This window comes from Natator depressus, chromosome 6 (genome assembly GCF_965152275.1).
Source record: "Natator depressus isolate rNatDep1 chromosome 6, rNatDep2.hap1, whole genome shotgun sequence".
Classification (NCBI taxonomy): domain Eukaryota; kingdom Metazoa; phylum Chordata; order Testudines; family Cheloniidae; genus Natator; species Natator depressus.
In genome coordinates this window covers 15332548-15473190 of record NC_134239.1, presented here as the reverse complement: position 1 = coordinate 15473190, position 140643 = coordinate 15332548, and the positions used below count along the sequence as shown (strand labels likewise).

The 140643-nt window shown below is 50.7% G+C and overlaps 5 protein-coding genes and 1 long non-coding RNA gene across 14 annotated transcripts; 4 read left to right on the top strand and 2 right to left on the bottom strand.

The window, feature by feature from the left end:
* Nucleotides 1–30794: 30794 nt before the first annotated feature.
* On the bottom strand, nt 30795–39314 carry LOC141988699 (zona pellucida sperm-binding protein 3-like). The gene is made up of 9 exons (XM_074954601.1): nt 39245–39314; nt 36792–36970; nt 35465–35577; nt 34470–34573; nt 33818–33989; nt 32844–32955; nt 32352–32538; nt 31699–31941; nt 30795–31202 (listed from the first exon to the last, which is right to left on the bottom strand). Exons 1-9 carry the CDS (start codon nt 39312–39314, stop codon nt 30946–30948), a joined length of 1437 nt encoding a protein of 478 aa, XP_074810702.1. The 3' UTR covers nt 30795–30945.
* Nucleotides 39315–40766: 1452 nt separating this feature from the next.
* LOC141988700 (transcobalamin-1-like) lies at nt 40767–46761 on the top strand. The gene is made up of 9 exons (XM_074954602.1): nt 40767–40866; nt 41720–41902; nt 42682–42831; nt 43074–43226; nt 43411–43589; nt 43975–44161; nt 45503–45692; nt 46149–46267; nt 46476–46761. The coding sequence occupies exons 1-9, from the start codon at nt 40788–40790 to the stop codon at nt 46535–46537; spliced, it is 1302 nt and encodes a 433-aa protein (XP_074810703.1). The 5' UTR covers nt 40767–40787; the 3' UTR covers nt 46538–46761.
* Nucleotides 46762–58221: 11460 nt separating this feature from the next.
* On the top strand, nt 58222–63945 carry CBLIF (cobalamin binding intrinsic factor). The gene is made up of 9 exons (XM_074954604.1): nt 58222–58351; nt 58634–58825; nt 61192–61326; nt 61965–62099; nt 62406–62581; nt 62738–62924; nt 63232–63367; nt 63574–63692; nt 63884–63945. The coding sequence occupies exons 1-9, from the start codon at nt 58222–58224 to the stop codon at nt 63943–63945; spliced, it is 1272 nt and encodes a 423-aa protein (XP_074810705.1).
* Nucleotides 63946–67816: 3871 nt separating this feature from the next.
* MRPL16 (mitochondrial ribosomal protein L16) lies at nt 67817–71482 on the top strand. 2 transcript variants are annotated; one of them, XM_074954614.1, is made up of 4 exons: nt 67817–67993; nt 68662–68727; nt 70316–70464; nt 70740–71482. In XM_074954614.1, exons 1-4 carry the CDS (start codon nt 67942–67944, stop codon nt 71223–71225), a joined length of 753 nt encoding a protein of 250 aa, XP_074810715.1. In that variant the 5' UTR covers nt 67817–67941; the 3' UTR covers nt 71226–71482. The 2 variants fall into 2 exon arrangements, with proteins under 2 accessions (XP_074810715.1, XP_074810716.1); XM_074954615.1 differs by lacking the exon at nt 67817–67993 and having other exon boundaries at nt 68724–68849.
* A 298-nt stretch (nt 71483–71780) lies between these two features.
* Nucleotides 71781–103719, bottom strand: STX3 (syntaxin 3). Of its 8 annotated transcripts, none has more exons than XR_012639811.1 (11): nt 103216–103534; nt 86736–86816; nt 86240–86339; nt 85972–86046; nt 85222–85289; nt 84265–84373; nt 83231–83304; nt 82752–82886; nt 80820–80930; nt 73532–74721; nt 71781–73047 (listed from the first exon to the last, which is right to left on the bottom strand). XR_012639811.1 is itself a non-coding variant. In XM_074954611.1 (11 exons), the coding sequence occupies exons 1-10, from the start codon at nt 103243–103245 to the stop codon at nt 73563–73565; spliced, it is 861 nt and encodes a 286-aa protein (XP_074810712.1). In that variant the 5' UTR covers nt 103246–103534; the 3' UTR covers nt 71783–73047; nt 73532–73562. The 8 variants fall into 8 exon arrangements, 7 of the variants coding, with proteins under 7 accessions (XP_074810712.1, XP_074810708.1, XP_074810709.1 ...); XM_074954611.1 differs by having other exon boundaries at nt 71783–73047; nt 73532–73640; XM_074954607.1 differs by lacking the exons at nt 71781–73047; nt 73532–74721 and adding exons at nt 75170–77610; nt 103594–103719 and having other exon boundaries at nt 103216–103362.
* On the top strand, nt 103402–115550 carry LOC141988708 (uncharacterized). The gene is made up of 4 exons (XR_012639813.1): nt 103402–103541; nt 104365–104441; nt 105742–106437; nt 115018–115550. It is a non-coding gene; the product is annotated as an uncharacterized LOC141988708 (long non-coding RNA).
* Nucleotides 115551–140643: the final 25093 nt, after the last annotated feature.

Sequence of the window (140643 nt, the reverse complement as noted above, 5' to 3'; positions counted from 1 at the left end):
CTCCCCCCACCCACTGCTTGACTGATACCCCTCAATTGCAACCCACAGTCCCCTGCTAGCCCAGCCCTGAGCTCCCCACCACAGCTCTGCTAATGCCCCTCAATCCCACCTACAGCCAGGACCAACTGCACACAATGACCTGGGAAACCAGGCAGGGATAAAACCAAGCAGCCCAAATTCCCTCTCACTTACACTGGTGCACAACTTCACTGGGGTGGCCCATGGTGTCCATGTGTCTGGGCGGAGGCGTTAGCCAGCTGTGGTCTTACAGTCCTATGGCCCCCAGTGAGATGTGACCGGGGCCCTGTGACACCAAGTCACCTGGGGAAGTGGGAGTATGGATTGTGACAGGGAGAATTCCATCTAGGTCTCTGGTGCAGTTGGCTCCTTGCAGCACCTAGAGGCCATGGGGAGGGAGTAATGGTCTGACAGCCCCGGACATCTTTGTCTGTGCTGGTCTCTGGGTGCCCATGCTGCCCATGCTGCTGGGCATTGCTTAATGTCTCCCATCTGCTCTGGGAAAACAGCAGGGTGAGGCAATCCAGGGGAGGAGGGCAGGGCACCCTAGTGTCCCCGCCTCCTTCCAGCTGATAAATACCAGGTCCCAGTCCAGGTCCCAGTACAGCCAGGGAGTGACTGGAGACGGAGAGATGATGAAGACTTTGGTGATCATGTTAGCAGGGCTCCTGCTCCTGTACCTCGCCCCTGGGGGGCTGTGCCAGGGCTGTGGTGAGTCAAATGGCCTTGTGCCATGTACCCCTCCCCTCTGTGGTGTGTCTGCTGGGGTGGCAGGGGGAAGTGAAAGAACCCAGAGAGTGACAGGCCCTCTGAAGGATGTCAATAATCCTTCCTCTGCAGAGCTCCTCATATGCATGGGGAAAACTGGGTGATCCAGCTGGGGTGTGAACCCTGGATTCTGGACTCCTCCTTCCAGAACACACTGCCCCCTGCATGCTCCATGGGATAGAGTGCCCCTCTCCCCATGCCCCAGCTCAGTAGCATGGGAGAGACCCAGCGATGCCAGCATCACTTTAGGGGCGGGCGGGGGGATGGTGTTCAGAGTCAGACCAGCTTCGCTCATAGTGATAGTGATACAAAGAGACACCCCCTCCCCCCAGGAAACAGGTTGAGTCTATAGGTGCATCTACACTCCTGCTTTTGGGGGCATGTAGAGTGCATACAGGAGTAGCCCCCACTAGCACAGGTATAAGTCGTAGTGTAGCTGATGAGGAATGGCTTAGCAGGGAGGCCACTTGTCTGATATTAAACCGGACAGTCCTCTTTTTCAGAGGTTTTTCCTGATCTGTACAGGGACCAAACCGAACGTTGCTCTGTCCAGTATCCGATGGGAAACACCACTCTACCCCTCCAGTTCTTAAAAATGGTGCCCTCCCCCCCAGAGAGCAGGACCTTGCATGCACGGTTATGCTGACAGCGCAGGCCCCTGCCATTCCCCAAAGTACCGGAATGTCCGGTATTCCAGGAACGGGAGAGTGGCCAGCTTGTGGCTTAGGCACGTACAGTAAAGACACACCCGAAGGGGCCTGGGTACGTACCCACATACACACCCTACCTGGCTCTTTACTTGTCCTAGCCATGCCTCCCCGTTTGCACTGTTATTTTTAGCAGTGCAGTGTCCCACTGCACTGCTGCATCAGCACTGCTAGAGCCTTTTCCCACCACAAGGAAAGACCCCTGCAGCAGTGAAAGGCTCCACCAGTGGGGAGCTGCTGGACGCTTCCCCTCACACGTGTAGCTGCACACCACTGCGTGGGCACGGCCTGCTTTTCACTGTGGCACCAGCTACACCTGCCCTCCCTGCTGCTGACACCGGCGTGCAGTGTGGATGTTGCCCAAACAAAATGACTCCCTAGAAGCTGGGCCATCCAGTTCTCCTGGTGACTCAGGAGGAGTTTCCCTTCCTAACCTACCGTCCGAACCATAGTAGCCTCATTGTCCCTACCATGCAGGCCATGGCAGCCTCTCGCCTGCCCTGTCTCTTGCCTCTTGCACCCGGCCTGGGAAATTTCACACATGGCACTGGGGGGCAGGGATCAAGGATGCAGCTGCCTCTGGGCTAATACACAGGTGACCTGCAGCATGGGACTGTGCCAGCATTGGGCACTGGAGATGCTGTCTGACTCAGGTGCCAGAGTCATACCCCATCAACCTGGGGGGCTGCAGAGACCGTGCCCTCCCTTCACCACGTGGGAACAGCCTGTACAGAGCATCTCTGCATAGCTGGAATGCCAGTGAGGGATGTGGAGGTGGGGTGTGTGTGTCAGGCAAGTGGGTTGTGTCTCAGAGCCCGGGCTCCAGCCCAAGCATGAAATGTCTACACTGCTATTTTTAACTCCACAGTGCAAGTCCAGATCAGTTGACCCAGGCTCTGAGACTTGCTGTCACAAGGCTTTTGGTTTGCTTGTTTTTTTCTTGTGTTGATGTACCCTGTGTCTTTCTGTGTCTCAGTCCCATCTGTACAATGTGGTTAATAGCACTGCCCTGCCTCATTGGAGGTTGTTAAGGATGGTGATGGGGCCAGCTAAAGTATCGAAGGTAGACAGAAGCACATGCAGCAAAGCTGGCGGAGGGTGGGGCGGGATTGTTTTCCTGTTCCATGAGACTGGTTTATATTTCAAAAACATTTTCCTGTCCCGCATGAGGCCAAAAAGTAAAAAAAAAATCTCAAAAATGTTCACGAACTGAAAATCCAAAAAAACAAACCAAAACAAACCAACGCAAAACCCACAATTTGGGTCAATCAAAATGTGTCCTTTTGATAATTTTGAAATGTTTCAACTTCACACTTTTCTCCCTTTTTTCTGTGTAAATTTACTAAAATTTCTGAATGAAAAGTTCCTTCAATTGAAAAACCAAAGCTTTCCAATATGGACATTTTTTTAACCAAACATTTTTCAAGGTGAGAGTATCTTCCAACCCAGCACTGCTTCCTGAACAGTTCTGACACTGAATTGGCCTTTTTCAGTGAAAAATTTGTTCATTGAAAAATTCCAGGTCAGCTCTATAGGTAGTCCTGTGTCTCCTTCTAGTGGCTGGATGACCTAGAGATGGATGGATCTCCTCTAGCGCTCAAGTTAATGCTCCTTGGCTTTTAGCTCAAGCAGTAGAGAGTCATAGATCCAGAAGCCCTGTCTTCAATCCCAGCTAACCTCTTGGCCACAGGGCCATCACCCAGATCCTCTCTGTCTTTGTTTCTCCCTTTGCAATCCTGTATCTCCACCCCATTCCTGGTAGGATCTGTGGATCTCCCCTTGACTCCAATGGTACAGGAGTCCCTGCAGTGGGAGACTCACTCCCCTCCAAGGTATAAGTGGCTGGTCTTCACCCTCTCTCCTACCCACACAGACAACCTCCCTCTCTCCACCCCCACAGCTGCTCCACGCACCCATTTTCAACCCCAAATTGATGTCACCTACACTGTTGTGGATGGTGTGAACCAATCCTTTAATGACTCCATCCTTCTCACCGTGCCCCAGGGCTCCTTCTTCTTTGATGTGATGAAGGTCGCCCAGGAGACAGACTGCGGAAGATTCAGGTACCTGCTCGGTCTGGCAACCCACGGCAGAGAGCAGGCTAGACAGCAGCATGGCACTACTAGGGCAACTGAGATGGAAAAATTGGAGTGGGTCCCTAGGATCACGGGGGGGAAATGCCCCTGCTACCCCACCCTGCATGACTCCCAGAACCAGCAGTTTGCTGTGGGCGAGTTAAAGTATCGGGGGATCAAGGCTGGTTCCTCCACATCACTCAGTTGGATACGGTCTCCTTGGGGTGGAGAGATCAGAACTCATGCAGAGGCCAACTCGGCTGCTTCTCAATCCCCCACCCGTATGGCATGGGGGTTCAGTCTCACAGTGGCCTGGGTTGCATGTCCCTATGGAGTGGGGGTTGGGGAGGCGATGAGGCAATGGTAACCAGGGCTCCTGCAGGACTCACTCTGTCTCTCTGTAGATTCACGTACAAACTGGATGTGTGGGGCGCATACATCACCTCCGTGCAGGGGCTGCAGGAAGATAGCAAGCAGCACACCTACTGGCAGCTCCTGAGCAACAACATCCCGCTGAAACTAGGTGGGACGGCAGGGGAGAGTGGGGGCAGGGGGAAGTGTGAGGGGGGAGGGTTGTGGGGGAGGGGGAGGGGGAGGAACGGGGGGTGAGAGGCACAAGAGAAAGCGGATGAGAACCAGGAGAAGACAGACCGACCCAGGGAGGTGCAGGCATGCAGGTGGGTGGCCGGCACTGAGGGGCCACTGACCCCATTTGCATCCCTTACCCTCCCTTTCCTCTCCTCATGTTCCAGGTGCTGGGTGCTATGCCGTCTCCCATAGGGAGAGGCTGGAGGTCAGGTTCTCCAAATACTGGCCAGCCTGAGGACAAGGAGTGCTCATGAAGGCGAAACTTGTCCTGGCCTTTCTACTGTGAGGGATGCCAGGGTTCAGCAGCCCCACCCATTCCCCCAGAGCAGGTATCTCCCTCTTGGTGGGACGGACCCTTGGGGATGACTGTGTGTTGTATTCATGTCTGTGACTGTTTCCCAAACTCTGCCTGTCTCTGTCCCTCACTCCTGAAATAAACCCTCTGCAACAGCCGTCTGCGCCGTGAGAGTTATTCCAGGCAAAGAGAAACTGGGAATGTGGGCAACAGGGCCTCTGGAGGGCAACCTCCATCTGGAAACACAGCACAGCCGCAGGGCTGCATCACAGCGGAGTCACATACCTCCACCATAGTTAAGGGCTTACCCTCGAGACCCCGTTTAACGTATGGCCCTGGCCAATGGAGCACTGGGCTCACCATGGAGTCACCATGCCCTCTGGGGCCCTGGCCAATGGGGCACTGAGTAGTCAGTCCCCAGGCCTGGACTCCCCCTTGCTGTGGCACTAGGTGTAGCATCGTTAGTGGCTGGTCATTAAGGCTTTTGGTGTAGCAGGGCAGGCTGGAGGGCACTGCTGGTGGAGAATGGGAGGCTAATGGTGTTAACAGCCCAGCTAAACCCTCCTTCTGCCTGGATCCCCAGCAGCAGCGCTGCCTGGGCTCCTTGTCTCACCCACTCTGGGTCATGCTGAGTCCAAGTCCCCTACCAGTGGCTGGTCTCAATGGGAGGGTGATGACTTTCCTTCAGGTGCCAGCCTGCAGACATAGTCCTTTAGCCCTAGCAGTGGTGGTCCCAGCTTTTAGTGCTGAGGTTTCCCAATTCAAAACCAGTCTGGTCAGCAACAAGTGCCGCTGGGGGGTTCTCCTCTTGGGTCTGTGTGGAAACTGCCCTGGGACTGCAGGGAAAAGGACTAGAGCTGTGGGCCCACCCAGAAAGCCGCCACAGAAAGAACCGAGAGGAATCAGAGTCCTGGATCAGGGACTTGGGTTAGAGGAGGCTCCCATGCTGTGGGCTGTGTCTTTGGAGATGGCTCTTTCTGTGAGCACCTCTCCTCCCAGCACCCCACTCCTGCCACCATGACCCACTCTGAGATTACTGTCTAGGGAGATGGGGGGGAAATTATGGGGAGGGGGCTAGAGAGAGCGATGGGACTTGGAGCCAGTCAAGGCTTTCTAGTGGAAAAGGTTTTTTTCCAATGCACTCAGACTGACACCTGCCTCCCCTTGCCCCTTTGACCCTGGCCTGTTTTGACTGGATGCACCAGGGCTAGAGATTAAAGTTCTGTGCACCCCGCACAGGGCCTTGCAGTCCCATAGAGCACCACAGCCCTGATGGCCTGCAAAGTCTTGGTGCTTTAATGCTTAACTTGGTGGCAGCTGCCTCTCTGCCTTCTGCAGCTGCAAGAGCTCCCCTGCTGCCAATGGAGGGGCAAGGCATTTTTTTCCTAGCAAAGGACAAAACAAGCCTGTGAACAGAATTGCCTTTTAAAATGAAACCTATGGAGGCTGGCCCAGGCCTCCCCCTCAGCCAACCTTTGATGCAGAGCAATGGTAAGCAAAGCAAGGACACCACCTGCACTATTAACACAACACAGGGAGGATCGGAGCTGACGGAGGAATCCGCACAGCTGTGGGTGAGGTCCTCCTACCTTTGGGAAATGTGATGCAGCAGTAGCCCCTTGGGATCCAGACCCTGCAGTGATCAGCATGCAACAAATGAAGAGTTATGCAGAGCAGGGGAGGGAGTGTTGAAAGGCACCCATAAGGGGGTTTTACAGGATGCCAGACGCCTATGGGCAGCTAATTATCAACAGGGACCATTACCCGGTGTCCCTCTGCTTTGGCTGCAGTGGGTTTCAGCAGCCTGGGTTCTTAGCTACTAAGTGGTGATGCCTCCTCTTGACTGTTTAAGGGAGTCAGGAACTCTGCCATACCCCTTCTCCCCTCCCCCCCCCCCACACCACCACCACCATGTGGTTTCAACGTCCCTGACCTGGCACTTACCCCCAGGATACCTTGTACGTACACTCTGACACCTCTGTAATGCATGAACCGGCAACCAACACTTTATTTACCAGGGGAAATACAGAGGAAGCATATCAAGGGAAGGGAAATATGGATGTGGAGTGGGTACATCAGTAACACCACACAACCCGCAGGGTGGATTTCCCTGGATTTGCAAGTCCGGTTTACTCCGCACTAGTGGGCTCTGTAACACGGAGGAACCTATGTACCTTGATGAGGCATTGCAGGCCTGTTGGTGCTTGGGTGGGGTGAGGTGCTGAGGGCACCGATTTATTCAGGGGCCCAAACTCTCAGCAGCAACAACAGGCATTACTCAGTGGATGAAGTCTCCATGGCACAGGGGTCTTCCTCAGAGTTTCCGAGTCCAGTTGCGCTTTCTCAGAGTAGTTCAGAAAACACCTTTCAGGGCAAAACAGGCAACACCCCAGCCAGAGGGCCGCAGCAGTGGGAGGGCCAGCATTCCCCTCAGGCAGGCCCAGGGAGAGCCCAAGGTCCCCGGAGGCACAGCAGTTCTCCTCTCATCCCCTTTGAGTGGCTTAGTCAGTCTTCCAGCCCCCAAGGCTAGCCCAATCAATCACAAGGCTCAACCCCCTTGGTGAGGTGAGCACTCTTCCCCATCAACAAACTTGGCTCCCTTTTTCATCAGATCCGTTAACCTCGGTTACACATTCTACCAAGTCACCCCTGTGGAGAAGTGGGGGATTTCCTTGGTTTTTTCTTGTTTTTTTCCAATGGTTTGCATGCAGAGGGGGTGGGACTCAGTTTCCCTGGGTGTTACTGGTTTAACGAGGTGATGGGAGAGGGAGTTTGTTGTTACAGAGGACCCGCGACGGAACTTGAGACTCCGGCCAATGGCCGGGAGAATGGATACCCCAGGGACAGATGACCTGGTGACCAGGAGGCCCAGCTCGGACGTCACAGCCAGTTCTGGCCAGTGGGAGCACAATGGGCTGCGGAGAGAGGACCTGGTGACCTGACCAGCTGGTTCCAGACAGTGGGGAACAAAGGATGGCTGAGAGGAGAGGAGGCCCAGGTGACCCTGTTTACCGGGACAGAAGACAAAGGACAGAGGTGGGGCTTGGGGGCAGGGGATATCAGATGCCCAGCTGGAAAGCGCAGGGTCTCTGGACTGGAGAGACAGAGCAGGCAGAGCCCACCTGGATGCAGGGGAGACTTAGATGTACTGTGCTGAGGGAGGCTAGGCCTGAGGGCCCTGAGCGTTTCCTATGCTGTGTTGAGATTCTCAATAAACCCTCCTGTTTTACGCTGGCTGAGAATCGCTCCAGTCTGGAGCACAGGGTTGCATTATTCCCTCTGGGAGCGGAGGCCCCAGGGGTCCAGAGCGAGTGGACTCCCTGAAGGGGCCCATCAGACGGTTGTCAATCTTTATGCGGAGGTCAGTCGAGGCATCCAGAATGGGTGGGTAGTCCACTTGTGCCAGCCCATCTTTGATGTTGTCATTAAGGCCGAAGCAGAAATGATAATGCCCCATGGCCTCATGCCATTCAGTATCCGCTACCAAGCGATGGAACTCCATGGCATGCTTAGCAGCCAGCTGGTGTCCCTGCCTCAGCCCCTGAAGGGTGGCTGTGGTTGTACGCTGACAACTAGGGTAATGGAAGATCACGGCCATGGCTCGAATGAAGTTTTTGAGCTGGTGCAGGTGTGGGCTTGCTTTCTCTAGGAGCAGGGATGCCCAGGCCAGAGCCTTCCCAGTCCGCAGGCTGATAATCAGCCTCACCCTGCATTGCTCAGTGGGGAACTACGGGCACAGCAGAAATAGGAGCTGGCATTGACTGAGAAACCCCAGAAGTGTGCCCCACTCACCGTTAAACTTATCAGAGCAGTCTTTGGCTCACGTGGAGCCGGGGAGGGTGGTGCTGCCTGCTTATGCAGTGTTGCATTATGGGCCTGCAGGGCACTGACCTGAGCCTGCAGGGTCTGTAAGGCAACCTGTATGTCTGGCAGGAAAACATTGGTCAGGGAGGGATCCATACTAGCCACCGATCTGGACTTGTCAGCCTCATCCCCTCTGTTTTATTTTGGGGCTGCTCAAACTGTCAGTGGACAGGGTCATAGGCAGTCAGGGCTAGTGGTTGGAGCCTGAATGCCAGAGCCCAGGGTCGAGAGAGTTGGAGTGGGGAATCAGAGCCAAAGGTCGGAACCGGATTACCAGGAGTCAGAGAAGGCAGGAGCAGGGCTGGTTGTGAGGCAGGAGCAGGGCAGGGACAAGACTTGGATGCGGGGCAGGATCTGAACTGGAGCAGTGGAAAAGCAAAGCAGGAACAGTGCTTGGAGAGAGATGAGCACAGGGAGGCAGAGAATCCATAGGTGTCTGCACTGAGCAGCCAGAGAGCTACTGCTGCTGCTGGGCTTAAGAACCAGCCTGCTGGCTTCCTCAGAAAATCAGGCAAGACAATCCACCAGGCACCTAGCTGACTCCTTAGGGTGTCCGTGTTGGATTCCCTTCGAGGCCTTTTCTACTCAGCTTATCCAGAATTGTTCTGTTCTGGGAGAACACTTCATCCAGTTCTCTGGGGTCCCAAAACCCTGTCTGACTGCAGATTTTGTCACTCAGGTTCCTTTAGTTGGCATACAGCAAAGCTACACTGAGTTGATCAGATTCAAGCATAGTGGGTGAGTGTAGAGTGTACCATGCATCCAAAGGCACCCAGCAAACCTCCTCTTTTATATACATTCACACATTACATTGCATTTAGTGTCCATTGCATCACACATTTTGGGATCGGCTTTGGTTAACCCTGTGCCACGTGCTCTGTCCATGTGCTGCTCAGGTATAACCTCATGTTTACATTCCAGGTTTATCTTGTCCATTGACCCTGGCATCAGGGTGCTCCTGTTTTTCTTAGCTCGCACCGATATCCTGACTCCAGCACACTGCTTGTTAAGCCCCTATTTACAGCTTCACTTTCCACTCACCTTCCCAATCACGCCCACGGCCATGTCTACGCTACGAAATTAGGTCGAATTTATAGAAGTCGGTTTTGTAGAAAGTGTTTTTATACAGTCGATTGTGTGTGTCCCCACACAAATGCTCTAAGTACATGTAGTCGGCGGAGTGCGTCCGCAGTACCGAGACAACCATCGACTTCCCGAGCGTTGCACTGTGGGTAGCTATCCCACAGCTCCCGCAGTCTCCGCCGCCCATTTGAATTCTGGGTAGAAATTCCAATGCCTGATGGGGCTAAAACATTGTCGTGGTGGTTCTGGGTACATGTCGTCAGGCCCCCCCTTCCCTCCCTCCTTCCGTGAAAGCAACGGCAGACAATCATTTCGCACCTTTTTTCCTGGGTTACCCTTGCAGGCACCATACCACGGCAAGCATGGAGCCCACTCAGCTAACCGTCACCATATGTCTCCTGGGTGCTGGCAGATGTGGTTCGGCATTGCTACATAGCAGCAGCTCATTGCCTTTTGGCAGCAGACAATGCAGTATGACTGGTAGCCGTCGTTGACGTACTCCAGGGTGCTCTTTTAATAGCCAACATTGGTGAGGTCTGTCAGGGGCTCCTGGGCAAACACGGGAGTGACTCAGCCAGGTCATTACCCTTTTAAGTTTCATCTCATGGCGATTCAGTCCTACCACACCGTCTTCTAATGAGCAGTCAGGAGACGATGATGGCCAGCAGTCATACTGCACTGTCTTCTGCTGACCACCCAGAAGATGATGATGGCCAGCAGTCGTACTGCACCGTCTGCTGCCAGCAAGATGTATAAAGATAGATGAAGTGTATCAAAACAAGAAATAGACCCGATTTGTTTTGTATTCATTTTCTCCTCCCTCCCTCTGTGAAATCAACGGCCTTCTAAACCCAGTTTTGAGTTCTACCCTTGTGTAAGCAGAGTCAGGATGAGCTCCACCCTGACATCTGGTGGTGAGGTGTGGCAAGTTGTGGAAAAGAACATCAGGGGCTGATCTCATTTGCATAGGTACACCCACCCCGCCTAGAAAGAGGCCATAGCTGCCCAAATGGTCACTTTGGCTGCTGTGGGATCCCCAGTGTCTCTGTTTTTGGGGCAGGAAGAATAAACTGTTATTACCCTGATTATGGGAATCAAGGACAGTGGAACTGTACTTGGCCTTTTGTTATGATAGAGGGACTCGCCATCAACTGTGTAGCACTCGCTAGGCAAGGGACATGGGTTCCAAAACTCTGTGAATGGAGAGAGTTTGGAGACAGGTATTAGTACTGGGGGTGGCCCCTGAAACATCAATTGCACCTCTGTCTCTCTCCACTGTGGAATATCAGAGCTAATTTTGGGTCTATTAGGAGTCTAGCTACAGGTGCTGAGCTGAATTCACTTTGGCCTTATAGTGCACTAAGGCTCCCACTACTACAAGCTGAAATCACTAAAGAGCTAAAATTACTAAGAGCTGAAATCACTGAGCACTGTGTTAAGTAGTTTGGGAGCTGTTCGTGGACTGCCTGGTGGAGCAGTTCCTGGGAAGGCGGGAGCTGCTTGTGGGACGCTGAGCGGAGCAGTTTGTGGGACGGCTTGTGGAGCGGATTGGAGTGAAGCCCTATGGAGCTGTGGGGCAGTCAGCTTCAGATCACATAAGGTGCCCCCTTACCTCTTCCCCCCCACACATGCACATTTTTCACCCAGACTGGGAAGTAACACTCTGCAGATGAACTTTTGAACTCTGGGGCTGGACTTTTGGGTTGTTGGACTTTTGGGACTTTGGGTGATTTTTGGATTGCTGGACTCAAAAGACGTTTGGGTTGTGGGACTCAAGAATCCGAGGGAAAGGACATGGCCCAATTTGCTGGGGTAGGTCTTTGCTCATGGTTTGGTTGATGAACCCTAGTTGTAGTGTTTCCCCAATTTAATGCTGATGTCGTTTACCTCGTGTTATTAAAGATTCTTTGCTACACCGAGACTCTGTGCTTGCGAGAGGGGAAGTATTGCCTCTTTGAGGTGCCCAGGGGTGTGTGTAAGATTTTCCCAGGTCACTGGGTGGGGGCTCGAGCCAGTTTTGCATTTGCTTTGATGAGTGGGAACCCCTGTGTACTGAACCCGGCCCTTGCTGCTATCAACTCAGCCTGGCACTTACACTTGAGGGGGCCATTCTGTTTCTCCTTGATGCAAAGCCACCCCTTTTGTTAATTTTAATTCCCTGTAAGCCAATCCTGTAAGCCATGTTGTCAGTCGCCGCTCCCTCCATCAGAGCAACGGCAGACAATCATTTCATGCCCTTTTCCCTGGATTGCCCGAGCAGACACCATAGCACAGCAAGCATGGAGCCCGTTTGGCTCACTGCAGCAGTTATGACCATTGTAAACGCCTTGTGCATTATTGTGCAGTTTATGCAGAACCAGCACCTGAAAAACAAGGCAAGGAGGCGACGGCAGCGCGGTGATGAGGACATGAACACAGTTTTCTCTAAAACTGTGGTCCCCAGCAATTTGGAGATCATGGTGTTACCGGGGCAGGCTCATGCTGTGGAACGCTAATTCTGGGCCCAGGAAACAAGCACAGAGTGGTGGGACTGCATAGTGTTGCGGGTCTGGGATGATTCCCAGTGGCTCCGAAACTTTCGCATGCATAAGGGCACTTTCATGGAACTTTGTGACTTGCTTTCCCCTGCCCTGAAGCACCAGAATACCAAGATGAGAGCAGCCCTCACAGTTCACAAGCGAGTCGCAACACCAGACAGCTACCGGTCAGTCAGTAATCAATTCGGAGGGAGCAAATCTACTGTGGGGGTTGCTGTGATGCAAGTTGCCAACACAATCATTGAGCTGCTGCTATCAAGGGTAGTGACTCTGGCAAATGTGCAGGTCATAGTGGATGGCTTTGTACAATGGGTTTCCCTAACTGTGGTGGGGCAATAGACGGAACGCATGTCCCTATCTTGGGACTGGACCACCAGGGCAGCCAGTACATAAACTGCAAGGGGTACTTTTCAATGGTGCTGCAAGCACTGGTGGATCGCAAGGGATGTTTCACCGACATCAACGTGGGACGGCCGGGAAAGGTTCATGATGCTCACGTCTTGAGGAACTGTATAAATGGCTGCAGGAAGGGATTTACTTCCCAGACCAGAAAATAACCGTTGGGGATGTTGAAATGCCTATAGTTCGCCTTGGGGATCCAGCCTACCCCTTAATGCCCTGGCTCATGAAGCCGTACACAGGCAGCCTGGACAGTAGTCAGGAGCTGTTCAACTATAGGCTGAGCAAGTGCAGAATGGTGGTAGAGTGTGCATTTGGACATTTAAAGGGTCGCTGGCGCAGTTTACTGACTCACTCAGCGAAACCAATATTCCCATTGTTATTGCTGCTTGCTGTGTGCTCCACAATCTCTGTGACAGTAAGGGGGAGACATTTCTGGTGGGGTGGGAGGTTGATGCAAATCGCCTGGCTGCTGAATACGCGCAGCCAGATACCAGGGCGGTTAGAAGAGCAGAGTAGGAAGTGCTGCGCATTAGAGAAGCTTTGAAAACCAGTTTCATGACTGGCCAGGGTACTGTGTGACACTTCTGTTTGTTTCTCCTTGATGAAAACCCGCCCCCTTGGTTGCCTCTAAATTCCCTGTAAGCCACCCGCCCTCCCACCTTCGATCACAGCTTGCTTGCAAAGGAAATAAAGCCTCTACCATTTAAAAAAACATGGGTTCTTTATTAATTGATTATTAAAATAGGGAGATAACTCACAAGGTAGCCCAGGTGGGGTGTGGGAGGAGGGTAGGAGGGAAGGAAAAGGCCACTTTAAAACTTCTTGAATGACATCTTTCTGTTGCTTGGGCTGTCCACTGGGGTGGAGTGGTTGGGTGCCCGGAGCCTCCCCCACCCCACGTTCTTGGGCATCTGGGTGAGGAGGTTATGGAACTTGGGGAGAAGGGAGGGCGGTTAAACAGGGGCTGCAGCGGCAGTCTGTGATCCAGCTGCCATTCATGAACCTCCACCAGACACCGGAGCATGTCCGTTTGATCCCGCAGTAGCCATAGCGTTGCCTCATGCCTCCTCTGATCTTCCTGCCACCACCTCTCCTCACGTTCATTGGCCGCTTTCCTGTACTTTGCTATTGTGTCCCTCCACACATTCTGCTGAGCTCTGTCAGTGCCGGACGACTGCATGAGCTCAGAGAACATTTCATGGCGCATGCGATTTTTTCACCGCCTTATCTGAGATAGCCTTTGGGATGGAGGAGGGAGGCTTGAAACATTTGCAGCTGCTGGAGGAAAAAAAAGAGAGTGAAGTATTTAAAAAGATACATTTTACATAACAATGGCTATACTCTTTCATGGTGAACAACACTATTCACCTTACATAGCACATGTGATTTTGGTACAAGGTCGCATTTTGCATCTTATATTGAGTGCCTGCGGCTTTGGTGTTAGAGATCACACACGCAGGGCTGGGCAACAGAATTCAGCTTGCAGGCGGCCATGGTAAGCCATAGTCTTTAGGCTTCTGCAACCTTCATAACTGCAGCGCCCTCCTTTCCCCTACCAAGCAAAGCCCATTGAGTTGGCCATTTAGTGCTGTGGTTTTCCTGTTAACGTGCAGCAGCAGAAACCAAACTAACCCTCCCCCTCATCCAATTCTCTGGGATGATCGCTTTACCCCTCCCCCCACCGCGTGGCTGGTATCAGAGAAGATCCCTTCTAGCCAAACGCGAACAGCTCAGCACCAATGGCCCCCCCACACACACCGTGTGGCTAACTGCAAGGAACATTTCTGTTCAGCCACAGGCAAACAGCCCATTAGGAATGGGCACCTCTGAATGTTCCCTTAATTAAATTCCCCTATTTCTACCAGGTTACCAAGAACAATATCACTCTCCTGAGGATAACACAGAGAGATAAAGAACGGCTGTTGCTTGAATGTCAGCAAACACCGGGCCCATACGCTGCCAGGCTTTGTCATGCAATGATACGAGATTACTTGCTACTAACATGGCGTGGTAAAGTGTCCTACCATGGAGGACAGAATAAGGCTGCTCTCCCCAGAAACCTTCTGCAAAGGCTTTTAGAGTACCTCCAGGAGAGCTTCATGGAGATGTCCCTGGAGGATTTCTGCTCCATCCCCAGACACGTTAACAGACTTTTCCAGTAGCTGTACTGGCCACGAATGCATTCCAAGTCCTCAGGGCTTCTTAATCGTTAAAAAAACACTTGCTTTTATAACATGTATTATATTTTAAAAGGTACACTCACCAGAGGTCCCTTCTCCGGCTTCGTAGGGTTGGGAGGGTATTTCAGTCAGAGTGATAAAAAGATCCTGGCTGTCGGGGAGAACAGTGTGCAGTGTGCTCTCCCCAAGCTCGTCCTCCTCCTCATCTTCCCCATCCGCAAAATCCTCAGGCATGGCGGAGAGTACCCCATCATCGGAGTCCATGGACAGGGATGGGGTAGTGGTAACGGCCCCCACTAGAATTGCATGCAGCTCAGCGTAGAAGCAGTATGTCTGGGGCTCTGTCCCGGAGTGTCTGTTTGATTCTTTGGTTTTCTGGTATGCTTGTCTGAGCTCCTTAAGTTTCACGCAGCACTGTGTTGCGTCCCTGCTGTAGCCTCTGTCCCTCATGGCCTCGGAGATTTTTTGAAATGTTTTGGCATTTCGTCTTTTGGAACGTAGTTCTGATAGCACGGATTCCTCTCCCCACACAGCGATCAGATCCCGTACCTCCCGTTCGGTCCATGCTGGAGCTCTTTTTCGATTCTGGGACTGCATGGTCACCTGTGCTGATGAGCTCGCCTGGACAAACAGGAAATGAGATTCAAAAGTTCCTGCGGCTTTTCCTGTACACCTGGCCAGTGCATCTGAGTTCAGAGTGCTGTCCAGAGCAGTCACAATGGTGCACTGTGGGATAGCTCCCGGAGGTCAATACCTTTGAATTGCATCCAAACTAACCCTAATTCGAAACGGCGATGTCGATTTCAGTGCTGATCCCCTCGTTGGGGAGGAGTACAGAAATCAAAAAAATGGCTTTGTTGTGTGGACGGTTGCAGGGTTAATTCGATTTAACGCTGCTAAATCCAACCTAAACTCGTAGTGTAGACCAAGCTAAGAAATCACACCCCATTAAGAAATGTGGCAAGTTACTTATTTCAAGCTAGGCCTACAGACAGGCATACTGAGTTGGCTCGGCTGCAGGGTGTTTACTAAACTCTGCCAGTTTACTCACAGATTGGAACAGGTGCTATAGTCTGCCAGTCTACTTACAGATCTGGACAGATCCTAAATTACTGTGCCCTATTGGTGACTAAAATAAAATCAGCTCCCCCACCACCTCAAAGCGTGGGTCCCCACCCCTGATCCTGCTGCTTTTTCAACTTTAGGTACCTTGAATTTAGTTTCACAAAACAACTTACAAACATGTGTATAACTTACACATGTGTATAACTTACCCCCTTAACATGTGTATAAACTTCAAACAGCATGACATCCCCCTCCACTTCTTGCAAGATTCAAAACAACAAATTGACTAGTTAACAGGAACACTGTGGAACACCATTACTCCACTCACTGTGAAATTGGCCAAGCAAGATAGCAAAAGGAATACCACCGTCACCAACTACACCAGAACCAAAAGGGAAAAGCAGAACAGAGAAAGGAAGTATCATGACTGAGGCAGATTCAGTGCCTGGGAAAAAGTGGTTGGCAGAGAACAATTCTAACTCCAGTTTACCTAAAGGTGAGTCTAACCTGCCCTAGGGTCTAAGCCACAGGTGAGGGGAGGACATTCCTGAGTGCTCCTCAGGATTCATGCTCAGATGCCACTCTGTAGCCAGATTTGTTGAGTGGTTACTGATTATATATTGAATTTTAAGAATTCCCAATTAGTCACTGATTAAAATTCTGAGGTTTAAAAGGTCCTCGTCACAGAATCAGGCACAACAGAATGAAGTTCAGTGTCTGGCCGTGCACACCGGCATGAACAGCATTTACGCTGCTGGCAAAGCAAAGCTTTACATTCTGTTGTTAGCATAATTAGTAAAAACACAAATGTTCCAAGCCAAAAGAGAATGTAGCTATAATGTGAAATTAAGACCGTGTCCGGCACCATCCCTTACATATACTCACTCCTTTCTCATGGAGACCTAGTGGTGGGAAACAGGTGGTGTTCCACAAGGGTCCTACAACCCTGTCTCTGGCACATCAAACAAGTTCGATGGGCAAGATCTCAAAGCTTACATGGCAGTTTGGCCTATTATGCGGCCTGGTGACTGCCATGAATAGTTATATAAACACCTGGCCTCCTTTGTCCATAACTGACTTCCTCACCCTTACAATGTTGGGGTGTCCTGATCCTGCAGGGGAGTATATTAATGATCTCAACTTATTATCATATATGTCAATGCATTGCAAAGGCAAATTTATGGTTGTACTTTTGTAGATGTTCCGATCCTAAAATAGCCGAAAGCTGGTATTCGTTCGTATTCCTGAAGTTATCTGGTGCAATGAAGCAGAAAAACTGCCAGCCAGCACAGCAGGAGTTAAAGAAAGCCTTTGGACCCAGCTAGCCCTGCTTACTATACCTGCAGCCAATGCCAGGCCTGGAGGGGGGAGAAAAGTAAGGAGCCTCGCTCAGTTCAGGGCTGACTACTGGCAAAGAGGCAGGAACTAGCTGTCTCTTGACCTGAATGGATGGAGCACCAGCCAGGGCAGCCATCTGGAAGTAAGGACTGGTTCCCCAGCAAAGCAGGCAGAGATGAAGTATGATTCTGGATAGTGTGGGGGAAAGAGACTGCCCCATGCATCGTCTTTGGGCTGAGGAGCTGCAGCAGAGCCAGGAGCACCAGGACAGCTGTGAGCAAGCACCATGAGGAGCCTCTCATGGCAGCCAGGCTCCGTGGGCAGGGACCGGCACCACGGGGCCAGCCACCACTCCGGCTCCCACAGCACAGAGCCAGGAGCCCAAGTGGGCTGGGCAGCTCTCACCAGCTTTCAATCCACCGGCTCCTAAATGGAAGGCAGAAATCTGTGGGGACACGTGACCCCATGTCCCCCTTCCCCCGCATCGCCTCAGCACGGGGGACTGTGAAGGAACCTTCAGCACTGGAGGTAACTGACTGAGCAGACCCCAGAGACATTTGAGGCACACCCTCACCATCTTGGGACTGCCCCACCCAAAGGAGTCTGGGACCACAGCAAGGCACCACCTGGACCCCAGAGGGAATCCTGCAGGAAACAAGCTGCTTGGTCGATTGGACCCACACCCCAAACTGAACGGACTGTAGGAAGTAGCCCAGAGCAGTGGATTCTGACTCCCCACTGGGAGGACACCAACCCCCTGTTCAGGAGTTGACATGTACAGGACCCTGGGCTGGGACCCGCTAGAGAGGGAGGCCCAGGTCCCCCTAACCCTCCCTGGCCTTAAAGACTGAGACTACTCAGCCCAGCACGGGGCGTAGAGCCAGGCAATCTAACCACTAAACTGTCCGGCCACCCAAGTCCCTGTTACAGCTGGTATCATATTATACAAAAATCCCCTAAACTTAATATTCCCAGTTCCCCAGTAACTCAGGGCCACTGTCAGGTAACTCACTTATACTAAGACTTGTAGACCTCAAAGCCTCCTGCTAACTACTTAAACTAAATATTTCACAGGGTGTAGGCCTGTAGCCTTCTTACAGTAATGCTACATAAAATATCTTGAAGCTAGCTCTGTGAGCTACACAAGGATCTCAGAGTGCTATGCACAGATGGATGAATTAACTCTCCCCACCACACTTTGTGAGTGAGGAAGGGATGATCACCTCCATTTTACTGATGGGAAACTGAGGCACAGAACAGTTGAAGGCTAATTTTTCAAGCACCCACTAGTTTTGGGTGCCTGATTTGAGACTCCTGGGCCCTGCTATTCAGAGGTGCTGGGCAGGCCCAGCTTTAGCTGAATTCAATGAAGTCCTGGACCACAGAACCACCCACTCTATTGATATCCTGAGCCCCCACCCAGCTCTGCTGATGCCCGTCAAACCTGACCCTAGACCCCCGCTATCCCATCCCTGGGACCCCTGCCACACACAGCTCTGGTGATGAGCCTCAATACCAACCCACAGTCCCCTGTCCCCGCAGCCCTGGCCTCCCCCACAGCTCTGCCAAGGCCCCTCAATCCCAACCTGCAGCCCTCTGCTATCCTAGCCCTATGCTCCCCCCAGAGACCTGTGCCAATGCCAGTCAATCCTAACCCACCTCCCCACTGCTATCCCAGCCCTGGGCTCCCCCCTCTCTCCCACCCACCCACAGCTTTGCTGATGCCCCTCAATCCCAACCTATTGCCAGGACCACCTACACCCAATGACCTGGGAAACCAGGAAGGAATAAAATCAACAAGCTCAAATTCCCTCTCCATTACACTGGTACGCCACTTCAGTAGGGTGTAGTTGTTAGCCAGCCTTGCAGTCCAACCGCCATCCAGCAAGACATGACCCAGGGCCAGCCACACCAATTCAGCAGGGGGAAGGGTGGGAATTATGACAGATGGAATTTTCCCCAATCTGTGGTGCCAGTTGGCTCCTCGCAGCACCCAGAGGCCATGGGGAGGGAGGACAGCCCCAGCCATCTCTGTCTGTGCCGGTCTCTGGGGCACAGACCTGCCCATACTGCTGGGCATTGCTCAATGTCTCCTATGGGAAAGCAGCAGGGTGAGGCAATCCAGGGGAGGTGGGCAGAACTGCTAAATACCAGGTCTTATAGTCCAGATCCCAGCACAGCCAGGGGCTGACTGGAGACAGAGGGAGCGCCAGCAAGAGTCTATGATGCTTTATCGGGGTGAGCATTACCTCACTGTAGTCCCAAACTGACCAAGGGAGGTGGGGTGACTCACTCGAGAGTCCAACAGATCCTTTGTTGTTGCCTAGGCCAGCATCCTTTGTTCCTGTGAGGCTGGGCTGGGTTTGTCCCATACATATCCTGATGAGCTTGTTTTAAGCCATGAGGACATATTTTCAGCTTCATAACTATATACCCATGAAATTACAACCTATAACATCACTGTAACAACAATGCTCAGTGCATCATGAGCCTTCTGAAGACACCTGACATGACAAACTTTGCATTGGGTATCACACAATCATATTATAAGGATGAACATGGGGGTGCAGGGTGTTCCCCTGAGGTACAGAGCATCACACCGTCCTCCAGAATAATCTGAATTTTTTGCTTTAGGTTTTTGGAAAGCAAAAAAAAAAAAAATCCATTTCACCACAAGCTTGTTTGGAAGTTGTCAAAAGTGACAATTTCCCCCACAAAAATTGTTTACAAAACCCCATTTTCCAGGAGAGTTTTGACCAATTCCGAGGAGGCTATGCAAGGGCTGTGGTGAGTCAAATGACCCTGTGCCACGTACCCCTCTCCTCTGTGGTGTGACTTCAGGGGTGACAGGGGGAGGAAGATAAACCAGAGAATGATGGGACCCCTGCTGGGCATCAATAATCCTTCCTCTTCAGAATGTCTTATTGCATGGGGAAACTGAGGCACAGAGCAGTGAATGACCCAGACAGGGGGCAAACCCAATTCTAGTTTAGTCACACATGAAAGACAGCCTCCCCACTCCCACCCATACCATGTTACAAAGTAATGAAATTCCAGACCAGAACAGTTGTTTCTCATAGGTCTCCAGCAGGGCTGAAGTGGTGGTAGCATGAAGTGAAGCTTGGAATTCTTTTGGGACTGCACAGTTCAGACAACCCTGTTTCCTCTACTGCTCACAGGCTTTGCCTTCGGAGAGCTTTAATGCTCTCAGTGCCATCATGAGGGACCTGATGTTAGGCCAGGCTAACATGGAGAGGGTAGAAAGAAGGAATGTTGAGCCAGGCTTATACCTGCATTTAATTGCTCCCCACTCCACTCACTAGGAGGTGGGGTTAGACATCCCCAATTCCTGCAGGCATGAGAATGTTTATATCACAATTTCCCCACTCTGTGGCTCAGGGTATTTACTGCCAAACCAGAGAAGAATGGAGGAGTTTACACTCTCAGTGCCATGTGGAACCTTTCTGCCAGGTGATGCCAGCAGCCACGAGGACCAGGGTTCCTCTTAACATTACTGTAACCCTTCTGCCTGTCAGAGTTGGCAGCAACAAGGGCGGGGGTTCAGTATCTAGGGGTTCCATTCCAATAACACAATGCAAAACCTGCTCAAGCCCCCACCCAGTACCCTGGGACAAATATATACCACCCCCTATGAGCGCCTCTAAGAGGCAATACTTCCCCTCTCGCAAGCACAGGGTCTGAGTGTAGCAAAAGTCTTTTAATAACAGAGAGAAACAATGTGGCATTATGTTGGGGAAACACCACCAACAGGATTCATAACACAACCCATGAGCAAAAACCCACCCCAAGCAAATTGGGCCGTGTCCTTTCCCTTTGGTTCTTGAGTCCAGCAACCCCAAAGTCACCCAAAGTCCCAAAAGTCCAACAACCCAGAAGTCTCTGTCCCTGGTCAGTGCAGCCCCAGAGTTTCAGAATTTATCTGCAGAGTTTTACCTCCCAGCCTGGGTGGAAATGGGGAGGTGTCAAGGTTCCTTCCCCACTCTGAACGCTAGGGTACAGATGTGGGGACCTGCATGAAAACCTCCTAAGCTTACTTTTACCAGCTTAGGTTAAAACTTCCCCAAGGTACAAACTATTTTACCTTTTGCCCTTGGACTTTCACTGCCACGACCAAACACCTAACCGGTATATTATTAGGAAAGAGTCAGTTTGGAAACATCTTTCCCCCAAAAAATCCTCCCAAAAGTTACCCCCCACCTTCCTGGGGAAGGTTTGATAAAAATCCTCACCAATTTGCATAGGTGACCACAGACCCAAACCTTTTAATTTTAGCTCTTTAGTGATTTCAGCTTCTAGTAGGGGAGCCTCAGTGCTGGTGAACCATTAGCCTAAAGTGAATTCAGCTCAGCAGCCTGTAACTAGACTCCTAATAGAATCAAAACTAGCTCTGATATTCCACAGTGGGGGGAGAGGGGGGGGGGGGGGAAGAGAGAGAGAGAGAGAGAGAGAAGAAAGTGCAATTGGCATGTAGGTCCCTCAGCAGGGACCCCATACCACCAGGTATTAATACCTAACCCCCAAACTCTCTCAATTCACTGGGTTTTGGAACCCATGATCCTTGCCTAGCGAGTGGTGCTTAGTTGATGGCGAGTCCCTCCATCATAACAAAAGGCCAAGTACAGTTCCACTGTCCTTGATTCACATAATCAGGATAATAACAGTTTATTCTTCCTGCCCCAATAACAGAGAAACTGGGGCTCCTGCAGCAGCCAAAGTGACCATCTAGGTGGGGTGGGTGTGCCTATGCAAATGAGATCAGCCCCTGAAGTTCTTTTCCACAACCCATCACAACTCACCACCAGATGTCAGGGTAGAGCTCATCCTGACTCTGCTTACATTACAAAACAGAAGCAGCATGAGCTGACAACCAGAAATATGGGAAACCTATTCACCACCCTTCTCCATGAGGCAATACTTCCCCAGGTTCAAGCCCTGAGTTTGTGTATGAGAAAGCTTCCGTGGAGAGGGATTAGGGGGAACTACCAAAATGGTGACTCGAAAGTAAAGTAAAACACTTTCCCCACAGAATCTTGGTCCTCTGCCTGTTCCCGCCTTGCAATGGGAAGGCCCAGTGGACATCAGCTTAGCACACCAGTCCCTTTGCCCCTTGCTGCACCCCCACCCAGTTTGGTGTCCAAGATCAGGAAAATCCTAGCCTCCAGGGGTGCATTCAATCAGATGTACATCCTGCCTGAGGGTGGGGGGAAATGGTTGAGTGATGCTGTTCGGAGGTTCCACCAGCTAATCCAGTTCTTAGTGATTGGAGTGGGTGGTCACTACTGCCCCTTCTGCATTTTCTTTCATCAGAAGACCCTCCCCAAACATCTCAGGTTCAGCCCCTTACATCATCAGCTTAGTAATGATTTCAGCGCTAGTGATCACTGGAAAGGTTGAAATAAGTTGAAAGGGTTTTCAGCTCTCTTTAAACACTGGAGAAGATGGCCAAACAACACCTAAGATGCTTTAAGAAGAATCTGCTCCACATAGGAAAAGTCTATTGCCACGCCATCTTTCACTTGGATTTGACATCACTACCCAAGACTTAGCAAGTGAGCTTACAGTTAGAGGAACTGTATTGTTCTCTACCCTTTAGTTATAGAATAAGGTTTTGTTAGTCCTGCGCCCAAGTTTTAAACCAAACCAGCCAAAATTGATCACTTTGGCAAAGCTGCTCTTGTTGGATCATATTAAAGAAGTTCTGTATTAAAATCACAAATGAGTTTGATTCCCCATAGTTTAAATTCCAGGGTATTACTAATTAAGAGGTCTCTTGGTTTTTGGTACTGTTTCTCTCCCTCTGTATGTGAAACTTGCAAGCTGCTAATTGCGTTAGTACATTCTAAGACAGAGTCTGTTCTCAACGCAATTCACAGAGAGAGAGACTCAAAGCAATACTCTAACAACAGAAACAGCACCCAGAGACTCCCCACCCTTTTGTTGTATTAACAATTGTGATTAAAATAGAGATAGAGGATGTATGTGGATGGATGCTTGGTGTGGATAATAACTGAATGACCAGGGAGGTGCCAGCCTAAGAATCCAGTGTCCATCAGCTGAAGAAGGCGTCAAGTGGAAATAACCAGAGGACCCCCAGAGGGCAGACTGGAATGCACTCAACAGCCTCAAGAATGGGAGAACCAAAGAACAAGATAACATCTAGCAGCAGGGAGCCGTCAGGAATGTGCTATCTGCTGATTGATTCAGCAACAGCATGATGAAGCAATTCCCATAGACTGGCATAGGAAGAAATTCCTATAAAAATAGACTCTAAAAAGTGAGAACTTTGGGGTCTGATTCTGCAAACCAACTTCCAGGAGCATCAGATGAGCATCTGACAAGGCCCTGCTCCCTCCTCATGTCCAGGCCACCTGGCCAGTGGCTTGGCATGAGCAACTCTAAGGCTGGTAACTATGATAACAACCTTGCAGAACCTGTGTGTGTGTGTGTGTGTGTGTATGAATGAATGTGTGAAGAAATATGAGATTGAATGGAATGTTATAGCTATAACTAACTGCTTACTATGATAACAACCTTGCAGAACCTGTGTGTGTGTGTATGAATGAATGAGTGAATAAAGATGAGATTGAATGGAATGTTACAGCTGTAGACTATGATTCTTTCTGTATTCACAATAAATGTGGTATTATGCCTTTTTCCCTTTAATAAGATCCTGCTGGTTTTTAATTTATTGGTACAACATTTTGGTGGAGAATTGCGAAAGGGGGAATATTGGTAAAAAACCTCAGTTATTGTAAATATTGGTGTGCACACCGCCAGCTCTAGTGAGCTAGGCATTTCTATTAGGTTAACCAGACCTGCTGGCCTCCGAGAAGGTAGCAGGGGACCTGCTGGCCTCTGAGAAGGTAGCAGGAAAAACAGATTAAACCAGACCTGCTGGCCTCCGAGAAGGTAGCAGGGGACCTGCTGGCCTCCGAGAAGGTAGCAGGGAAAACAGATTAAACCAGACCTGCTGGCCTCCGAGAAGGTAGCAGGGGACCTGCTGGCCTCCGAGAAGGTAGCAGGGAAGAACAGATTAAACTAGACCTGCTGGCCTCCGAGAAGGTAGCAGGGAAAACAGATTAAACCAGACCTGCTGGCCTCCGAGAAGGTAGCAGGGGACCTGCTGGCCTCCGAGAAGGTAGCAGGGAAGAACAGGTTAACCGGACCGGCTGGCCTCCGAGAAGGTAGCAGGGAGAAATAGGTTAACCAGACCTGCTGGCCTCCGGGAAGGTAGCAGGGGACCTGCTGGCCTCCGGGAAGGTAGCAGGGGAAAAACGCATAGATTAAGCTATGATTTCAGAATCTAGGCTGTGTCACTTGCTAAGTAATACCAGCAGTGACAAAGAGATTGAAATATCCATGTTAAGATGTTTAAAAGAAAACAGGGTAAGCCAGTACCAGAGGGAGGAATGGAGTCAGAAGGAACTCCAACCTCACCTTTTGTTAAAGAAATTACACCTTTTAAACAAAACCTTCAAAAATTTGGGCACAGTCCTTGGACTAAACAAGCCCTAGCTGATCTCTGCACTATTTCGGACCTAGAGGATAGATTGGCTCAGTATATCCTCATATACAAACCTTCTAGTGCTGCCAAAAGAGATGCAGCAGCAATTTGGTTGTTGTGGGAGGCATGTAAGGATTCTTCCCTCCGCTTGTCTTCATGTAAAGAGGAAAAGGCACAAACGGAAAAGGGAGCAGACAATTGGAAGGTGCTGGCTACAAATACCCAAAGCCAGCTGAAAATAGTGAAAGAGGCACTCCAGGAATACAAAAAGAGTGAAAAAGTTAACTCTGCAGAGGCTGGAGGGAGGCAGGTAAAGGGGGAGAAGGTCCTATGTATGGCACCCCCAGGCATAATTACAAAGAGAAAGAGTAAAAAAAAAAAAGTTAACTCTGCAGAGGCTGGAGGGAATTAAGCAGCTAAACTTTGTGAAAATGTTAAAAAGGAAAAAAAAGTGTTAGAGAAAGAGCATTCTTGGTTTCTTTGCAGCCATTCTGAGGGAAAAATGGGCCCTTTTCCAAAGGAATGTCTGTAAATTAGCCAGGCAAAAGAAACTGATTAAAATCATTTGACTGGACAATTTAGTCAAATTTGCTAAAAGAACATAAGGGGGTTCTATTGGAACTTAACTGCCTCAAATGTATAAAGGGAATGTAAGATGTAAAAAAACAGAGCAACGTGGAAGGGATGTTAAAGAAAAGAAAATGTGTATGTATCTATCTGTGTGTGTGTAAATATGTAAAGTTCTAAGGACCAGTTGGTTTTGTTTTTGTTTTAAATAATGCCACTAAAAATCCATTTGACTCTTTAATTCAAAGTTGCAAAACTGACAGACCTTTTTGCTAGACACAGGTAATTAGTGCTGTTTGGCTTTGGGATTTGGCATTCAACCCTTAAAAGGTAACTCAATGCTTTACAAAATTTAAAATGTTTTTAAGTTGTGGCTGCAGCTGGGCAGTCAAAATCAGGAGAATATAAAAAAAAAAAAATTTTCTCGATTCTTTTTGTTTGTTTGTTTGTTTTTGTAACAAAATAACAGATGAGAGTTGTAGAAAAAAAAATTAAAAAAACAGTGCCTCTCTGAAGCAACAGCAGGGGTGAGGTGCACAAAACAAAAAGAAGCAATGTGAGAAACACTGAGTCTTAAAATGGCTCTGAGTAATCAGACTGTCACTTTGATAAAGGTACATGAAACCTCTGCAAGCAAAAAAAAAGGAATAGTGACACCTTATGTAAAAATAGATCTGGATAATGTTATAGAAGTTAAACTATGGAAGGAATGTGCATTTGCCCCAGAACATGCGCAGGGTATATTGTAGAAGGGGCAAAAGAAATGCAAACGTACCATGCTACTTAATTAAAATGCTATTAGGGCTCCAAAGGGAGCCACAATAGGTTGGGTTTTCTTTTTCAGATTGCTGTGTGTTTTGGAAGCAGAAGTTAAAAGTAATCAAAACTCTGGTGAAAGTTGATTGTGTCCCTTTTAAGATAGAGTCTCTGAGCTGCTGATGGCTTTAAATCCAAAAGCAGGAAGTGTCTGTGAAAATGCAAATTACCTAAATGATAAAGGAAGGAAAGAACTAGCAGCACAAAGGAGCTGCAGATAAAGGACACACCTGGTCAGCAAACAAATTGTCTAAATAAAAGACATGGGATAACAAGATAATTTTAATAAATTTAATGATAATAAGTATCCCTGTAACAACATATAGTGTGTATGATTTTTGGAAAAACCCTTTAAGGTCGTATGGTAATGATGCTTCTCAGTTATTACCTGTAAATAAAACTTAAAGCTTAACACAGCAGGAAAAACATTATAAACTTGGTCTTCTGTATAAGAAGGAAAACTCAGGGATTTAATGACTAAACAGTGGGATAATTTCCCCATAACCCTTAAAAGATAAAAGCCATTGAAACCTGGCCTGCCTATAGAACAAAAACAGGAAAATACGGGGGCAATTCCTCTGTTTTGCCTGCAATCAGCAAGGGTATTTGTAAAAGAAATATTTTAAGCAATAATCTGCCACCCCAAAAAGGGGTAGAAACATGTTCTTTTTGTCTTTCAGAAAAATCAGGAAAAGCTGATGCCAGCTGAAAAGTAACCCAATACCATGAATCTACTGTCACAATAGAAATTGTGTTTTGTGTTCTATGTTTTGTCTTGTGTTTTGTCTTGTTGCTAGCACTGTTGTGTGTTTAAAAAAAAAAAAAAAAAAAAAAAAAAAGATACTGAAGACCTGCAGGAACTTAAAAATAAATTAAGCTTTCTGTCCCAGCTACAGGACAGCCTGATACAAAAACAAGTACATGCCAACGTAGACTTGGTCCAAATTGGTCTGGGTAACCTAAAAGCCCGATGGAATCTTCGGCAATGGCTTAATACTACCACATGGCTTATGCATAAGAAAAAAAAAATTAGAAATAGGAAACTACACAGCCATAGCTATGGGATGCACTGAAATGCAGAAACTTGCACTAGCTACTTTGGAACACAAAATGTTCTGGGTCATATTGGGAAATATTAAGGTTTGATGCATTTGTTAAAACAAAGAAAGAGATCATTGTTTGACACTTATCAATATGAATGGATGCAATATGTTTCCAGTATTGTAAAACCAGACTTGTTAATGGGAGAAATTGTTGTCAAAATTGCACACCAACAGTCCCTGGAGGCAAAGGTATTGAAGGTTAGCCCACTCCCCATATTACACGTGGGATCCTTCTGGCTACCCTGGACCTCGAGCCAGTGGGCTGGGGAGGGAGGGAAGCTATTGGACACTAGAGGTTGTACCGAATGGACTCCTCAAAAGTGGGTGTGCCTCACCTTGCCTGTTGCCCCAGAACCTTGTAGTAAAGATACATCACTAGGATCATGTATGTGGCATGAATTGGAATCACAAACTCAAATTGCCTCACAGTACCTTCTCTTGAATTGGCTACATAGAAAGTGACACTGACGATTATAAATCTTAGTGTCAAAAGGGGGATTATGTTGGATCATATTAAAGAAGTTCTGTATTAAAATCACAAATGAGTTTGATTCCCCATAGTTTAAATTCCAGGGTATTACTAATTAAGAGGTCTCTTGGTTTTTGGTACTGTTTCTCTCCCTCTGTATGTGAAACTTGCAAGCTGCTAATTGCGTTAGTACATTCTAAGACAGAGTCTGTTCTCAACGCAATTCACAGAGAGAGAGACTCAAAGCAATACTCTAAGAAACAGCACCCAGAGACTCCCCACCCTTTTGTTGTATTAACAATTGTGATTAAAATAGAGATAGAGGATGTATGTGGATGGATGCTTGGTGTGGATAATAACTGAATGACCAGGGAGGTGCCAGCCTAAGAATCCAGTGTCCATCAGCTGAAGAAGGCGTCAAGTGGAAATAACCAGAGGACCCCCAGAGGGCAGACTGGAATGCACTCAACAGCCTCAAGAATGGGAGAACCAAAGAACAAGATAACATCTAGCAGCAGGGAGCCGTCAGGAATGTGCTATCTGCTGATTGATTCAGCAACAGCATGATGAAGCAATTCCCATAGACTGGCATAGGAAGAAATTCCTATAAAAATAGACTCTAAAAAGTGAGAACTTTGGGGTCTGATTCTGCAAACCAACTTCCAGGAGCATCAGATGAGCATCTGACAAGGCCCTGCTCCCTCCTCATGTCCAGGCCACCTGGCCAGTGGCTTGGCATGAGCAACTCTAAGGCTGGTAACTATGATAACAACCTTGCAGAACCTGTGTGTGTGTGTGTGTGTGTGTATGAATGAATGTGTGAAGAAATATGAGATTGAATGGAATGTTATAGCTATAACTAACTGCTTACTATGATAACAACCTTGCAGAACCTGTGTGTGTGTGTATGAATGAATGAGTGAATAAAGATGAGATTGAATGGAATGTTACAGCTGTAGACTATGATTCTTTCTGTATTCACAATAAATGTGGTATTATGCCTTTTTCCCTTTAATAAGATCCTGCTGGTTTTTAATTTATTGGTACAACACTGTCTACTGATCACCCAGGCAACCTAGGTGTGTCTGTGCAAATACAGGTTTCAGAGCAGTAGCTGTGTTAGTCTGTATCAGCAAAAATGTGTTAGTCTATAAGGTGCCACAAGGACTCCTCATTGAGCAAATACAGTTGGTTCCTCACATCTTTGCCCCCCGTTCCTCAGTTGATGGCAGAAGAGAGCTCAGTTTGAGCATAGGTTTATACTCTCCAGTTACTAGCCATAGGAGCACAAGACCCTCAACTGTCTGAGGAGAGTACTCTCCTCTACCATATGATACACCAGCACTAACTCTAAGGTCCCAGCACTCAGATATCTAGGCCAAAAGTCTCAGTGAATTTGCAGAGAGCAGGCCTAGAATCCACCCCAGTAGCTACTAAGCTGGACTGTTAAGTAAGACACCAGTGCCTTTCTGAGCATGGCAGAAAGATCTTTAAGACTGTCACTGCAGGAAGGGACAGAGAGTCATGCCCTTCACTGCCTTTCTTACCTTCTCACCAGGGCTGGTAGGAGGCATGGCTTAGGACCAACTGTGCTGCCTCCCCCAGATCTGCCCTGCAGCGGTACACAGGAGATCAGCACACATTCAGCCCCTCATTGATAGTGAGTTTGTGTGTGTGGTTTTTGGAGGGGTGTGTGTGTGGGGGGGGGGGTGAGAAAACCTGGATTAGTGCTGGAAATGACCCACCTTGATTATCATGCGCATTATAAAGAGGGGTTTCAAAGAGGGATGGGCTATTACCAGCAGGAGAGTGAGTTTGTATGTGTGGGGGGGGGGGGAGGGTGAGAAAACCTGGATTTGTGCTGGAAATGGCCCTCCTTGATGATCACTTTAGATAAGCTGTTACCAGCAGGAGAGTGGGGTGGGAGGAAGTTTTGTTTCATGGTCTCTGTGCGTATATAATGTCTTCTGCAGTTTCCACGATATGCTATGCATCCGATGAAGTGAGCTGTAGCTCACGAAAGCTCATGCTCAAATAAACTGGTTAGTCTCTAAGGTGCCACAAGTACTCCTTTTCTTTTTACGAATACAGACTAACACGGCTGTTACTCTGAAACTTACCCAGTTAGACACCCACTCAGAATGTTCTCAGTACCAGGACAGCCTCAGTTAACTGCCTTTTGGGTACCTAGGCTCTAGTTGTTTGGGGGATTGTTTAGGTCCAGCTCAGGTGTGGGGCTGTGGTGGGGGTCTGGTCACCATGAGTGAGAGGGGAACAGTGAGTGGAGAGATGGGACCAGACAAGTCACATCAGTTGGACTGATGTATCCATTAGTGCATAGAGTCAGTTGGCTCAAAGCCCTTGAGTTCCAAGATTTGAATGGAGTGATTTGTTTGTCCTACCCCCTGCCCCCAAGAGCAGGGCCTAGGCAAAGCAGATGGAGGCAGCGGAGCATGAAGACTCAGCATCCTCCCCACACCCCATTTACAATGGGGGAATACCTGAGTCATCATGGTTACCTAGGTTTCTTACCACAGAAAAGGAAACTGAATGTTCCCTCAGCAACAAGGCCCCCCATCATTGAGGTCATTGTAGCAGAGGACATGACATGTGTATGTGCTCCCCCTACCCACTGCCCTGGCAGTGACCAGCAGTGCCATGCCCCAAAGTGTTAAGGAAAAGTTGCACATGTGACTCCATTTTGGTTTGGGGCCCACCATTGTCTAAAAGCAAGCACATCATGCACCAGGAGGCGTGTTCCTTAGATACTGCATTCCTGTGAAAATCCTCCTCCTTGTCTCCAGCCTGCCTTGACTCCCAGTATCTGTTTCTTTGTCAGTCCCTAAACTCCCTATTTTCTGGCCTTTGATGTGAGGCCTCCCATCCTGATAATAAAAGTTACTGATGCATGGCTTTAGGACCATGCTGTGTAATTAACATACTAGTTTAGCATGAGGAATGCACCAAGCAGGGATAGGTGGTAGATAAGAAAAGGGTTTATTTTTTGGCTAAGGTTTCTGATGCACAAGGGCAACATGCTTTGCTAAAAAGTATAACCTTTGTATAATCTGTATTCAGGGTCCCCTCCTGGCTAGCAGGTGGGCACCATGCTCGAGTGTAATAAACTTGGTGTTTTTTGGGAACTCGGCAGTTGTGGACTTTGTGCCTCAGCCTAGATTTGAGCTGTGTGTGACCTACCAGGTGTAATTCGTAACAAAAGGAAGGTACATAGTGGGTGTTTTATGGTAGAGCCATTGCTAAAGAGGAAGAAGCGCCCTCACCCTGCAGGTCAGATTATAGCTCCATACTGAAGATGGAATGCTCTTTTGGAAATCTGACCCTCAGTGGTCATCTTATCTTCTGGTTCTGAAGGAGAAGGTACTGGTATGACTGGCCATAGTTAAACTGGGGACAGAAGAGGCTCACAGCCAGCCAGGTGGTGCTGAAGTGCCCCCCACCCCAGCTACCCCCACTCTGAGGAATGAGACATTTCCATTGACTGACTGGTTTATTTTATTTTATTTTTTTAAGAGGCAACTGGAGTATCATACAGAGCCAGACTCCCCACAGGCTGCAGCCACCACAGCACCAGGTTTCTTAGAGGCTACATTGGAGTCCCCAGAGGCTGTGGGTGCCATAGCAACAGCACCAGATTCCCCCAAGGCAGCATCAATGGCACCCATCCGGTATCCTCTGTGGTAGCGCTTGGTGGAGCAGTAGCAACCCAGGATTCCCAGGAAGACAAAGAGTGAGCACAGCACTGCTATGGCCAGGGTGGTGACAGAGAAGGAGAGCCGCAGCCCTGTGGGAAAGGAATACAGAGCAGCACTCAGGAGAGAGGCTGTGAGGACATGTGGTCAAAGCAGCCTGGCTCCAAGAGCCTCCTAAAGCCATCATCAACCCTTGTGTGTTGGGGGGGGGAGGGGAGAAGGGAAGAGACAGGGATCAACCCAGCAAGGCTAATTTTTCCACCCCCTCCTGGTCACTGCTCCATGCTTGTGGGACATGGGGCTTGGCCCCCATTTCTGTTTGGAACAGCCTGACTCCAGATCTCCCCTCATCCCAGATTTCCAGGATTTGGGGCCCTGCAGCCAATGACAGCAACCCCATTAGTCAGTTCTGCCAGTTGGCTAGGTGATGAGACAATAAGAAGTAGACCAGACTGCTCATGGCCTTGCTCGTGGCTACACTGAGCAACAACTCACCCACTGACAGATGGGTCATGGGAGTCAGTCTCACTCCAGTCAGCTCCCCCCACCCCACCTCTGCCCTGACAGAGGGCAGATCAGAGCACTCACCTGAGGACTCCTTCATGTCCCCTCTCACGATGGGGTTCATGGCCCGATTGGGAGAGAACAGGACAGGGTGGATGGCTTTAGGGGTGCCAGAGATGGGCACAGTGTAAGAGAGCTCAACAGCCCCTGCCATGGCAGAGGTGGGCTCTGTAGAAGCCAATGTTAGGGGTCTGGAGCCCAGTGTAGTGGAAGAATTGGAGGCCAGCTTGATAGGGCCGAGCTGGAGGTCTGCTTCTCCAAGGAGCCCTGCAGGGAAAGAGCAGCCACAGTCTGGGAGCCTCACCACCCTCCTCCTGCCATGCCAATGCCCACCAGCAATCAGCACAGGGTCTGGTGGGGTGGAAGCCACATGTGCAGCAAGCCAGATGATCTATCCAGCCCCTGTATCAGAAGCAGCTGGGCTCAGCTTTGACATCAGCCAGATGGGAGCTTAGTCTCATGGGCAAGAGGGGCAGCTCTACTCCCCCAAATGCTAGAAGGGGCCAAATGCCCCTAGGGCAGTCCCTGCTCTGGTGCCAAGGAAGAGTGGTCTGGGGGCAGGGCACAGAGATTGGAGGATCCCAGGGACACATTAGCCCAGGCCAGCCTCCCCCAGCCCACCAAGGAATGGCAGAAGCCAGGCAAGCTCCTCCAGAAGGGGGGGCATGCAAGGTTACCTTCCCTTTCCTGAGGCAGATGCCGGCGCCGCCTCCTGCTCCCACAGCCAGCAGGGGAAGCACAGCAGGAGCAGTCTCCTCCATCATGGGAGTGCCAGGCTGCAGTGGCTGGATCATAGGAGCAGGCCTTGTTGTGCTGGTCGGCAGGGCCGGCAGCCACTGCCTTCAGGTGGCACAGGAGGTAGATCTGAAAGCATGAAAGATGTCACAGCCAGATGTGGTTCTGTATGGGATGCAGGGAGAGCCCAGAACTCCACTTACTGTGAGGTCAGGCTGAGGGAACCCTCTTCCCATACAGCACCCATTCTGCCCCACACCCCTGGCCATCCATCTCTAGGAGAGAGGACGGGAGAGCTCATCTTATCTCCTCGCAGGGTCCTGTGGGAGAGTCCCTCATGGAGATGGCAGCCATCTTGCATTGCTGATACCCACCCCATACAGGGAAGTCAGTGCCCTTCCAGGTGGCTCAGGCCCCCCCTCCTCTGTACTGACCTGGTTGTTGGAAGCACCAGTGAAGACAAATGTGTCCAGCTGGAAACGGAGGAACTGGTCTCCTCGTGGGGCAAGGAAGTGGGAGCGGCTGTGCTGCCCATCCACAAGGCACCTGTAGGGAGGAGGGGGGTTACTCACCCAGCCTCCTCAGTGCCATGGAGTCAGCCTTCATCCTGGCTCCCAGATGGTCCACATGGGACCAGAGAAACAGCTCGGGAGGGGGGGCACCTGACCCAGATCCCAGGGGTGGGGAGACAAGGAATTGTGGGGATTTGGGGCAATGGTGGAGCAGCCGGCAGCCTGGAGATACAGGTTGTACAGGAGCAGTTCAAACCATTACTAAATAAACTAAGGCCCTAGTAAATCCATGGCCATGAAAAACAAGTCATGGACTGTGAAATTTGGCCTGCCTCCCCCCCCCCCCACCGAAATCTGGTCACATGTGCCACATTTTACCCTATACTATACAGGGGAGACCAGTGTTTCTCAAATTGGGGATCCTTACCCAAAAGGGAGTTGTGGGGGGTCAAGGTTATTTTAGGGGGCTCATGGTATTGCCACCCTTACTTCTGTGCTGCCTTCAGAGCTGGGCGGCCAGAGAGCAGTGGCTGCTGGCCAGGCATCCAGCTCTGAAGGCAGTACCCTGCCAGCAGCAGTGCTGCAACCCTGCCTACAATAACCTTGTGACCGCCTGCCCCCCAAACTCCTTTTTGGGTCAGGATCCCTACAGTTACAACACTGAGAAATTTCAGTTTTAAATGCTGAAATAATGAAATTTGTAGAATTTTTTTTACATCCTACAACTGTGAAATTGACCAAAATTGACTCTGCATTTGGTAGGGCCCTACTAATAACTTAAAAGCCCACTGTCCACTTCCCTCCATGGGCCAGAACTGCCTAGTCCTGCTAGATAAAATGGTGCTTTGATACTAGACACTGGAGCCTGTTCAGAGTCTTCTGCCCAAGATGCTCACCCGTGGTCTGTGATGACCTCATATTTCATGGAAGACTCTGCACTTGGCCGGGCCACACATTCATCCACGTAGATCCTCAGAGGTGCATGGCTGCCAGTTCTCACTGATGCCTGGATGTTTATCAGGTCACCAAGGTAGTAAGTGGGGTCAGACAGGGGGGATGACCAGGTACCTGAGGACAAAAGATGGGGGATGACACTCACCTGAACCCTCCTTGTTCCTGCCTAGCCAGCACTGCCCACCCCCCAGTACAGACTAGCAAGGAGTCTGCCAGAGAAAGGGGTATAAGGCAGGAGAGATCAGCAAGAAAGCAGGAGGATTGGGGTGGCATCAACAGATCTGTGGGAAGGAAAACCCAAGGCTAGAATAATAGGGGCAGCAGGGTGAGACTGGGGGGTACTAACAGCTGGAATGGCAGGGGGCTATGGTCAAGGTAAGGGGAGCTCAGGGATGAGGGGGAAGGATGTTATCAGGGCTGGGGGACTAACTTGGGGTGTCCACACTTCCCCCTTTATCTGCATGAGCAATGAAGTGCCTTCCTAACTCATCCCCTGGAGACAAGCCTGGCTAGTGGGCTCCCTGTCATTTAGCCATAGACTGGGTGGGATCCCCAGGAGACTCCCAAGGTCCCCTTGAATACACCACCACTCACTGTCATATACATCCAGGGCAAAGTCCAGACGCCGTCTGTGCATTAGAGTGGAGCTGAAGGGGATCCAGGTGGGTTGGAGGCCCAAGGAAGAGACATTCCCAGTCCTGAACAGAGAAGAGACAGTCACTACCTCTTCTTCATACCCAGGATCTCCCATTGTGTGGTGGCACATGGCACTCTCCTTTGGAGATATCCTGGCAGCCATTGTGTAGCCCCTCCTGCTTTCCTATCACCCTGCCCCCCCCTCCAATAGCGGGGAGGTTATTCCCAGCAGGACACTCCAGTTACACCTCATAGCATCTAGATCAGTGGTTCTCAAACTTGTACTGGGAACCCCTTTCACATATGGGGGGGTCATACTCAGGCTTGTAATTAAAAACATACTTACCACCATTATAAATGCTGGAGGCAAAGGGAGGTTTGGGGTGGAGGCTGACAGCTCACCTAGAGGGGTCCTGTGCCCCAGTTTGAGAACCCCTGATCTAGAGCCACCCCTCCATCCCCTGGCTCAGCCCAAGACTATGGTGTAGCCAGAGCAGAGCTGTGGTGAAGAAGCTGGCTGAGACATTCATGAGCCCTAGTACATTATCACTTCAGTCTCTATTGCCTTGTCTCACCATGTGCACTAGCATGGTGTGTGCACGGCACTAGTAGATCAGCATTGTGTGGGTGACAGGTAGGTCTTGTGGACCATCAGGCCCCACCAAGGCTCTGCTCAGTTGTGCTTCTCTGCAGCTGAGTCATGAGTATTAAAGACCCGGGCAGCTCTAGTTGACTGAATACCCAGCCTTGGTGTGACAGACCCCGCAATCACATCCCAGCCTCAGCAGGGCAATCCAGGACTCCTGACTCCCTGGCCATTAGCCAAGCTCAGTGGGACAGCCCTGCAATGCTGAGGATGAATAAGTCCAAGTAATGGGGAGAGACTTTGCTCCTTGAAGCAAGTTGGGACCTGTTCTCAGCCCCCCAACACTGCATGGAAGATGCTCACTCACCTGGGGTAGAAGCAGTCTATGGGGAGGGAGAAGGCACTGGCTCGGATCACACCCCCCATGGCAGAAGGTCTGTAGTAAAGGAAGTTTCTGTAGTGGATGGTGTCAGGGAGGAGCTATGTGGAGCAAATACAGCCAAGAGTCAGTATCCCCCAAGGCTACTCAGCTGCACCCTGCTCCATCCATCCATCTAGCAGCAGGGCATCCTGTTCAGGCACAGGCCAGGAGGATAGCTACTGTGACCAGCCAGAAAGGGGAGGTGCATACACCATTGAAGAGATACCCCAGAGCACCAGCCAGTAGGGCACCAGGTTTGACCCTCACAACCCTCCAGCAGCTGCCATTCAAGGGGGCAGGTAGTAAAGAGACTAGTTAGAGGGAGATGAGAATTACTGCTATATCAGTCAGCCCCCTCCTGGGCCAACATCAGGGCTTGGACCTAGTGCCTGGACTCCTAGGAGCAGAAGCTGCTACCACAAGATCCAGAGGAATCCATCTGCTAGCCAGGAGCTGGAGCAGAGTCAAGCCTCCATGGATCAGCCACTAGAGGGGGCATGCAGTGCCCTGAAGAGGGGGTTACAATGGTAACCTCCACCTGAGCATCTCATCACATGTGAACACTAATTAAGGCTCAGGACCCCTCCCCACCATGGCTAGTCTGTCATTTTCCAGACAGAGAAATGGAGAGTCCCTTCCTATAGGGGCACACTGAGTACTTGGGGAACCCTGGGTACTGCTTCCAGCTCAATAGTTCTAATGCTGTAACTTCCCATTTTAGATCAGTCTGTGTTCTCCCAGCTCCTGCAAATGCAGGAACCTGTGGGAAGAGGAAGGCAGGAGTTAGCCAAGCAATTCCACAAGCCAGCGTTCACAGATCTGCTTCAGCCCTTGCATTGTGCCTGTTCATTGGCAATGTTAGGCCCTCCATGGCCCCTGCTGTGCACTTAAGACACTGTACAATTCCCCCTAGTTCAGCTGCAGCCATGAAGTGAAATGCTGTGGGTTAGTATCTGATGGCTAGAAGGCCCTCTCCCCTTGGCTCCCCTCCACCCAACGGCTTCCTCTGAGCCAGATCCCCTATTCGTCTTCTCCTGCATGGGACAGGGTATATCCAGATTCAAGAAGAGCCTCATTGCAGTGAGTCTGCTCCATGTCCAGCACTGGAGTGAATGAATGTGAGGCCTGATTTCCATTACTCAGGAAATATGTGGGCGGGGGGGGGGGGGGGAGAGGGAACAGCATGCTGAGGATTGAAACTGGGCTGCACTCAGCAGGAGAGAGAGATTGACACCCACCCACATACCCAGCCCCTACTTGTCTCTGCTCTCACCTCCATGGTGGCCCCACATGCCGATAGCAGGTGTTCTAGCTGGAATCTATCTGGCCCAACAGCAGTCACGGCACAGCCAGCCCCCAGTGTCAGCTCCCTGGCAGAGACAGTCACGCCGTTCCCAAAGAGATCCACCAGCACCGTGATCTGAAGCCGCGAGCTGCCACACACCACTGACACTGCAGATGGGGCACACAGGGGTTAACAGACTCACAGCCACAGCATCCTCCAGACACAACAGCCCCCCCCCCCCCCCCGCAAGATCCTATCCTGGGATTTACACCACTCCTAGGACTCAGGGCCATAATGCCAGTTGCTGCAACCCAACATGCTCTTTCCACTCCATTCCAAACACCTGCCCTGTGCCCGAGAGGCCATCCTCTAGCCCTGGCACCTCCCAGGGTCCAGCTACCAGATCTGTGCTAGCAGGAGAGGGGATCTCCCCACCACCTCAACAGTTCATCCCCTGGTTCCTGCTGACCAGGGGTGTGTACTGATACCACCCCTGGGAAAAGCAGCCAGTGGCACTGTGGCCAGATGGACGAGCCCAGTGTCAGCAGAAGAAAGGGTGAGCATCCAGTGATGTGGTTAGAGGATCCACCAACCTCCATCACTGAGGGTGACGGGTCCCTTCTTCCACATTACACTGAGTGAGACAGTCATTAGACCTATGGCAGCTGAGTCCCTGGAGCTAGATGGCTATGAGTTGCAAGAGCACACTGGCCATATGCAGGGTCTGTGGAGAATCAGACCTTGTCCACACAGTACTTCACAGTCAGAGCTATATTGCAGAGCCCTCTAAGTGCAGGCTGAGCTTATGCCAACAGCAGATGTTTTCCGTCAGCAGAGTAATACCACCTCCTGGAACAACATTTGTTAAGCCCAGAAAGGCTCCCTTCTGTTGTCAAAGCTGTGTGTACATGGCAATTTTTGGCAGCTTACCATGTTCTCACACACACACCCCTGACTGACCAAAAAAACTGAGTAGAGACCTGGCCCTAGTCTGCCCAGACTAGGTCTCCAACAGCCCCTAGCCTCCCACATCTTCCCTACTCAGACACAGGCCACCAGGAATCCTCTCCATTTCAGGAGAGTGGAAACTGGAGCCACAGCAGTGCCAGGTTCTACCAACCCCAGAGCTGAAATACCAGGTAGCTGCCTTCAGTCATCTACCTGACTGTGGAGGAGGAACAAGGAAGCTCTGCATCAGCCAGCAGGTTACTCCCAGCCGCTGATAAAGCCAGGTTAGAGGCAGGAGAGTGTGAGAGCATTAACCCTTGAAGGACCCAAAAGGCATCCAGGAGCACCAATGCAGCTTGCTGCCAAGCATCGGGGCACGGGAGCAGGAAACCGAGTCAGATGTGAATCTGTGGGTACCTGAAGCCAAACACCCCAAAAATGAGGTACCCAGAAATCCAGCAGCCACTATGGAAAGCTCTGGTTTCAACAAGATCACCCCTGCAGAGCTAGGACTAGAACCCAGGGCCCCAGACTCAGAGCTCCCACCTGCTCTAGCCACTAGGGAATACCACCTCAGAAGTCTCACAAGTGGGCACAGGACTGTCCTGCTGGTATCTCCTTGTGTTACAGATCTCATGCCACCAGAGGCGCCTAGATAGCGACCACAAGAGGAACCTTCACTGTTGTCTCATTGTTGCTACTAAGCCCCAGGATGCCTGCCACCAAAATGCAGTGTTGGATCCTTTGAGGGGGCAGGTCTGTGAACCCAAGAACCGCTAATGCCCATCTTGTCTGGGACAAAGTCAAGGGAGGGGGAAGAGGAACATGGTGGATTCCTCACTGCAGATCCCAGCTATATCTCATCACCTTTCTGTAGCACCTATGTCAATAACTGCTTCCCCAATCCATCACCAGTGGGCGAGAGACCCTTCTGGTGAGTAGTGGCAGCAGCTGCCACTGTTTTACAAGACAACAGAAGCAAGGTGGGTGAGGTAGTATCTTTTACTGGTCATATTGGTCCACTAAGAGGTATTACCTCACTTACCTTGTCACCGTAATATCCTGGGACTGACATGGCTACACTGCCTAAAGAACAAGATGTTATTTAAGCCCAAGGGAAGTTGCATACTTAGGGAGATTTACAGCCACAGACTGTAAAATGGAGCAACTTCCATGCCTGGCAACTGCAAGGAGTCCAGGGTTTCCCCACATGGGCCAGGAGGAAGTGAAGCTCTGTAGGCACCCTGCCAGCAGATAAGTCACTGAGCAGGTGGCCAGAATACATGCCATATGGGAGAGCCCTAGGTTTTACCTAGCCAGAACATACAAGTCTAAGGAAACACACGATCAACAGGACCTGGATCCGGCTCTGCCCACTCAGCAGCTCTTCCAGGAGGCTGGAGCCCAGAGCAGGAAGGCCCCACTCAGCTGGATGATAAACCACAGCAAGAGGCTCACTTTGCACCTGGCACCCCTCATTCCCCCCACTTTACCTGAAGCATTTTGAGCCCAAGCACCAGTGACTAAGATGAGCAAAGCCCAGCACCCCACAGGAGCTCCCATCTTCCACTCTGTACTCAGGAAACAGCCACATAAAGAGAAGCAGCCCCCAGTGGCTCATTTTATACCTGGGCCAGCAGCACTCAGGTGCCCGCAATTCCTCCATTACCAGCATGGGCCACAGCTCCAGTCCCATCCTCTGCAGCTTTGACAGGGGCAGGTGAGCGTAGCCAGCCAAAGCCAGGAGAGCTGCATCTGGTAGATGTGTGCAACCCTGAGCTCTTGTGGTTATAGGTTCAGCTCCTAGGGGTGGTAACTCTGCCCCTTTCCTAATGAGCCACCTACCCACTTCTGTAAGAGACTTTATGTCTGTTCACAACCCTTTTGTGATAAGAGCAGGTTTGTTTGTACAGTTTCTGTCCATTGTTTCCCTGTTTCCTCCAGCACTTGGGAATGAAACCCTCATACACAGCAAGACCATGACACCCCACCTCCCAGGCAAGGATCTCCTAGTTCTATGCACAGATGGATGAACTAACCCTCCCCCCATCTCAGTGAGGAAGGGATGACCACCCCCATTATACTGATGGGAAACTGACGCACAGAACATTCAAAGGCTAATTTTTCAAGCACCCACTAGTTTTGGGTGCCTAATTTGAGACTCCTGGGGCCTGCTATTCAGAGGTGCTGGGCAGCCCTGGCTTCAGCTGAAATCAGTTGACTCCTGGACCCCAGAACCACCCACCTCAGTGCCATCCTGAGCCCCCACCCAGCTCTCCCGATGTCCGCCAAACCTGACCCTAGACCCTGGCTATCCCATCCCTGGGACCCCTGTCACACACAGCTCTGGTGTTGAGCCTCAATTCCAACCCACAGTCCCCTGTTACCCTAGCCCTGGCCTCCCCCACAGCTCTGCCGAGGCTCCTCAATCCCAACCTGTAACCCTCTGCTATCCTGGCCCAGGGCTCCCTACCCCAGCTCTCCTGATGCCCCTCAATCCCAGCCTATGGCCAGGGTCATCTACACACAATGACCTAGGAAACCAGGTAGTGATAAAACCAAGAAGCCCAAATTCCCTCTCTGGTATCGTGGAGTACTACTTCACTGAGGTGACCCATGGTGTCCATGTGTCTGGGCAGAGGTGTTAGCCAGCTGTGGTCTTACAGTCCTATGGCCCCCCTAGTGAGATGTGACCCAGGGCCCTGTGACACCAAGTTCAACAGGGTGGTGGAGGGAGTGAGTGTGAACTGTGACTGGAAAAATTCCATCTAGGTCTCTGGTGCAGCCCAGAGGCCATGGGGAGGGAGTAATGGTCTGACAGCCCTGGCCATCTCTGTCTGTGCCGGTCTCTGGGGCACAGACCTGCCCATACTGCTGGGCATTGCTCAATGTTTCCAGTCTGCTATGGGGAAGCAGCAGGGTGAGGCAAGCCAGGGGAGGAGGGCAGGACACCCTGGTGTCCCCGCCTCCTTCCAGCTGATAAATACCAGGTCCTAGTCCAGGTCCCAGCACAGCCAGGGACCTGGAAACAGAGGGATGATGAGGACTTTGGTGACCATGCTAGCTGGGCTCCTGCTCCTATACCTCGCCCCAGGGGGGCTGTGCCAGGGCTGTGGTGAGTCAAATGGCCCTGTGCCATGTACCCCTCCCCTCTGTGTTGTGTCTGTTGGGGTGGCAGGGGGAAGGGAGCCTTTCCCCACTGCCTTCCCCACCAGAGCCTTCCCTTCCTCGTGTAGCTACACCCCGCAGCCTGGGCACAGCCTGCTTTTCACTGTGGTACAAGCTACTCCTGTCGTCTCTGCTGCTGACACCAGTGTACAGTGTAGACATCACCCAGACCTGGAAGCTGGTTTATCCAGTTTGCCTGGAGACTCAGGAGGAGTTTCCCTTCCTGACGCCCATTGGAGGCTGAGCAATAATAGCCTCATTGTCCCTGCCATCCAGGCCATGGCAGCTGCTCTCCTCCCATCGTTCCTGCCTCTTGCACCTGGCCTGGGAAATTTCACACATAGCCAGTGAGGGATAGAGAAGGTCAGGCAGGGATCAAGGATGCAGTTTTCTCTGGGCCAGGACACAGGTGACCTGCAGCATGGGACTGCGCCAGCACTGGGCACTGGAGAAGCTGGCTGGCTCAGGTGCCGAAGTCACACCCCACCTACCTGGGGGACTGCAGGGACTGGGTCCTTGCTTCACCATGTGCAAACTGCCTGTGCAGAGCATCTCTGCACAGCTACAATGCCAGAGAGAGACTGGGGGGTGGGCAGGGAGGTTTTTTTGGGGGGCTGGTGAAGGTGGGTTTAGAAATGGGGTGTAATGGGGGCTAGGGCTGGGGTGTGTTAACTTCCTCCTGGCTGATGCCTGGGGCCCCGCATCCCCCCCTCAGCTGGTTCTGAGGGCTGGGGGTGGGGGTGAAGTTGTATAGACCCCCAGCTGTGACTGCCCATGTGTGATCCTGGCTCCTCCACCAGCCGTGAACAAGGATGAACGCCCCCTGGTGAGGGATCTGCAGAAGAAGATGATCTATTCAGTGAATGCTAGTGCCCCCCCGAACCCCAGCATCCTGCTTGCCCTGCGGCTGGCCCAGGACCACAACAGGCCCATCGAGCAGGACATGCTGAACAAACTGAGCCAGGACGCAGTACAGCGAGCTGGTAAGCGCTCCGTCCCCCTCCCCACACATAGACACCCACCGGGCATGTGGGACTCTGACACTCCCCCGAATAGAACCACCCTTCCCAACCCAGCCACCCCGCATTGGGAAGTGGGGTCCCCAAAATCCCCACATATAAAGTCAGACCCCTGAAAGGATAATGGTGCCTCCACAACAAAGCTATTCCCCAAATATGCACCTCTCTGTGAGATAGAGGTGACCCCATAGCAGCCCCCAAAACACAGCCATCTCCCCATGCCCACTGTGCCACACAGCACCCCCCAAAACCAGCCATCTGCCCACCCCCTTGGCATCCTATAGCACCCCCCAAAACAACCATTTCCCCACCCCCTTTGCATCCCATAGCACCCCCCAAAACCGCAGCAATGTCCCCATGCCCACTGTGTCCCACAGCACCCCCCAAAACACAGCCATCTCCCCACCCCCTTTGCATCCCATAGCACCCCCATTGGGTACAACAAGGCTGGTGCTGAAACTGCTGCTCCCTTCAGAAAAGCATGAAACCAAAGGGAGAAGAGAAAGGCAGGAAAATAAAGGGAGACAGATAGGAACAGACAGACAGACTGATGGGGTGGGGGGAGAAAGAGACACACCCAAGGGGGGTGAGGTGCAGGGAGGCTGGGGCTGGGGCAGAGAGGCAGAGGATGAGCCTGGGGCAGGGAACCAGAGGCAGAAATAGAGGCTGGGGCAGGGAGCATAGGGCAGGCTTGCAGCATGGCCAGCCCCTCTGACCCCCACCCCCGGCATGCTGTTTTTCAGTTGCGTCCTTCTCCTCGGGCCAGGTGGCCCTCCATATCCTGGCTCAACAGGCCTCCTGCTCCAACCCCCGGCGGGTCTCTGCAAACGGCTCCACCATCAACCTGGTACGTCTCCTGGAGCAGAAGTTCCAGGCGGAATTGCAGAACATAGGTGAGGAGCCTGAGACTTGCAGGGCTGGGGGGAAGATCCTGCCTGGCTCAACCCCTCTGTCCCCACACCGTCAAGCTCTCCCATCCACTCACCCCCTTTCCCTTCTCTCTGCTCCCATCTCTCTGTGTCTCCCTCTCTCGGGCCCTTTCCCCCATCCCACACCCTCCCCCTGTTTTGCCCCCTCTGTCCTGGCCCCAGTCTGTGAGTATGTCTGTGGCTAACAACAGGTCTCACCCCCACAGCGAGCCATGGCAACCCCTTGACCAACTTCTACCAGCTCAGCTTGGATGTGCTGGCCCTATGCCAGCTGAACGGCCGCCTCTCACCAGCCAGAGCCAGTGCCCTCCTCCGCCCGGATCACAAGAACTATTACCTCAGCGGCCAGTTCTCCGTGGGTAGGTAAAGGCACCCAGCCTCCTATACCTGGGGGGCCATGGCTTCCCCTATGGGGAGGTGGCATGAGTGACATGAGCTGGGATCCCCGTGACTGTCCCCATGGGGTCGGTGTTGGGATGACCCTCTCCCTCACCCCTCTCTGGAGTGACAGTCCCATCTGAGCCGCTTTTCTGGTCCCCACAGACACTGCAGCGGTGGCAGTCCTGGCTCAGATCTGCCTGCAGACCAGGGGGCAGCCCCTCCCTCTGAAGGTGGATAAGAAGATCAGACAGAACATGCAGTGGCTAGTGAACAAAATCCTGAAAGAGAAGAGAAGCGATGGAGTGATCGGGAACATCTACAGCACAGGGTTGGCCATGCAGGTGAGGGACCAGAGTCCCAGTGGGAATCAGAGGGGGTGGGACTGAATTCTAGCTTCACCCACAGCCCAAAGGCCCTCCTCACAACCCCAGAGCAGCTGGATAATTCACCTGTGGAATAGTTAATGTCAACAATTACTGTGTCATTGGTAGGTTCCAGAGTTAACACCATATTGCCATAAATGGAGATAGAAGGCCTTAAATATCCCTCCCTTCTGTCTACATCCTACTCACCCATCTGCTCTCTCCCTGGTGGGCCATCCAGACGTGTTCTTGTAGCCCCTTCCCAGCTGCCTTTGCTCACAGTCTTGTCCTCTATAACAGTCATGTTGGGCGTGGGCAACCAGGCCCCAGCGAGTAACCCTGCCTTCCTCTCTGTCTTCCACAGGCCTTATCCGTCTCATCCAGCTATCTCAAACCCGGGGACTGGAGTTGCCTCCACACTCTGCACACTGTCCTGGACAAGATTCCCCAGGGCACGTTCAAAAACCCCATGGCTGCTTCCCAGATCCTCCCTTCCCTGGAGAACAGGACCTACCTGGACGTGAGTAAGCTCAACTGCTCCATGGATCCAGGTAAGGAGAGTAGACCAAAGGCAGCATCCCTAGGGTGGCTAAGTCCAGATGCCTTATTCTCCCAGCACAGGACATAAGAACTGGTAGCACCCAGGCAGACAGAGCCCATTAATTCAACCGTGCAGAGTAAGGGTGCCCTAGTGGTTGGGCTCTTACCTGGCATTTAGAAAACCCATGTTCAGCTCCCTGCTCAGCCAATGACTCCTTGGACAAGCCTACACAAGGGGGAAAAAAACAACCTCTGGCAGCAAGGTTCAGAGCTTGGGTGAACTGACGTGGGGCTCACACTGTGAGGCTAGAAATAGCAGTGTAGATATTTGGGCTAGGGCTGGAGCCTGGGTTCTGAAATCTGGCGAGGGATTGGGTCTCAGAGCCTTCATGTCTGCACTGCTATTTTTAGCCCCAGAGCTCGAGCCCAAATCAGTGGACTCATGCTCTGAGACTTGCTGCCATGGGGTTTTTTGGATTTTTTGGCTGTGTAGCTGTACCCTGTGTCTCTGTGCCTCAGTTTTCCATCTGTACAATGTGGTTCATAGCACTGTCCTGCCTCATCGGGGGGTTGTTAAGGATGGTGATGGGGCCAGCTAAAGTACCTGAGGCTGACAGAAGCACATGTAGCAAGGGTTGGGGGGGAAATGGTTTTTGACATTTCAAAAATTTGTTCCCATCCTGAATGAGGCTGAAAAGGCAAAAAAATCTCAAAAATGTTCACAAACTGAAAATCCAGTAAACAAACAGACAAAAAAATTAATTGTTTTGATTTGTATAAATCAAAATGTTTCCTTTTGATAACGTCAAAGTGTTTCTAATACAAACTTCCTCGCTTTTTTTCCTCTGTAAATTTACTAAAATTTCTCAGCGAAAAGTTGTTTCAGGTTGAAAAACCAAAACGTTCCAGTTCAGCAATCTTTTGACCACACATTTTGAGGCGGGAGTTTCTACCAACCCAACACTGCTTCATGAACAGTTCGGACACTGAATTGGCATTTTTCTGGGAAAAAAAAGGTTCATTGAAAAATTCCTGCTCCGTTCTATGTGTAGCCCGTGCGGCTCTATGTCTCCATCTAGTGACTAGATGGCCTAGAGATTTATGAGTCTCAATCTACCGATCCTTCTCCTTAGCTCAATCACTAGATCATCATCATAGATCCAGAGGCCCTGGGTTCAGTCCCAGCTAATCTCCTGCCCAGAGGGCCATTGCCTAGATCCTCTCTGTCTTTGCTTCTGCCTCTTTCTCTCCCCTTGACTCCAGTGGGACTGGAGTCTCTGCAGAGAGAGAGTCGCTCTCTCCAAGGTATACGTGGCAGTTCTTTGCCCTCTCTCCTCTTTCTCCCCACACAGATAACCTCCCCCTGTCCACCACCAGGCCCGCCCCACCCACTAGCCGCCCACCTAGCATCAGAGTCACCTACACTGTTGCCGATGGTGTGAACAACACATTCAACGACTCTATCAGTGTCACCGTGCCCCAGGGCTCCGTCCTTTTCAAGGTGATGGAGGTCGCCCAGGATAAAGACCCCAGCAAATTCAGGTACTTGTTCAGCCTGGCAACGTGGCACCCATCACTGGTGTCAGTGGCAGCGGCGCAGAGCAGGCTAGATGGTAGCATGGGGCTCCTAGGGCAACAGAGATTTAAAAAACAGAGGGGTCCCTAGGATCATGGGGGAGTCGACATGCCCCTGCTACCCCACCCTGCATGGCTCTCACAGCTAGCAGTGTGCTGAGGGCAGGTTAAACCCTCAGGGGCTGGGAAGGGGGATCAAGGCTGGCTCCGTCACATCACTCAGCTGGACAATGTCTTCCTGGGATGCGGAGATCGGAGCTCAGGCAGGGGCCAGCTCGGCTGCTTCTCAATCCCTTTCCCCGCTGAATGGCATGGGGTTCAGTCCCACTGTGTCCTCAGTTGCATGTCCCTGTGAATTGGGGGTGGGGAGGCTATGAGGCAATGGTAACCAGTCCTCCTGCACAACTCTCTGTCTCTCTGTAGCTTCGAGTACACGCAGAGCTCCTGGGGCCCGTACATCATTTCTGTGCGGGGGCTGCAGGCTGATAACAACCAGCGCACCTACTGGCAGCTCCTGAGCAACGGCATCCCACTGAGCCAAGGTGGGACAGTGGGAAGAGCAGGGGTGGGGAGCAGTGTGAGGGGAGAGGGGGAGGAACAGGGCAGTGAGAGGCACAAGAGAAAGCGGGGATGAGAACCAGGAGAAGACAGGATCCCAGGGAGGGGCTGGCATGCAGGTGGGTGGCTGGGGCTGAGGGGCCACTGACCCCGTTTATCCCTTACCCTCCCTTTCCTCTCCTCATGTTCCAGGTGCTGGGGACTACGTCGTCTATAATGGCGAGAGGCTGGAGGTCAGATTCTCCACTTACTGAGCTCCAGGGCACTGGCCAGCCTGGGGACAAGGGGTGTTCCAGAAGGTGAAACTTGTTCTGGCCTTTCTACTGTCCAGAGATTTCAGGGTTCAGCATCCCCCACCCATTCCCCCCAGAGCAGGGGGTAGGATGGGCCCCTGGGGACAACTGTGTCTTATATTCATGTCTGTGTGACTGTTTCCCAAGCTCTGCCTGTGTCTAGCCCTCAGTCCTGAAATAAACACTCTGCAAGAGCTCGCCGTACCGTGAGGGTTATTCCAGGCAAGGAGAGGGGCTGAGAAACTGGGAATGTGGCTAATGGGGCCTCTGATGGGCACCCTCCATCTGGAAACACAGCACAGCCGCAGGGCTGCCACTTCCCTCACCATACATAAGGGCTCACCCTGGAGCCCATCCACTGCACTGGCCAATGGGGTGCTGGGCTTACCATGGAGTCACCATGCCCTCTGGGGCCCTGGCCAATGGGGCACTGAGTAGTCAGTCCCCAGGCCTGGACTCCCCCTTGCTGTGGCACTAGGTGTAGCATCGTTAGTGGCCGGTCATTAAGGCTTTTGGTGTAGCAGGGCAGGCTGGAGGGCACTGCTGGTGGAGAATGGGAGGCTAATGGTGTCAACAGCCCGGCTAAACCCTTCTTCCGCCTGGATCCCCAGCAGCTGCACTTCCTGGGCTCCTTGTCTCACCCACTCTGGGTCCGAGCCCCCCAGCAGTGGCTGATCCACATGGGAGGGTGATGATTCTCCTAAAGCTGCCAGCCAGGGGACATAGCCCTTTTGCCCTAGCAGTGGTGGCCTCAGCCTTTAGTGCTGAAGGTTCCAGATTCAAACCCAATCCAGACAGTAACAAGTGCCAAGGGGTGTTCTCCTCCTGGGTGAGGGTGTTAGAGAGGCCACCTCACCTGGCCCTTGGAAACTGCCCTGGGCCTGCAGGGAAAGGGGCTAGAGCTGTGGACTCAGGCTACAGGGGGCAGAAGCAGTAAACGCCACTGACTGTGATATTTACTGAGCCCCCACAGCAGAACCCAGAGGTGTCAGAGGCCTGGATCATGGACTGCGGTTAGAGGAGGCTCCACTCTGTGGGCCGTGTCTTTGGAGATGGCTCTTCCCACAGGCATGTGCCCTCCCACCTCCCCACTTCTGCCATCACAACCCACTCTGAGATTACTGCCTAGGGAGTTAGAAAAAAATACAGGGAGAGGGCTAGGGAGAGTGATGGGACTCAGATCCAGTGAAAACTTTCTAGTTGAAAAGTTTTTTTTCAATGAAAAACGGCTTTTCATCCCCAACAAAAATGTTTGTGTAGATCAAAAAAAAATCCATTTTTAATCTCATTTTGTAAGGAAAAAACCCCTTCTTTCCTTCCCTTTTTAGTTCCACCCACCCCCAGCCTAACAAACCAAAATTGTTTTGAAACATAAAAAAAACCCAGTTATTCAAATGGTGGGGAAGTGGGGTGGGGTTTGTTTTTTTTCTGGTTTTTTGTGCGTGCGCGCAAAACATACTTGCTTTTCTCCTACCAGCTCTAAAGGGAATGAACCAGCGTTTAGTTATTATGTATTTATCCAGATCCCCATGGTGCTGGCGCTGTACATACACAGGACAAAAAGACTGTCCATGCCCCAAACTGACTCCAGTCTAACTTTAACCCAATGGGAGCAGTCACTTGGCTGTGTCGCCCCCCGGGTGAATCTGTGCTACATAGTCCCTGAAGCCCCTGTGCTCTGATCTCTCCAGGTCCCAGTCCCCGACCCCCCAAGTGTGCATTTGTTGCCCTCTCCAATTTGGTGCCAGTTACACGGTGAGTGCCCGAGGGTTAGCGGACTGTCCCATGTCGATGCCCCCAAATCCCTGTCCTGGCTGAAGAAGTGTATTTCCCACATCCACCCAGCATGGTGGGTGGGAAGGGGAAGGCTGTACTGAGTTCCCCATTTCACAGGGCCCCCAAACCAAGCAGCGTTGCAACCTGCTGTGCGGGGTTGAAGCGTCACTCAGGTTTGGCCCAGCACCCCTCTGTCTGCATCTTCCCCTCCCCAACTCAGCCGCCCTTTGATGCAGAGCGACAAGAAGTAAAACTAGGACATCGCCTACACTGTAAGCACAACATGGGGAGGATGGGAGTGGATGGAGGGGCGGGGAATCGTCGCTGGCTTAGGGAATGTGATGCAACAGCAGCCCCTTGGGATCCAGACGCTGCAGTGATCAGCACCCAAGAAATGCACGGTTAAGCAGGTCCAGGGTGTTCAGGGGCACTGAAGGGATTTAGCTCCCTGCAGCTTTTTTGCTTAAAAAGCTCCTCCACGTGGCTGCATAAGAACTGTTCTCCAGCCAGGCCAGCTTCCAGCCTGTAGCAATAGCTTTGGGAGACATGATAGTCATTCCCGTTTAGAGAAAAAGGGTGTTAATTCTGAAGCCTCTCGATGGCTGCTGAAACTGCAGCCAGGTTAACTATTTCAGTGCTGAGTGTATTAGCGGAAATGTCCTGCTACAGCAAGCCATTATTTCAGCCTGCCTTTCCCCTGGTAACCAGACACATTATTCTCCTCTGCACTCATGCAACTGAGCTGGGCCTAGCCCTGACAGGGTGCTTGAGTGGAGCAGCTGCTGGTGGTTTCTCCATCATGTTGTCTCCCTGTGCTGGGAGCAGGGGGGAGATGCCACAGCAGTGCTGGCACTTGGGCTGCACTAGCTGTTTCTAATGAGTGCTACCAGTTGGGACTAAAGAGTAGGAACATTCTAATGTAGACGCAATCAGGAATTCAGTCCCCAGCCAACTCTCTTTCCCCCTGCCCAGACCGAGGAGGGGAACACGTAGCCACATCTGGGCTTGGCCACATCTTGACTTTATTGACCACAATTTCAGCCACCTCCTGTGTGCCAAAACCCCAGCCTGTCTTCCAGCAACCCCATTTTCCCTAATGCACCCTCCCCAGCTGCCAACCCTTCCAGCTTCTCCACCTGACAACTCCTGAGAGGCTGGCATAGTTGTCAATGCAAAAAGCCTGGGGGCAGCGTAAAATCAGCTGAGCTTTGTCTTGGCATGAGTTTGCTGAGCAGCAGCTTCCCGGCTCCCCCAGGAACGACTCAGAGAGGTACAGGTCAGCAGGCTGGGAGCTCATGCAGGGGCATCTGGCAGTGGCCTGGGAGAGAAGCAGAGAACTCAGCTGGGAAGCATATTGGCTGGAGAGGGGCCAGGTGCAGCAGGAGACCTTGGAAGCAGCCTGCAGGCAGATCGGAGACAATGGCTAGGACTCAGTGATGCCACTCATGCCAGGACTGAACTTTGGCTGGTGGGAGCTACAGATCTCTGCTTAATTGCGGAAATGGTTACACTTGCACCCCTCTATTGGGCTGCTCCCAGGGGCCCGTTAGGAACTGTTGCATTGATCGCCTTGTGAAACTCCCTGAACCATTCCTGGGGATGATTTGCCTCCTTCCCATCAGCTCTCAGTCTTTTCCCTCCAGCTGTGTGCAAGTGGGAATTGAGGGGGACAGTCTGCAGAGCCTAGCAGCTGACCTGCCCACTGCACTTACTGCTGAATCTGGAGTACACTTGGGACACCTCTGAGCATCTGGAGGGGGTTGGTGGATCACAGTTCCCCTCCCAAGTAACAGGGTTGGCTGCTAGCCAAGCTCCTCCTCATAGACAGAGGTCACCTTGCAGCACTCCATCCCTGCTGTCTCCTTTGCAGGGTTCCTTAACCAAACTCAAGAGAGTCCAAAGGAAATTAAAACATTCCCCACCTGAGGTCCAATTTATTCACTCTTCACATATACATTAGCCATCCAGGCCCCAAACTCAGTTCAACATCTGTCTCTCCTTCATTGGGGTGTTCCCAGCCCTCTTTCCCAGATCTGCACTTTCAAAGTCTCTGCAAGAACTCATCTTGCTCCCTGCAGCAGTTTCCTTCACCTTCTTGCCAACTACAACTTCTCAGGCCTCTATTTCCTGAGTGGTGCTCCCAGCTTGGATCAGCCACCTGTGGCCTTTTATAGGGAATTCCTGATCCCACTCAGGCGGGGCTCATCATGTTATTAGGGTTGGCTTAGTCCCAGGATCTGCATTCCATGGGGCAAGACACTCTGTTACAGCCCCCCAGCAAAATAAGGAACAGCTGCGCAGATTTGACCATTCATTCCCATACTCAGCTCAGCAAAAGACACCATTTATTGGCTTTACCCGATGTTGCCACACAATTGCTCATCTGCTGCTCCAGAGGCTACAGAAATCAGAAGGGAAACGGGATAGGCACAGAGTTTAGACTTAGCTTGCCCCAGAGCCTTTGCTGCTTCTTCTTCCATATGGCTTAAAACCAGCAGTGTTAGATGTCCAAGCCTAGGTTCGCAATCCACTCGATTGCTTCAGGTGAGGCACAGTGATTTGCAGAGAGCCCACCAGGATAGCATCAATGTCCCAAATGATTCATGAGATATTCCATAGTCTGAAGTCCCTTTCCCCAGGCACAAATAGAACTATGCCTCAGTTCCCCTTTATGGAGAAGGTAGGTGCATCTGCCATGTGATGTGTGGCTGCAATTGAAAATGGACTCTATTTTCCATGTGAGTGAAAAGCCACTGGGTTCTTCACTTGAGGCACTGGTATGGTGTTGCTTTGGGACACCGGTGTCCTTCACCTTGCTCACCATTGACTTCTGTGAGGGAAGACCCCGAATCCTCAAGCTCTTGCCCTGCAAGCCAAAAAAGTTTCCTGGATTTGAGTGATGACAATCATCTCAGGGTCTGTCCTGTTACATGCTAAGGCACAACCAATGTCAAATCAGTATCTGAACATCACTCAGCAAAGCCGCAGCCTGAACAGCAAACAAAACAGCCCGTGCTTATCACCTCTCTAATAAAAAGAACAGGAGTACTTGTGGCACCTTAGGGTATGTCTACACTATGAAATTAGGTTGGATTTATAGAAGTCATTTTTTAGAAATCGTTTTATATAGTTGATTGTGTGTGTCCCCACACAAAATGCTCTAAATGCATTAAGTGCATTAACTTGGCGGAGTGCTTCCACAGTACCGAGGCTAGCGTCGACTTCCGGAGCGTTGCACTGTGGGTAGCTATCCCACAGTTCCTGCAGTCTCCACTGGCCATTGGAATTCTGGGTTGAGATCCCAGTGCCTGATGGGGCAAAAACATTGTCGTGGGTGGTTCTGGGTACATGTCTTCAGGCCCTCCCTCCGTGAAAGCAACAGCAGACAATCGTTTCGTGCCTTTTTTCCTGAGTTACCTGTGCAGACGCCATACCACGGCAAGCATGGAGCCCGCTCAGCTCACTGTCACCGTATGTCTCCTGGGTGCTGGCAGACATGGTACTGCATTGCTACACAGCAGCAGTTCATTGCCTTGTGGCAGCAGACAGTGCAATAGGCCTGATAACCATCGTCTTCATGTCTGAGGTGCTCTTGGCCGCCTCGGTAAGGTCAGTCAGGAGCACCTGGGCAGACATGGGCGCAGGGACTGAAATAGGAGTGACTCGACTAGGTCATTCTCTTTAGTCCTGCCGGCAGTCATATTGCACCTTCTGGCGAGCAGGCAGGAGATGAGGATGGCTAGCAGTCCTACTGCACCATCTGCTGCCAGCCAAAGATGTAAAAGATAGACGGAGTGGATCAAAACAAGAAATACACCAGATTTGTTTTGTATTCATTTGCTCCCCGCTCCCTCCCGCCCTCCGTGAAATCAACAGCCGACAATCATTTCAGTGAGGTCTGTCAGGATACCTTGAAAAGTTTAATAGAGATTCAGTCCTGTTTGGCATACTAGGGGGAAGAGATAACTCAGTGAGGTGAGCATTGGCCTGCTAAACCCAGGGTTTTGAGTTCAATCCTTGAGCAGGCCATTCTGTGTGATAGTTGTTTTTGTTTCTCCTTGATGTAAAGCCACCCCCTTTGTTGATTTTCATTCCCTGTAAGCCATGTCGTCAGTCGCCCCTCCCTATGTCAGAGCAACGGCAGACAATCGTTCCGCGCCTTTTTTCCGTGCAGACACCACACCACGGCAAGCATGGAGCCTGCTCAGATCACTTTGGCAATTAGGAGCATATTAAACATCACGCGCATTATCCAGTAGTATATGCAGCACCAGAACCTGCCGAAGCGAAACCGGGCGAGTAGACAATGTCAGCACGGTGACGAGAGTGATGAGGACATGGACACAGACTTCTCTCAAAGCACGGGCCCTGGCAATGTGGGCATCATGGTGCTAATGGGGCAGGTTCATGCCACGGAATGCCAATTCTGGGCCCGGGAAACAAGCACAGACTGGTGGGACCACATAGTGTTGCAGGTCTGGGACGATTCCCAGTGGCTGCGAAACTTTTGCATGCATAAGGGCACTTTCATGGAACTTTGTGACTTGCTTTCCCCTGCCCTGAAGCACCAGAATACCAAGATGAGAGCAGCCCTCACAGTTGACAAGCGAGTGGCAATAGCCCTGTGGAAGCTTGCAAAGCCAGACAGCTACTGGTCAATCGGGAATCAATTTGCAGTGGGCAAATCTAATGTGGGGGCTGCTGTGATGCAAGTAGCCAATGCAATCAAAGATTTGCTGCTATCAAGGGTACTGACCCTGGGAAATGTGCAGGTCATAGTGGATGGCGCTGCTGCAATGGGATTCCCTAACTGTGGTGGGGCCATAGACGGAACCCATATCCCTATCTTGGCACCGGAGGACCAAGCCGGCGAGTACATAAACCGCAAGGGGTACTTTTCAATGGTGCTGCAAGCACTGGTGGATCACAAGGGACGTTTCACCAACATCAACATGGGATGGCCGGGAAAGGTACATGACGCTCGCATCTTCAGGAACTCTGGTCTGTTTCAAAAGCTGCAGGATGGGACTTTCTTCCCAGACCAGAAAATAACCGTTGGGGATGTTGAAATGCCTATAGTTCTCCTTGGGGACCCAGCCTACCCCTTAATGCCATGGCTCATGAAGCCATACACAGGCAGCCTGGACAGTAGTCAGGAGCTGTTCAACTACAGGCTGAGCAAGTGCAGAATGGTGGTAGAGTGTGCATTTGGACATTTAAAAGTGCGCTGGTGCAGTTTACTGACTCGGTTAGACCTCAGCGAAACCAATATTCCCATTGTTATTACTGCTTGCTGTGCGCTCCACAATATCTGTGAGAGTAAGGGGGAGACGTTTATGGCTGGGTGGGAGGTTGAGGCAAATTGCCTGGCCTCTGGTTACGCACAGCCAGACACCAGGGCAGTTAGAAGAGCACAGGAGGGTGTGGTGCGCATCAGAGAAGCTTTGAAAACCAGTTTCATGACTGGCCAGGCTACAGTGTGAAAGTTCTGTTTGTTTCTCCTTGATGAAACCCGCCCCGCCCCCCTCCGTTGGTTCACTCTACTTCCCTGTAAGCTAACCACCCTCCCCTCCCCTCCTCCCTTCGATCACTGCTTGCAGAGGCAATAAAGTCATTGTTGCTTCACATTCATGCATTCTTTATTAATTCAATCACACAAATAGGGGGATAACTGCCGAGGTAGCCCAGGAGGGGTGGTGAAGGAGGGAAGTACCCAGATAGGGTGGTAGAGGAGGGAAGGACAAGGCCACACTGCACTTTAAAACTTATTGAATGCCAGCCTTCTGTTGCTTGGGCAATCCTCTGGGTGGAGTGGCTGGGTGTCCGGAGGGCCCCCCCCTGTATTCTTGGGCATCTGGGTGAGGAGGCTATGGAACTTGGGGAGGAGGGCGGTTGGTTACACAGGGGCTGTAGCGGTGGTCTGTGCTCCAGCTGCCTTTCCTGCAGCTCAACCATATGCTGGAGCATATATTAGTTTAACCCTCCAGCAGCGTCAGCATTGAATGCTGCCTCCTCTCATCACGCTGCCGCCACCTATCAGCTTCAGCCCTCTCTTCAGCCCACCACTTACCCTCTTCAGCGCATCACCTCTCCTCCCGGTCATTTTGTGCTTTCCTGCACTCTGATATTGTCTGCCTCCATGCATTCGTCTGTGCTCCGTCAGTGTGGGAGGACAGCATAAGGTCAGAGAACATTTCATTGCAAGTGCATTTTTTTCGCCTACTAATCTTTGCTAGCCTCTGGGAAGGAGAAGATCCTGTGATCCTTGAAACACATGCAGCTGGTGGAGAAAAAAAAGGGACAGTGGTATTTAAAAAGACACATTTTATAGAACAATGGGTACTCTTTCACGGTAAACTTTGCTGTTAACATTACATACATAGCACATGTGCTTTTGTTACAAGGTCGCATTTTGCCTCCCCCCACCGTGTGGCTAACCCCCCTCTCCTCCCTCCCCCCCATCACCTGGCTAACAGCGGGGAACATTTCTGTTCAGCCACAGGCAAACAGCCCAGCAGGAACGGGCACCTCTGAATGTCCCCTTAAGAAAAGCACCCTATTTCAACCAGGTGACCATGAATGATATCATTCCCCTGAGGATAACAGAGAGATAAAGAACAGATGTTTGAATGCCAGCAAACATACACTGCAATGCTTTGTTCCGCAATGATTCCCAACTACGTGCTACTGGCCAGGCGTGGTAAAGTGTCCTACCATGGTGGATGGAATAAGGCTGCCCTCCCCAGAAACCTTTTGCAAAGGCTTTGGGAGTACATCCAGGAGAGCTTTATGGAGATGTCCCTGGAGGATTTCCGCTCCATCCCCAGACATGTTAACAGACTTTTCCAGTAGCTGTACTGGCCACACATGCCAGGGCAAAATTAATCATTAAACATGCTTGCTTTTAAACCATGTATACTATTTTAAAAGGTACACTCACCAGATGTCCCTTCTCCACCTGGTGGGTCCGGGAGGTACTGAACCCTGCGTGAGTTCGGGGGGTACTGGCTCCAGGTTGAGGGTGAGAAACAGTTCCTGGCTGTCGGGAAAACTGGTTTCTCCGCTTGCTTGCTGTGAGCTATCTTCGGGTCCCTGTTATGGCCTCTGTCCTTCATGCCCTGGGAGATTTTGACAAAATGTTTTGGCATTTTGAAAACTGGAATGGAGTTCTGATAGCACAGATTCCTCTCCCCATACAGCGATCCAATCCCATACCTCCCCTTCAGTCCATGCTGGAGCTCTTTTGCGATTCTGGGACTCCATCATGGTCACCTCTTGCCACGCTGGCCAAACAGGAAATGAGATTCAAAAGTTCGCGGGCCTTTTCCTGTCTACCTGGCCAGTGCATCTGAGTTGAGACTGCTGTCCAGAGCGGTCACAATAGAGCACTCTGGCATAGCTCCCGGAGGCCAATACCGGCGAATTGCATCCACACTACCCCAAATTTGACCCGGCAAGGCTGATTTCAGTGGTAATCCCCTTGTCAGGGGTGGAGTAAGGAAATCGATTTTAAGAGCCCTTTATGTCGAAAAAAAGCGCTTCGTCATGTGGACGGGTACAGGGTTAAATCGATTTAACGCTGCTAGATTTGACCTCAACTCCTAGTGTAGACCAGGGCTAAGCGTTAGAGACTAACAAATTTATTTGAGCGTAAGCTTTTGTGGGCTACAGCTCACTTCATCAGATGCATAGAATGGAACATATAGTAAGAAGATATTTATACATACAGAGAACATGAAAAGGTGGAAGTACCCATACCAACTGTAAAAGGCTAATTAATTAAGAGGAGCTATTATCAGCAGGGGAAAAAAAAACTTTTGAAGTGATAATCAAGATGGCCCATTTCGGACAGTTGACACGAAGGTGTGAGGATACTTAACATGGGGAAATAGATTAAATTAGTGTAATGACTGAGCCATTCCCAGTCTCTGTTCAAACCTAAGTTAATGGTATCTAGTTTGCATATTAATTCAAGTTCAGCAGCTCCTCGTTGGAGTCTGTTTTTGAAGCTTTTCTGTTGCAAAATTGCCACCTTTAAATCTGTCACTGAGTGATTAGAGAGGTTGAAGTGTTCTCCTACCAGTTTTTGACTGTTATGATTCCTGATGTCAGATGTGTGTCCATTTATTCTTTTGCATAGAGAAAAACACCTCTCTAATGTAATCTTGCTCTCTCTAGTGTACCTATCAAGGGATATTTTGAGTTTTAATTGCTGGAGGCCTATTTTTGGGGGGAAGGGGAAGAGGAAGAATCTGAATATAGTAGAATACAACAGATTATAAGGTGCAAAGGAACCTTAGATCATCCTTGTCTGACCTCCAGTATAACATAGGCCAGAGAATCTCCTGTAGTGATAGGATACAGAGGGACCTAGACAAATTAGAGGATTGGGCCAAAAGAAATCTGATGAGGTTCAACAAGGACAAGTGCAGAGTCCTGCACTTAGGATGGAAGAATCCCATGCACCGCTACAGACTAGGAACCAAATGGCTCGGCAGCAGTTCTGCAGAAAAGGACCTAGGGGTTACAGTGGACGAGAAGCTGGATATGAGTCAACAGTTGCCAAGAAGGCCAATGGCATTTTGGGATGTATACATAGGGGCATTGCCAGCAGATCAAGAGACGTGATCATTCCCCTCTATTCGACATTGGTGAGGCCTCATCTGGAGTACTGTGTCCAGTTTTGGGCCCCACACTACAAGAAGGATGTGGAAAAATTGGAAAGAGTCCAGCAGAGGGCAACAAAAATGATTAGGGGACTGGAACACATGACTTATGAGGAGAAGCTGAGGGAACTGGGATTGTTTAGTCTGCGGGAGAGAAGAATGAGGGGGGATGTGATAGCTGCTTTCAACTACCTGAAAGGGGGTTCCAAAGAGGATGGATCTAGACTGTTCTCAGTGGTAGCTGATGACAGAACAAGGAATAATGGTCTCAAGTTGCAGTGGGGGAGGTTTAGGTTGGATATTAGGAAAAACTTTTTCACTCGGAGGGTGGAGAAACACTGGAATGCGTTACCTAGGGAGGTGGTGGAATCTCCTTCCTTAGATATTTTTAAGGTCAGGCTTGACAAAGCCCTGGCTGGGATGATTTAGTTGGTGTTGGTCCTGCTTTGAGCAGGGGGTTGGACTAGATGACCTCCTGAGGTCCCTTCCAACCTTGATATTCTATGATTCTATGATCCCTGCCTCCAGCCCAGGATAGAACTGGGGATCTGTCTTCAGACAGAAAAGGATTGGCGAAGATGCCCCCAGTAGAGGAGATCTGTCTCCCCACATATCTCAGCTTCTCTCTATGGGGCAGCAAGGGGATTGCCCTTTGCCTGCTATACAAGTAGTGATACTGATAGCTTTTGTAAAGTGCTTTGAGATCTATGGTTGAAAAGCTCTAGGTAAGAGCTGGGTGTTGAGCTCTGGCTCTCAGCGAGATTCAGAGGGGAATTCACCCTGGCCAAACACCAGTACACACAAGTAGGATTTGAGGGGAGAGGCTACAGCTTGGCTGACTCCTCTTGATCTCAGACACGTTCTCTGCTAGCCACTTCCCACCCTGTCCTACTCACGCCACATGTTGGTTAGCCAACCAGAAGGCACCTCTGGTTGTTGGGTTGGCTGCTCTCCAAAGGATAGGGTATAACAATGGTGCTCACGTGACTCTTGGTATGTCCTTCCACTAGCTGTGTAGCTGATCCCACCATTGCCAGCCAGCTCCAGTATTTGTTCTCCGGAGTCACCTTGCCAAACCCTTGAGAGTCTGTGTTGTTGAAACTGAGATAAGCGAATACGATGAATGGTATCAGAGATGGGGCGGGGGAGAGATAGGGAGAGGGCTGGGACTGTGCATATAAAGGATGACACAGAAGGTTGCCAATGCTCTCTGAGACCCCTGAGTTCTGCCCCCAGCAGGAATCGTTGCCCAGAAGAAAACGCAGAATGTTCCCCTGGGCCCTAGCTGTTGTGTGTATGCTCTGCACAGCGACCAGCGCCACGGAGCAGTGCAGTGAGTATGACGGAGAGGGCCAGCAGGGTGCAATAGCTGGGCTCGGCTACTTCCATGTCTCCCTGGTGGTCCCTGAGCACAGCTAAGGAAATAAGCAGAGGTGGCACAACGGGTGCTGGTTCCCAGCATCAGTGAGAGCCAAGAGTCTCCAAAGAAAGTGAATCTGCATGGGGGGGAGGGGGCAGGGGGGGCATGTTCCTTAATTCATATCCTGGGGCTGCCGAGGTGGCTCCCCAGGGCACATGCCCTCCTGAATGAATGTCTGCTTCTCTCCATCTCCAGCTGTCCCTGCTAAGCAGCAGTACATGGTCACTGAACTCCAACGTAGAATGGAGAGCTCTGTCGTCCTGCAAAGCTCACCGAACCCCAGCATCCTGATTGCTTTGAACCTGGCTGGCGGCACACAGGATGGCACGAAGGAAAAGCTCCTGGTGCAGCAGATAAAAGACAGGGTCATCAAGGAAGGCACAGTGGGTAGGACACCAGAAATTAGATATTCTTCCCTGTGTGCCGGATCAAAAGCCCACTGAAGTCAACAGGAGATTTCCATTGACTTTGAAGGGCATTAGATTCGGGACTTCTGTGCATGCCCCGAGTCCCTTCTCCATATATCCTGCCCTTAGAAGAGGAACTGGTATATCCTTTAGTCACAGAATCACAGAGATGTAGGGCTGGAAGGAACCTTGGGATGTCCTCTAGTCCAGCCCCTTTTGCTGTGGCAGGACCACGTAAATCTAGACCATCCCTGACCGGTTTGTCCAACTTGTTCTTAAAACCCTCCAGTGACAGGGATTCCACAGCCTCTCTGAGTAACCTGTTCCAGTGCTTAACTAGCCTCGGAGTTAGAAAGTTTTTTCCTAATAAATAACCTAAATCTCCCCTGCTGCAAACTAAGTCGATTCCTTCTCGTCCTGCCCTCGATGGACATGGGGAACAATTGATCCCTGTCCTCTTTAAAACAACCTTTTACATATTTGAAGACTGTTATGAGGTTCCCCCTCAGCTTTCTCTTCTCTAGACTAAATATGCCGAGATATTCAACCTTTCCTCATAGGTCAGGTGTTCTAAACCTCTTATTTGTGTTGCTGTCCTCTGGACTCTCTCCTATATGTCCCCAATTTTCTTAAAGTGTGGTACCCAGAACTGGACACAAGACTCCAGCTGAGGCCTCACCAGTGCTGAGTAGAGCAGAAAAACTACCATTCCTGTCTTATATACAACACTGCTGTTAATACACCCCAGAAACCACCCAGAATGACAGTTGCCTTTTTCGCAATAGCATTGCACTGCTGGTTCATATTCAATTTGTGATCCATGATAGCCCCCCCATCCTTTGCTGCTGCCATGCTGCCTAGCCAGTCCTTTCTGCTGCTGCTCAACCAGTCTGACCCTTCTGCCATCCTGATTTTGTATGATCACTGATCCGGAAGGATCTAGTGACCAGGTTTCCCCAGCAGCTATTGTAAGGAAGGATGTAAATGCTGACCCCTAGTGGCAATAGCAAAGAATATTCCTTCCAGGCACATTTTGCTGAGTTTGGAGGGGATTGTATTAATATTCCATGTTAACACCCTGGCCCTCTCCCACACCACACACATGCAACCGGTGAAGAGGACATTACATTTCCAGGTTACACACTGACAAGTAAGATTTCATATCTAGCCTTAATTGTGCCCCCTTGAGTGGCTGTATCACTAGGATAAAGGCTCTAATTACAGGATCTTGGACAATTTCTCAAATAAAACAAACAGGAGAAAGTCTCTGTAACTTATGAACCACTGAAAACCAGAGGAAAGGGAGGGTGGCTAGAATAGGAAGATTGACTACAGCAGTAGCTGCTCCTCCCCCTATGTATTTCTATAGCTGTTTTCATCCCAGTCTGAGATCCTTTCATCCAGCTACCTCTGGGGAACAGCATTTTATAATCCCTCACAGCAACACCATACAATGGTTTAGCACAGGAAATAGAGACAAATCCTGTGTTCAATGGAAACGGGAGGGCAGATGGCCTGGGACATGAAGAAAACTGGGTTCTATTCCTAACTCTGCCACTTACTCCCTTGGGAGTCTCTCTGGGCCTCAGTTCCCCATCAGTAAAATGGGGACAATTATTATTTATTAGGTGTATTATGATAGCACCTAGGAGTCCCAGTCATGGACCAGGATCTGATTATGCAAGGTGCTATACAGACATAGAACAAAAATCTTTGTTGATTTCGACTGGAGGTTCTTTGGGGCAGGAACTCTCTCGTACTGCAGGGATGTACAGTGCCTAGCACAACAGGGCCCAGATATCAACCAGGCCTCTTAGATGCTATCCTAGTAGAAATAATAATAAATCTAAGGTGGAATTTCAGGAGGAAGGATGTTGTTAGAGCTGGAATTCAGACAAGACTGCAGGCTTAACAGCCTTGCTGTCATGAAGAGCAATACGGGATCTAAATTACACACGAGTGCTCAGGACCTCAGTTTTATAGCCCATCTGATAGACAGCACCTCCTAGCACTCTAGCAAGGTCCTGGAGGCCATACCGACTCCAGAGGAAGAGCAGTAAGTCACCATCACCCCTGTGTAGCATGCAAGTGTCCCTCAAATATTGCCCATCCTAACAAAGCCCTATCACAAGCCCACTTAGCTTTGATAACAACACATGCTGTGCTGGCTGCCCCCAGCCCGTGCACTGACACTCTCACTCCTCCTGGTGTTTCAGACATGCAATCTGTTATAGCTTTAACACAAGGAAACATAGGAAAGACATGATCTGTGCTGTGCCGAGGACCCCCTGATGAGTTGATTACACTTTCTCTCTCTCTCCTCCACTTCCACTCCTTGTCCTGAAGAAATGACCTCTGGCCAGGTGGCCCTCTACATCCTCGCCCTCATCTCATCCTGCGAGGATCCCAAGTGCATCACAGCCAACATCAACTTGGTTGAAGTCTTGAAGTTGAAAACCAAGGAGGAGTTGACCTACTTGAGTAAGAGGGGGAGCAGGGCTTCAAAGGCATAAGAATTGGACCAGGACTCAGCAGGACTGGGTTCTGCTCCCAGGTCTGCCACTGGCCTGCTGGGAGACCTTGAGCAAGTCACCACACCATTCTGTACCTCGGTTTTGCCATCTGTGCAAATAATGATCCTGACCTTCTTTGTTAAGCGCTTCGAGATCTATGGACAAAAAGCACTATACAAGAGCTAGCTATTAGTATTCTAATCAGGGAAGAGCCTTAGGGACTGGACTCCAGGTCTCCTTGCACCTTTGGGGTCCTGCCCAAGTGCGCCTGGGATCTTTCTGTCCAGGAGGAGTGTCCTCTGCAAATCTCCCTGGAGGCAGCAGTTGCTCAGGTCAGCACTGCGCCACCATTTGGACTGAGGGAATCACTGGGATCTTTGCTCTTTTTCTTTACCCAAGTGAGTGGGCACTGTTGGAAAGTGTTGTCCTGAGAGCTTAGCACCTCGAAGGTCACCTTCTGTGTCCACAGTGGGTACAGCACAGATGAGGACCAGGACAAGGGGTGCACTTCCCCGCCTGATATACAGACACAACCTTTAAGGGAGGGGAGGCCCGTTGTGTCTCGGTGGCCCAATGTTCAGTCACTCCTGCTCTGGTGCTTTTCAGGTGACCACAGCACACCCAAGACAACGTTCTACCAGCTCAGCCTGGACACCCTGGCTCTGTGCCTGGAGGGGGCCAATGTCAGTGAGGCAGCAGTAAGCCTGGCCAAGGAGGCACTGGCCAAGGACTTCTTTGTGGGTAAGAGCCGCAGCCAAGAATGCCAGCCCCTCCCACTACTGATCCCCAGTGCCACTGGGGCTTGCTTCCAATTAGGCACCCTGCTCTGCTCACTGACCTCACCCCTAACATACCTGCTGCTGAACCTCCCCATCATTGCCCCCTGCTTGCCCATCTGTGCCCCCATTACCCTGTCCTCCTCCTCACTGCCCCTCCCTGCCAGCTGCATGGAGCCATGCTCCGGAGAATGTGCTGCTCTAACCACCCTTGCTGTCTCCTTCCACCCCCAATGGTCGTGGTGACGATGGGGCGGGGGCTGATTTGCAGACACTGGAGCCATGGCGACTCTTGCACTGACCTGCGTGCACAATGGGCTGGTGAAGGCTGAGCAGAGCAGGATCCTAGCGCCCATCCACGAAGCACTGTACAAGCTCCGACAGCAGATCCTCAGGGCCGTGGAGACCAACACCACCAATATATACAGCATCGGCTTGGCTCTTCAGGTACCAAATCCCCACCCCCTCCCTGCTGGAAGCACTGGCCTGGTGCAGAGCCCTCAACACACCTTGAGCCATGGGTCTGGCTGTGGCATGACTGAGTTGAGGTCCCAGCCCACCATGCCCTGCTCTGTTAGAGGCTTCTCCCTCCTCTTTTGACAGGCGCTCAATGTCACTTCGGTGTCCTATCCCACCGGGGACTGGAGCTGCTCACAGACGCTAGCCAAGGTGCTCACCGAGATCTCCCAGGGAGCCTTCAACAACCCCATGGCCGCTGCCCAGATCCTCCCTTCTCTCGTGGGCAAAACCTACCTGAATGTGATCAGACTCAGCTGCTCATCAGATAAGGGTAAGGATCGCTCTGTAGCCCCTTCCCCCACCAGCCACTTCCCCAGCCCCTTGGAGCAATGCAACAATGACCCCAGGGTCCCAAAATCTCTCACCTGCTGCTTTACCTTGGTAGAGGTCTGAGCTCACCGGCCCTGATCCTGGCCTCTGCTCCACTGGCCCCAAATAATCCCAGTGTTGGGGGTTTCCCTGGTTGGTAGAAGGCTACTGGAATGGGTCTCCTTCACACCCTGCGGCTGGCCCAGGATCACAATAAGCGCTCTAACCACTAGGGTGACCAGATGCTCCTATATCCTCTCTCTGCTCAGTCATGGTGAAATACACCATCATCAACCACCTCAGGGGGCAACACTTCACCCACACCATCTCCGTGAGCGTAACCAAAGGCTCTGTGCTGCTCTCCGTCCTGCAAGCAGCTCAGCAGGACAATCCACAGGACTTCAGGTGAGCAAGGCAGGCCTCATGTGGCTACAGGTTCATCCTCCTTTTTGATCATTCTCTCCCTACTGGTGCGTCAGTTTCCCTGTTTGCCTCTGTCTCTCTCCTGATCCATCCCCTCTACATCCCTCTCCTTCCCTGCAGCCGACAACTGTACCCTCCACCCTGTCACCCCGGCTCCCTCCTGACTTTTGCCTTCGTTCCCCTTGCAGCTATGAAACAGAGCAGACATCCTGGGGCCTCATGGTGGTCTCCATCAACAACCGGGCTGCCAACTCCAATGACAAGACCTACTGGCAGTTCCTCAACGGCACAGAGCCCCTGGAGCAAGGTGCGGGGTCTGAGGGGAAGGGAGTGGGCGGGACGGCTGTTGACAACCACCTGGCAGGGGAACGTGCTTGTCCTCAGAGTTGCATCAGTTCCGTCCAAGCGGGGCGTTTCATAGGAGGGAGGCAACAGCGAGAGTGAATTCCATCTGAGCAGCACCACTCCTGCTTTATCATCCTGTCCCATTTCTTCCAGGTGTCGACAGCTACATACCAAGTAACAACGAGCATATTGAGGCCATCTTCAGCACATACTGAGCACACAGGTGGCCTGGGGGAGGAAGGGGATGCAATCAAGAGCAGGAGAGGCCTCTTCTGTCGCCCTTCAAGACCCCTCTAGGCTGAGGAGATACATGCCCAGCCCATCACAGGGCTGTCAAGGGCAAATAAAAGGAGTTCTCTGGTTCTCATGGATCGCTGAGTGTTTATTTCAATCTGAGGTGTGACACTGGGCTCTCAACAAAGCTCTCGGCTTCTGAAGGGCTCCCCAATTTGGGATAGTCTCTACCAGCAAGCTCTAGGGACAGATGTGATTTCCTGCTTCTAAAGAGGACTCAGATCAGCTCACACCCAGATTAAAGCTGGCCACATTAAGTCTTAAGTCTGCGTGAGTTAAGATTGAGACCAGCTTTCTGTTTAAAGCTTGACTTTTCTAAGTACTTCTAAAATCCACACGGTTATTTGGATTTCCTTGAAACTTGCTGTGCCTCATAACGTGCTTGCAAGAGTTAGTGTTCCAAATGTAGGGGCATTTGGCCAAGGGATCCCCAAGATACAGCTCCTGAAAAAATGTTTTCCCCCGTACAGTTTGCAAATTTGATCAGTGTATATTGATAAAGTTCTTTCTGTCTAAAGAGGCTCCAGAATAGGCCCTTCTTTCACAGGGATACCATTAAATTTTCTCCCCATTTAAAGAGGTCCCTAGAACAGGACATTGCTTCCTAACCAACACTAGGGGATTGATAAAGCTCTTCCCTTTTAACAAGCCCTCAGATTGGGCCATACACTTCAGGATAACAAGACGGTATCAATAAAGTGTCTGGCATTCCAGGGGAATGGTAACATTCTAAAGTGGCCCCAGGATGGGACGATCTCTTTTGAAAAACAACGGGATGCCATCAAGCAGTGGGTCTCAACCTTTTCCGTACTGTCATGGGGTTGATATACCCCGCCACAGGTGCTGGGCCAAGAAAGACAAAAAACGGAGATGACAGGTCAAGTGGCAAGAGTTTCCCAGGCTGTCTCTTGTCCCTAGGGTAACAGGGCCCTGCCTCTGGGGTCAATACAACTGTCCCTGTCAGGGTTCCCTCCCCACTCTGAACTCTAGGGTACAGATGTGGGGACCCAGATGAAAGACCCCCTAAGCTTATTTCTACCAGCTTAGGTTAAAACTTCCCCAAGGCACAAATTCTTTGCCCTTGGAGGGTACGCTGCCACCACCAAGTGATTTAACAAAGAATCAGGGAAAGGACCACTTGGAGTTCCTATTCCCCCAAAATATCCCCCCAAGCCCTTACATCCTCTTTCCTGGGGAGGCTTGAAAATAATATCCCAATCAATTGGTTACAAAGTGATCACAGACCCAAACTCCTGGCTCTTAGGACAATAGAGAAATTAGTCAGGTTCTTAAAAGAAGGATTTTATTAAAAAAAAAAAAGATAAAAATCACATCTGTAAAATCACTTTACAGGGTAACAAAAGATTCAGAAACACAGCAGGCCTTCCTCTAGGCTTAGTTTCAAAGTTACAAAAAACAGGAATAAACCTCCCTCCAGCAAAAGAAAAATTCACAAACAGAACAGAAGATAATCTAATACACCTTGCCTGGCTTTTACTTACAATTTTTATAATATGAGAGACTTTTAAGATGGTTTATAGGAGAAGGAGTTTTCTGACCTAATGCTTCTCTGCTTCCCAAGAGAACACATAAAACAAAGCCTCCCCCACCCCGCCCCCTTTGAAAGTATCTTCTTTCCCCATTGGTCCTTTTGGTCAGGTGCCAACCAGGTTATTTGAGCTTCTTAACCCCTTACAGGTAAGGAGGAATTCTAGGCTACCCTTAGCTATATGGTTATGACAGTCCCTGTCTTCAGGGCAGCGCAGCCCAGCGGCCAGAGTTTACATGGTTGCCCTTGAGCAGTAGAGTGTGTTCCTTGGGGTGGTGACTGCCCCAGTGGTGGGTGCGGTGTGGGAGACCCAGATCCACCTTACTCCACTGAGTCCCGACCCAGGGCCCTGAGAAACCAATTCCTCCTGTGTTCAGGCTCAGTCGCTCTCTGCATCCAGTCCATTCTCCTGGGTCACTTCCCACCTTCACTTTCAGTGTAGTTAGTCTCCTGGTGTCAACTAACTCTTCTCCATCATCCTCAGTGGTTGACTGGGTGTGTGTAGGGGCCTCAGCATGGTTGGCCTCTGCAGCCTAGGGCTCCTGCAGCCTGAAGTCTGCAACACACATTCACTCTCCTCCTCAGTCATCCTAAACTGAGCTGAGCTGCTGCCTTTTATCCCTTGTCAGCAAGGGCAAGGGGGCCTGGCTTCTTCATCCCACAGAGTGTGGTTAACCCTAGATGGGCCATTGCAGGGTTGATACACCCATATACCATGCAGGACATCGCCAATTCTTGGAATTAAATTGCAAGTCTTGCAATAATTGGTGTTTCTAACCCATTAGACTGCACTCCCCTCCCAGAGTTGGGGAGAGAATCGTGACTCCCATCACCCCCATTTCCAGCTCCCTGCATTGGAACAGCACCATCCAATGGAACAAATGTTGGTGCGACTCATGCCAAGGTTGGCAGCTGGATGTTGGGTGGCTGAGGACACTCGGCTGGAGGTGATCTCCCATTAGGCAGGCAGCAGACAGTTTTTTCAATGAAAAGCTGAGAAACATGACCTGAGAGCTCCCTAGAGGCTCAGAACCCAGAAGGCAAAGAAAATGAACTCTCTATATATCTGTCTATCTATCGCTATATAAATCTCATTATTTCATGGAGATTTGGGGAGAGCCGACTCAAGGTATCAGAATGCTTGGGGTTGGTGATGTTGCATGTGACCCCACATTACAGCAGAAAGGAGTTCCAGGGCTCCCCTCCCACCTTGCCATAATGAAAGGGAAGGGGGCTGAGGACCCACATGCTAAAAGATTTCCTGCCCCCGATCAGGCCATTCCTGCATGGTTCACACTGCGTACTAGTCCCCACTGTGGATTATAGGCTAGGGGGATAATATGGGAGAGCCTCAGTGTCCAGCAGGGCGGGGGTATAATGTGGTTGAAAGGCTCCCGCAGCATGAGGGGAAGGGCGCATAGAACCCAGGACTCCTGGCTCCCAGCCCCCCTGCTCTAACCACTAGGGTGACCATATTTTCTCAAAGGGAAAACAGGACACCCCACAGGGCCAGCCGTGTGTGAAGCCAGTCTGAGCCCTCCCTGTCTCCTGCCCCACGGGTCCACCCGAGACACCCCCCCACACACCCCTACAGTGCATGAGGCCAGCCTGAGGATGCCCTCCCGTACACGGGGCCGGCCCAAGCTGCTCTCTGGAGCAGGTCTGGCGTGGCCGCTATCCCGCTTCCCGCACATTCCTCCACAGCCCGCACAGCATTGCATCCCACGTTTCTGGCAAAACTGTGTTTGTCCAGTTTGCTCTTGCCAGCTGATGATCATTTGGGAAGAGCAAATGGGACAAATGCACCGTTTTGCCAAAAAGTCAGGATGGCTGGGGCAGGACTTAAAAACGGGACTGTCCACAAAATGGGACATATGGTCACCCTAACTGGACCCCTTCCCCTCCCTGAGCTGGTATGGAACCCAGAAGTCCCGATTCCCAGGCCTGCTGCACCCCATCCCCCTTTGTGGCTGCAAAGACTCATGGGGGGGCACCCCCTCCCCCCAGCCCATACTTTCTAGGACGAGGCTGATGGGGGGAAGGGGTGGCAACAGCGCCCCCTGGGGATCTGGTCCGCTCCCGACTGCTTCGCTTCCGCCGGCCTTGCAGGCTGGAACCCCATAGTTCCGGAACCAAACCTCCTGACTCTTGTTTCCCCCAGTGCAACATGCCTACAGGATTATCGGAAGTGGTTCCTCCCGGACGGCTTAAAGAGCACTCCAAAGATGGCGGCGCCCTGTGGCCATTTCCCCCTCCCCTTCCGCTTTCCCCCGCCGTGAGGAGCTTCTCAGTACAGCGCCTAAGGCAGCCTCGTTTCGGGGGCATCCCGGCGGGAGGACAGTCCCACCCTCCGGAGCGGCGCGCGACCATGTGGAGGCGACTCGCGCGCCGTCTCCGCGCGCCGCCAAAGGTTCCCGGAGGTCAGAAGGTCGCCAAGCGAACGCCCTTTCCAGCCCCTATGAGCCGGGGATGGTCCCCCGTTGGGCGCTGCCGGGGTGTTGTCCGCCCAATGCGGGGCTCTCCTTGGGCTAGTGTCCCTCGCCGGCCACCGTTGCGGGGAGGGCTAGCTCAGTGGTTTGAGCATTGGCCTGCTAAACCCCGGGTTGTTAGTTCAATCCTTGAGGGGCCATTTAGGGATCTGGGGCAAAAATTGGGGATTGGTCCTGCTTTGAGCAGGGGGTTGGACTAGATGACGTCCTGTGGTCCCTTCCAACCCTGAGATTCTATGATCCGTTCCGTTGGACGGCCCCGTTCGCGGGGGCCTGGGAGCCGGACTCCTGGGTTCTAGTCCAGTTCTGGGTGAGGGGGCAAGTGGGAGTCCTCTCCCAGGCTGCCATGCCTCCCTCTCCCCGTCTGCAAATTGGGGAGCGTGCCGCTTTGCCTGCTCTCAGGAGCGCTGTGCGCTCCCCAGCGAACGGCGCCCTGTCAAGGCCGCAGGTTGCAGCTTCGCTCTGTGCCGGGGGTCTAGGTCATGTTCTGGTGGCTGGTTAACGGCGACCGTCTCAGCTCTGCCTCCTGCTGGTGCTTTTATTAAAGGACCAAGGATCTGTGTACGGTCTCTCTACATCTCCTCTCTCTTATTTTCCAGATCCTTTTTGTGCCAGAGTCCTCAGTGCTGGCCTGAAGAGCTACGTGCTTCCCCAGGATTATACCAGTGAGTGCCGGGCATGGAGAAATGCCAAGACAGAAGGGCAGCGGGTGTCTTGTAATGTTGGATGCATTTGTCACCTCCCTTGGAAAAGTGTTGCGGGAAGATGTTGAGTGGGGGCTGGAGTGGTAGGTGAGGGGAGAGCATTATAGAAAGCATATTAATGATTTTTGCGGTGTGGTGGGGTATTGACTAAGCACATCGTCACCATCTCTTGAGGGAGCATGGGTTAACCAGGAGGCATATTATTGATCTCACTGTGAGGGGCGGAGGAAGCGTTTTGTCATCCTTGCTATCAGGGAGGATTTCAGAGTAGGAGTGTATAAATTCTTATTTTTTTAATAGCTTTGGAAAATATACCTAGTTGCATATCTCCCTTGTCAGGAGAACACACCATTCATTTGCTCTAGGTTGTCCTATTTCTTTTTTTAACACCTAGGGAGAGGGGTCATGTACCATTTTCTAAAGGCTAATGCATTTGGGTTTTGGACCAGTGTGGGAAGCAGACAGAATCTAGGGGCTTTGAGCTAACAAGCCCTTTGCCTTGCCTCACCCTGCTGTCTAAATACCTCCCACATATTTGTATTTCTCTCTTGATTCCAGGCAAGACTGAGTAGTAATAATTTTTGCCAGCTGCTCTTCATCCAAGTGCTGATTTTGGCTTGATATTGAGATTGAAGGGAAGCTCTGCTGCTTATGTTTGATGTAAAGAAGCAGTAAAGCTGGTACTTAGGCCTGTCTACACCTAAAATTTAGGTTGACCTAGCTACATCACTTAGGGCTGAGAAATTTCCACACAGTTAGGTCAACCTAACCCCCACTGCAGAAGAGGAGAGAAGACACAACCACCACAACCCATGGACCTTTGAGTGCATCATCACCTCAACCTAGCTATCATCCCTTGGGGGGTGGACTACCTACATCAACAGAAAACCCTTCTGTAGCTGTGCAGCTGCTGTAGAGTAGTCATACCCTTAAGTCTGTATTGTCTCACCAGCCTCTCCCACCGCTATCATGTAGATGATAGATAAAATGGAGGAGAGGAATGGAGTCTTGTGGGACTGTGTAGATGAGGGTTTTGAGGTGGAGGAACAGTAATCCATAACCACCCTCTGGGTTTGGTATGAGAGGACAGACCTTTGCCATTTTAGGATGGCTTGTTCATCCCTTAAGCTTCAAGGGGTGGGAAGGGAATTTTGGGGATAAATAGCAGGAGGCCCCTATCATTCTCAGTCATCTGCCCTAAAAGGAAGCATTAATGACCAAGAGAATTGGCAGTATTATTACTATTGTCAAGAAGTAGTTTCTTAAGCAGGGGACTAACCCAAGCTGCCTTCTTGCCTATCCTTAGAGAAATCAGCGTTCTGAGCCCATGTCTCCCTTTGCTTGATTCAACATACTAGTTATAAGATGCATAGGCTCAGGTCCGTGGCCACACAGTTTCAGAAGCTCAGTGAGGAAAACTAGCTGATGTTCCCCTACTGATGGTTCCATATTTGCACCCTGTAGCCACAGATCTGTGCCCATCTGCCCCAGTGAGAGAGTGGGGGTGCCTGTGGGGCATACTGACACCTCTTTTTGTTCATCCTTCCAGACGTCTCCATCCCTGACAGACCCAAACTGAAGTTCATGGACAAAGTTCCAAGTGTACCTAAAGTGAGGCGGGAATTCAAAAACCTACGTGACATCCGTGGCCCATCCACTGAGGCCACTGAGTTCACCCAGGGACAATATGGCATTTTGGTGAGTGGGAGAGGAGGGAAGATACAAATTGGGGTCACCTTTGGGGTGATTCAGCCAGAGCAAGGAAAACAGAACCCCAGGAGCTGACCTTTTCAGCTGAGGTAGCTGAGACCATTAGGGCTTACTCCATCCAGGGTGAAGACATAAGCTAACTGAGGCCAAGAGAGAGCATGGAAGTGGTATGAGTGAGAACAACTGTAAATAGGTGGCAAAAGAAGCCCCTTCACCTGTATCTGAGTCATAACTCCTCCTGTGCTTGCTCTCTCTCCTTGCAGGCATTGGGCGGTGGTTACCTTCATTGGGGTCACTTTGAAATGATGCGCCTAACCATCAATCGTCACCTGGATCCCAAGATCATGTTCGCCATGTGGCGCATCCCAGCCCCTTACAAGCCCATCACCCGCAAGAGCCTAGGCCAGCGTATGGGCGGGGGCAAAGGTGCCATCGACCACTATGTGACAGCAGTGAAATGTGGCTGCCTCATTTTGGAAGTGGGTGGGCACTGTGAGTTCGGGGAGGTGGAGCACTTCCTCACACAGGTGGCCAAGAAGCTGCCGTTCCCAGCCAAGGCAGTCAGCTGCCAGTCCCTGGAGGAGATGCGCCAGGCGGAAGAGGAGAGAAGATGCAAAAATCAGAACCCATGGACCTTTGAGCGTGTCATCACCTCCAACATGCTGGGGAGCCGCAAGGTGCTGAGCCCCTACGATCTGTCACAGAAGGGGCGCTACTGGGGCAAGTTCTTTCTGAAAGACAGAGTGTAATGACCAAGTAGGGGTAGGAGGGAAAAATATCAGGGACAGGTGCCTGGAAGGAGGATCAAGGTTCCTTCCTCAGCAGGTGTGAGGTCCCTCCTGAGTGCAGCCCATCTTGTAGTGGTAGGCTCTCCAGGGCAGGCATTGCTGTGGAGATCTGCCCCTCAGCTCCAAAGGTGGCTGAGTTGCATGCAGTAAACATGGAGGTGCAAGGGGCAGGTTGGGGTAACCAGTGATCATTTTGGATTAATAAAGCTTTCCTACAGTGGCATAGTCTTGTGCCTGTGCCTCTATGTCCTGTGTATGTTGGAGGCCAGAGGGGATGGTTAAGGGGCCATCCAAGGAGCGTCAGATCCTCTGTGGGGTATTAAGTTAGAGCCTGTATTGCTGCACATCTGATCAAGTCAGGAAGATGGACCTCTCATGCTGCATCATTGAAGTTCCTAAGGAAACTTGCCCCACCCAAAAACACTTCCTCCCAGATGACCCACCCACCCCACTACATACTGAATACACTATAGCAGTGGTCACTGAATTGAAGTCTTTATTCAGAAAGAGGCTTCTGTATAGATGATTGTGCCTTTAGAACAGTACCTATACAGATAACAGCTGATATAAATTCAGAGTGAGTGGTGTCTCCTTAAGCACTGAGTGAGGCAGAGTCCTCTGCTCCACTCACATCTGACCCTGGAGGGGAACATGTCATTTGCCCTCTGTGTAACTGCAGAGGGATTATTAGATTTCATGGAGGTCTCCCTCTCTCTGAAGAGCCTTTCACTAGTGATTGCCTCATGTACAAGTAATATAGGGGAAAGCAACCTTAGAACTTTCCTCATATGGATAGACAAGGAAGGACCCAAAGGAACAGAAGCATCAGGAGAGGTACAGAGTGACAGTGTCCAAGTTGCTCCTCCCTACTGCAGAGATGATTTATCGGAGGAGAGGGGGAAAAGAAATAAATACACTCAAGTTGCCACAGTTTGGGGGTTTAAAATAAGTGACAAACTTTCAGGTGAAAGATTTTTCTGTAGGGTAAATGAGACCATCCCACAGATAAACAAGGGAATACAGTCTGTTTTGTGCCTAAGAGACCCTAGCTGAGGGAGTAAAGGGCCTTACCACCTTCTAAGTATCAGTGATTCAGGTCAAGCGTGGTCTGATTCCCACCCTCAGAGCCAGAGAAATGGGGGGTCACAAGGAGCGGAGAGTGAAAAGTGTTATATTGCTCAGCTGGGGAAAGATGTTCTGACAGTTCAGTGCCTGATCACGCTTCTGATGTACTGACAGTTACAATGTCAGATGCTGTCTTTAATCCCTGTCCACCAAGGAGGAGATTTGAGCCTCCCAGAGCAACATAGGCAGGATTGTGCCATTCCCTGCCCTTCAGTAAGTTTGTGCTGAGCATACACATTCCATTGAATGGATGTCCTCTGCTGGCTAGTCAGTCTCCACCCACAAGTGGGCAGAAGGAGCCACTAGGACTGAGAACAGAGCTGAACTAAAAGGTTGATATTTAGAAGCACTTTAAACAGCCAATAAACATGGTGTCTGAAAATGTTTACATTAGTGTCAGCTAGCATCATCCCCATGGTGTCTTATTTGGTTCTGTCTGCAGCCCATCCTCCCTGTTCTATTCCAGCTTCCTCTGCCCCTCCAACCAGGAACACTGAACGGTGAACATCTGACAGGTAGGGTCCACTGGCCAGGCCTGTGGTGTCTCCATAAAGAGGAGGAGGTAGAGCTGGTGAGAAATCCAGATGGGAAAGAACATTTGACGGGTGGCACCAGGGTGCGGAGTGGAAGAACGGTGAAAGGCCATCTGCAAATCCATCTGAAAAAATCAGAGCAAGAGACAGCAAAAGGAGGAAGAATAGATGAATCTTGCAGTTCCATCTACCTGATGGTCCCCTTTTCTGTCAGTAACCTACCATCCCTCGTTCTTTTTGACATTGTCCCCTTGATCATCCCTTAGGCTTGGCAGTGATGTTCCTGAATTGCACTTCCTGCACGCTCAACTTTTCTTTTTCTCCTCATGGGGTGAGAACTCCCCTGCTGCTCTCTGATCTGACCCAGCACCCTACTGTGCCTCTGATCAGTTGTGGCATGTCAGAGATACCTCAAGCATTAGATGCAGTGCTGCTGAATACAGCAGCTAGACACCTAGCAGGCTGCCAATCTACCACTCTTTCCCCCATCCAGAATAAGGGCACAAAGCAATCACAGCACAGGGAACACAACCCAGAAGTACAAATACTGACTGAACCAAACTCCAGGTCCCACCTTGCTGACCCATCACACTGATGTACCTGGCTCACCTGTGGTGGGCGGGGGGCAGGAGATGGGCACTCAGGCGAAGATGCCCCCAATGGTGGAAGCCAGGATGATGGCCAGGATGATGCAACAGATCATGATCATGATCTTCTTCTGCTCGGCGAGAGAGAGAAATGTAAACAACAAACAGCGTGTGCAGCGGGCTTACAGTGAACTATAAATGGAAGTGAGGGAAGAGGAGAGGGAAGGGTCACCCATCCTCCATGTGTCACAAAGAGCAGAGGAAGGGGGGTCCATCGCTTTGGGCTGGAAAAGAGGAAAGGGATCCATGGGTAGTAGAACGGAGATGTGGAGGGAGGGAGTAGGGCTTTTCTTTCACAGAGGACAGAAAAATGTTTTATCCTTGGTGCTGGTGGCCTTGATGGGAAATGATCGCTTAATGAGCTCATTTCGCTTCTCCTCAACTCACGAGCCATGCAGAAAAAGCAAGCCCCAGCCACGTGCTCAGACGTTATCATTATGGGGCCACGTGAATAGCTAGATAAATAGGAACTAGCCTGCCCCACGCATACAGCCATGCAGAATGTCATGCCCCCAAGGAAAAAGACAACACCCATTATCTCATCTTACCAGAGGCACTGGATACGGCACAGCAGAAGAGGAGAAACCCCAGCCAAGTTTTCTGATCCAGGTGGGTGAAGTGGAGAGGAGAGGAGAGGCCCGTCTGGAGACTTGAAACAGGCCAGCCTGGGTGGGTGGGGTTCTCTCACCCTTTCACCTCCCCAAGGTTCATCAGCAGAGCCAGGTGGCATGGCGATTATAAACAAAGCTCCTTCCTTTGCAGCCAAACCTGGTCACTGCTGCTATTCTGAAAGAGGAGCTGTCTCTTTACATGTCAGTGAGTCAAGTGAAAGCAGTTCTCAGCCCAGCACTGGAGGCTCAAAGTCCCAGTCTCATCCCCAAGGCAGTGCTGCTGTCGTGGGGCTATTTAATTCTACATGGTGCTATCACTGTATATACCGCCTTTCCCCATCGGTTGCTTTACTCAGCCTTGACTCTTGCTGTGGGTTGGATAATTGGGGCAGGGCTAAGGCCGAGCAGAGTGACAGATTCCAGCCAGGAGCATTCTGAACTGGTGTATCCCAATGTTTGCATGGAGCAGTCTTTTCCAGGCCAGGACTTGGCCCCTGTGCAGTGCATTGGGCAGCACAGGCTGCATTACTCAGGCTGGGAGCTGGTGAGCCAGAGAGAACCACAGCATCAGTTTGTGTCTGGCAGCCCTGCTAATAAAGTCTCCTTTACACTGGGAGGAGGGTGGCCTAGTGGCTAGAGCACTGGACTGGGACTCAGGAGCCCTAGGCTCTATTCCAGGCTCAGCCACTGGGTGACCTTGGGCAAGTCACTTCCCCTGTCCGTGCCTCAATTTCCCCATCTGTAAAATGTGGGTTGTGATACCAACCTCGTTTTGAGACCTACGGAGGATCAGAGCTAGTTACAAGTTATTACTACCATTCATTTCAGCCAAGTCCGGTCTCTCTCTACCATGAGGGACGCAGGCCAAGGAGACAGCACCCCTGCCTCCCAGCCTTGAACCAATCAAGAACAGCTAGTGTAGCCATAGCTGGATGTTGTATTCAGGCTATGACAGCTCATGCAGGGAACAACAACACAGGCGAGAGCTGTTTGTGATCAAATATAAATTCATTTATTTACTTTTTTAAATTAAAAAAATCAAAGTTTAAAAACACACACGCGCGCGCGCCAGTACCCTCACTTGGTGAGACAATGACATTTCCCCTGTCTACAGAGCTCTGGGGAGTTTCAGGGGCATCTCAGAGCTGCAATGGCAACCTTGCCCGGGCAGCATGCTCCATACCCACCACCTAGAAAAATCACAGACATCAAGACCTAGAGAAGAGGAAGACAAATGGGAACTTCCTCCCAGCTCCGTCTGTTCACCAAGGGGTACTGGCCAAGTGCAGTCTTACATCAGGAGAGTGAGTGGATCTGAGAGAGATGTGCAGCCCCTAGCACACCAGGAAGGATGGTGGGGGTGGAGGTGTGCACCTGGACCAGCCAGATGCTGCTGGGCAAGGAGTTTGGCTCCCTTCACGGACAAGAATCCCCCATCCCAATTAACAAGGGCTGTCACCCCTTATTCTTCAACAAGGGGAGAGGACGTTTGTCAAGTGGATTTAGTATAGCCCTTGGGCCTCTGTTTATCCTCAGAGCAGGCACAGCATGGGTAGGTTTCCCTCACCGCTCTGCCCTGGGAAGACCACCACTGATTCAGTTCTTAGCTTCTCTACTGAGGCTTCCAAGCAAGGAGCCCGACTGATGTGATGGCATTTCTGCAATCCAGAAATCTGTCCACTGGGAACGGGGCCCAAGATGCTAATCCCTGTTTCCCACTGAGGCCATGAAACGGCTGTCATATAGCTACAGCTGTTGGCCATGCCCAACTCAGCTGGATCACACCCAAACCCACATCACACCGGTAAAAACAGGCCACCCTGATTTCTGTGACAGATGCAGACATTCAGGGACTGGCTGGTAAGAATAATAAATACACACAAGGACTCCTGATCCAGGCACATTTAAAACATCCATGAAATGCAAGCCCTGAGTAAACAGACCATTAAACATACATGCGCAGACAGACAGACAGACAGACAGACAGACAAATTATATCCCCAGCAGGGGTGGGCAGCTGGTCCCACAACCAAAGGAGAACCCCCCAGCAAGGATCAGACAAGGTCAGTGCTAAGATTCACGGCCCAGGAGTCACTGATCACCATTTAACAGAATATGTCACTCAACCTAAAAGTTTCCAAGAGCCCCCGGCCATGCAAACCAAACACAGGGAGTATCAGAGCCTGGGCTTTCAGTTGCGTGCCAGAAGCCAACCTGATTATTTTTGCTGCTTAGAACAAACAAGTAGGTGGAAACTCCAGTCGTAAAGGTTCACACTTCAAAGCAAACAGAGGTTTAGATTCCTCCCAGTCCTTAGCAAACAGGGATCACAGGAGACAGAGCTTGCAGGTCCCTCCTTCCGTACACAGGCACCTGCCTCTCAGGAAGGGATTAACAAGAGAAGTGCCCGTGTTCCACTGGGCTCTTACTCTGCACAGAGCTCAGAGTGCTCGTGCATCCCGGTGCTCTGCCGCAGACCCGCGTTTCAGTCCCAGCCCTGTCACCCGTCCCCCACAGTGCACTGAGGTCAGTGCCCGCATGTTCTGCTCTGCTTTGCTTCCACATCCCGTCCCTAATTCTGAGGTTGGCAAAGTTGAGGATGCTGCCAAGTCTGTGCCTGCTGGTTTGACCTATGTCCCTTGTTAATCCTGGTGTCAACATGGCTTGGGAGTGCTGCGGATTCCGGTGCTATAGGTTTAGGGCATTGCTACACAGGAGACTCAAGATCAGGCCCAGCTGCTCACTCTCCTTAGGGTTGGCAGGTCCTGGGAGCACTTCAGAGTCCAGCCTCAATTAGCATCCGATATGCCACATGGCCAACCCAGGTGAGCTCCTGAGCCCTGATCTCTCACTCTCTGTCCTGGCTGCAGCAATTCAGAGGGGTAGTTCTTACATTCCCTGGCCTCCCTCAATAAAGATTTTAAACAATTAAAAAAATTCCCCCTAAGAAAGATGAGAACAAGACAGGCCAGTGAGGTAGGAAACACAGTCCTGGACATTCCTTTAAGGCTCTGCTACCATTGGTGGGAATCCTGCCAGGAAACAAAATTTGACCAAAAGAGGAAGTGACATCAGGAGGAGGAACTGGGGTTGGTGGTTGTGGACTCGGAGAGGAGGGGAGAAGAGGAAGACTTGATGACGGCTTCTCTCAAGTGCATCAGTGGTGCAGGAGACAGTTACCTCCTGGACATGGTGAAGCAAGCTCAGATCCTCCAGGAGGGATGCGTCAGCTAGCTGATGAATGGGCCGGCAGCTCTCCCAGGAAGTGCTATTGGGAAAAGCTCCACCCGAAAGGGAAATGATTCACAGCAGAGCCCAGAAGGCAGACTGTGATTAGCAGGTCCAGGGAAGGCAGGGGGAGCGGGAGGCCGGCATGTGGGACACGAGGAGGATCACGAGGGAAAAAGTTCACCACCAAGATCAGGAGTGTCTGGAGAAATTGAAGGAACAAGGGAGAAATCAATTTACATATGTGAGGGCAGGCCAATATTAAAACATAATCACTGACATCTAAACACTAACAGATCCTGGGCCCAGACAGCTAGAGATGGGGAAACGATCTCTGCAGATGGGCCGATGACCCCACTGTGGGGCTCAGAAACAGCCAGCATATGCACCCATATCCTGCATGATGAGGTCTCCAAAACCACTACCTTGCTCCCCAGAGACTCAGCTTTCATTTAAAATAAAAAGCGAGTCTCTAGCTGTTCTGCTTGTAAAAGAAATTGCAAAGCTGTGACCCAAGTGTAAGTGAGCGGAGGGAGCCTGGAACAACTCACAGAAGTGTGAACTGCCCCGCTTGTGAAGGTCAATTAAATGGCTGTTTTGTTAGCTGTGTGTCATGGCTCATCGGAGAATGGGGAGGGAGGGTCACAGACTGGCACAGTTCCCTGATTTTGGTGTCACAGGTGGGTGGTGTTTGGTAAATGCCACATTTCCCTCCCCCCGACAATTAGCCCAAGCTCCTTGGTCAAGCCCGGGGAAACATTCAAACCTCCCACCCCAGGAAGGGCCAAGCAACATCACACCCCTATTTTGATTATCTGCACAATCTGAGGGGGGTCTGGTTTTGGTGACTCAGGGGTGGAATCACCCCTCTCCCGCCCTCCCCCACAAGGCAAGGAATGGAGAGCAGACCAGAATTAACCCTTCAGATCCCTTTGTGCACAGCGGCCTACCCTGCACACTCTGAGTCTGCAGAGAGGTGTGAGTGAGCCCTGTAAGAACAGCACATGCACCTGCTTTGCAGCAGACTCTAGCAGCTGCCTTCACTTGCGCCGCATCCACAGAACTATCCTCCCCACTCTAGAATCTTGAGAAATCATGCCACCCGCTTCCCAAGTCATGCTCCTTACACCGTCTCCTCTTCTGCAAACACCCTCTCGCCTGCCACATCCTCAGTGCCGAGGCAAGAGTTAAAAATGTAAGAGATTGAATGCAAAGCTCAGCTGCAAAGCACAGAGCCCAAAGCTAAAGCCAAGAATCTACAGCCCAAAGCACAGAGCCCAGAGGCTAGAACCCAAAGTACACCACATAGTCTAGAACCTGAAGCCAGAACCAAAAGCACAGAAGCCAGTCTAGAACCCAAAACCATAACCAAGAGCTCACAGCACAGAACCCACATAGCCCAGAACACAAAGCACAGTGTCTAGAGTCTAGAACCCAAAGCCAGCGGCAAGAACCCAGAGCACAGAACCCAATGTACAGACAAGGTTGTGAATACAACACTCAGGATAGATCCAACTGACAAGTGAGAATACATTTTATTTCTGGCCCAATGCAGGGTTGATCTCCTGTAGTCTCCAGGTATGAGGAGCAAAACCCACCCGACATCCAAGGCACCCACCAATACACACCTAGCTCAGAGAGCTTCTGAACTCTCCTGGGCAAGCAAGCAAGTTCAAGTCACTCCACCACCTTTGCTCGACTGCCGCCCCACCAAGCCAGCGCCCCAGGAAACCCCCACATTCCCCACACTACTTACAGTTCAGGGGGCTAGCTTTACTTGAGCCCTACGGAAAGTCCAATAATCAGAGCTATTATTCCGAGCAAGACAACCACTACCACAATGATAATTATCATTTTCTGGAGGAGGGGACAAAAAAAAAAGGATAAACCATAAACAGCAATGCAACAGCAAATAAGAAACAACAGATATGGCTCCCCCTACACATGTCCCTTTAAGAGAGAGTTATTTCAGAACTGCAGAGGACTGATTTCAGCCACCCCTTTAAGGCAGCATAGCAATTTTTTTTTAACACCTCAAAAATATTCCCCACCAGAATCTTTCAGACAAAAATCAGACCATCCGCATTTCTAGGCTTCTGAATTTTTGTCCCCCTCTTTATTTAATCCAGTCCCAGCCTTCTCCAGCAAGGGATGCTGCAGGAAATGGCATAAAGGCACTGGGAGCACACAGCTACTCCAATCCTAGCCTCCCTCAATTGGGGATACTATGGGGAATGATGAGCAGAGAGGTACTCCCAGCTACTCCCAGCAGGGGGTGCTGTAGATAGCCAGGCAGGAGCGCTGGCTGTGGGGGAGCTCCCTGCTACTCCAGCCCCAGCCTCTCCCAGCAGGGGGAGCTCAAGTTACTCCAGCACTAACTCCTGCCAGCAGGGGGAGCTATAGGTAATGGTGTAGAGGTGTGGGCTATGGGGAAGTTCCCAGCCTCCCCCACTTGGAGACACTTTAGGGAACAGTGCAGGAGCTCTGGGGACCGAGCCTGGCTCATAACCACATTTATCAAGACATACAGAGAAGAAGGAGGAGGAGTCCGGAGCGAGCAAAGTGAAGCAGGGAGACAGCCCAAGCAGTTACCTCAGAGAGGGATGTAGCATGGCACGTCGTACATGGAGAGGCTCAGTGGCTGGGCTGTGGGGAGAAGTGGGGGAGTAGGAGGAGAAGGCTGTGAAAGAAGAGCACAGGAAGCTGGAGCAAGGGATGGGGAAATATTACTGAGAAACCAAGGGGTCACCAGGGCCCCTGGATTTGCTCTGGACCTTTACCAGCCAGACCCATTGGCCCAGGTGCTCAAAAAAGTATTCAGGTGGCTTACTCACCTGGAAATCATAATACCTTTGAGAGCCATTGGTCCTTTCCCGACAGGGAGGGGGCTGGAACAGGGACGGGGTGGAGGGATGGAGACCAGCGAGGTCAGACAAGGGTGGGATGGAGGAGGATCACTGGAGGAGACTGAAGATTTGGGGAGAAGGGGGGTGAGGTCTGAGGGGGTGGAATGGGAAAAGGACTTTGACTGGTGGGTGGGGGCTGGATGCAGTGGGGCTTTGGTTGATGGGATGGGTCATGGTTGGATGGGTGACAGAAGAGTGAGATGGGAACCTTTGATTGGCATGCATGGGGACTGGACAGGGAGCTGTGGTTGGTGGTGTTGAGGTGATGGGTGGGGCTTCGGTTTGTGGGATGGGTCATGATTGGATGGATCTGAGGAGGGCAAGATGGGGGCTTTGACTGGTGAGTGGAGGTTGGATGGGGGACTGTGACTGGTGGGATGGGAGACTAGGTGGGGTTTTGGTTGGTGGGATGATTGAAGATTGGATGGCATCTGAGAAGGGTGAGACGGGGCCACTGATTGGCAGGAGATGGAGACGGGATGGGGTTGTGATTGGTTGTTCTCACCCTTCTGGCCTCGCTCTGGTATTTCACAGCCTTTTTGGTGTCAGCCACGGCCCGTTCCACAAAGCCCACCGACTGGTCCATGTTGGTCTCTATGCGGTCGATCATGGCTCCCTTGCGGAGGAAGAGAGAGATGGCGGGAGCGGCAGAGAGCGGCGGAAGTGGCAGGGAGGCAGAAGAGAGCAAGAGAGCCAGCGAGGGGGCCTGGGCACAGATTGGGGCTCGGGGGACTCACCTTGTGCGCCTTTTTCTTGTATACCAGAGCCTTTTTGGTCTCATCGCGCGCTCTCTCTACGTGGTCTACCGTATGCATCATGTTCAGCTCTATGTTATCTAGGACCCCGCCCTGTCAGGGGAGCAGGAAGAGAGGAAACTCAGACATCTAAAACACACACTGACCTGGGGCACGCACGGTATATCTACACTGCACAGTTAGCCTGGGCCGACACCCAGGTTTAGCCCAACCCCTCCTACCAGCCATGCACAGAACTCTCAGACCTGGGTTTGGAGGTGTGTTAAGCCTGGGCTAGCTGACTCGGCTCAGGGAGGCACGTTAGAGCCTAGCTCTGGTTTAACTCAGGCTGCAACCTACCCCACTGGGCAGTGACGATGCCAGGAAAAAAAGTTACTCATGTGCTGATAGTCCTCCAATGCCCTTCCCAGAATGCCCCATGAAGGACAAACAAGATCTCCTGCAACTACCTGGGAAAGAATCCTAGAGTGTCCCAGCACAAAGGCCCAGGGGTATGTCTCCAAGCACACAGAGGTAAGTACAGACACAGTGGGGACACACTAATTCGGTAAGGCTTTGCAGTGGGGATGCTCATGCAGGGGCTCAGACCGGGGTGCCAATCACTAGGGTTAACTGTGCAGTGAAGATACAATGCAGCCCCTCCGTGAGACCCCAGCATCACCTCCCACCATGAACATGCTCCTCCCATCATGAGATCCCAGCCCTGCCCTTGGAGGTCTCCCCCTCTGCTCAGGTGAGCAAGGCAGTCATTCCCACCACCACCACCCTTCTCCTGGGCACAGAAGGGTCGCTATTGGGTTGTAGGGCTTCAGGGTCAATCCACCGCCTCTCCCTGGGGCTGACGACAGGAAAGGGGCATACTCACCATTCCCCGACTCGCATGCCACCTCCTCGGCATTGCATTGTGGGTAGAAAACAGAAAGGGGGCCTCAGAGAGATTGACACTGATGCCTAAATTGCAGTGAGAGAGGTGGCTGCATTCCACAATGCAGGGGTATCAGGAGAGTGAAATGGGGGGCTTTTCCCCAGGGACACACAGAGCAGGGAGTGGGCCCCGCCTGCAGGAGCTCTGTGGGGTCAGAGGAAAGCTAGGCACTGAGACAGGGCAGCAGGCCTCTGGGTCTCCATGACATCAGCCACGTCACCAAGATCGCAAACTCACTCCCACCCAGCTCCTGCATCCGAGGTACCACCATCAGAAAATCCCTGGCTGCTAGAAGGCACCGGTGTTCAGTTGCTTAGTTACCCATTTCAATTCCCAGTCCCTCCATTTCCCCCATCTCTGCATTGCTTGGTTACATGGTTTTCACCCTGCCCAGTCTTGTACAATCCTTTTTTTCCCCCCTACTCCCAGGTTACATGGTTATCATGCTGTCTCCTCCCATGGTTACTCAGTTACCAAGGCTTACCTCGCTTCCCCTCCTGTTACACAGCTGTCACCTTCATCCCGGTTGCTCAGTTACCCTGTTCCCTGCCCCTGATTGCTTGGTTACCCTGTCCTTACCCCTTGAGAGCCCCGCCTTTAGTTGCTTGGTTACCCTGTTCCCTGCCCCAGGTTACATGGTTATTCTGTTCCCTGACCCTGGTTGCTAGGTTACCCCTTCCTGTCCCCCTTGCTCAGTCACTCAGTCCTTATCCCTCCAGAGCGCCCCACCCCCTCATTGGTTGTTCTGCCCAGTTACCTGGTTTTCCACCAGCATGGCGATGTCCACGAACATGTCGTGAAGCTCCTTGATGCTGCTCTCGAGCCGCACGATGTCCTTGTGCCGCCCCTCGATCTCGCTCAGCGCCTGCTTCGAAATCTGTGAATCCATGATCTGGAACAGAGCCGGGCAGGGTCAGTTACCACCCCGCACAAACCCAGGTAATGCTAAGGAGCTGTGAGCCAACACCCTGCCATTCCCACTGCTCAGAGTCACCCTACTCCCCACCACCCATAATCCTGACACCCACACTTGTTGCCCATCCCCCCAAATTCCCACTGCTTACCCCCTATCCCAGTGTCTCCCCCTAGATATCCCATCCTATAAGTGCTTTGAGACCTACTGATGAAGGTGCTGTGTAAGAGCTAGGTACTATTATACCATCGTATGCTCCAAGGTCCCCCCTCTTCATGCACCTCCATTCCCCCATCTCCTCCCAGTCCCCACTGCGTCCTCACCCCAGATGTGAATATTGAGGGGTTTCCACTCTCTAGCATCTCCTCCAGCTCCTCATCCGTCGTATTCTTCCCAGCTTTATCACGGGAGAAAGAGAGGAGAGATCAGACCAAATCCCTGGGCATGAATGGCGGAACTAGCAGGGCTTGTGGGGGGGTGAAAAGATTCACTTTGGCTGCTCTCATTGACAGGTGTGTTTGTGTGAATCCCTCTGGCCTCCAAACGGAGATACGCCTTCCAAGCCCAGATTCTAAACCTCCCCCACATTCAGACACACACACAGCTGGGAGGAATCCCACAGCTGCCCAGACCCACACTTCCCAGCAGGGGACACAGACACCCCAGGTGGGAGGGCATCATGGGGAGGATTATGGTTAGGGCTCTCCCAAATTCATAATCCATTTTTGTAAATTTCACAGTCATCGCATTTTTTTAAATCTTGAATTTCTCAGTGTCAGATATTTAAATAATAAATTTCAATGTTGTAACAAAACAAATATGTATTTAAAAACAGCAAAATATAAAAAGCCCATAATGACATCCCCTCCCAAAAAGTGACCAACACTGCCCCCCCCCCCCACACACACACACACACCCCTTACTTCTGCACTGCTGCTGGTTGCAGCACTGCCTTCAGAGCTGGTAGCCCAGCGGCCGCTCTCCGGCAATCCAGCTCTGAAGGCAGCACAGAAGTAAGGGTGGCAATACTGTGACCCCCCTACAAGAGTCTTGCACCCCCCTTTTGGGCCAGAACCCCCAGTTTGAGAAACACTGTATAGTATAGCAAAAAGTACACAAAAGATGAGATTTCACAGGGGAGACTAGATTTCACAGTCCATGATGCGTCTTTCACAGCTGTGAATTTGCTAGGGCCCTAATTATGGTCTCTGCAGTAACTCAGGTGCACAAACTGGAGTGGAGTAGTTTCCATTCCTGTGGGCAATGAATCCAACCACCCTTTGGGCTGGGGAGGAGGGTCAGGCCCTGGCTACATGCTGCCTGTGGGCTATGTCCCCAGAGCAGGGAGGGTACATACTGATCTCGAGCTGCCGCTGGATCCGCCCTTTGCTACGTTCCCGGAAGTCGACCTGTGCCTCGTTGTACTTGGTCATCACATCAACAAACTTCCGGGAGAGAACAGAATGCTGGGGAGAATGAAAGGGGGAGACAAGCAGTTCACTGTATGATCTGTATTGTGATAATGTGGGCTCACGGGCACTGCCTCTCCAGCTGGGATAGCTCCCCAAGCAGATGGCTATCTGACCACAGCACAGCCTACCTGCTCTCCATACCCTCTCCTCCTTACCCTCCCCTTTCCCCAAACACAGCCTGGCTGGTTCCGACAGGAGCACCCATTGCAGCATTGAGAAATGCGGTCACTTGCCTGTGCCTCAGTTTACCCATCTGTATGAAAGGGATAATAATGCTCTGGATAGTGCTCTTAATTCCTTCAGACCTTAAGCGCTATATCTAGTTCAACCTGTATAACAGGCCAGAAAATGAATCCTCCATGAAGCCCAGAACTTCTGGGTAAGCTAGAGCAGATTGTTTGGAAGAACATCTGGTCTTGACTTTGAACAACAGACTCCTAGAAGTGCAGGGCTGTAGAATTCATCTCCGCCCTAGATAAATTCATTCTAATGGTTAATTACCCTCCTAATACAGAATTTGCATCTTATTTCTGGTCTGAATTTGTGCAAAATCAACTTCCAGATATTGGATCTAGTTCTGCCTTTGTCTGTTGGACTGAGGAGCCCTCCACTTAGAGATCCTCAGATGAAGCCAAAGATCCATGTACTGCACATTTTGTTCTCTGTAATGTATCATTTCTCACACAGGACTCTGGTACAGTCTGCCATCTCGGACGCTACCTTTGTCCCCTCCCCACCAGGGCTCTCTATGGGTGCAGCCTGCTCCCTCTGGGACCCATTCATGGCTAGGGGCAGGTCAATACAGGGTTCGCAGTGTGAGAACGAGGGAGTGCCCTGCTCACCTGGGATTTCCGTATCCGCAGATCCGCCGACGACTGGACCTCATCCTGCTCGATGCTCCGCTCCATGCCTGGGGACATGGGCAAGTGTGATGAAATAATGGTGGGGCTGGAGCAGCTGTACAGTCTCATAGAATATCAGGGTTGAAAGGGACCTCAGGAGGTCATCTAGTCCAACCCCCTGCTCAAAGCAGGACCAATCCCCAATTAAATCATGTCTCAGCCTCCCTACCCAACGAACTTCGAGTTCTCCTCTTCCCTTAAGAAAGGGGCTCAATCTCTTACTGCCCCCCACCCCTCCATAGCCAAGTCTGCAGGTTCGGCCTTCTCCACCCCCTTCCTATCCAGGCACTAGGAGGCACAGGATACAGCCACGCCCACTCTGCATGGCACTCTGTCCCCACTAGTGGTGTCTGAGCCACAGAGGTTGATGAGCCTGCTACAGGCTGGACTAACAGAGGTGGGTCTTTTAATGCAAGCAGTAGAGACCTGTGCATTAAGGTCCAAAGGTCCCAGCAATCATCCCTGCAGCCAGTGCCCCACTAGGGGGAGAAAAGCTCTTAGCAAGGAAGGGTCATTTCCAAGAAGCAGTCCCAGCGGGGTGCAGGGAGGAAAAGGCAGTCCTGAGGAGGAGGAAAGATGATGGGCAATGGATGGGTGCTGATGGGATGGTTGGCTCGAGGAAGGGCTCTTCAGTAAAAGAAGGCTCCAAAACAGCCCGCCCAGGGCTGGGGGGAGAAATAAGTCTCTTACTCTTAAGCTTGTTTCGGATGCTGTTGGCTATTTTCTTGATCTCTGCCGTGAGCTGCTCCAGGTCGTCTTTCGTCTCTGCAAAAGCACAAGCAATGAAACCCAGTCAGCACTAGCTGGGGACCCTGACCAGCAAGGCCACCAGGAGAGCACCTGCTGCCCCACCATCACCACGGCTGAAATCCACCCTCCACCCCACAGCTGGACTGACCCATCCCAGGCAGGTGACCTGTTCATTCTTGTTCAGGCCCAGGAGGAAGCTCAGACTTACTTTGCTCAGGGATGGGGGCGGACAGGATGATACTGTACAGCTTTTTCGCCCCCTCCACATTCTCTGCAATTTTCTCAATATTTTGTCGGGTTTCTTCAATCTAAATCACAAGAGGAGATCACTATTAGTTGTATTACAGTAGCACTGAACTGCTATCAAGGCCATAGGGTGCTAGGGACTGTACAGACACATTTAGAGACAGTCCCTGCCCCAAACATCTCACAGTCTAAATAGGCAAGACAGACAAAGTGTGGGAGGGGAAACGATTTGCTCAAGGTCACCAAGCCAGCCAGTGGCCGATCTGGGAGAAGCACCCAGATCTGTGCCCTATCCACTGAACCACAGTTGTTCACCAAAGGAGAGGGGATCTCTAGCCCCAAGAGCTCCCCAGGCAAAGGAGCTCTGCCAGCCCGCCTTGCTCCCTCCCCCCCGGAGAAGGGACACTGTCAATGTAAACGAGGCAGAGACCCATCCCAGGGCCACGCCTCCTCCTCACCTCGGAGAAGAACTCGTCCATGAACCCCGCGTTCTCGATAGCGATCTCCACATCGTCGGCATCGTCATCCTGGTCCTGCTTCTGTAAGGGAGGGCAAGGCCAGTGAGAGGGTTAGGGGACCTACCCAGAGCCAGCACACCCACACCAGGTTTCCCGGCACATAGGAGAAACCCCTCATGGCCTACCCCCTGGGTGCAAAAGGCCATCTCACCAGTGCCCCGATTTCCACTCCCTACACCCAGCAGCCACCATGCCAATGCAGCACCATTGGGAAGCCAAGCATGCGACTCTGGGAGTCACCCTCACTCAGAACAATGAGGAGGGTGGGTCCTGGCCTGGAAAAGATTGGGATCCATCAAACTAATCTAAAGTGAAGGATCATCCTTCCTGGAGATGCTTCCCTCTCTTCCTCCTGCGGCGGCCACAACAAGTATTCAAACATCAGGGGGCTTTTCAGTAACATCTGTGTTGGGACTGGGTCCCAGACTGACCCCCTGGAGACAGCTATCTTTGGTTCCTCCCCACAACCGGTGCATCACGAGTGGTGGCTCTGCAGACTTCCCCCACAGCGTGCCTCAGCCCAGATCTAGAGGGACCCCACTTAGGGGAAGTGGGGAGCTCAGCCTCCATGGCCTATCAATTTGTGGGATCTCTGCTGAGACCGATGACAAGGGAGCCAGCTAGTGCTAGTGGAAGCCACTGGTTTTGTACTTTGTCCTCTAGGGACAAGACAGAGGAAAGACCAACTCATTTCATATGGGCTACTAAAAATACCAGCCATCAGAAGGCGACTCAGTGCCAGGCACATGGGATTAATCTGGAGTAACTGCATGACTTCATTGGAGACACTCCCGATTTACCCTGGTGGGACTGCGATCCGAATCCCAGCCCAGCAGCCCCAGCCACACTTGGGGACCCAGAAGTCCAGGAGCTTTGTGGAAACAGTTACTGCTGCTAATGGGGATGTGGTGAAGAGGCACCAGGAATTTGGGGTGGGACGGTAAAGAGGGAGTGGAGGAGGTAGAAGATGTATTGTAGGTAGCTAGTAAAAAGGCAGGGTTCATAGTGAAGGGGTCTGGCCCCTATTTTAAATTTCCCTGGGCGGAAGTGGCCCTCACCACACTCCCCTCCCAATCAGAGCAGAAATAGGATTATTTTATGGTTAAGACAGTGTTTTCTCCCAGCCCACAGCAATGATGCAACAGCCCTTCACATCATCACAACGTCAGCTAAACCACCTGCCCTTCAGCCCCACCTGCTCTGTCAGCCCATCTCAGGAGCGAGCCCAGGTTACAAGCACACTGGCCTTAGGACATTCTCTGGAGGTCAACAAAGTCAGTCTGTTTTGGGTAAGCAAATGTCCAGTGTCTGCTGAAGGGGTCTGGCTTTCCCGTGTCCTGCTGCTTACGTAGCCAGCCATGCTGCTTCCAATCAATTTCCACCAGGGAAAATCCAGGGTAACGCCAATGAAATCAATGCAGTTATTCCAAACTCACTCTGATGTTAGTGAGAACAGAATCCAGCTCTTCCACTCAGATCCATTGACCTATTAGACCCACTATGCACTAATGTAAATAGCTTTGTAACATGCACCAATGACTGATGTGGGGCAATGCATGATGGGATAACCCACCCCACCCCAGGATCTGCCTCAAGTACTCCTTACATGCATATCTAGGTACCATCAGCAGAAACAGCCCTCTGATCTCAGCTGCTGACACAACGCATCAGCAAAGGAGCTCTCTCACTCAGCCAGGATCCACAGCATACAGGGTTGGAGATCAAAGTCAACCCCTTGAATTGCACCTGGAGGCAAGTCAAAAGCTAGCATCATCTACACAGAGCAGGGGATACACCCTGTACCATCTGCATTGCTCACTAAATGAGCAACTGCCTTCTGCCCTAGCTGAAGCTCACACATGGCCTCCAAAGACAGCTCCAGGTTGTGCTCAGTGCAGTGATCAGAGAGAGGTTCCCAAGGCATCACTGACTGCAGGGAGCTCCACATCAGAGAGGGCAGTTTGCAGAGTCCTAGCCAAATGCAGAGGTTGAAGGCACTCCTGCCACCCGAGACTCTATAGGGTGTGAATCTCACTTGCAGAGCAGTGCAGTACAGAGTGAGACTATCACCCCTGTAAGTTCTCTAGATGGTTCCTTTCACCAGCAACCAGCATCACTTTCATCTTGCCCAGACTAAGCGTTAGCCATCTCAGCCAGGCACTGGGAAGTTAGAGCCAACATGATTGGAGTCTGCTGAGCCGCAGAGGAGAGGGTCATCAGCACAATGACAGCACAGCAACCTAAAATGTAGCAGTCCTTCCTAGCAGCCTTCCCAATGTGTGGAGCAAGAGGAACCACACATGAGGGACCCTTCAGTATCACCCTCTGAGATCTCCCTAAGAGGAAGAAACAGCCATCCAAACAACTCCACCAATGCTGGCTGCGGTCTGTGGGGGAGGGAAGGCCCAGCTCCACAGGGATCAACATGAAACTAGGGAAATACAACCTAGATGGAGCTACTATAAGGTAGTGCATAACTGGTTGGAAAACCATTCCCGGAGAGTAATTATCAGTGGTTCACAGTCAAGCTGGAAGGGCATATCGAGTGGGGTCCTGCAGGGATAAGTTCTGGGTCTGGTTGTGTTCAATATTTTCATCGATGATTTAGATAATGGCATAGAGAGTACCCTCTATGTGGATGATACCAAACTGGGAAGGGTTGCAAGTGCTTTGGAGGATAGGATTAAAATTCAAAATGATCTGGACAAACTGGAGAAACAGTCTGAAGTAAATAGGATGAAATTCAATAAGGACAAATGCAAAGTACTCCATTTAGGAAGGAACAATCAGTTGCACACATACAAAATGAGAAATGACTGCCTAGGAAGGAGTACTGTGGAAAGCGACCTGGGTGTCATAGTGGACCATAAGCTAAATATGAGTCAAAGATGTAACCCTGTTGCAAAACAAGCAAACATCATTCTGGGATATATTAGCAGGAGTATTGTAAGCAAAACACAAGAAGCAATTCTTCCATTCTACTCCGTACTGACAGTACTCTAGTTGAGGCTCTGTGTCTAGTTCTGGGTGCCACACTTCAGGAAAGTTGTGGACAAATTGGAGAAAGTCCAGAAAAGAGCAATAAAAACATTTAAAGGTCTAGAAAACATGACCTATGAGGACATGATAACAGTTTTCAAGTACCTAAAAGGTTGCTTCAAGGAGGAGGGAGAAAAGTTATTCTTGTTAATCTCTTGAGGATTGGACAAGAAGCAATGGGCTTAAATTGCAGCAAGGGAGGTTTAGGTTGGACATTAGGAAAAACTTCCTAACAGTCAGGGTAATTAAGCACTGGAATAAATTGCCTAGGGAGGTTGTAGAATCTCACTCATTGGGGATTTTTAAAAGACAGTTAGACAAACCCATCAGGGATGGTCTAGATAATAGTTAGTCCTGCCATGAGCGCAGGGGACTGGACTAAATGACCTCTAAAGGTCCCTTCCAGTCCTATGATTCTATGAACGCCTCACCTCTGTCCATCATCAAGGAACCAATCAGGGAAATTTGTGCTTGCCTCTGAGTGTCTCTAGGCCAACAAACCAGACCAAGAGGCACAAAGCAGTCTGAACCCTCCACCACATCACCATAGCAATTCTGGCACTTCTTCTCAATAGTCCCCTCTCCCCATACTCCCATAAAAAAAGCTTAAGGACCAAGATGGTAAAGGTGTTTTACTAAGCAACAGCCTTGCTCCCTGTTTATGGGAACATGGCTCCTTGTCCTCTTCCACAGAGGCACAGATGACCCGTGCCATTAATGACCCCCAGTAGATCCCCAGTTGTTTTTGCTGCATGTGACAGAGACGGGGCCACCTCACAGGTTATAGGATACTGCTCTGCCACAGCCTCAGGGAGGAAAACCGACTGGAATTCAACCAAATGCTGCGCTTGTCTCCTGATGTGGCTGCGCTACCACAGATCCATCCATTCTGAGCGTTTCCTTACACTGGAGGGCAGTTGCTGCTGTTGACCCCGGATCCAAGAGGAGGTGGCTCAGATTTACCTGGATGTCAACCATTGGCTGGGGCCTGGGGTGGAGTCAGAGAAGAAAGCTTTCTGAGCCTCCACCACAGCCAGAGCACAGGACTTGAGGCTTCATAGTAGGACGACAACTCCCCTCCATCTGTCCCAGGTCATCTGTATAACCCAGGTGACCTGCGAGGATGGCGCAAAGAGGGGATCCTTAGCAGCCATCAGCCAGCGGTCAAGGATGTCTGACCAGGCCATCCACAGAAGGAGCCACAGTATTAATCCTTAAAAGCTGCAGCATTAGCAACCTAGCTCTCATCGCTGTAGTATCTGAGCCCTGCACAACCCCCTTGTAACTTCACTTTACAGATGTTCAGGGGGCTGGAGGTGCGGCGCAACAAGGAAAGATTGAGACACGAATATGTACATGTAACATGCACCCACTTTGCTACAGCCTTGGCTAACAGAGGTGGATCTTTTGGCTCAGACACCCAGAGGTGCAAGTGTGAAGATCCAGGACCCAGGCTCAATCCCCTCAGCTGATACACCTATCACACACAAGGGTGTGGTGTTACATACAGCTTGACTATGAGATGTGGAAGGCACGGTGATGGTGGACAGGCTGTAAACATCTGAAGGATGTAAATGCCAGTGAGAGAGAGGAATCATAACTAGATCTAAGGGGATGAAAGCAAGAAAAGGAACATTGGGAATGAATGTCAGAGAACCTCCCTGATGGGGGACTCTGAAATTGATTCCCAAGGGGAACGATGGGAGCCCTGACTCTCGGGACATCTAAAATTAGACGGAGCCGAGCACTAGGAAAGGTCGAGATGGGCCCAATGGACACAGCCAGCTAAAATATGGCAGGAAGGGTATTTTCCAGCTGGAATGTCTCTGATTCTAGCAGTTTCTAGTCACTCTTGACCTGGGGCTAGATAGGATCCAGTGACCTAGAAGTAAGAGGCTCCTGCTCTCTCCCACATCCTCGAGCCCCGGAGCTGTGCGCTCCCTGCAGCTGCCAAGAGGTTTCAAACAAACCCTGCTCGGTTGCCGCAGGGGAAGCATGAGATGCTGGGGCAAGGATGCTGCAGAGGGGGAGGGTTCCTGCCCAGAGGAGGGCTCTTTGGAGGCTCAGCAGGCAAGGTGCCCGAGAGGGGTGTTTCGTGCACATGGGGAAAGGCTGTTTAGCCATCTGCATTCCTGAGCAGCAGAGCTAATCTCACATCTGGTTCCAGACACACACAGCGAAGGTATTAACGGATTGCTGGCGAGGAGAGGGGGGCTGCCTGCTCAGGAGCATGCAGAAGCTGTCCCTCACCCATGTACCCCTACTGGCTTCACCTGGGGCCCCTCAGCCCAGCTCTTCCTGCTTTAAAGGGACAGCGACTCCCCAAGACAGGCTCCCCATGTGGGTGACCCTCCCACTGGATCTGAAGGGACAGCTACTCCCCTAAGCCACACACAGAGATTCACCCCACTGCCAACTGGTTCTGCCACTTCCCCCATTTAAAGGGCAACTCGGTGCCGCCCACCAACTCCCCCGTACACCCATCACCACCCCCAGCTCTTGGTTTAAGGGACAGATGACCATCCCCCTCCTTCCCACAGGGCCTGACGAAAGCCAGGACCAGATGGCTGGATTCCTTGTTTAATTGCATTACACCCTCCCAAGGTGCTCTGCAGAGCCAGAGAAAGAAGGGGGCAGCGGGGGAGCCCTCCAGCCTGACACCATCTTGAGGAGTGGAGAGGAAAGGCAGGGGATAGGCATGAGGGATAAAAACCCAGCTGCTGGTTTGGGGCTGATCCTTGCACGGAGTCACTCGAAACCAGGGAACAGCCACTTCTCAGACAACTCCCTAACGGAGCAGGGCAAGGAGTCAGGATTCAGGGGCATCTGCAGAGCTGGGGTAGGGTGGAGGGAAGAATGACTGGGCTAGCAGGGGGCTGCAGGCTAGGATTGAGGGGCACCAGCAGAGCTGTGTGAGGAGCCTGGGGCTGGGATAGCAGGCGGCAGTGGGTTGGGACAGATGGGCATTGACTGGGGAGGAGAGGCATTGATTGGTGTGGGGAGCCCAGGACTGGGATAGCAGGGTAACCAGCACAAGGGGAGCCCAGGGCTGGGATAGCAGTGGGCCATGGGTTGGGTTTGAGGGGCACCAGCAGAGCTGTGTATGGGGAGCCCAGGACTGGGATAGCAGCGCCTGCTGCAGGGCAGAACTGAGGAATGCTGATAAATTCAGACAGGAGACAGCAGTCTGTGTTGCACCTAGCCCTGCCAATACAAAGAGGGAGATAACGTAGGTGAGATAATGTTTTATTGGGCCAACTTCTGTTGATGAGAGAGAGAAGCTTTCGAAGAGCTCTGGGAAGCTTGTCTCTCTCACCAACAGAAGTTGGCCCAATAAAAGCTATTACCTCACCCACCTTCTCTCTCCAGTATTCTGGGTCCCACCCGGCTGCAACAACAACATTGTGTAATACAAAGGGAGACCATTTAAGCAACTGCCTGAAAACAAGAAACATCTGTAGCTGTGAGAGTCCTGCATGCTGCTAAGAAGAGAGGGGGCAGTTTTAACAGGAAATACAGCTGGATCTCCGTATCTCCCCAACTCCTTCCTGCAGCTGCTGTTCTAACAGCCAGTTTGAGGGGACATCCCTTGCAGAGAACGATTGGCACCGACCTAAACTGAGTCACCCCAAGAGCTTATTGTTGTATCTCCTTGTTAACGCCACTCATCAGGTCACAATCACAGTTAGGCCCTGATCCCTAGGGGTTACAGTGGACGAGAAGCTGGATATGAGTCAACAGTGTGCCCTTGTTGCCAAGAAGGCCAATGGCATTTTGGGATGTATATGGAGGGGCATTGCCAGCAGATCAAGGGACATGATCGTTCCCCTCTATTCGACATTAGTGAGGCCTCATCTGGAGTATTGTGTCCAGTTTTGGCCCCACACTACAAGAAGGATGTGAAAAAATTGGAAAACGTCCAGCGGAGGGCAACAAAAATGATTAGGGGACATGGAACACATGACTTATGAGGAGAGGCTGAGGGAACTGGGATTGTTTAGTCTGCGGAAGAGAAGAATGAGGGGCAATTTGATAGCTGCTTTCAATACCTGAAAGGGGGTTCCAAAGAGGATGGATCTAGACTGTTCTCAGTGGTAGCTGATGACAGAACGAGGAGTAATGGTCTCAAGTTGCAGCGGGGAAGGTTTAGGTTGGATATTAGGAAATACTTTTTCACCAGGAGGGTGGTGAAACACTGGACTGCGTTACCTAGGGAGCAAAAAGAAAGGAGTACTTGTGGCACCTTAGAGACTAACCAATTTATTTGAGCATATATATATATGCTCAAAATTGGTTAGTCTCTAAGGTGCCACAAGTACTCCTTTCTTTTTGCTAATACAGACTAACACGGCTGTTACTCTGTTACCTAGGGAGGTGGTGGAATCTCCTTCCTTAGAAGTTTTTAAGGTCAGGCTTGACAAAGCCCTGGCTGGGATTTAGTTGGGGATTGGTCCTGCTTTGAGCAGGGTGTTGGACTAGATGACCTCCTGAGGTCCCTTCCAACCCTGATATTCTATGATCCCCCCCAAAGGAATCACATAGCTGACCTTAATCTAAGGGACTTACCTCTTTAACCTCCCAGCACCCCTGTGAGGTTTGTTCCAGAGGCAGAACTGTAGCACAGAGTGCAAATGACTTGCCCAAGGTCTGGGGAAGCCAAGAACTGACTCTGGGTCCCCCAGTTCCCAGCCCAGACCATCCTTCCTCTCTTCTTTTAAGCCTGCGCAGAGTCCTAGGCGCAGATCCTTAACAGTATTTAAGCACCTAACTCCCACTGAAATCAATGGGAGTTGGGCACCTAAATACCTTTGAGGCTCTAGATCCCCCCCAACTTGAGTTCTGCTTTCCTAGATCCTATTGCAGGGCCTGGAGTTTGATTGCTAATGCCTCATGGCCGTGACCATTTTTCTGTTTGTTCTGTAAAGAGCCCAGCAGAGTAATGTGATGGAGGGGATTCTGGGGGAACCTCCAGTTAAAATCCTATCACCAGCAGAAGGGGAGATTGAGATGACCTTGGTCTGTATGGCATCACTAGATCCTGCCCCCTACCTGTGTGTCCCCAGGGCTCACAGAGACACTTGGGGAAAACACATTACTCTGCCTTTGGAACACTCCAGATATCACCTTGTGCCAGCTATTTCCAGAACATTTTCTGGAGAAGGATTGCTCCAAAGCCAGTACAAGGACTTCAGACCCTAAGCTATTCAGGTGAGACACTCAGGTTTCCCCCCACCCCCACCCAAGGAACAAAGTAGAAACATTTCCAGAAAAAACAAAAATGGGATAGCTCAGTGGTTTGAGCATTGGCCTGCTAAACCCAGGGTTGTGAGTTCAATCCTTGAGGGGGCCGTTTAGGGGATCTGGGGCAAAAACTGGGGATTGGTCCTGCTTTGAGCAGGGGGTTGGACTAGACGACCTCCTGAGGTCCCTTCCAGCCCTGATATTCTATGATTCCCTAAGTTTGTGTTGAAATGGGAACATTCCCCACTCCTTCACCCCTTCCTTCTGTAAGCACACACACACAGTCTTTGACATGAGAGTGTCAAAAACTAAGATGTGTTTTCCCCTTGTTAATGAAAATACCAGAATCCTCTAGCAGTGGTTTCACTAAGCCAATGTTATAAGGTAGGTGAGTGTCAACCTCATATGTGGTATAGCCACTAGGGGCAAAGACATCCGCAACAAGTGTTAGCCAAGGTACTTACTCCTTCAGCCCTAGTCGTGGAGGTTCATGCTTCTACCCTCAGAGTCCTAGGTTCGATGCCTGCTCTTGGCTCAAAGCAGGGTGGCTTACACCAGCACACTGCTGGGTACCATAAAACCAAAAGAATAATGTTTGGCGCAGGAGGGAAGAATTCAAGAGTAGATTTTAACACAAAAAAAAACCAGTCAAAAGAGATGAGCAAGAAAGACATCTGGAGCTAGTTCCTGCCATAGAGAGGATCATGAAAACCTCAGGAGTGGCATCCAGGATGTATGTTGTCGTCATTAACAGGGAGCGAGAGAAGCTTAGTCATGTGTTACGTTGTGAAGGAAGAAAAATTGCAGCCATATGTTGGGAGCTGAGTGGAGGATCTGAGACTGGGCAGAGTCCCCAGCACCGAGGACTAGCTCCACCTGCCAGGGAAACCCAGCCGAAGGTTGGGCCATTCATTGGCCACTTTGCAGCCGCCCACTGTGGGCACCGTGGAGACCACTGGTAAAGGAAAGGATGGAGCGAGGGGGTTACCCTGAGATCATGAAGTACTAAAACCCAGTTGGTTTCCATGGGAGTTAGGCACCTCAATACCATTAAGGATCTGGCCCTAAGTTCTTAGTGTCCCTCACCAGGGCACAGGCACTGGCCTCTGTTCATACACTGTCCCCACCACCACCACAACAGCTACCCACAGCTAGTGTATCACCACCGGTGCTCTACCAAGGTCCATGTTCATCCCAGGGTGTTACCCCAGGGATGAGCTTAGCCCCCAAAGGCTGCCCCAGGAGTACCTGCTCTGGGTTTCTCTCTGGTTATCCAACAGTTGGTGGGTCTCCATGGCTGATCCTGTAGCCATTACAGAGACCCAAGGCCCAACAGGAGGACACTTGACTCAAACAGACGCTGTCTCCTCAGGTAACAAACAGCACAGACGGACAGCTGCTGCCCTCCCACCTTGCCCCACTCCCCTGGCCTATTTAACATTTTCCTCTCTTCAATTTTCTGACCCCTCCAGCCATTGAACCAGCAAGAACCTGACCCCATCTGTTGTAGGCATCACCCAAAAAGTTCTGCTTCCTTCTTAAATCTCCACAGCAGAAGGCAGGAAAGTGTACTACTTGTTACATGGGGGGGGGGAGGAGTTTGGAGTCTGCAGTTCTGGATTCTAGCCTCCCTTTGCTATGGAGTTCCAAGTGTTATGGAAAGGCTATATTAAAAAGAGCTACAGATGTATATGCAGATTGCCAACAGAAAGAGCCCACCTCCTTGCACATAAGAATATACAGTATTGTTGTGCAAAGATCATTTTCTTAGCCTGTCACTGACCTCCTCTCTTTGCATCCCTCCTCTGGCTCCCCCTTCTCTATCGCATCAAACATAAGCTGCTTGTCTTCACTTCCAAGGCCCTTTGCGGTCAATCCCCATCCGACCTCTCATCCCTCATTCGCTATCAAGCTGTTGATGCTCACCTGCAATTGGCCCCTTGGGCCATCTTCCACCACCCACATGTTATAATTTCAAACAGGCACCTCTGAGCTTTCTCCCAGACTGCCCCTCGTGCTTGGGAGACGCTCCTCGTAAAACATCTCCAGCTCTGCCTCATCATCCCCAGTCAGAGCCCTCTTCAAAACTCTCCTTTGTTGCGATGCCCGTGAAAACCTGACCACGCTCAGATCATTGATGTGCGCAGACCACTGCCCATCCTGCTGACCAATGCTGTCTCATTGTTTTCTTGTACTTCCCTGTCTGTGCCCATCTGTTGTCTCTTCTCCCATATAGAGAAGGCAAGTGACCTGGGGCAGGGACTGTCGTTTTGTTCTGTATTTGTACAGCACCTAGTACAACGGGTCCTGCTCCGTGAGCAGGTCTCCCAAGGACCTCGGTAATACAGATAAATAGTACTAATAGCCGCAGGTTCAATAAAACTGCTGGGATGCACTGCAAGCAGCTTTCCGATTATGAGGCTCTTCACTCCAAGTGGCTGCCCGGTGCAGCATGGTAACCGACGGCTGTTTTTTTAGTAGTGTTTTATTTGTCAAGTGATTTGGATCCATTTGATTCTCCGCTAGCGGCAGAGCTGTTCTCTCAGATATTTGACCAGAGCCCATCTAAACTCTACCCACCCCCAAGAGATCCCTGCCCACTGCAGAGCTGAGTGCCCACAAAGTGTCCTCAATGTCATGGGCATCAACGTCATCCAAAACAACTAGCTAGGTGTGGATAAAAGGAAGCTTCCCACAGGATCCTCTGCTACCAGGAGCATGGCCTAGCATCTCTCCCAGCACCATCCCTCTCGCAGTCTGTCGTCCCCCCCTCCCCACAGGGCTGATCCCCTCCCACTGCTGGAATACCATCCAGGAACGGAGTCCTCAAAGTTACATTAGGTTTGGTCGGTGCCACTGTACTGAACGAGTGACTGGCTTAGCGAATCATTTCTGGCCATAAGCCCAGAGACATCCTGGTAAAATTGTGCTCATCGGGATGTTAACTCTAGAGTGTCAACTCCCTAAGGGCTTCCCTACGTGGGAAATTTATGATGATAAATAATCATCAGCCCTAGCTCTTATCCGACACTTTTCACATATAGGTCGCAAAGCACTTTGCAAAGAGGGCAGGATCATTATCCCCATTTTACAGCTTGGGGAAGTGATTTGCCCACGGTCACCCAGCTGGCCAGTGGCCAAGCTGGGACTAGAAACCAGGTCTCCTGAGTCGCGGTGCTCTGCTCACTAGGCCGCGCTATTGTACAGTTGCTCCCCCTGTGAGCACTCTATTCAGGAACAGAATAGTGGGGAGCTATTCTGCAATAGCTATCATGGTTGATTTCCCCAGAGGGCTGCAGAGTCATTGGAAGAAGGTATTGAGGCTACTATTCCTGCATTAGCCCAAGGCCGCTGCCAGATTAGCCCCTGTTTGACGGCAGGCACCATGGCATTGTAACCTCCAGCCTGGGACATGCTTTGCTCTCCACAGGACCTTGGGGGGGGGGGGGGGGCAGTAACACAGCTCTGCTCAGATCTTTACTGCTATGCTCATCATCTAGGAGGCTGAACTTTGCTCCAGCTACAGCAGGCCAACCATAACCAGTGAACCTCCAGCCTGTTCCCTCTGGAGGACGAAGGCAGCTGAGCAATTGGTTGGTGATTAAACCAGGCCTTATAGGGCCTGTCTGTGCTCCGATCCACAAAGAGACTGACCCAAAACCCCTGCTCAGACCCCAAGCGCGGAAACCCCTGGAACAGACCCATCCCCCAGCCAACACAGTGCCTCTCAGATGGAGCTCAACACCTCAAGATGGCATCTACCAAGGAGACATATCATGTGGCACAAACAACAGGGGAGCAACTATGGGAAATATGCTAGTGGCCCCACTGCCCTCCCAGGCTACAAAGAGCAGGTCATGAGAATGCCGCGGTGACCAGCCTGCTCCTTGTGCCCCACTGGTCACACCCTGACAAGGTCCCCATGCCAGGTCAGATCTGGGATTGTATCCAAGGGATGGGGAACTGTCCCGATGTGCCATATCCCACTCAGACCCTGGTAAACCCCCCAGGGCGGGACTGGATCATTTCCCAAGATGGGACGGCCCTGCTACCCATCCAGATCCCCTCCCTTCACTTGCCCTCCCACTCTCACTTCCGGTTCAGGACTCCAACCCTCCGAGGAATAAAAATAAAATTAATCCCCTTCTCTCTCCCAAGCGTTTTATCTCCTCTTCCCCTAGCTGATGGTTTTGTAATCCCAGCTAAATCCCTGTCACTCTGCCCCACCCCCTTCTCTCCCAGCCACCAACAGGGACAGCAAATGAATCAACGCTCTCATGGACCGGCAGAATGAGGAGAGCTCAGAGGATGCCTGTCCCCGCTCCTGTACTGCAGAGATCAACCCCCCAAAGCAGAGAGAGACTCCAGAATAGCCCACCTGTGATGCAGGAGTCGCAGGTTCAAGGCCCCTCTCTCCTCCACTCAGGGCAGGATCTTGAACCCAGGTCTCTTACATCCCTCATGAGTGCCCGAACCACCGGATTATTGTGAGGACACAGATGCTCTCTGTCTCGTGAGATTTCTTTCATTCCTATGCAGAAAATAAATCTCCAAACCTCTCCCTTTTCTGCAGAACGGAATTTTTGTTTTCCAGCCAGCCCTGATCGTCACTGGGGTGATGGTGAAAGGGAGAGTTTAACCCTTGGTGTCCTGGGGGGACACATCAAGACCAGGAGAGGCCTTTATTCCCCCCAGGGGAAGCCAGGCAAAAAAGTTTAACCCTTCGGGCTCTGGGAGAAGAGATCAATCTGATTGGGAGAGGCCTCTCCATTCTGGATAGGCCAAGACTTTTTGCAGGGGGGAAGCTGTTAATGTGACAAGCCTGATGCAATCCTTAGGGTGAGCATTTACTCAGGAGATGCTGGTTTCTTTCCGGGGCTCTGTTTTCTGGCACAGCCCGCTATTCCCCAACGAGAAGAGCCATCTTTAGTGATGGTTTGGATCTCCCCCCAGGGTCTCCCATTGTGGGTGCAGTTCAAACAAGGCACATGGATTTCCCCGCAGGGCCCCAAGGCTGGGGTGGCATTGCCCCTAGGACGCCCTGGGCAGAGAGGGTTGGGTTGTCTCTCACGCTTCCCCCTCAGAGCCCTGCAGATTCCTGCCCATCCTTTGCCGCTTCCTCATGCCCCGCAGCAACTTCCTTTCCCTGATGAGCGCGAGGGAAGGGGATGATTCTCTTTAGAGAACAACAGCGCTGCTCATTCAGCTTCAGGGAGGGGCGCTACTGAGCACTCCCCCTGCCTCCAGCCTCAGGGGCTGAGCTTGCTGCTCCCCCAGGCTCCCACCAGAACAAGAGACCCTACTCCTCTTTTGTAGCAAACGCCCGAAAGTACATGGCCGTTCCACAGCCCACCATCATTAGCCCTATTTCACAGATGGGGAAACCGAGCATGGGGAGGTGGGGGGAGCAACTCAGCCAAAGTCACACAGCGAGTCAGCAGCAGAGCTCCAGATGTCTAGGCCCATGCTCTGACCCCTCGTCCACACTCCCTCTAATCCCCACATCCCAGCCTGGTAGAGTGGGATATCACCAGGCCTTCAGGAGAATATGGGCACCGGATGTTGCTGCCCCAGGCGATGGGATCAGAACAGGGATGGTTTGGTCTCTGAATACCTGCTCCCTTAAAGGTGACACACTCCAGGGTGGAAGCTAGACCCACTTCCCACAGCATTATAGATTTCTCTGACACCTCTGACCAAAAACCCCCAGAGCCCCCTGAAGCAAAGAAGCTGCGGACAGTGTACTACAGCCATGCTGTGCCCACCCGGCTCTGCTTAGCTGCTGCCCATGTGCTACCAGGCAGGGCAGATCCTGCATTACAGCTGGGTTGGGGTAAAACAGGCTGGGGAGAAGGAGGGCGTAAGGGGACCGCCTAACCCAGGAGCCTCACAGACACCAGGCCCCCATTTGTTTTGGCCTTTTATTCTCTGCATTCAGCCCTTTGTCTGATACACGTTTAACCAGTGCTTCTTGGCAATGAAAGCTGTGAGAGTCTGACCCCGTGCCAGCAGGCGGCCTTGCCCTGGGCGACCTGCCTGCTGACACCAGTGACACCACCAAGGGAACATACACAGCTCTCACGGGTGACCCTACAATCACGAGGCAGCACGCGCATGCGGCTCCCTTGGGTGTCCCTACCATCACGAGGCAGCCTGCACAGTCCCTGGGAGTTCGTACAACATCATATAACAGAAAGGGGGGTGCGTAGCCCCGGGGGGGTGGCTGGAAGCAACCCTACAGGAACAACGCAGCACATGCAGTTCACAAACTACCCTACAATAGCAGCATATTGTGCACAGCCCCTGGGGCTCAAAAGCAACCCCACACACTAAAGAAACTAACACCAGAGCCAGTGCTCCCAAGCAACCCTCCTGAGAATAGCCCCAGGCCCTGGCACTCACCACCCTGCGATCAGCAAGCAAGGTGTCCCTGAGACCCAGGGGAAGGAAGCTCAGATAGTCACAGAGCAAAGTGCCAGGGCAATAATGGGTGTGACCCTGCGGGTAATGTTATCGCCAGGTCCCGCTGTGGGTAAGGCCGTTAACGGACAGGCTGAGCAATGGGTGGAAAAAAGGAGGAAGTTGCCAGCTCGACTCATCCAAATATAAGTGGGGGGGGATGGGGGGGATTGAAATGGCCTCCATCACCCAAATCTCTTCAGCCCATCCCCCCCCCTTCCTCAGCTGACCCTCCTGCCCCCCCCCAGATAGAGGAACAAGGGCCCCTGGCCAGCAGGCCCCCTCTGAACCCTGGACCCCCACCACCACCTGCTCTCAGAGAGCAAAAGAACCTCAACCTCAGCATCAACCTGCTCAGCCCTCGGGACACCTCATGCAGACACTCTCCTCCTTCCCCTCCCATCCTGGGGGCATCAAACACCTCTTATCCCTGGGGTGGGGGGGCTGCCCCCCAATTTGCAACATATAGCCATTGCTCCAGCCCCCCCACCCCAACCTCTTTCACTGTGGAGAGAGAGGCAAACAATCACTCCCTAGATGGAGCTTGATTATTCTCCCTGCCCCCAGCTTTACATAGGGGAGACCAGGGAGATGGGGAGGCCGATTGTAGAGTTGAGGGGTGGGGAAGAGACTAGAGAGACCAGGGTGTTGGGGCGGGACTGGAGAGACTAGGGAGATGTGAGGGTGGGGGGGAGCTGATTGTGGGGATACTAGGTATCAGAGGGGTAGCCATGTTAGTCTGTATTCACAAAAACAGTGAGGAGTCCAGTGGCACCTTAAAGACTAACCGATTTATTTGGGCATAAGTTTTCATAGGTAAAAAGCCCACTTCTTCAGATGCATGGTAAAACCCCCACTTCTCTGTGCATCTGAAGAAGTGGGCTTTTTACCTATGAAAACTTATGCCCAAATAAATCGGTTAGTCTTTAAGGTGCCACTGGACTCCTCATTGTTTTTGTGGAGATACTGGAGAGACCAGGGAGATGGGGCGGGGGGGGGGGAGAGGGAGACCTGGAGAGACCCGAGATGCGAGTGATGCGGAGCGTGGAGCTGGGTGGGGACACTGGAGATGTGGGGGGGGCTGATTGTGGGTCTAGGCAAGGATACTGGAGAGACACTGGAGATGGGGGGATTGTGGAGCTGGGTGGGGGTACTGGAAAGATCAGGGAGATGGGGGAAGACTGGAGCTACCAGAGAGCTGGCAGGGAGGGGGGAGAGAGATACTGGAGCTACCAGAGAGCTGGCGGGGGGGGGGGTGGGGGGGGAGAGAGATACTGGAGCTGGCGGGGGGGGGAGGGGGAGGGAGAGAGATACTGGAGCTGGCGGGGGGGGGGAGGGGGAGGGAGAGAGATACTGGAGCTACCAGGGAGCTGGCGGGGGGGGGGGAGGGGAGATACTGGAGGTACCAGGGAGCTGGCGGGGGGGGGGGGGGGAGGGGAGATACTGGAGGTACCAGGGAGCTGGCGGGGGGGGGGGGGAACCACAAGTGCCAGCGAATGCCCCCTTCCCCTGGCGCTTCCCACTCTCATCATCACCACGGCATCGAGCCCCCCCAGCGCTACAGAGCGGTCTTGTTATTAGCATCCTCCCCCTGCAGCCCCCTCCCGCATCCGCCCCGGGGCGCAGGGCTCGAGCCCCGGGCCCCGCCTGGCTCCTCTCCGCCGCCGCCCCAGTGACTCACGGCTTTGAGCTGCTCCAGCCGATCCTTCATGGTGCCCCGCCGCTCCTCCCAGCAGGTGCGGGCTCCCCGGGCGGCCGGCTTCGCTCCAGGAAGTCCTCGCGCCCGCAGAGGCCCGGGGGACGGTTCTTCGCCTTCTCCCCGCCCAGGCTAGAGAGGGGGTGGGAGGCTCATTAGCCGAGGAAAATAACCCAAGACCCGTCCCCTCCTCCTTGATTTTTGGCCTCCCGGCCTCTGCGCGCGGCAGTGCAGAGCGGATTCCCGGGCGCTGCTGCGCTGGCCTGGCCTGGCCCCAGCTGCTAATCCTCAATGACATACAGAGGGAGGGGGTAAGAAAGACAGGGAGGGGAGGAGGGGGAAAACGGGAGCCTCCCACTTTACCTGTGCAAGAATCTGCTGCCCCACAATCTCTTAAAGAGCCAGGAGAGCGACGAGGGTGAGGTAGCGGATGAAGTGAGCTGTAGCTCAGGAAAGCTTATGCTCAAATAAATTGGTTAGTCTCTAAGGTGCCACAAGTACTCCTTTTCTTTTCCTCTGGTCTCTCTGGCAGAAGTTGGACCAGTCAAAGCTATTCCAGTACTTCCCTCTCCCTGTCTCTCTAATGACCTGGGATCCACCCAGCTACAACAAGAAAAGAGACAGGGGGTTGGACTAGCTGACCTCCTGAGGTCTCTTCAGCCCTGATCTTCGGTTCTATGACACAGTCAGGCCAGACTGGGCCCCAGGCTCAGCCCTGATCAGAACCAAAGAGCTCAGAGAAACCTCTCCTGCCATCTTTTCAGCTTGTACTCGGAGGGGAATTTTTAAGAGAGCCAGCCCTTTGCAACCAAGCACTTAAGAAACTGAGGCTGAAACTGACCAGGGATCGCCTGGTGCCCCAGGTGCCTTGTCTGCTTTCACAGAGGGAAAGGCCCAGAACAAACATGCCGTCAGAAAGCTGTTAAAATTCCTTCCGGTTTAATCATTTCAGAGGCCAGTTGCTAAGGCAGGGAAGGAAATTGGGATTCCAGGGAGGCAATCCGAACCCTGCGCCCCCTTGGATTCCCTGGGTCTGCCGTTGCACAGGGCTCATTGCAGGATCAGGACCTTGGCATTTGGGGTTGCGTTTGTTTGTTTCCAATTCAAAGTGTATGACTGAGTTTTTCTTTAAAGGTCCAGCTGACAGCCTGATTCTGGGAGGGACTGATCCCCAGCTCCTATGAAAGCCATAGGATCTCAGCACCTTTCAGGTTTGAATCCTTAGTGGTGAACTGCAGGGAAAAAATAAATTGAGCGTGTGACTTTCTTTACTTTTCTGTAATGTATAAAGAAAGTGGAAAGGAGAAAAAGGGAGGAGGAGAGTAGGGCTAATGTGAAAACTGATTGAGACAGGGAATTATTTTGATTCAAGATGCTTAAGACTGTGTGAGGGACTGCACGGCCCAGCCCAAGGAAGAGGAAGCAAAGATGACTTTAAATAATTTTTGAGCCCCTCTTGGTTCTGGGCCGGTCAGGAGCCAGAATAGCTCCTAGCATAATTTAGGCACCCCAGGGTTATGGCAGCCCTGTGACCCAGAGCAGCCATAAAGGTGTGCACTGAGGCTGGGCAGGTTTGGCCCGTGGTTAGGGTGTTAACTGGAGACCCACACTGAATTCTCTGCTCTGCCACAGACTTCTTGTGTGACCTTGAGCAAGTCATTCAGTCACTCTGTGCCTCACTTTCCCCATCCATACAATGGGGATAATAGCACTGCCCTGCCTCAAAGAGGTGTGTGAGAATCAATACATTAAAGTCTGTGATGTGTTCAGATACTAGGGTGGTAGGGGCCATATAAGTATATTAGATATGAAATATGCTCCTGCCCTGCTTTTGTCCCCAGGGCTTGTAAGAAAGCCTGTGTAGGGCTTGTCCTATGCGATGCCTGCCCCCAGAGAAATTCTTCTTCCTAGGGACTAAGGGGTTTTTCTAGGGGGTTGCACATGTTGTTGCTTGTGTCAGCTGAGCTTATTGCACCCCAGGGGCTCCTTGCATCCCTCCACTCTCCCCAACAGCTCCCTGGATGCCACCCTCCCATCCCCCTCTATTGCAGGGATTCCCTGAACACCCCAGTCTCCCCCAGCTAGGGTCTCTGTGTGCCCCCATACCCCCCTCCTCCCACACCAGAATCCCCCATTTTTCCACCATGCTAGTGGCTTTCCGTGAACACCCAGTCCAATATCCTCCATGCCCCCATTGTCTGAATGGCAGGGGCTCTGTGTGCTCCTCCATTGCCATCTTTCCCCTCATAGTCCCCATTCCCTTTTTCTCCCAGTCTCCAGCAGTTCTCTGTGCTCCCATTCCCTCCTTTCCCTATACCAGGGTTCCCATGGCAAGGGCTCTCGTGTGCACCCCCTTACCCACTTCCTCCCCATGCCAGGAGCTCTGTCTGCTCCCCATTTCCCATCTTACTAAGCCCTTTGACTCTGTAAACTGAGATGGCCTGTGGATAGTCCTCCACAAGTTCAGTTGCCTTGGTAAGTTTGTCAACATTATTAAATCTTTCCATTCAGGAATGCACATTCATGTCCTTCACCAAGACTGCTTCTCAGCTCCCTTTGTTGTCACCAATGGAGTAAAACATGGCTGTGTTCTTGCTCCAACACTGTTTGGCATCATGTTTGCAGTTGTTATAGCAGATGCGTTCAGAGACATTGATTGTGGCATTTATGTGCAGTACAGTGTGGATGGAGGTATCTTGAATATGCATTGCCTGCCTGTGAGGACAAAAGTTATGAAGACAATTATTCATGAACTGCTGTTCACCGATGATTGTGCTTTTTTGGCCCAGGAACATTCAGTTGCTCACTGACTGCTTTGCGTTTGCCACAAAATGTTTTGGCTTAACTATCAGCCTAAAGAAGACAGAAGTCATGGTCCAGACTTGACTAGGTCGTACCGCAACTACTCCATTTGTGGCCATCAATGAGGTTGTTGACAAATTTTGACAGGCAATGTCATTTAACAAGATGCAATGACTGACGACAGCATTACCAAGCACATTGGTGCAGCAGCGATGCCTTCAGAAATCTTCGTCATTGTTTCTGAAAAAACAGTGTCAAACTGTAAACACAAATGGATGTTAACTGTGTCGTTGTCATCACCACACTCCTCTACTGCTGCAATACGTGGACTACTTATCAACACCATCTAAGATACTTGGACCAATTCCACCTATGATGTCTATGGTGGATAATGGGAATAAAATGGTAAGATTTGGTTCCAAATGTTGTCAGAAGTGTGGTGCTCTGCTCTGTTCAATGTTGATAACAGTCAGCTGCATGCATGTGTTCCCTCTGTGTGCTGCCCCAGCTCCGCAGATCGCTGACACAGCAGACCCCGAGAGAACCCCCAATGACCACAGACTCTGATACGGTATGAAGGCACCCGGCCAGGCTTATTGCCAAATGAAACACAGTCTCTAGCTCCCTGGATCAGATGTCTACAGTTCTGCTAGTACATATGTACTCCCTGACAGTGGACCGGCTCAGTCAGTGGCGGGATTTACCACTGCCCCCTAGGCCAGACAAAGACATCCACTGCGGGATTCTTATACACAGGTACAAACAAGTTACACATCACTCCTGACGCGTAGAGGTGCAACCCCTCTACGTGTTAGGGTGCCGCCTCTCACAAAACAACTCTACCATGTTACCTTCCTGCCCCTGTCTTTAGGATAGGTCAGCCTGTTCCTGTTATCTGTGGGGAATGTGCTAGTACCGGAGTGTTCTGGTACCATCGTGGCACATGTTTCCATAACTAGTGCCCAGTACCTATTAGGTATGTGTATTTTTGCACCATCAGCACAGATTCTGTGAGCAGGACTTGCCTCTGGCTCACAGCTGAACTTTGCTTTATGTTAGCAAAGTCTTGACCATTACTTTAGTTCAGGCCTTAGGCTTCATACCAGGCCTCTGATGCAAGAGTTTATGTCTCAGGGCCTCATCTTACTACACCAAACATTGAGGTTCTTGAGTGCTGCAACATCACAGTCATTGAAGCTTTTATCATAAGAGCACAGCTGGAATGGTGTGGTCCATATGTCTGCCAGTAGAATACCGAAGGCCTTTTACAGAGAATTGTAGACTGGAACTTGTGTTAGGGGCAGAGCAAGAAAATGTTACAAAGACACTCTCAAGGTCAACCTCCAATCTTGCAATGTTGACCTCAACACTGGGGAGCTCTTAGCTCACGGCAAGATCCAATGGTGGCAGTTCTGCCACTTTGAGAGCTCATGGATTGCTGCAGTCAAGGAGAGACATGTGAGGTGTAAAGCTAAAAGCAACCCACATATATCTACATTTGTCTTCACCTGTGGCACCCGCGGACAGTATTGCAGGTTCCACAACTGGTCTTTGATCTACAATAAATGACATACAAGACCTACAATAAGTCACTGCAGCTCATCTGTCAGACTTGGTGGGAAACTCCATCATAACTATGCCAGCCCAGCTCCCAAGTGTAGGTGCAGCCTGCATTGATAGGAGTTTTTCTGTTGGTGTAGGAAAACCACCTCCCCAAATGGTATTAGTGACGTTGATGGAAGTGCTCTTCCATCGACATAGCTGCCTCTACACTGGGGCTTTTGTCAGTGTAGCTATGTGAGTCAAGGGTGTCTTTTTTTCACATTGCTGATCATTGTAAATATGTTGATATAACTTTTCATTGTAGGCCAACTCTAAGTAAAAGGCTAAGGCCTGGTCTATAAAAATTCACACCCTTAAGTGCTATAACTATGCTGATCTAACCCTTGCTGTAGATGTGGGTTGGTCGATGGCAGAATGCTTCCATCAACCTAGCTACTGCCGCTCAGGGAGTGGATTACCTACATCAACAGAAAAACCCCACCCATTGCTGTAGGAAGTGTCTACACTATGGCGCCATAGCGTTTTAGCGCCCGTAGTGTAGACGCCCTGAGAAAACTCCCAATCCACATTTCTGAGTCTTCCAAGGAGTCCTCCAACAAAAACAGGGAAGACCCGACTTTCACTGCGGATATTTCCAAGGTAAGAAACAAGCACACACTCCTGCAGTTCATTCAGAATGGTTGGAAGAATTGTCAAAAACACAGCTTTGATGGAAAAGTAACTTGCCACCAGCAACAAAATGGGGGGAAAGACACTCAATTTTGGTGTCACATGGATGCAGTTACAATTATGCAAGAAGTTGCCTGTAGCTCGTGTCATTATTGAAACATTTTTCAGATGACAGACAAGATTTTCAAAGGCAAGTAGTGATTCAGGGAAGGGCTGGTCAGGAGTTTTTCTATTAAATGGGTTTTCATTGGAAAATCTCAACTCATTGAAAACAAATTTCAATTCATCTTTCATTGGGAAGGATTCTCAGGTCCAGGATGGAATTTCTAGTCAAAACCAGAGAGAGAAAGACCCACCCCCAGAATAGGCAATCACCTGGAACAGCACTGTCAGAGGGGAGCTGACGAGGTCAGGGGCTCAGCCTACCGCCGATGCTCTGTTCACTTGGGATTAGTTAACTCATTGAGTTACTGGAAGGCAGTTAATTAGCTAGGGAAGCACCTGGGCAAGATAAAAAGGAAGCTACACTACAGTGGGGCTCGAGGAAAGCATTGATCCCCAGAGAGCAGAAAGAGAACGCTCCTATGGAGAAGGCTTCTCAAGGGGAAGGTGGTGACTGGGGCTCAGCAGCAAAGGAAACCCAGGGGGAGATTGCTCCTGGGTGAGAGAGTTTCCAGAAGGAAAGGACTACGAATGCTGTCTCCGAGGAGCTTGGCTCCCATGTACGATTCCAGCAGGCAACAGGAGAAGAACTAGAATTATGTGCTGTCCTGAGGAAGGGTCCTTGTGGTTCAGCCTCCACTGGGGACCTTAACCCAAGAGAAGAGACCCTTCTCCAGCTCGTGCCAAGAGGCCCCTGATACCAGAAGAGGGTTGTGGGTGATAAAGACCTCTCTGATAAGGGACATTGGGCATAACTGGGATTAACAGACTAAGGCTGACTCAGTCCTTTCCTCCTCTTCCACACCCCCACCACAGCTAGAGACACAAGCAGGACATGTATTTGTGTTTCATGTGGTGTTGGGCCATGGGTGGTTGAATAAACTAGACCCCTGGAAGGGGCGCTGTTCAATATACAAATCTCATTGGATTTATTAAAAAACCTCATTTGGGGGAAACTGAGGTAGGGATGCAATGGTGACACTGTCCTGGGCCACCAGGGTGTGCTACAGGGTGAGGGGAGGACCCCCATTACAGGCACTCACTTGAGATGCAGGAGACCTAGGTTCAAAGCCCTGCTGAACTACTTGAACCTGGGTCTTCCACACCCCATGGGAGTTTCCTAACGAGCAGGCCACTGTGGAGTGGGGGGAACGCTTGCTTTTTTTGTGTGTGGGGGGGAGTTTCACAAGGTCTCAGTTTTTGTCCAGATGCAGAAAAAATTAGAAATTTCAAAAATCTTCATGGGATCTGAAAACCATTTCCCAACTCACTCTTTTTCTGGGTGCCCACATTTTGGGTGCCCAATTTGGGATGCTCTACCTGGCTCTGGTTTTCAGGAAGTAATGAGCACCCTCCTTCTGAAAGCCAGATCTCTTCAAGGTGTTTCAAGTTGACCGCCAAGAAATCAGGACATCCAAAATCACTAGTCACTTTTGAAAATTGTGGCCATGTACCTTTATACATTGAGTTTATGGTTTCTCACTGGCCCGTTCCTGTGCCAAAGTTTTATTAAAAGAAAGCATGTGAAAGCTAAAACCAGAAAGCAATAGACCCGTATGGCTGCATTCCTTTATTCTGCTGTCAGGGATAATGAATGAAATGCTTTAGCGTTGGCTCATTTGTCACCTCCCCCCCCCCCCGCTCCCTCCAGCCATCTCGAGCATGGCATGACGTCCACAAGCTCTGCCATGAGGTCCCTACCCCATCCATATTTAAATCACTCCCCGTGACGGGGCGGATCAGCCCCGCACTAGTACAGAGTCAGAGCCAGAAGTCTCACCAGGGGTCAAAGCCAGACTCAGAGTTATGCCAAGGGTCAAGCCAGAGCCACTAACTGGAGTTAGGTTTCAGAACAGCAGCCGTGTTAGTCTGTATTGTCAGAAAGAAAAGGAGTACTTGTAGCACCTTAGAGACGAACCAATTTATTTGAGCATAAGCTTTCATGAGCTACAGCTCACTTCATCGGATGCATAAAGTGGAAAGTACAGTGAGGAGATTTTATATACACACAGCCATGAAAAAATACACATTGTAAGGAGAGTGATCACTTAAGATGAGCTATTACCAGCAGGAGAGTGGGGTGGGGGGAGAGAAAACCTTTTGAAGTGATAATCAAGGTGGGCCATTTCCAGCATATTTCCAGGAGTTAACAAGAACATCTGAGGAACGGGGGGGGGGGGGGGGGGGGAATAAACAAGGGGAAATAGTTTTACTTAGTATAATGACTCAACCACTCCCTGTCTCTATTCAAGCCTAAGTTAATTGTATCCAATTTGCAAATTAATTCCAATTCAGCAGTCTCTTGTTGGAGTCTGTTTTCTAAGTTTTTTTGTTGAAGGTTAGTCACTTCGAGATCAGAAATCGAGTGACCAGAGAGATTGAAGTGTTCTCCGACTGGTTTTTGAATGTTATAATTCTTGACATCTGATTTGTGTCCATTTATTCTTTTACTTAGAGACTGTCCAGTTTGCCCAATGTACATGGCAGAGGGGCATTGCTGGCACATGATGGCATATATCACATTGGTAGATGTGCAGGTGAACGAGCCTCTGATAGTGTGGCTGATGTGATTAGGCCCTATGATGGTGTCCCCTGAATAGATATGTGGGCACAGTTGGCAACGGGCTTTGTTGCAAGGATAGGTTCCTGGGTTAGTGGTTCTGTTGCGTGGTGTGTGGTTGCTGGTGAGTATTTGCTTCAGGTTGGGGGGCTGTCTGTAGGCAAGGACTGGCCTGTCTCCCAAGATTTGTGAGAGTGATGGGTCGTCCTTCAGGATAGGTTGTAGATCCTTGATGATGCGCTGGAGAGGTTTTAGTTGGGGGCTGAAGGTGACGGCTAGTGGCATTCTGTTATTTTCTTTGTTGGGCCTGTCCTGTAGTAGGTGACTTCTGGGAACTCTTCTGGCTCTGTCAATCTGTTTCTTCACTTCAGCAGCTGGGTATTGTAGTTGTAAGAATGCTTGATAGAGATCTTGTAGGTGTTTGTCTCTGTCTGAGGGGTTGGAGCAAATGGGTTGTATCATAGAGCTTGGCTGTAGACAATGGATCGTGTGGTGTGGTCTGGGTGAAAGCTGGAGGCATGTAGGTAGGAATAGTGGTCAGTAGGTTTCCGGTATAGGGTGGTGTTTATGTGACCATCGCTTATTATCACTGTGGTGTCCAGGAAGTGGATCTGTTGTTTGGACTGGTCCAGGCTGAGGTTGATGGTGGGATGGAAATTGTTGAAATCATGGTGGAATTCCTCAAGGGCTTCTTTTCTATGGGTCCAGGTGATGAAGATGTCATCAATATAGTAGGGGCGTTAGGGGACGAGAGCTGGGGAAGCGTTGTTCTAAGTCAGCCATAAAAATATTGGCATACTGTGGGGCCATGCGGGTACCCATAGCAGTGCCGCTGATTTGAAGGTATACATTGTCCCCAAATGTAAAATAGTTATGGGTGAGGACAAAGTCACAAAGTTCAGCCACCAGGTTTGCCGTGACATTATCGGGGATACTGTTCCTGACGGCTTGTAGTCCATCTTTGTGTGGAATGTTGGTGTAGAGGGCTTCTACATCCATAGTGGCCAGGATGGTGTTTTCAGGAAGATCACCGATGGATTGTAGTTTCCTCAGGAAGTCAGTGGTGTCTCGAAGATAGCTGGGAGTGCTGGTAGCGTAGGGCCTGAGGAGGGAGTCTACATAGCCAGACAATCCTGCTGTCAGGGTGCCAATGCCTGAGATGATGGGGCGCCCAGGATTTCCAGGTTTATGGATCTTGGGTAGTAGATAGACTATCCCAGGTCGGGGTTCCAGGGGTGTGTCTGTGCGGATTTGTTCTTGTGCTTTTTCAGGGAGTTTCTTGAGCAAATGCTGTAGTTTCTTTTGGTAACCCTCAGTGGGATCAGAGGGTAATGGCTTGTAGAAAGTGGTGTTGGAGAGCTGCCGAGCTCGTTCACCTGCACATCTACCAATGTGATATATGCCATCATGTGCCACCAATGACCCTCTGCCATGTACACTGGGCAAACTGGACAGTCTCTAAGTAAAAGAATAAATGGACACAAATCAGATGTCAAGAATTATAACATTCATAAACCAATTGGAGAACACTTCAATCTCTCTGGTCACTCGATTTCTGATCTCGAAGTGACTATCCTTCAACAAAAAAACTTAGAAAACAGACTCCAACGAGAGACTGCCGAATTGGAATTAATTTGCAAATTGGATACAATTAACTTAGGCTTGAATAGAGACTGGGAGTGGTTGAGTCATTATACTAAGTAAAACTATTTCCCCTTGTTTATTTCCCCCTCCCCCCCCATGTTCCTCAGACGTTCTTGTTAACTCCTGGAAATGGCCCACCTTGATTATCACTTCAAAAGGTTTTCTCTCCCCCCACCCCACTCTCCTGCTGGTAATAGCTCATCCTAAGTGATCACTCTCCTTACAATGTGCATTTTTTCATGGTCTGTGTGTATATAAAATCTCCTCACTGTACTTTCCACTTTATGCATCCAATAAAGTGAGCTGTAGCTCACGAAAGCTTATGCTCAAATAAATTGGTTAGTCTCTAAGGTGCCACAAGTACTCCTTTTCTAACTGGAGTTAGGGCAAGAGATCAGGAACCATATGTGAGAACGGAGCATGGAGCAGGAACCAGGCGAGGGGGCAGGAGGTTGGTCTCAGGGTCTAGTCAGCAGCAGGCCCAGCAGCTACTTGCTCAGACATGGGGTGTGGGAGGAACAAGAAGCTTTATGCTAAGAGGTCACCAATCAGCAGCTGGCTGCTGGTGAGCTGATCATGCTGAGTCAGCAGATGTTGCCCCTGTTTGTGGTGTATCAGCTCAGCTGCAGGTCTGCTGACTGGGTTTGCAGCCCAGAGGTGCAGAAGGTAACGTTCTTACTTAGCAACCCCCCAGGCCTAGGTTCAAGACTCCCTGATGCCTGACCATTGTATCACTATACACAGCTAAGGTGCCTCTTAGGAGATAGAGCTTGGCCTATAAAGGAGAATGGGGACATGAGGCACTGACCCAGAGACCCCTTTGTACTACGTGCAGTGGGCATTAAGGGTGTACTAGGCTTTACAGGGATCCCCTGGGTCTAATGTCTACATAATAGTGCAGCAAAGGGTGGCATGTGAGGTCTCTACCAACAGCCAGTAACGTGCTTGTTGCCCTAAACATGGTGAGACGTGTGGATGTATCTCTACTGAAAATTATGTTCTTACGGTATAATTGCATGGGGGATGGGGGAGAAGGGCTCCACCAGGGACAAGCAGCAACGCTACGTGAAAATAAAGGAGCTCCAGCAAGCGTACCGGAGGACAAGGGAGGTGAACAGTTGCTCCGGTTCTGCCCCACAGACATGCCACTTCTATGAGGAGTTCATGCGATTCTTGGCGGAGACCCCACCGCTACCCCAGAATGCTCCGTGGATACCTCCCCGGGGCCCCAGGCAACCTTCAGCAACAACAAGGAGAACACTGTGGATGAGGAGAGGAGAAGGAGGAGAGTGTGAGGCAGGCAAGCGGAGGATCCATTCTCCCCGATAGCCAAGAACTGTTTTTAACCCTGGAGCCCATCCCTGCCCAGGACCAGTTGGCGGCAGAGCGTGATGCCGGGGAAGGCCCCTCTGGGGTGTACGCATTTCCAATCAAACTGTAGGAGTTACGTGCCTTTGTTTTTAATGTTTAATGTGAACAAAAGAATAGGTGTAGTGGGTATTGATGCCCACTCCAGCTGTGCAGAGGGTGCTCTCTGAAGAAGTCTGTCTATGTGCAGGGGGACGGCCCGGGAATCCTCCATGGAGAGCTCTAGGAAGCTTTCATGGAGGCACTCTGCAATCCTTTGCAGAAGGTTTCTGGGGAGGGCTGCCTTATTGCGTCCACCACGGCAGGACACTTTCCCGCACCGCTCCAGTATTAACTCTTCTGGCGTCATTGCGACACACAGCATTGCAGCATAAGGACCAGGTCTGTACCCAGACGTTTGCAGCGTCTGCTCCCTTTCTGCCTCTGTTACCCTCAGGAGGGTGATATCGCACAGGGTCATCTAGGGGAAACAGAGGAAGTTTTAAATGCTAGTCCTTAGATCCCAAGAATTCAACAAGTCATCTGCCCCTGTTAGGTGAATTCTGGGTCACATAACCACACTTTCCCAAGTGTGCCCTGGTTGTGGTTGGAAGGGATCACCGTGTATTGCAACTAGCATTTTAAAAAGTGGGGGGAGGCATGCTGTTTGTCTCCCTTCTTCCCCAACCTGGTGCCGCTTTTGTAAAGTATCAAACTATTTGGGGGGTTTTACACTGGTGCCTGTCCTCAGGCACCAGCCAGGTTGCTTGGGGAAAGGGGGCTTTTCTGAAGTTCCAACCAGTGATCCCAAGGCTGTCTTCATACAAGCTGCAGCACAAGACCTCTCACCCATGTCTCATGGCCTTACTCAGCATAGCTGTAGCAGCAAACCAACTTTTGCAATAGCCAGCAGCTGAGATTACATTGTGGCTTGCAGGGAAGTGTATTGAAGGCTGTTTCTTTTATAAAAAGAATTAACCTTGCACCAGAAACAATGTATGCACTGTCAATGCTACCCTTGTGCTTTGTATTCTTTGCAGCTGAAACCTTGTCTGTCAACACATCCTCCACACTGGGACAGAGACTTTCCCAGATTAGAAGGCGGAAAAAGACGACTCTGGAGGACATGTTCCATGAGTTAATGCGTGCCTCCGAGAGTGACAAGGTGGAGCTCAGCACGTGGAGGATTACACTGTCCAACAAAACAAAACACGGCTACCATTCTGAAAACTGTCCAACAACCTGCACAAGGACAGGGAGGACAGGCAAGCATGCAGGGAACAGGAGCATGCCACAAAGGAAGAGATGCTGAGGATTATGAGGAGCAATCAGACGTGTTGAGGCATCTGGTTGAGGTTCAAGAAAGGCAGCTGGATGCTAGAGACCCGCTGCAGCCTATGGTGAACCTGCTACCATTGTTGCCAAGTTCCACGTGCTCCTCTCCCAGATGTCCTAGGATGCAGCGGGGTCGGAGGGGAAGTCTGGTATCCCTTGCACTCAATTCCAGGGGAGGTTACAAGGACCAGAAGGCACCCATTCCCATACTTTTGATTGTTGTTGCAGTGCAATTGTAAGCAAGCTGTCCTTGTGTGCCCCCCCCCCCCAGTGTTATCAGCTTCTTTGCCCCAGGTTATCTTACTTTTCTTTGCTGTCTCTGTGTGTTTGTGAGCATAATAAAACTTGTGGGATCGAGGAGAAAAGGCTCTTTATTCATTCAGCACCCTGTGGTTAGCAGGGAGTACATGAAGTGAAGGGGACAGCTTGGTAAGAACAACACCTAAGTGTCATGTTACTGGGGGTCCTTGCTGAAACTGGTTTTCCAAGCCTCACGGAGATGCAGCGCCCCTCAATGTGCTCTTCTTATTGCCCTGGTGTCTGGCTGCTCAAAATTGGCTGCCAGGTGATCTGCCTTAACCCCCCACCCTGCCAGAAACTTTTCTCCCTTCATTTCACAGAAATTATGGAGCACAGCGGGCAGCAATAACAATGGGGATATTGCTTTCCAAGGCACATTCCACCACCATTCTGCACTTACTCAGCCTATGGTTGAACCGGTCCTTACTGCTGTCCAGGCTGCCTGTGTACAGCTTCATGAGCCGTGGGAGAAAGGGGTAGATTGAGTCTCCCAGGATCACCATTGGCATTTCAACATCACCAATGGTTATTTTGCAGTGTGGAAAGTCTCTGCTTGCAGCTTTCTGAACAGGCCAGAGTTCCTAAAGATGCGCGTGTCATGTACCTTTCCCGGCCATCCCATGCTGATGTCGATGAAACAGCCCCTGCATTCCACCAGCACTTGCAACACCATTGAGAAGTATCCCTTTCGGTTTATGTTCTCTTTGGCAAGGTGGTCTGATGCCAAGATAGGGATATGCGTTCCATCTATAGCCCAGCGTGGCAAAACCATCCACTATGTCCTGCACGTTGCCCAAAGTCACTACCCTTCTTAGCAAAAGTCTATTGATTGCCCTGCAAATTTGGATTACAACAGACCCCACAGTAGATTTACCCATTTCAAATCGATGCCCCACTGACGGGTAGTAGTCTGGTATTACAAGCTTCCGCAGAGCTATCGCCACTCGCTTCTCAACTGTCAGAACGAGGAGTCCTTGTGGCACCGTAGAGACTAACCAATTTATTTGGGCATGAGCTTTCGTGAGCTACAGCTCACTTCATCGGATGCATGCAGTGGAAAATACAGTAGGAAGATACATATAGATACACACACACACACACACAGAACATGGAAAAATGGGTATATATATATATATATATATATGGGACCTTTCAGAGAAGGAGGTAAGTGCATCATGGGAAGCTAATGCCTTGTTCCCGTAGCCACCCACACAAATGTTTTGGTCCCATAAGGCACTGGGAAAAGATACACACACACACACACACACACACAGAGAACATGAAACAATCGGTATTGCCATACCCACTACAACGAGAGTGATCAGTTAAGGTGAGCTACTACCAGCAGGAGAAAAAAGAAACCTTTTGTCGTGATCATCAGCGAAATGGGCCATCCTGATTATGGAATGGCAACACCCATTGTTTCCTGTTCTCTCTGTGTGTATATATAAAATACAGTAGGAAGATAGATAGATATCTATGTATCTCCCCACTGTATTTTCCACTGCATGCATCTGATGAAGTGGGTTTTAGCCCACAAAAGCTTCTGCTCAAATAAATGTGTTAGTCTCTAAGGTGCCACAAGTCCTCCTGTTCTTTTTGAATTCCTCAGACTACACAGCTACTACTCTGAAACCTCTCAACTGTCAGAGCAGCTCTCATTTTAGTATTGCTGCACTTCCGGGCTGGGGAAAGCTCTTGACACAGTTCCTTGAAAGTGGCCTTACGCATTCAAAAGTTCTGCAGCCGCCGCTCGTCATCCCACAGCTGCATAATGATGCAGTCCCACCAGTCAGTGCTTGTTTCCCAGGCCCAGAAGCAGCACTCAACCGTGCCAAGATGAGGCGCAATTGTCGCCAGCAACTGCGAATTGCTCCACTCCATGGCTTCCAGCAGGGCTGCTTGCGTGGCTTCACATTGTTCCGCACTGTGGCTCCTGCTTCGGCTGAGTAAATACTGCAGGATAAGGCGCAAGATGTTTACAATGCTCACAACAACAGTGTAAGCTGAGCTGGGTCCATGCTTGCCATGCTATGGTGTCTGCACGGGTAACCCAGGCTTAGGAAAAAAGGCGCGAAAAAGCTTTAGTTTCTTTGCCGTTGATTTCAGGGAGGGAGGTAAGTGCATCATGGGAGGCTAATGCTTTGTTCCTATAGCCACCCACACAAATGTTTTGGTCCCATAAGACATTGCAAGCCCAATCCAAAATTCCATTCAGCTTCATGCGCTGTGGGATAGCTACCTACAGTGCAGCACTCCATGTGTCCATGCAAGCCCTGCTAGTGAGGATGCACTCCACTGACACAATGAACATAGTGGGGACACACAAGATCAACTTGCTTAAATCGGAGGCTCAGTCGACTTACATAAAATCGACTTAACTTTATAGTGCAGACATGCCCTAAGAAGACAAAAAGTGGGAGAGAGCAGGTATTATTACATGAACCTTATCCATCATTACACCAGACAGGGTTTTAAGACTGTCCCAAATTTATAATTCTTTGTTTTAAATTAACAAAGGATATTTCTCCAACCCTCCCCTTCTTTTCCAGATCAGAAATTCTGGGACCAAGCAAGTTGAGGGCTTCTCTTCACAGGGAAGTTAGTGTGCAGCAAGCTAGAGTGTGAATTTAAAGCACTTTAGCTACCCCACACTAGCTAACTGGCCACGTGCACACTCTTACTGTGCACTAAGAGTGCCCTCAGGTGGTCTAGCTTAGTACACTTCCAAAACGCATGAAGCTAATGCACACACAGGCCTTCATAGTGGGCTATAAGAGTGTCCACGTGGGGAGTTAGCCGTCAGGCGCTGGTACACACTAGCTACTCCGCACTTGTTCCCTGTGTAGACAAGCCCAGTTTCAAATGGATCAAAATGAGATTCTGTTTATCGAGAGTTCTTCTACTGCACCTGTCACCGCAGGACCTCACAAACTGAGCCAATTTAAGAATTAGTCCCAGGAAGTGGCTGAATTCTTGGCTTCTTTGTTCTCCCAGCTTGGTCACAACCAGCAATGGATCTGGGGACTTCCAGCACTGTCTACAGCGTGAGCTAAAAGACTGTCCCTTACAGCCAGGAGCTATCACACACTCAGACTGGAGGCTGAGCTAGGTCTGTGTAAACCACTCTTTGATGTTCATATACATTTCCTCATCCTCCTGTCTTCTTTTCCTTGGCTGATGTCTGGGCTATTGGCTTAGGCTAGAGAAGTGGAGTTTGCACCTGTTCTGAAGGCACTGAGATCTGGGCTCCCAACGTCCTCCTCAGGAAGGAAGTTCCATGGCTCTTAGGCCAGCTTTGTTCCCTGCTGTCACAAATTGGACCCTGAGGTTCCAGAGGAAAGGATGAATGAGACTAAAAAACCCTCTCTCCTTTCCCCTTCCTTCCTGGACATAAAGGTAGGAAAGTGCCTTTTATTAAGCTCAACAGGCTAATACGAGGTCAGACTAGATCAGTGGTTTTCAAACGTTTTTTCTGGTGACCCAGTTGAAGAAAATTATTGATGCCCACGACCCAACAGAGCTGGGGATGAGGGGTTTGGGGTGTGGGAGGGGCTCAGGACTGAGGTAGATGGTTGGGGTGTGTGGGTGAGGGCTGCGGGGTAGGGCCAGGAATGAGGGGTTCAGGGTGTGGGAGGGGATCTGGGGTGGGGCAGGGGATTGGGGTGTGGGAGGGGGTCAGGACTCTGGGCTGGGAGTTCAGGCTCTGGGATGGGGCCAGGGATGAGGAGTTTGGGGTGCAGGAGAGGGCTGCAGGTTTGGGGGGGCTCAGGGCTGGGACAGGAGGTTGGGGTGAGGGAGGGGGTCAGGACTCTGGGCGAGGGGTGCAGGTTCTGGGGTGGGGCCAAGGATGAGAGGTTTGGGGTGCAGGAATGGGCTCTGGGTTTAGGGCAGGGCTCAGGGCTTGGGCAGGGGATTGAGGCATGGGGTTGGGGTGTGGGCTAACCTTGGGTGGCTCCCAGTCAGCGGCGCAGCGGGGGTGCTAAGGCTGGCTGCCTGTCCTGGCACTGTGGACTGCGCTGTGCCCCAGAAGTGGCCAGCAGCAGGTCCGGCTCCTAAGCAGAGGTGCGCAAGAGGCTGCGCGTGGCTCTCGCCCACAGGCACCGCTCCCCTCAACTCCCATTGACCGGTTCCCAGCCAATGGGAGTACAGAGTCAGTGCTTGGGGTGGAGACAGCGCACAGAGCCCCGTGGCCTCTGTGCCTAGGAGCCGGACCTGCTGCTGGCTACTTCTGGGGTGCAGCGCGGTGCCAGAACAGGTAGAGACTAGCCGGCCTTCGCCAGGCAGCACCGCCGATGGGACTTCTAACGGCCTGGTCGGCAGAGCGGACCAGAGCCACTGAAACCCAGTGCCTTCCAGTCCGTGACCCGGTACTGGGTCGCGACCCACAGTTTGAAAACCACTGGACTAGATGATCTAAAGGTTTCTTCTAGCCTTAGAATCTCTACACATTAAAACATCAGTGGAGGTTCAGTCTTTTTAATGTTACCCCCTAACTCTGCAGCCATCCAAGGGATCAATGGAACCCTCAGCATCCCCTAAGGGCATGCCAGCCCCCTTCTACAACAAGAATAGCTGTGACACTGCTCCTGACCCATTGGCTGAGCAACTGGCCAATGCAAAGCTTGTAGTTAAGATCCTGCAAGTCAGTAAATCACTCATTGTTAAGCCTTTCCCTGTTACACCTGAATTATTTTCCCTCTCACTAACATCAAAAGTCATACTACTTTCAGCAGGATTCCTATGAATCCGAACCACATATCCACGATTTCGATATGACCAACTAATACATCTTCTATGGAAACATTTCCTCCCAGTCATCTTAGCACTATGCCTCTGACACATAATAATTCCAATGGCCTTCTCAAGGCTCCCACCTGTACCATAGAACATGTGCCTGAAATGAAAGGATCACCTTGACAGAGTGAATAATAGAGGCTAAAACTATAGTACAGAACCGTATTTCCCGCACCCCTCAGAAACAGTGCAAAGGCTTCCGGGAGTCAGGGGTAATGGAGGAGCTGAGGGAGACGGAAGTAATTACTGGGAAGGAACCTAGGTATGAACTTGGAGTGTTGTTGGGTATGAATGAGAAAAGTATGGAAGTTTTTTTGGCGGGGTGGAGAGGAATTGTTAGGGAGCATCCCCATGCAGATGCTGGCTGACCCCTAGCCTCTCCCATTCAGTCAGGCACACCTGCCCCTGTCCCCATGTCTCTGTGCCCCCACCCAGCCATCCCCCTATAGCTCTATACCCCCTCCCCCTCTGACCATGTGGCCCTGCATGTCCCTCTCCCCGTGGCCCTGCGCCTCCACAGGTGTGAGGAACAGTGGGGCGGGGAGAATAAACATGGGGAAATAGTTTTACTTTGTGTAATGACACATCCACTCCCAGTCTTTATTCAAGCTTAAGTTAATTGTATCCACACGTTCTTGTCAACTGCTGGAAATGGCCCACCTTGATTATCACTACAAAAGGTTCCCCACCCCCAGCTCTCCTGTTGGTAATAGCTCACCTTACCTGATCACTCTTGTTACAGTGTGTATGGTAATACCCATTGTTTCATGTTCTCTGTGTATATAAAATCTCCCCACTGTATTTTCTACTGCATGCATCCGATGAAGTGAGCTGTAGCTCACAAAAGCTTATGCTCAAATAAATTTGTTAGTCTCTAAGGTGCCACAAGTCCTCCTTTTCTTTAGGTCCTTGTTCCTCATGCTGTAGATCAGGGTGTTCAGTAAGGGGGTGAGAAAGGTATAGACCACAGACACTGCCTGGCCTTGCTCCAGGGAGTAGCTGGAGCTGCGGCATAGGTATATAAAGCTGCAGCGGCCATACTGCAGGACGACGACTGTCAGGTGGGAAGAGCAGGTGGAGAAGGCACAGTGCCGACCAGCTGCAGAGCGGATCTTCAGGATGGCAGCCATGATGAAGACATAGGAGATGCAGATGAGCAGGAAGGGGATAGTCTTGGCCTTCACAACATCCTCTGGCAAGGAGTTCCACAGACTGACTGTGTGCTGTGTGAAAAAATATTTCCTTATGTTTGTTTTAAACCTGCCGCCTATTAATTCCATTTGGTGACCCCTAGTTCTTGTGTTATGAGAAGAAGTAAATAACACTTCTTTATTTACTTTCTCCACACCAATCATGATTTTATAGACCTCTATCATACCTCCCCTTAGTGGCCTCTTTTTCAAGCTGAAAAAGCCAGGCAAGGGAAGAAATTTGGTATCTAACATTAACTCAGGGGAAGAGTTACAAAGCCAGGTGACCACTGATCTCAAGGCAAGCCTCAGAGTGGATCAGAAGCACTTGCACTGCCATCCCTATAATGGTCTATATGGATCTATGCAGGGAGACAATATCTGATTCAAGGGGCTCTTTAAAGTAAAAGACAAAGGCATAGCAAGATCTGAAATTCAAACTACAAATAAGACATAACATTTTAACAGTGAGGGCAGATAACCTTTGGACTATTTTACCAAAGGGAGTGATTAATTCACCATCACCTGAAGTCTATAACTGGGGACTGGTTATCTTTCTAAACCACAATTTATTGGACATAATGGTGTCACTTATGTCAAAAATTCCCTCTACTATAGTAATTAATGTCTGAAATTCTAAAGCTTGTGATATGCAGGAGATCAGATTAGATTATCATGGTCTCTTCTGGATTTCAAAGTCTCAGAATCTCTTAGGGTATGTCTACACTACGAAATTAGGTCGAATTTATAGAAGTCGGTTTTTTAGAAAGCGTTTTTATATAGTTGATTGTGTGTGTCCCCACACAAAATGCTCTAAGTGCATTAAGTGCATTAACTCGGCGGAGTGCTTCCACAGTACCGAGGCTAGCGTCGACTTCTGGAGTTTGCACTGTGGGTAGCTATCCCACAGTTCCCGCAGTTTCCGCCGCCCATTGGAATTCTGGGTTGAGATCCCAGTGCCTGATGGGGCAAAAACATTGTCACGGGTGGTTCTGGGTACATGTCGTCAGGCCCTCCCTCCGTGACAGCAATGGCAGACAATCGTTTCATGCCATTTTTCCTGAGTTACCTGTGCAGACGCCATACCACGGCAAGCATGGAGCCCGCTCAGCTCACTGTCACCGTACATCTCCTGGGTGCTGGCAGATGTGGTACTGCCTTGCTACACAGCAACAGCCCATTGTCTTGTGGCAGCAGATGGTGCAATAGGCCAGATAACCATCGTCATCATGTCCGAGGTGCTCCTGGCCACCTCGGTAAGGTCGGTCAGGAGCGCCTGGGCAGACATGGGTGCAGGGACTAAAATAGGAGTGACGCGACCAGGTCATTTTCTTTAGTCCTGCCAGCAGTCCTATTGCACCGTCTTCTGGCGAGCAGGCAGGAGACGAGGATGGCTAGCAGTCCTCCTGCACCATCTGCTGCCAGCCAAAGACGTAAAAGATAGGTGGAGTGGATCAAAACAAGAAATACACCAGATTTGTTTTGTATTCATTTGCTCCTCCCTCCCTCCCTCCCTCCATGAAATCAACGGCCGACAATTGTTTCAGTGAGGTCTGTCAGGGGCACCTTGAAAAGTTTAATGGCGATTCAGGCCTGCCTGAAATACCAGGGGGAGGGATAACTCAGTGAGGTGAGCATTGGCCTGCTAAACCCAGGGTTTTGAGTTTAATCCTTGAGGGGGCCATTCTGTGTGACAGTTGTTTTCATTTCTTCTTGATGTAAAGCCATCCCCTTTGTTGATTTTAATTCCCTGTAAGCCAACCCTGTAAGCCATGTCATCAGTCGCCCCTCCCTCCACCAGAGCAACGGCAGACAATCGTTCCGTGCCTTTTTTCTGTGCAGACGCCATACCACGGCAAGCATGGAGCCCACTGAGCTCACTTTGGCAATTAGGAGCACATTAAACACCACGCGCCTTATCCAGCAGTATATGCAGCACCAGAACCTGCCAAAGCGAAACCGGGCAAGTAGGCGACATCAGCGTGGTGACAAGAGTGATGAGGACATGAACACAGACTTCTCTCAAAGCACGGGCCCTGGCAATATGGGCATCATGGTGCTAATGGGGCAGGTTCATGCCACGTAATGACAATTCTGGGCCCGGGAAACAAGCACAGACTGGTGGGACCGCATAGTGTTGCAAGTCTGGGACGATTCCCAGTGGCTGCGAAACTTTCGCATGCATAAGGGCATTTTCATGGAACTTTGTGACTTGCTTTCCCCTGCCCTGAGGCACAAGAATACCAAGATGAGAGCAGCCCTCACAGTTGAGAAGTGAGTGGCAATAGTCCTGTGGAAGCTTGCAACGCCAGACAGCTACCGGTCAGTCGGGAATCAATTTGGAGTGGGCAAATCTAATGTGGGGGCTGCTGTGATGCAAGTAGCCCACGCAATCAAAGATCTGCTGATGTCAAGGGTAGTGACCCTGGGAAATGTGCAGGTCATAGTGCATGGCTTTGCTGCAATGGGATTCCCTGACTGTGGTGGGGCCATAGACGGAACCCATATCCCTATCTTGGGACCGGAGCACCAAGCCGGCGAGTACATAAACCACAAGGGGTACTTTTCAATGGTGCTGCAAGCACTGGTGGATCACAAGAGACGTTTCACCAACATCATCGTGGGATGGCTGGGAAAGGTACATGACGGTCGCATCTTCAGGAACTCTGGTCTGTTTCAAAAGCTGCAGGAAGGGACTTTCTTCCCAGACCAGAAAATAACCGTTGGAGATGTTGAAATGCCTGTAGTTATCCTTGGGGACCCAGCCTACCCCTTAATGCCATGGCTCATGAAGCCGTACACAGGCAGCCTGGACAGTAGTCAGGAGCTGTTCAACTACAGGCTGAACAAACGCAGAATGGTGGTAGAATGTGCATTTGGCTGTTTAAAAGTGCGCTGGCGCAGTTTACTGACTCGGTTAGACTTCAGCGAAACCAATATTCCCACTGTTATAACTGCTTGCTGTGCACTCCACAATATCTGTGAGAGTAAGGGGGAGATGTTTATGGCGGGGTGGGAGGTTGAGGCAAATCGCCTGGCCGCTGGTCACGTGCAGCCAGTCACCAGGGCAGTTAGAAGAGCACAGGAGGGTGTGGTGTGCATCAGAGAAGCTTTGAAAACCAGTTTCATGACTGGTCAGGCTATGGTGTGAAAATTCTGTTTGTTTCTCCTTGATGAACCCCCTCCCTTGGTTCACTCTACTTCCCTGTAAGCTAACCACCCTCCCCTCCTCCTTTCGATCACCGCTTGCAGAGGCAATAAAGTCATTGTTGCTTCACATTCATGCATTCTTTATTAATTCTTCACACAACTAGGGGGATAACTGCCAAGGTAGCCTGGGAGGGGTTGTGGAGGAGGGAAGGATAAAGCTACACAGCACTTTAATATTTTCAAACTTTAAAATTTATTGAATGCCAGCCTTCTGTTGCTTGGGCAATCCTCTGGGGTGGAGTGGCTGGGTGGCTGGAGGCCCCCCACCATGTTCTTGGGCGTCTGGGTGAGGAGGCTGTGGAACTTGGGGAGGAGGGCAGTTGGTTACACCGGGGCTGTAGCAGCGGTCTGTGCTCCTGCTGCCTTTCCTGCAGCTCAACCATACGCTGGAACATATTAGTTTGATCCTCCAGCAGCCTCAGCATTGAATCCTGCCTCCTCTCATCATGCTGGCACCACCTTTCAGCTTCAGCCCTTTCTTCAGCCCGCCACTTACTCTCTTCAGCCCGCCACCTCTCCTCCCAGTCATTTTGTGCTTTCCTACACTCTGACATTGCCTGCCTCCGCGCATTCGTCTGTGCTCCGTCAGTGTGGGAGGACAGCATGAGCTCAGAGAACATTTCATCGCGAGTGCATTTTTTTCGCCTTCTAATCTTCGCTAGCCTCTGGGAAGGAGAAGATCCTGTGATCCTTGAAACACATGCAGCTGGTGGAGGAAAAAAAAGGGACAGTGGTATTTAAAAAGACACATTTTATAGAACAATGGGTACACTCTTTCACGGTAAACCTTGCTGTTAACATTACATAATAGCACATGTGCTTTCATTACAAAGTCTCATTTTGCCTCCCCCCCACCACGTGGCTAGCCCCTCCCCTCTCCCCCCTCTTCGTGGCTAACAGCGGGGAACATTTCTATTCAGCCACAGGCAAGCAGCCCAGCAGGAATGGCCAGCTCTGAATGTCCCCTTAAGAAAAGCACCCTATTTCAACCAGGTGACCATGAATGATATTACTCTCCTAAGGATAACACAGGAGTAAATTGTCCTACCATGGTGGACGGAATAAGGCTGCCCTCCACAGAAACCTTTTGCAAAGGCTTTGGGAGTACATCCAGGAAAGCTTTATGGAGATGTCCCTGGAGGATTTCCCCTCCATCCCCAGACATGTTAACAGACTTTTCCAGTAGCTATACTGGCCGTGAATGCCAGGGCAAATTAATCATTAAACATGCTTGCTTTTAAACCATGTATACTATTTAAAAAGGTACACTCACCAGAGGTCCCTTCTCCGCCTGGCGGGTCTGGGAGGCAGCCTTGGGTGGGTTCGCAGGGTACTGGCTCCAGGTCCAGGGTGAGAAACAGTTCCTGGCTGTTGGGAAAACTGGTTTCTCCGCTTGCTTGCTGTGAGCTATCTACAAGCTCATCATCATCATCTTCCTCATCCCCAAAATCTGCTTCCATGTTGCCTCCATCTCCATTGAAGGAGTCAAAAACACAGATGGGGTAGTGGTGGCTGATCCCCCTAAAATGGCATGCATCTCATCATAGAAGTGGCATGTTTGGGGCTCTGACCCAGAGTGGCGGTTTGCCCCTCTGGTTTTCTGGTAGGCTTGCCTCAGCTCCTTAAGTTTCACGCGGCACTGCTTCGGGTCCCTGTTATGGCCTCTGTCCTTCATGGCCTGGGAGATTTTGACAAATGTTTTGGCATTTTGAAAACTGGAACGGAGTTCTGATAGCACGGATTCCTCTCCCCATACAGCGATCAGATCCCGTACCTCCCCTTCGGTCCATGATGGAGCTCTTTTGTGATTCTGGGACTCCATCATGGTCAACTCTGCTGATGAGCTCTGCATGGTCACCTCTGCTGATGAGCTCTGGACTCACCTGCAGCTTGCCATGCTGGCCAAACAGGAAATGAGATTCAAAAGTTCTCGGGCATTTTCCTGTCTACCTGACCAGTGCATCTGAGTTGAGAGTGTTCATAGAATCATAGAATCATAGAATATCAGGGTTCGAAGGGACCTCAGGAGGTCATCTAGTCCAACCCCCTGCTCAAAGCAGGACCAATCCCCAATTAAATCATCCCAGCCAGGGCTTTGTCAAGCCTGACCTTAAAAACTTCTAAGGAAGGAGATTCTACCACCTCCCTAGGTAACGCATTCCAGTGTTTCACCACCCTCCTAGTGAAAAAGTTTTTCCTAATATCCAACCTAAACCTCCCCCACTGCAACTTGAGACCATTACTCCTTGTCCTGTCATCTTCTACCACTGAGAATAGTCTGGAACCATCCTCTTTGGAACCACCTCTCAGGTAGCTGAAAGCAGCTATCAAATCCCCCCTCATTCTTCTCTTCTGCAGACTAAACAATCCCAGTTCCCTCAGCCTCTCCTCATAAGTCATGTGTTCCAGACCCCTAATCATTTTTGTTGCCCTTCGCTGGACTCTCTCCAATTTATCCACATCCTTCTTGTAGTGTCGGGCCCAAAACTGGACACAGTACTCCAGATGAGGCCTCACCAATGTCGAATAGAGGGGAAAGATCACGTCCCTCGATCTGCTCGCTATGCCCCTACTTATACATCCCAAAATGCCATTGGCCTTCTTGGCAACAAGGGCACACTGCTGACTCATATCCAGCTTCTCGTCCACTGTAACCCCTAGGTCCTTTTCTGCAGAACTGCTGCCTAGCCATTCGGTCCCTAGTCTGTAGCTGTGCATTGGGTTCTTCCATCCTAAGTGCAGGACCCTGCACTTATCCTTATTGAACCGCATCAGGTTTCTTTTGGCCCAATCCTCCAATTTGTCTAGGTCCCTCTGTATCCTATCCCTGCCCTCCAGCGTATCTACCACTCCTCCCAGTTTAGTATCATCCGCAAATTTGCAGAGAACGCAATCCACACCATCCTCCAGATCATTTATGAAGATATTGAACAAAACCGGCCCCAGGACCGACCCCTGGGGCACTCCACTTGACACCGGCTGCCAACTAGACATGGAGCCATTGATCACTACCCGTTGAGCCCGACAATCTAGCCAACTTTCTACCCACCTTATAGTGCATTCATCCAGCCCATACTTCTTTAACTTGCTGACAAGAATACTGTGGGAGACCGTGTCAAAAGCTTTGCTAAAGTCAAGAAACAATACATCCACTGCTTTCCCTTCATCCACAGAACCAGTAATCTCATCATAGAAGGCGATTAGATTAGTCAGGCATGACCTTCCCTTGGTGAATCCATGCTGACTGTTCCTGATCACTTTACTCTCATGTAAGTGCTTCAGGATTGATTCCTTGAGGACCTGCTCCATGATTTTTCCGGGGACTGAGGTGAGGCTGACTGGCCTGTAGTTCCCAGGATCCTTCTTCTTCCCTTTTTTAAAGATTGGCACTACATTAGCCTTTTTCCAGTCATCTGGGACTTCCCCCGTTCGCCACGAGTTTTCAAAGATAATGGCCAATGGCTCTGCAATCACAGCCGCCAATTCCTTTAGCACTCTCGGATGCAACTCGTCCGGCCCCATGGACTTGTGCACGTCCAGCTTTTCTAAATAGTCCCTAACCACCTCTTTCTCCACAGAGGGCTGGCCATCTACTCCCCATGTTGCGATGCCCAGCGCAGCAGTCTGGGAGCTGTCCTTGTTAGTGAAGACAGAGGCAAAAAAAGCATTGAGCACATTAGCTTTTTCCACATCCTCTGTCACTAGGTTGCCTCCCTCATTCAGTAAGGGGCCCACACTTTCCTTGGCTTTCTTCTTGTTGCCAACATACCTGAAGAAACCCTTCTTGTTACTCTTGACATCTCTTGCTAGCTGCAGCTCCAGGTGCGATTTGGCCCTCCTGATTTCATTCCTACATGCCCGAGCAATATTTTTATACTCTTCCCTGGTCATATGTCCAACCTTCCACTTCTTGTAAGCTTCTTTTTTATGTTTAAGATCCGCTAGGATTTCACCATTAAGCCAAGCTGGTCGCCTGCCATATTTACTATTCTTTCGACTCATCGGGATGGTTTGTCCCTGTAACCTCAATAGGGATTCCTTGAAATACAGCCAGCTCTCCTGGACTCCTTTCCCCTTCATGTTAGTCCCCCAGGGGATCCTACCCATCCGCTCCCTGAGGGAGTCGAAGTCTGCTTTCCTGAAGTCCAGGGTCCGTATCCTGCTGCTTACCTTTCTTCCCTGTGTCAGGATCCTGAACTCGACCATCTCATGGTCACTGCCTCCCAGATTCCCATCCACTTTTGCTTCCCCCACTAATTCTTCCCTGTTTGTGAGCAGCAGGTCAAGAAAAGCTCCCCCCCTAGTTGGCTCATCTAGCACTTGCACCAGGAAATTGTCCCCTACGCTTTCCAAGAACTTCCTGGATTGTCTATGCACCGCTGTATTGCTCTCCCAGCAAATATCAGGAGAATTAAAGTCACCCATGAGAACCAGGGCGTGCAATCTAGTAGCTTCTGCGAGTTGCCGGAAGAAAGCCTCATCCACCTTATCCCCCTGATCCGGTGGTCTATAGCAGACTCCCACCACTACATCACTCTTATTACTCACACTTCTAAACTTAATCCAGAGACACTCAGGTTTTTCTGCAGTTTCGTACCGGAGCTCTGAGCAGTCATACTGCTCCCTTACATACAGTGCTACTCCCCCACCTTTTCTGCCCTGCCTGTCCTTCCTGAACAGTTTATAACCATCCATGACAGTACTCCAGTCATGTGAGTTATCCCACCAAGTCTCTGTTATTCCAATCACGTCATAATTCCCTGACATCACCAGGACCTCCAGTTCTCCCTGCTTGTTTCCAAGGCTTTGTGCATTCGTATATAAGCACTTGAGAGAACTTGCTGATCACCCCTCGTTCTCAGTATGAGGCAGGAGCCCTCCCATCACAGACATTCCTGCCTGTGCTTCCTCCCGGTATCCCGTTTTCCCACTTACCTCAGGGCTTTGGTCTCCTTCCCCCGGTGAACCTAGTTTAAAGCCCTCCTTATTAGGTTAGCCAGCCTGCTCGCAAAGATGCTCTTCCCTCTCTTCGTAAGATGGAGCCCGTCTCTGCCCAGCACTCCTCCTTCATGGAACACCATCCCATGGTCAAAGAATCCAAAGCCTTCTCTCCGACACCACCTGCGTAGCCATTCGTTGACTTCCACGATTCGACGGTACCTGCCCTGGCCTTTTCCTTTCACGGGGAGGATGGACGAGAACACCACTTGCGCCTCAAACTCCTTTATCCTTCTTCCCAGAGCCACGTAGTCCGCAGTGATCCGCTCAAGGTCATTCTTGGCAGTATCATTGGTGCCCATGTGGAGAAGCAGGAAGGGGTAGCGATCCGAGGGCTTGATGAGTCTCGGCAGTCTCTCCGTCACATCGCGAATCTTAGCCCCTGGCAAGCAGCAGACTTCTCGGTTTTCCCGGTCAGGGCGGCAGATAGATGACTCAGTCCCCCGGAGGAGAGAGTCCCCGACCACCACCACCCGCCTCCTTCTCTTGGGAGTGGTGGTCGTGGAACCCCCAACCTCAGGACATCGCATCTCATGCCTTCCAACCAGCGGAGTCTCCTTCTGCTTTCTCCCCCCAGACGTATCGTCTGGTCCACTCTTCGCAATGGTACCTGTGGAGAGAACATGAAAGCGGTTAGTTACCTGTGTCTGCGTTGCTGGAACCTGGACATTCCCCCTTCTTCTTCTGGAGGTCACATGTTGCCAAGCTTCTTCACTGGCCTCTTGGCTCCGCTGTGCAACCTGCTCTAAATCTTTAGAGCTTTGCGCCCGTAGAAGCATATCCTGACTTTTGTCCAGAAAATCCTCAGATTCTCGTATGCAACGCAGGGTCGTTATCTGTTGCTCCAGACCTTCAATCTTCTCTTCCAATATGGAGACCAGCTTGCACTTTGTACAGACAAAGTTGCTTCTGTCCTGTGGAAGAAAGACAAACATTGCACATCCAGTGCAGGTCACAACAGCTGAACCCCCCCCTTCCATATCACTTTCCTACTATGAGCTTCCTCAGAGATGTTGACAAGATGTAAGCCTCACTGGGCTCACTCCAGGCGAACTCCCAGGCAAACTCCTGCTGTGTGCTGCTCTGCTGTCTCCCGCTGCTCAGCTGGTTCGCTGCCGCTCAGCTGGTTCGCGAAGCTCTGGCTATTTTTAAACAGCCTCATATAATCTCATCATAGAAGGCGATTAGATTAGTCAGGCATGACCTTCCCTTGGTGAATCCATGCTGACTGTTCCTGATCACTTTCCTCTCATGTAAGTGCTTCAGGATTGATTCTTTGAGGACCTGCTCCATGATTTTTCCGGGGACTGAGGTGAGGCTGACTGGCCTGTAGTTCCCAGGATCCTCCTTCTTCCCTTTTTTAAAGATTGGCACTACATTAGCCTTTTTCCAGTCATCCGGGACTTCCCCCGTTCGCCACGAGTTTTCAAAGATAATGGCCAATGGCTCTGCAATCACAGCCGCCAATTCCTTTAGCACTCTCGGATGCAACTCGTCCGGCCCCATGGACTTGTGCACATCCAGCTTTTCTAAATAGTCCCTAACCACCTCTCTCTCCACTGAGGGCTGGCCATCTACTCCCCATGCTGTTGTCCAGAGCGGTCACAATGGAGCACTCTGGGATAGCTCCCGGAGGCCAATACCATCGAATTGCGTCCACACTACCCCAAATTCGACCCAGCAAGCCAATTTCAGCACTAATCCCCTTGTGGGGTGGAGTAAAGAAATCGATTTTAAGAGCCCTTTAAGTCGAAAAAAAGGGCTTCATCGTGTGGATGGGTGCAGGGTTAAATCGATTTAATGCTGCTAAATTTGACCTCAACTCCTAGTGTAGACCAGGGCTTAGTTAGGGGATGACTTATTCCCTGAAGAATGAGGATTTATAACTCTTCTAAAACTCAAAACTTATTATTATTCTTATTCAGATAAATGTCCAGACTTCTTTGAATCCTTCTAAACTCTTGGCCTCAATATCTTGTAGCAATGACGGCAAAGAGTCCTGTGGCACCTTATAGACTAACAAACGTATTGGAGCATAAGCTTTCGTGGGTGAATACCCACAAAAGCTGACATGCATCCCATGAAGTGGGTATTCACCCAAAAAAGCTTATGGTCCAATACGTCTGTTAGTCTATAAGGTGCCACAGGACTCTTTGCTGCTTTTACAGATCCAGACTAACACGACTACCCCCTCATACTTGTAGCAATGAGTTTCAAAGGTTAATTGTGCATGAGGTGAAAAAGCATTTCCTTTTATCCATATTAAATTTGCCATCTTCCACTGGCATGGAATGAGCCCGTGTTCTTGGACTATGAGAAAGTAGCTTGATTTTCAAACACTGAATTTAGCCAGCAGGGTTACAGCAGGCAAAAAAATCCAGCATTACTATGGCAGAAAGAGCAGGGACCTTTCCTTTTTAGTGGGTCACGTTTCTGATCCTTTACCCTGAGAGTGATCAGAGTAACTGCTGTCAAAATAGACCCCCATCTGCCTCTAAAAAGAGCCACATTTGGGTCCCCCTCAGAGAAAATCAAACCTACCCAACAGCTCCCCTATTTCTGATTTTCATTAGGAATGTTAGTACGCTAACCACTTCCCAAGATGGCTCTATGCTCACCCTATACCCAGCATGGTAACTCAAGGGCAGTGATCCTGTCCTTTTCCTCATCACCAAAAGCTGACAAAGAATATGAGAAATGAAAGATAATTGCAGATAACAACAGCACTGTGCATTTGTATAGCACATTCTATCCCCTGTGATCTCAGGGCCCCTTATGAAGGTGGAGAGGGTGAATATTATTCTCCCCATTTTAGATAAGAGGAAACTGAGTTTTCCACACTAGTCCATTTTGCTTCCTTAAACCTGGGGAGGGATGAGCTTGGAGGGGGGAGCATGTCTTACCTCCTCTCAGAAGCAAACCCAGCAACAGTCACTCCCTTCCTGCATCCCAGTACTGAACATCTCCCTCTAGCCCTGGAGCTTTTACATGCTATCAGGGACCTGAGGGAGCTTAGCTGATGATGCAGCATCCCACTGCTTCTCCCAGGCAGGCAGCAGCAAGGGGCTGCTGGAATAAAAGGCCTGGCTCTGTTTTTACTGATACTCATATTTGGGTAAAAGTCCCACGGCCCTTCAACGTGAGGATGCCCGAGCAGTGTCTCGCTGCTGAGGGGAGCTGAGAGCTTCCACCTTCACGTGGAAGCTCCAGCCGTGGGCAGCCCAGATACAGTTCCCAGAACCTGCCCTGCCTTCCCGAGGCCAATTTCACCTTCCAAGTCCTCTGGCCAAGGGAGGGGTGACACTGCTGGGCGCCAGAAGGAGTTTCAGGTTTATCCCCTACCATGTCACCGAAAGGATTTTGTCCACTCTGGTCTTTACTGTCTGTAATGATGAGTTTTCCAGCCCTTCCCATGGGAAATTATTCCATACCTTAGTCTAAGAGGCCTCACTCTTACATGAATTCCAGCTGATATTTTCCTTTTATTCAGTTCCTTCCCATTCCACTTAATCACAATTCCTCACCTTTCTTCTCCCTGCCAGACTTCAGCTGGTCATAACAACCCTCACCTCACAATGGTGGTGAATAAAACCTTAAAATGTGAACTGATACCTGTTTTTGTGGGCAGACAGCTTGAAACAGAAACTCACAGGCCTCATATATCTCAATATGGTGTTAACTCTTAGACATGACAGTGTAAATGACAACATTGCTAATTGTTTCAGTTCCGGTCATTTTAGCACAAATATAAAGTTAATGTGTTTATCCCACTTTACCAAACAACCTTCCATACCTCCACAATGCCAAAAGCCCCAACTAACCAGCAGCCCAATTTCTCCAGTTTCTCCCCAGACAGCTGTTGTGATATAGTTCTATATTTAATTATTCCTGAGGGCATTCTGCACCAAAAAATTAAAACTTATGTGCCAAAAAAATAAAAATGATGCACACAATATTTTAAAATTCTGCAAAATTCTGCAAATGTTATTTATCAAATAAATGTGAATGCTCCAGCATGGTATTGGAGAGCACAGGCTACTGTCCGCACAGTGGTGGGAGATCACTGTGCAGCTCTGCCCCAGGACACAGACTCAGCGATGAAGCTGCACCTCAACCCTGACACAGCACAAGGATAGGGCCCCTCAGGGCAGGTGTGGGCAGGAAGGCTCAGCAAGGCAGGATCCAAGTGTGGAGGGGCTTAGTGTGTGGGGGATCCAGGTGTGGGTTGAGACGGTTCTGTGTGGGGCAATCTGGGTGCAGGTGGCTCAGTGGAGGATCCAGGGTCCAGGGGGGATCTGGATACACAGGGGCTTGTTGGGGGTTCTGGGTGCAACAGTAATGGGACACTGCAGGGGGTCCAGGTGAAGGTGGTTGGGGCTCAGCAGGGGGGTGTCTGGGTGTGGGGGATAGAGCTTGGCAGGGGGGTCTTGGTGTGGGGGGCTCAGCAAGGGGTGAGGGGGGTTGCAGATGCTGGAGCTCAGTGGAGTGGGGATCCACGTGCAGCTGGTTCGGGCTGGTGCAGGGGGAGTGGGGCTCATCTGAGGGGTTTCTGGGTCAGGGGGGTGAGGCTCAGCGGGAGGTTCTGGGGATGAGGGGGTCTGGATGCATGGGGGTTGGGCAGAGGGGGGAGCAGCTCCCTGTACAGAGATCCCTCCCCCTGCAGCTGAGGACCGATGGGTGTAGGAAGCACAGAGAGGGGGGAGGTAGTTTGCAGAGCTTCCTACAGCCACAGGAGAAATCTGGGGGTGGGTCTGATACGGCCCTGGATGCCATGCAGGGGAAGAGGAAGTCCCGTCCTCCCCAGCTGGGACTAGAAGCTGAACCCAGGGTAGAGTAGGAGCCATCAGCTGGGTCTTCCCCAATCCCATGCCCTGCCCCACAGTGATTTACCTCCCTGCCGGCTGACCTGGGCACCTGAAACATACTGCTGGGGAGGGTCTCATGACTGCTTCTGGTAGCTTGCCTATCAGAAAATCATTTTTCTGCAGGGAAGCAGAGAAATCTGCAGGTGACAAAAATTCTGTGTATGTGCAGTGGTGCAGAATTCCCCCAGGAGTAATATTTTCAATACAAGCACTATTGCTTTATCAGAAATGACAATGTGAAATATTACAACCTCTTACTTTTTACCTATCTGACCCCTGGTCATGTTAGATTTTATCTCCCCTTCTTTACCATATCCTGATCTACAAAAGCACTAAATTATTCTCTTAATTTTAAGCACATGAGTATTCCCATTGAAATTACTGGACTAAGCCCATGTTTAAATGTAAACACATGCATAAGGAGGGTAAGGATGGGCTCCAGAGTGACCTAGACAAATTGGAGGATTGGGCCAAAAGAAATCTGATGAGGTTCGACAAGGACAAGTGCAGAGTCCTTCACTTAGGAAGGAAGAATCCCATGCACCGCTACAGGCTGGGGATTGACTGCCTAAGCAGCAGTTCTGCAGAAAAGGACCTGGGGATTACAGTGGATGAGAAGCTGGATATGAGTCAGCAGTGTTCCCTTGTTGCCAAGAAGGCCAACGGCATATTGGGCTGTATTAGTAGGAGCATTGCCAGCAGATCGAGGGACGTGATCATTCCCCACTACTCGGCACTGGTGAGGCTGCACCTGGAGTATTGCATCCAGTTTTGGTCCCCCTACTACAGAAGAGATGTGGACAAATTGGAGAGAGTTCAGCAGAGGGCAAAAAAAATGATTAGGGGGCTGGGGCACATGACTTATGAGGAGAGGCTGAGGGAACTGGGGTTATTTAGTCCACAGAAGAGAAGAGTGAGGGGGGATTTGATAGCTGCTTTCAACTACCTGAAAGGGGGTTCCAAAGAGGATGGAGCTAGACTGTTCTCAGTGGTAGCAGATAACTGAACAAGGAGTAATGGTCTCAAGTTGCAGTGGGGGAGGTTTAGGTTGGATATTAGGAAAAACTATTTCACTAGGAGGGTGGTGAAGCACTGGAATGGGTTACCTAGGGAGGTGGTGGAATCTCCATCCTTGGAGGTTTTTAAGGCCCGGCTTGACAAAGCCCTGGCTGGGATGATTTAGTCAGTGTTGGTCCTGCTTTGAGCAGGGAATTGGACTAGATGGCCTCCTGACGTCTCTTCCAACCCTGATATTCTATGATTCTATGATAAGGGTGTGGCTGGATCTGAGCCTAAGTTACCATATGTGTTAAAACAAAACAGTCATCACATGAGAGAAAACAAACAGGTAGAAAGATAGATTTTATTCTGTAATGAGTAAATTTTATTAAAGGGTCATTTACAAGCACATTAAACATACACAGATCCAACCTGAAACAACTTCAGAAGGAGGAATAAAATTCTGCAAGAGTCAACAGTGAAGAAAAAAAATACAGGAATAACGTCATACATTTAGTCTGCTTTAAGGCTATTTTTCTTAAAGACACATCATGAAATTAAGTCAGGGTTTTATTTAAAAGGAGTGAAAGGTATTGCTGATATCATTAATCTCTCGTTTTATTTATATATACACATAGAATTAACAATAAAATTAAAAACCGCTCTTATTCTACAAATTATGCATATAGCCAGGTTTCTATTGTTGTTACGCTCATCCTCCCTCCCCTACCGCTTAGATTTGTTTGTTTTCATCCATTTGGCTCACATTGTGTGTGTGTGTGTGTGTGTGTGTGGCACCTAGCACAATAAGGCCCTAAGATGATCGGGGCCCCTTGGTGCTGGTGTAATACATTATAATAATAACAGGTTTCAGAGTAACAGCCGTGTTAGTCTGTATTCGCAAAAAGAAAAGGAGGACTTGTGGCACCTTAGAGACTAACCAATTTATTTGAGCATAAGCTTTCATGAGCTACAGCTCACTTCATCGGATGCATACTGTGGAAAGTACAGAAGATCTTTTTATACACACAAACCATGAAAAAATGGGTGTTTACCACTACAAAAGGTTTTCTCTCCCCCCACCCCACTCTCCTGCTGGTAATAGCTTATCTAAAGTGATCACTCTCCTTACAATGTGTATGATAATCAAGTTGGGCCATTTCCAGCACAAATCCAGGGTTTAACAAGAACGTCTGGGGGGGGGGGCAGGGTAGGAAAAAACAAGGGGAAATAGGTTACCTTGCATAATGACTTAGCCACTCCCAGTCTCTATTCAAGCCTAAGTTAATTGTATCCAATTTGCAAATGAATTCCAATTCAACAGTCTCTCGCTGGAGTCTGGATTTGAAGTTTTTCTGTTGTAATATCGCAACTTTCATGTCTGTAATCGCATGACCAGAGAGATTGAAGTGTTCTCCGACTGGTTTGTGAGTGTTATAATTCTTGACATCTGATTTGTGTCCATTTATTCTTTTACGTAGAGACTGTCCAGTTTGACCAATGTACATGGCAGAGGGGCATTGCTGGCACATGATGGCATATATCACATTGGTGGATGTGCAGGTGAACGAGCCTCTGATAGTGTGGCTGATGTTATTAGGCCCTGTGATGGTATCCCCTGAATAGATATGTGGGCACAGTTGGCAACGGGCTTTGTTGCAAGGATAGGTTCCTGGGTTAGTGGTTCTGTTGTGTGGTATGTGGTTGCTGGTGAGCATTTGCTTCAGGTTGGGGGGCTGTCTGTAGGCAAGGACTGGCCTGTCTCCCAAGATTTGTGAGAGTGTTGGGTCATCCTTCAGGATAGGTTGTAGATCCTTAATAATGCGTTGGAGGGGTTTTAGTTAGGGGCTGAATGTGACGGCTAGTGGTGTTCTGTTATTTTCTTTGTTAGGCCTGTCCTGTAGTAGGTGACTTCTGGGAACTCTTCTGGCTCTATCAGTCTGTTTCTTCACTTCCGCAGGTGGGTATTGTAGTTGTAAGAATGCTTGATAGAGATCTTGTAGGTGTTTGTCTCTGTCTGCGGGGTTGGAGCAAATGCGGTTGTATCGCAGAGCTTGGCTGTAGACAATGGATCGTGTGGTGTGGTCAGGGTGAAAGCTGGAGGCATGTAGGTAGGAATAGCGGTCAGTAGGTTTCCGGTATAGGGTGGTGTTTATGTGACCATCTTTTATTAGCACTGCAGTGTCCAGGAAGTGGATCTCTTGTGTGGACTGGACCAGGCTGAGGTTGATGGTGGGATGGAAATTGTTGAAATCATGGTGGAATTCCTCAAGGGCTTCTTTTCCATGGGTCCAGATGATGAAGATGTCATCAATATAGCACAAGTAGAGTACGGGCGTTAGGGGACGAGAGCTGAGGAAGCGTTCTAAGTCAGCCATAAACATGTTGGCATACTGTGGGGCCATGCGGTACCCATTGTCCCCAAATGTAAAATAGTTATGGGTAAGGACAAAGTCATAAAGTTCAGCCACCAGGTTAGCCGTTATCTCTCTGGTCATGCGATTACAGACATGAAAGTTGCGATATTACAACAGAAGAACTTCAAATCCAGACTCCAGCGAGAAACTGTTGAATTGGAATTCATTTGCAAATTGGATACAATTAACTTAGGCTTGAATAGAGACTGGGAGTGGCTAAGTCATTATGCAAGGTAACCTATTTCCCCTTGTTTTTTCCTACCCTGCCCCCCCCCAGACGTTCTTGTTAAACCCTGGATTTGTGCTGGAAATGGCCCAACTTGATTATCATACACATTGTAAGGAGAGTGATCACTTTAGATAAGCTATTACCAGCAGGAGAGTGGGGTGGGGGGAGAGAAAACCTTTTGTAGTGGTAAACACCCATTTTTTCATGGTTTGTGTGTATAAAAAGATCTTCTGTACTTTCCACAGTATGCATCCGATGAAGTGAGCTGTAGCTCACAAAAGCTTATGCTCAAATAAATTGGTTAGTCTCTAAGGTGCCACAAGTCCTCCTTTTCTTATTATAATAATAGACATTAATTACAGGAAACAGTTGCTACTGCTGAGTCCTGCTACCCATTTTCAGGGTTTTACCATCAGGTATTTCTTTTGATTGCCTATTTTCTTTCCCCTGCTGCCGTGTGAAAGTGGGGATGTCTGCCCTGCTATTGTGAGGTGTGATTGCAGCACTTGCTAGCCCAAGCTAGCTATGATCGAGCTAGCTCGCAACAAATAGCAGTGAAGCCGTGGTAAGGGCTGGTCGCCTGACTATGTGCCCAGCGTCATAGAATCATAGAATTATAGAATATCAGGGTTGGAAGGGACCTCAGGAGGTCATCTAGTCCAACCCCCTGCTCAAAGCAGGACCAATCCCCAATCAAATCATCCCAGCCAAGGCTTTGTCAAGCCTGACCTTAAAAACTTCCAAGGAAGGAGATTCTACCACCTCCCTAGGTAACGCATTCCAGTGTTTCACCACCCTCCTAGTGAAAAAAGTTTTTCCTAATATCCAACCTAAACCTCCCCCACTGCAACTTGAGACCATTACTCCTTGTCCTGTCCTCTTCTACCACTGAGAATAGTCTAGAACCATCCTCTCTGGAACCACCTCTCAGGTAGTTGAAAGCAGCTATCAAATCCCCCCTCATTCTTCTCTTCTGCAGACTAAACAATCCCAGTTCCCTCAGCCTCTCCTCATAAGTCACGTGTTCCAGACCCCTAATCATTTTTGTTGCCCTTCGCTGGACTCTCTCCAATTCATCCACATCCTTCTTGTAGTGTGGGGCCCAAAACTGGACACAGTACTCCAGATGAGGCCTCACCAATGTCAAATAGAGGGGAACGATCACGTCCCTCGATCTGCTCGCTATGCCCCTACTTATACATCCCAAAATGCCATTGGCCTTCTTGGCAACAAGGGCACACTGCTGACTCATATCCAGCTTCTCGTCCACTGTAACCCCTAGGTCCTTTTCCGCAGAACTGCTGCCTAGCCATTCGGTCCCTAGTCTGTAGCTGTCCATTGGGTTCTTCCGTCCTAAGTGCAGGACCCTGCACTTATCCTTATTGAACCGCATCAGGTTTCTTTTGGCCCAATCCTCCAATTTGTCTAGGTCCCTCTGTATCCTATCCCTGCCCTCCAGCGTATCTACCACTCCTCCCAGTTTAGTATCATCCGCAAATTTGCAGAGAACGCAATCCACACCATCCTCCAGATCATTTATGAAGATATTGAACAAAACCGGCCCCAGGACCGACCCCTGGGGCACTCCACTTGACACCGGCTGCCAACTAGACATGGAGCCATTGATCACTACCCGTTGAGCCCGACAATCTAGCCAACTTTCTACCCACCTTATAGTGCATTCATCCAGCCCATACTTCTTTAACTTGCTGACAAGAATACTGTGGGAGACCGTGTCAAAAGCTTTGCTAAAGTCAAGAAACAATACATCCACTGCTTTCCCTTCATCCACAGAATCAGTAATCTCATCATAGAAGGCGATTAGATTAGTCAGGCATGACCTACCCTTGGTGAATCCATGCTGACTGTTCCTGATCACTTTCCTCTCGTGTAAGTGCTTCAGGATTGATTCCTTGAGGACCTGCTCCATGATTTTTCCGGGGACTGAGGTGAGGCTGACTGGCCTGTAGTTCCCAGGATCCTCCTTCTTCCCTTTTTTTAAAGATGGGCACTACATTAGCCTTTTTCCAGTCGTCCGGGACTTCCCCCGATCGCCATGAGTTTTCAAAGATAATGGCCAATGGCTCTGCAATCACAGCCGCCAATTCCTTTAGCACTCTCGGATGCAACTCGTCCGGCCCCATGGACTTGTGCACGTCCAGCTTTTCTAAATAGTCCCTAGCCACCTCTTTCTCCACAGAGGGCTGGCCATCTACTCCCCATGTTGCGATGCCCAGCGCAGCAGTCTGGGAGCTGTCCTTGTTAGTGAAGACAGAGGCAAAAAAAGCATTGAGCACATTAGCTTTTTCCACATCCTCTGTCACTA

Excerpts from the sequence above, each read along its gene's own strand:
- LOC141988699 (XM_074954601.1), bottom strand. The coding sequence starts at position 39,314 with ATGGGAGCTCCTGTGGGGTGCTGGGCTTTGCTCATCTTAGTCACTGGT. Across the intron at positions 34,574-35,464 it reads ATAGACTGCTTCTACCCCAG|GACTGGGAATGTCTCTTCCT; the intron begins GTGAGTGAGCAT and ends TTCTCTGTTCAG. Across the intron at positions 33,990-34,469 it reads TGCCCTGGATGTATATGACA|GTACCTGGTCATCCCCCCTG; the intron begins GTGAGTGGTGGT and ends TTTTGTCCTCAG.
- LOC141988700 (XM_074954602.1), top strand. The coding sequence starts at position 40,788 with ATGATGAGGACTTTGGTGACCATGCTAGCTGGGCTCCTGCTCCTATAC. Across the intron at positions 41,903-42,681 it reads GGACGCAGTACAGCGAGCTG|TTGCGTCCTTCTCCTCGGGC; the intron begins GTAAGCGCTCCG and ends GCTGTTTTTCAG. Across the intron at positions 44,162-45,502 it reads CAACTGCTCCATGGATCCAG|ATAACCTCCCCCTGTCCACC; the intron begins GTAAGGAGAGTA and ends CTCCCCACACAG.
- CBLIF (XM_074954604.1), top strand. The coding sequence starts at position 58,222 with ATGCTCTCTGAGACCCCTGAGTTCTGCCCCCAGCAGGAATCGTTGCCC. Across the intron at positions 62,925-63,231 it reads CAGCTGCTCATCAGATAAGG|TCATGGTGAAATACACCATC; the intron begins GTAAGGATCGCT and ends CTCTCTGCTCAG. Across the intron at positions 63,693-63,883 it reads CACAGAGCCCCTGGAGCAAG|GTGTCGACAGCTACATACCA; the intron begins GTGCGGGGTCTG and ends CATTTCTTCCAG.
- MRPL16 (XM_074954614.1), top strand. The coding sequence starts at position 67,942 with ATGTGGAGGCGACTCGCGCGCCGTCTCCGCGCGCCGCCAAAGGTTCCC. Across the intron at positions 67,994-68,661 it reads GCCGCCAAAGGTTCCCGGAG|ATCCTTTTTGTGCCAGAGTC; the intron begins GTCAGAAGGTCG and ends CTTATTTTCCAG. Across the intron at positions 68,728-70,315 it reads GCTTCCCCAGGATTATACCA|ACGTCTCCATCCCTGACAGA; the intron begins GTGAGTGCCGGG and ends TCATCCTTCCAG.
- STX3 (XM_074954607.1), bottom strand. The coding sequence starts at position 103,245 with ATGAAGGATCGGCTGGAGCAGCTCAAAGCC. Across the intron at positions 86,817-103,215 it reads GGCTGGAGCAGCTCAAAGCC|AAGCAGGACCAGGATGACGA; the intron begins GTGAGTCACTGG and ends CCTCCCTTACAG. Across the intron at positions 84,374-85,221 it reads TGCGGATACGGAAATCCCAG|CATTCTGTTCTCTCCCGGAA; the intron begins GTGAGCAGGGCA and ends CATTCTCCCCAG.